This window comes from Falco cherrug, chromosome 7, assembly GCF_023634085.1.
Source record: "Falco cherrug isolate bFalChe1 chromosome 7, bFalChe1.pri, whole genome shotgun sequence".
Lineage (NCBI taxonomy): Eukaryota > Metazoa > Chordata > Aves > Falconiformes > Falconidae > Falco > Falco cherrug.
The window spans coordinates 52,411,993-52,547,947 of NC_073703.1; the positions used below are offsets into that span (position 1 = coordinate 52,411,993).

The 135,955-nt window shown below is 43.0% G+C and overlaps 2 protein-coding genes and 2 long non-coding RNA genes across 21 annotated transcripts; 3 read left to right on the forward strand and 1 right to left on the reverse strand.

Moving 5' to 3' along the window:
- Positions 1-3,235: 3,235 nt before the first annotated feature.
- On the reverse strand, positions 3,236-24,356 carry EXD2 (exonuclease 3'-5' domain containing 2). Of its 15 annotated transcripts, none has more exons than XM_055715030.1 (12): positions 23,540-23,660; positions 23,049-23,178; positions 19,875-19,976; positions 19,096-19,304; positions 13,041-13,448; positions 11,858-12,114; positions 10,674-10,800; positions 9,549-9,874; positions 7,173-7,279; positions 6,809-6,944; positions 5,782-6,138; positions 3,236-4,626 (listed from the first exon to the last, which is right to left on the reverse strand). In XM_055715030.1, the coding sequence occupies exons 5-12, from the start codon at positions 13,377-13,379 to the stop codon at positions 4,410-4,412; spliced, it is 1,866 nt and encodes a 621-aa protein (XP_055571005.1). In that variant the 5' UTR covers positions 13,380-13,448; positions 19,096-19,304; positions 19,875-19,976; positions 23,049-23,178; positions 23,540-23,660; the 3' UTR covers positions 3,236-4,409. The 15 variants fall into 15 exon arrangements, with proteins under 15 accessions (XP_055571005.1, XP_055571004.1, XP_055571002.1 ...); XM_055715029.1 differs by having other exon boundaries at positions 23,013-23,178; XM_055715027.1 differs by having other exon boundaries at positions 19,875-21,264; positions 23,013-23,178.
- LOC114016368 (uncharacterized) lies at positions 15,159-17,934 on the forward strand. The gene is made up of 3 exons (XR_008733028.1): positions 15,159-15,291; positions 15,991-16,116; positions 16,591-17,934. It is a non-coding gene; the product is annotated as an uncharacterized LOC114016368 (long non-coding RNA).
- DCAF5 (DDB1 and CUL4 associated factor 5) lies at positions 24,020-101,434 on the forward strand. Of its 4 annotated transcripts, none has more exons than XM_005441099.4 (9): positions 24,020-24,346; positions 34,977-35,120; positions 38,428-38,464; positions 40,876-41,015; positions 44,780-44,909; positions 63,723-63,936; positions 79,547-79,613; positions 90,611-90,738; positions 97,307-101,434. In XM_005441099.4, the coding sequence occupies exons 1-9, from the start codon at positions 24,133-24,135 to the stop codon at positions 99,113-99,115; spliced, it is 2,883 nt and encodes a 960-aa protein (XP_005441156.2). In that variant the 5' UTR covers positions 24,020-24,132; the 3' UTR covers positions 99,116-101,434. The 4 variants fall into 4 exon arrangements, with proteins under 4 accessions (XP_005441156.2, XP_014136916.2, XP_055570997.1 ...); XM_014281441.3 differs by lacking the exon at positions 24,020-24,346 and adding an exon at positions 25,844-27,473; XM_055715022.1 differs by lacking the exon at positions 24,020-24,346 and adding an exon at positions 25,844-27,411.
- Positions 101,435-111,137: 9,703 nt separating this feature from the next.
- On the forward strand, positions 111,138-119,439 carry LOC114016360 (uncharacterized). Its single transcript, XR_008733373.1, has 3 exons — positions 111,138-111,268; positions 113,045-113,255; positions 114,145-119,439. It is a non-coding gene; the product is annotated as an uncharacterized LOC114016360 (long non-coding RNA).
- Positions 119,440-135,955: the final 16,516 nt, after the last annotated feature.

The following is a 135,955-nucleotide window of genomic DNA, read 5'->3' on the forward strand; positions in this document are numbered from 1 at the left end:
AAGCACCGTGATAGTTCAATGGGAAGAGAGGATGCAGCACTAACCTTGGCGCAGAAAATCCTTGCCACAGCTGCCTGCTCTTCATGGTGGAATTCACAGTGATGGAGGAATCTGTTTTCAATATGGAAAATTATGTTCCATGCATGTTTGTTTTGGCTTTTTTGTGGGTTTTTTTCCCACTTGCTAAGCTTAACCATGTTGGCTCTCTCGCATTGCCCTCTCTACCTGTAAAAGCATTTAACAAAACTCTCTCGATGTGGGGCTAATATGAGGGGGCACACTGTGGCTCCCTTAATAACTTGAAGAGAAAGCTGGATACATCTCTGCACTTAGCTCAGACTGCCTCTCCCTTTCCCCAAAACAATGTACCCCTGAGGTTGGGGAAAAGCTCTTATGCCAATAACACTAAACACAAAACTACATAAAAATGACAGAAAGGGCTTTAAAATAGCCCTTATTCCCAAAGAATATCAAGGGGATGACAGTTTGTGTCAGAATGTGAGAATGAAGGAGGCAATTTATTTCTGGACTACTGTGGAGGCCTGAAGGAAGGAGATCAAGGAACAGTGATAGGAACTGACCTACTGGTTCAGACTGGAGGTGCCTCTAAATCAGTACAGAACATTGCACGCTGGCCAGGGCTGCTGGTGACTCCTTATTACAGAGGGTCCCTCTGCACAAGCAAAAGGGCCAGTTCCTCAAAGGCATTTAGGCACAGGGCCAAGGCAACGAGGTACTTCACAACACTAACGACATCGCCTTCACCTAAAAAACCCCCACCAAAACCACATTACAGATAGTGTGGAGTTCAGATACTCCACAGGGAACCAGAGGAATAGAAATGCAACAGGAAGACAGCTTCCCATGCCTGCAGTTAGCAAACAGCAAACAGAAAAATGCCAGAAGGCCTCAGGGATATGTTGTCTTCAGTCCTGTCAGTCATCGATGTGACAGCTGGGACCTTAAAGAACTGTCAGAAGAGGGAAACCAAGGCACTCCAAATGTCAAGTCTATCAGCAGCATAATTAACATGTCATGTATGGTCTGCTCAGAAACGCAGGACTTACTGCGCCTTCCAACTGCCAGACTATCAAAAATGCTGCTTGGCTGGTAATTCCTATACATTGCAGTAACATCTAAGTTACTGCAAATCCAAGAATAATGTAAACTGTAGTGTTTGGGAAGGCAGAAATCAGTTTTTAGTCCATAGGGGAAGGCAAGATAACCTACCACAGCGGATGCTGGTACTCCCACTCCAGAGGAGTGGCTCGAAACATGTACCCAGTTGTATTCTTAGAAAAGCACATCTGTTTCACATGGGCAAAACACCTGAAACAAAAAGGATGGGGGCAAGTTCTGAAGTGAATTCATAAACCAAGACAGGTTTGGGGACCTCAGCAGCTGGAACATGCTTCCCACTAGCCTCAAGAACCAGACTTAGGCAGGTGGCATCGAGCACCACATAAAAGGGAAAATTTCTCTCCCCCATCTCAGGCAATGTACCTTGGGCAAACTTAACAACATAAAGCGACAAGCGACAAAAAGAAAAGTCCCATGTTGTGAAAGCCAGCCCACACAGAGAGGCACGGCAATTCTCTCCTCTGCAGACAAAGTGGATGTGCATGGTTTAGTGCAGGAAGGTCCCAATATAGGTCCCAATATATTTGGGGCAGCCTAGATGAGTGCTCTGGTTGAGCAAAATCTAAGTTTTTATCTTAAAAAATGCAGATCTGTAGCCATCATGACTGACCAACACAACCAGGCCAAGGACAGCACCTGAACCCACTGAGAACCTCAGAACAACAATTCAAGTATACCTGAGCAAACTTGCTATTGCTTTGCTTAGGAGTATGGTATTGCTGCCAGCACGGGCTCTTCCCCAGCTGATCTCTTACAGATAGATCAGGGAAGGCACTGGAAAGGGAAACTCAGAGGATGAGGTCCAGGTGTTACTGTAAGGAACCATGGACTCATAAGGACAGGGTGAGACACAGGGAAAAAAAAAAGAGAAAAAGCAGGCATGCCAAAAAGGAGAAAGAAGCTTCAATAGTGGTTAGTCTGGTAAAAGAACAGATTTTTACTGAATGTAACAATTAGCACTGAAGACATACAAGAAAGTTTTATCTATAGACTAGCAGAAAATTTTAAATCGTAATTATATAAAAATAATCTTTCTGCACAATAAATATATTGCTTCCCCTCCTCCTTTCAGGTCAACTTAAAATGATGCAACTTAAGAATATCTTGAAAGCAAAGAATCTTAGTTAAAAAAGTACTTATGAAGGAAGTTTTCCTTGCAAATTTCTATTTCTGAACAACCGATTTGGACAACAACCCTACAAAATTCTTCAATGATAACACTGACTCCTTAAATTTAGAGGGCTTGTAGTCCAAATCTTGTCTCAACATCATTTTCTTGTCTCAACAAACATAAAAGACAGCAGCCCTGTGGTCAGACCATTGGTTCCATTAAACAAGGACAGCTTTATCAGGAGTTCCTCTATCAGAACAAATGGAGAAAACCCAAAGCAGAACAAAGAAGTGAGATGAACATGCTGTATTCCTGATAGTTGAAAAGGAGTTTCTGAGCCATGCAAGGAGCTCTCACCACCCTGAACAGATGCACTAAACACAGGAGACAGCACTATCTCAACACATGCACAAAATGCTTTGGAGAGAAATAGTTACATCCAAGCTGCTGCTGTGGACAGGAGGTTCTTGCTGAGATTATAAACAGCTGTGTGAATGAGCATAGAAACAGAACATATTTGGCTAGATCAGTTTTTGTCAAGACCTGTCAGTGGTACAGGAAAGGAATAAAATTGCCCTTAGAATGAAAATGGTCTTATTTGCAGCTCTGTGATAAGTAGTATTTATCATGAATCTTTGATTCCTTGTGCTTAGGCTGCTACTGCAGCTCCTCTGGGATGGTATTAACATACCATTTCTCTGCGACTTCCACTTATCTCAGTCTCTGCTACAAACAGGTTTTTCACCCCTGGACTGTGGAATTTCATGAATTATCTGATAAAGGAGAGTTTGAGCCATGATCACAGCAGGTCCAGGATTCTGCCCAAATGTTATAACAAAATATGGGTCAACTGTGCTATATGCAGTCGTGTTAAGTACAGTGAGGGTTTCACTGAAACTTCTTTACAGAGACCTATAAAAGTTGAGCACAGCTTCATCATTCAGGAGAAGCACACTCACCTCATGCAATCAAATTCATCAAAAGTGATTTCACAGAAAGGGGTATATATTTTTAAAAAGTTATATTTAACTAAAGTCTAGCAACAGGCAAAACCCACGAATATTTAAGAAAGTCAGACAACAACACATTTTAAAAACCAACAGTAATAATTAGCACACACTGGTTTATATTTTCAAAGCATTTTAGAAAAACGTTATTTAATTAAGCCTCACAACACCCTTGTGAGATAGTTAAGCATTATTAGTCCCATTTTAGAGACAGGGAAACAGGCATGGAGAGAGTATGACCTGCTTGCCACGACACATGTCAAATCCAGGAACAGAATATCGGATTTTTCAGTTTTCTGCCACACCTGGTGTGACCTCTTAAAAGATGTTGGTCTGTAAATTAAATTTGTCTCCTCTCATCGCTTTTAAGACACTTGACCTCATTTCAGTCTGATATGAAAAGGTACCCATCAAGAGCTATTCATAATAGACAAGTGGAATCGGGAAAGAACTTTTTTTTTTTTTTCCTCCCCTCAACAGACTGTGTGTTGCTGGAAGCTCTTTCAGAAAAGACTTGACCGACATGGGTGCTTCCATACGGCCAGAGTCAGAGTGTTACTTCTCATCAGGCACCCGCCACCAGGAAACTCACTGAGACCTGTCTGCAATGCTGATACAGCTCAGAATCTGCAAAAAAATATAAGGTTTCTTTGCCACTTCCAAACAAGGAATCTCTCCCTGGCAGGGAGTCTTCTCTGAGAACAACTCATATGCGTACAACTACACTGAAAGCAAAGACAGACTTTTATCAGGAGGTTCTCAAAGTATAGCCAAGGGTGCAGATATTTCTACACCCCTGGCTATCCTTTATATCAGAAAACCTGGAAATATTCATTTATTGTGCTCTGTAGTAAGAGAGACAGTCTGGAGGCCTCAGACATCCTGGGGGGGAGAAAATAACTCCATAGTCACTTTGAGAAGACAGGTTCCCTCAGCATATCACTCTTGCACTGAACTAGTCACTGACAAAATAGGATCAAAAATTCCAAACCACCTGAAAATTCAAGTCAATGGATTTAACTCTATAATCTACTGATGCCTGTTTGCAAACCCAGGCCCAGATTTTAGTGGAAACATAGAAATAAAAACAGTCCTTCCGCCTTCAGTTACATATGTCCATTAGACACTGTCTAGAGTCCAGGAAGGTAGTTTCACGACAGCTCAATCTGAAGATCCTCCCCATACTTTCGGATCAGCTTCATGTGGTTATGGTCCACTGACCATTGCTCTGGGAGGTGCTTGGGCTGCATGCTGTCCAAGAAATGCTGCCGCCAGCGTCTCTCCAACTGCATGAGGGAGCGCAGGCCTCCTTTAGCAAAACACTGCACCACCTTCAGTCCATGTGGCATGTAGCTCTCATTGCAGATCCTGCCAGGACACAAGCAGAGTTTGTTTTCACATAAGCCCACTGTCAGCCTCTAGACCTGTCTCCAATGAACAGCAAGACACTGAAGATACTTTCAGCTGCAGAGTTTCATTACAGATACGTGGTAAACAAACCAAGAGGGACAGTTTTAAGCTCTGCTTCGATGCCAGACTGCTTTCTGGAACAGTTACACTAGGAAGTTTCTTTGAACTGAGAAAGTGTTCTTTTATAGCAATACTAAACAGAGCTCTCAAGGTCCATTACAAGCTCCTCAGGAGACAGATCGCAAATTTCTCAAGGTAAGAACTGTATGACATCCCAGAGCCCTGATCCTGCCACTGAATTCCCTACCTGGATAGGTTCCTACTTATAACATTGGCATATTACAAACAACAGTGAGCATAACAAGGAAAAAATACTGACTTCATGCAGACAGAGACCAGATACTCATTAAGGAAAGATATCTGTGGAGGCTTTGAGAAAGAGGAGGAGAGGAGGCTTCTGATACGATTGTCTTTCAGTCATCTTCCCTGATCTGTCCTTCAAAATAAGTATAAAATAGTGGAGGGGAAGATGGAGATCAAGAACAGAAGGAGATGACTGGAAAAGAAAGGGAAAGGGGATAAACAAGAGCTACAGTTCACAGACCTCCCCTCAACCCAACAGTGAAGTGGGTAAACAAAAACAAAAACACAGTAAGAAATGCAGTGTGTTTGTCTGCTTAGAGCCTTAGGATACACCACAAACAATTCTTCCTATTCTTGCTTTCTAATTAAATGTATCAAAGCACCATAAAACCAGACTCTCTAGGCTTATACAAGTGATTCATTTAAGGTTTTAGGGGCTCATTTCTCCTGTGCAGACCAACTACTAGTAGCCTCAAATTCAGACAATCCTTAACTTGACACCATTATTTTAGGGAAGATGCATCAATAGCCCAAGACCAGGAACAAGTTTTGTCTTATTTTCATTAAAAAGCTTTGGGGGGTGGGAGGATTCAGCATATGTGATCCTCAACTCTGCAAATCCTGCTGGATTTTCTTTTCTTTTGCTGCAGTAATATTTACCCAAGGTACTGCGTGTAGACAACTTTTTGTTGAACTTACGTGCCAACATAAATAACTAAAATGCTACATCTATTGATGGGCTTGTTATACCTGGTTTCCAGACCAGCTGCTTCCTGGAGCATCTCGGGGGTGACTGTCTCTGTGTTAAAGAAGTCCTTGATGCTTTGCAGAAGCTCTGCCCTTCGAGGGTTAGGCAGGCTGTCTGCATTCAGCAGTGCTCGGGCCCCCGAGCGCACTTGCCTGCGCAGAGGGTCCTCCAGCAAACGCACGCCTTCTTCCGAGCCGATGGGGGCACCAAACTCCTCAGCCAGCTGCTGCTTGAGATGGTTGTCATAGTAATTGGAGATGGCATGGCAGGATGTGCAGAGCAGGAGCACATCATGGGAATTGTGGTCCTTCATCTGGATGGGGAAGTGTCTTCGGTATTCGTGAGGAACAATGTTCTTCCTAGGAAGACAAAGCAGCCAGCTCATTACATTTGCCTGGAGCTGCTGCTCCTCAGTTCCTCCTCTTCCTGGTCTACAAAGGGTCAACTAATACTAAAAGTCCAGGAAAACAAAGGTCACCAGAGTCAGGACCCTCAGGGCAGCAATAGGTTCTGCAACTTCTCTTTATTTGCAATTATTTGTGATTTATTGTGATTCATACTGTAAAAAACCCATAAAAAATAAAGCAACGCGCTATGAGAAACAGTAGCAAAGGCAAAAATCTCACCCTTTGTGACCTCATGGGCTTCAGGCTCACTGAAACCTTTCAAAAACATAAGGATTAAGTAGTGGAAGGAACAGTACAGCTATATCAGAACGGGATGCCATCAGAACAGCATGCGTTGGCTGCCCCCTGTCACGCCAACTACGCAAATACATGTTCCGTACGCTTTGTTCTCTCCAAGGACCAACACCTCCTGCCTCTGCAAGGAAAGGAAAGACTGGCCTGTTCAGCGTCAAACTTAAACAGACACGTAAAACTACAGAGCATTCAAACAGTGATAGCCCATCCAGAATGTGAACAAGCACAATGTTCATGGCCATGAACCAAACTTATGGATGCCAACTAGATGCAGACCTCAGTCCTGTTTTAAAAGATGCGTTTATCTCCTACCCACCAAACAACTCACCGGATATAGGATTCTCGCTTGCCACATACAACACACAGGTTCTCTTTGACTGTCAGATAATAATCAACTTGAGACTCAGGACGTCCTGAAGGCTCAAACCGCAGTTTCACCACAAATGGGTCTGTGCTAACTAGCTCTGAAAGGGTAAAGGCAAATAGAGAATATTCAAGGCAAATTTGTATTTGAAAGCTAAAATAACTGTGCTAAAACACAGGAGTCATCCTAGTGAATCCCCAAAAATATCTCCAATCAGAAAGAATACAAAAAAAATCATGCCCAGTTATCTAAGAAACAAGCCACACAAAAAAAAAAAAAAAAAAAAAGAGCTGTATTTCAAATACCAACAAACAACTGGTATGCTCACCTCCAATCCCCTTGTCCAGATACCACTGAGCCTTCTTGCGATCACAAGTGCACAGGGGCTGTCCATCTGGTGCATGCAGGAAGCAGTTGTCATACAGTGGAGACTTTCTATGAAACAAGGGCAGCGTTACAGCAACCGTAACAGTATGCCAAAAAACCAGAGCTCTCTATAGGCATGTGTTCCACACTGCAGTTCATGCAGTCTCCTCCAAAACACAGCAGTGCCTCTAAACACACACTTAAGGCTTCTAAGCACACTGCACAGCCTGCTGCTAAGGGGAGCAGAACGTCCAAAAACTTACCTGGGGTTTACCAACTGACTGTAAGGTATCGCCCCCTGCCAACAGAATTGTAATGCTGAATCCCAGTTTTCAAGAGATGCCATCAATGACAACAGCATTTTCAAAAAAAAGTTACATTAGAAAACAAAAGACTACTGAAGTCAAGAAGGACAATGAGCTAAGAGTATGCTAAAAGAGCCAACTTAAAGGCAAGGCAGTTTCAAGGACCAGCTGCCTAAGCCCGTACTTTAATGTTTTATTAAGATGACTTTTCTAAAACTTAGCGTGAACGGCAATTACTTCATTCATCCAAGATAAATGGTTCAAAAAGGCTCTTGCAGCACTAGGAGCCCAAACACACGAGTCCAGGGGAGCAACAAAGTTGAGCCGAGGCCTTCTGAAACACAGGCACGTAACCCTGCCAGTGGCGAAAAGTCCTGTATGAGACCAGTCTCTGGTGTTTTGTAGCAGTGTTCGGAAGGACTCTGTTCTGCAGCAAACATTTCATTACCCTGCCAACCTCCTTTAAACTGAAAAGCAGATCAGGCTAGGCTCTGGGAGCATCTGGGAAGAACCGGCCAGGGATACAGACACGTCACAATACACTGTGGAAAAGTTTTCTTTCTTCTCTCCAGTGAGATCGTGTAAGTACTCTGCAGAGCTCTACCAGCTAAAAAGGTTGATTCACAGGCTGCATAATCTGACAAAAGGACTTCTTCTGAGGTCCATGGGGGGGAAAAACCCAACAAAACAATAATCATATAGAAGGTCTCCTTCCACTGAACATCAGCAGTTCAGCCCAATCACCAAGATAAGCTGAGTACTTCCCAACTCTAAATGAATAAACATTAAAACTGAACAGTCTTATAGAAAGGAAGAGTGGAAAATTACTTTTGAAATCACATCCAGTCTTGTTACAGACCAGAGCCACACTGCTGGAGATATTGTAAAAACTAGTGATCTATCACGAAGTCAAGCACGGTTAAAAACAGTAAATAAACAAACATGAGGAGATCTCAGTTTAGCTTGGAATTCAATTTTGTTCAACTTCTAATCCTCCCATGAGGTGCAGTCCTTCTGTTTTGTATGACACAGGCTCCAACTAATAAATAAATCTGGAGGGACTTGCTGTGTACAACACAATACTGTTAATGACTGCTAATGAAATCAGTATTATTGACTACATTAGAACATCTCTGTTGCTAATCCAATCAACTTGAAAAGGAGAAAACACACACTAAAATGTCCGGTTTTCTTTCCAAATTGTAATTACAGACAATTTTAGTTCTTACATCCAGTGATAAATCTTATTAGATTGTATCCGAACAAAACCAAACATACTAGATCTCCACATCTTCCACTGAGCTTGAAGAGACTTCTCCAATTTGTCTGAATTTAAAAACAACTGAACTCCCATTAGCAGAAGGCCATAAGAATTTAGGATTTGCTCCACAAAATGACCTGAATCCAGCAATAGCTGCCTCTGTGAGGCCAAAAGTAGTACCAGTCCCTCCTCTCTCTCCCTGGCCAACACCGAAATGCAGCATTTTGATGCTGCCACAGACTGTTCCTTCTGTGGCCTCTCACACCTCACATAATGTGTCTTACCCCTCCTAACCTTACCTTTCAGCTCTGCTCAGCACCCTGACACCTCTGTGGCCACAGTGACCGGGGCCAGCACAGTACAAACAGCAGTGCATGAGGCAGACCCTGCTGAAAGGACAAGCACTTGCCACCTTTTCCCTGGAGGAGACAGGGCACAGCTGTTTGGGCTGTAAATGCAACCCAGACAGCCAGCTGCCTCCTGCAGGGACTCTGCCCTCCAGCTAGTTCCTCCAGAGGAGAATCAAAGGCAAAAGCTGAAGATGACCCCTTAATCTGCTCATGACCTAGTACAGATCCAAGTGCTGCCTCTCTTTCAATACCACCTAGAGGTAATGAGGTAAACAGAAACAGGATCTGGCTCCCGTGACTGTTAGGTCCTGTGTTTCCTTTCCCAGCTCATGTTATCCACTTTGTTTGATGAACAGCATATGAGGCATCATTCAAGATTTTGCATCTGGGGTGCAAAGAGCAAAATGTGCTCACAGACTTACCGTGCAGAATATCCCACACCCAGAGGCTTTCTCTTTTGCCTCCGAGGATCTTTCACTTGCTGACAGCCAGAGGGCTGGCCATTCACCGATGATTTCCGAGTCTTTGTTTTCTGAGGAGAGCGTCCCTCTCCACTCTTCTCCTCTCCTGTGCTACCAATCCTTCTTCCTCTAAATGGGATATCCACAAAGGCCCGGCATTTAGCCAGTGCTTTTTCCCAAGCAGCAACAGAGTTTTCACCATCAGATATAGCAGGGAGGGTGGCAAATCCCAGCAAATGGAAAAACAGAGCCAGTGAGACTTGGGCATCCCTAGCAGCATAGAGAACCTGCAGAAAAACACAGACATCAAGATGCTGACAAACAGCAAACATCATCCCAAACATCAGCAGTCTTTAACACTTGGTACAGTAAAGCCAGAGCTGGATTTATTTCCTTTTGAGATTCACGTAAAGTTCTGGCAGTTGAGTGACACTTGCATAACATCACCACCCTCTACATAAAAGGTCAGTCAGACTTGAAATACTCATGGATGCCCCCCAGGAACTGCAAGGGACTGAAAAAAAATTCAGGTCAACCAGGCCTTAAACACCCTTCTGCCCCACCAAGTCTTCTCCAAACAATGAACAGCTCCCTTTTAACACACTGCCCACAAATATTCAGCGAGGTTATTTATCCTGTCACCCCCTCTACTGGTCACTGATTTTGTAGACATGTGCAGCATGATGGTAAAGAGTGTAATGGGGAAAACCATAAAGGTCTAAAGATGGTGAACAAGGTTTCCAAGGTGGCTCTCTAATATTGCACTGACTGCTATAGATTGGAGAAAAGAAAATAATACAAAAGGTGAGGTTTTGGGTGCACAAACACTTCCTTAATGGATTTTGCCTTCTAGACCTTTCAGGACTAAAGGAAAACAAGGGTCAAGAATCCAGGGAGAACAGCAGAAAATTATCTTCACAGAAAAGGAGGGAAACGCAGGCACAGAGCCTGAAATTAACTTCAGATCACAGTCACACATAAAGTTTTGAGGCAGAACTTGAAGAAGGCTCAGATCTCCCTTTTGTAATGCTTCTTCTCTATGAAGAAGGTTGCTTTTCCTCCCAAAATACTAAGTTGAAGACACACCTGATCTTGTGTTAGTTGTTCTGCCTCCCAGTTGCTGCAACGTACACGAGGAGACTTGTCAAGCGGATAGTTCAGGACTTTTTCAGCTAAAGACTTAAGGCTAAGGCAGTTGTGAAGTAGATCCTTCCTTCATTTTAACAAAGAAAGTGAAACAAACATATTAAAAATGAAGCTATCACCCATGCAAATTCAGATGGCCTCATACACCCTCAACCTGCCAGAACACAATGCACACGACGCATGACTCCCACTCAAACAGCACACAGCTGCCTGTCAGCTTTACAGGCCCTCTCCCTCCCCTCCACTAAAATGTTGTTTCTAGATTTAGTAATTATCTAGTGTCTGCGATATGCAAAACAGAAAAGGCTGGGAGTTAGTAACACTTAAGGCTGAAGTGTTTGGCTCTGAACTGAAGAGGTCTAACACACAGTGATGGACAGCCTGCCTCCAGGGATTCACGAGGAGCATGAGAGCCAGAAATTACCCAGGAATCCTGGCCACCAGAGACAAGTCCATCCTCAGTGCTAAAAACGCACCATCAGGTCAGCAAACCCATGCTCCACATCACTAACAACACACCCAGGCATACACACACTGTACATAAGGCATATATACACTGTACATGAAGAATATTCGTAAGTAAAATTATTTATTTTAGAAAGAATGAAGGATGAGTAAACAGTATCATAACTGTAACCTTTCAATGGAAGCATTGTTATTAAAAGAGAAAATCAGAGCTGGTTTATTTAGTAATTTTTCAAGAAATCCTGTAATTCAGCAGTTCCACTTATATGCCCCTGGTACGTTTACCCCATACTTCTACGCAGTATATTCAAACATCTGTTGATACAGTGATCACTCTCACTGTATAACATCACTGTGCCTGGACTTCTTAAAGGCCGAATCATGGTACTCAGATAAAAATCCATAAGGGTGTTGCATGAGAAGACTAACAGACACAATTAGCATATAAAATCTTCATTAAGATTTCATTTCCATTAAGACCACAAAATAGAAGCATGACATGTTCTTGGGCTGCGGCTGTCAATGCCCATCCTCTAAAACCATCACGAGAACTCCAGACCTACCTGCCTGGCACCATTCAGCATACACCAATTACTTTTAAAACATTTCCAACTTAAATGATGCCTTAAATAGAGCTGCCTCTGTCTTTAGAAACTCACCGCTGTTTCATGGCTAAATACCGGAGATCCATGCTCCCTTTGACTGGAAGACCATAATCATTAAGTAACTTGCAAGCATCTTCCCAGCATCCTACCCCAACTTTCAACACAGCACTATCTGCCATGATGTCCAACAGGGTCCTCGGGATAGTCTGTCCACTGGCAACCAGTCTGGGCAACCGAACAAGAACGCAGAGGCCACTGGAGGAAGCCATCTGCAGGAGGGATACAGGATTTGCTTTTCCCTCCACAGACACCTGAAATAAAGACAAAAATTAGAGTCTGAGTTGCAGTACTATTAGCAACACTGGAGCTGGAACAAACCGCAAGAGGCCACTGAAGACAGGAAATACCTCTCAGTTTATGCAATCAAGTATTGTTACATGTCTCTCACATTTTACTGCAAATTATGTGATCTGTTGTACAGTACTATTGTCCCCAAGCTACTTCTTGCCACACTCCTACAGGAGAAACTTTCCCCCTTTCACTTTTCCCCCTCATAGCTATCTGGTGGAAGAAATCAGACACCATTTCTTAATCCACATCAGCACAAAGCCACCCACTACATAAATGTTTATGGCAAACACACTGTTTAACTGTGGATTATACTATCGACTGCAGGGTAAATACTTTTTCACCCAATATAATGGCAAAGCTAGGCTCTACAAATGACGCAAAGCCTGTTTTGAGAGTTCACACAGGCAAATGTCCACACAAGTGGATGAGGAACTTTGCTTTCTGTTAGTCCCAGTGAGTTACATCTACAGATCAGTATTATCCTCCTTTTTGGATTTATTATTCTCAAGCAATGGTTTCTGACATACGTAGCTGGATTTAAAACCGTGTAAACCTAAACTACTTCCAGTAAATCACATTTAAACAGAAATTATACAAAACACATAATGCTATAATAAGCCACACAGTTACCACTATATTTAGTATCAACGATTTATCACAGTTCAGTAAACAAATATAACTAGTGAATGCAAAACTTAAGTCAGCACACTTAAACGTGAGAACAATCAAAACTAGCAGCCACTTCACTGCTGTGTGACAGATAATCACACAGGCAGTTTCAAGAGTCAGTCCTGCTGTATCCATTTAAGCAAAGGAATCATTCCACCCTCAATGATTTTCGATTGCAATTTGCAATCCAAAGGAGATGTGCTTCTTGATCACTCACCCATTCACAATCCATTCCGAGCACTGGCCACTTCTCCAGCTCCTTCTTCAGCAAAGGTTCAACACAATCCCACTCCTCCTGCTCTGAAACTATCACTATGTCTGCACCAAGGGTCCTCTCTAGCCAGGAGAAAGTGGGAGATCTGAATAAGGAAAGCACCTCCTTATCCTCTGCCTTAATCAGTTTCTCATCTCCCGAGTTTACAACTGCTTCCTCTTGCTGACTACTACAGCATGCTTTTCCTTTCCGACGCTGGGTTGCTTTCCATAAAACCAGGCCCCCTACTGCAACACCCAGCAGGGTCGCCAAAGTAATCGTCACTGCAGTTTGCTTGGGCATTTTTTTTATTCCCCTTTTCCCCTCTTCACTTCACCCATTCAAAACATCATTGTAGGATTTTATCATGGCCTGCAAAGAAAAATGAGAGAGGTGGAAATTAAAGACAACTTAATGAAACATATTTAGAGGCATTAAATACACCCACTGGTATCATAACAAGGTTCTAGCCACACAACTCGCCATCCTGACAGAAAAAGGACTGGGTCCCACTTTGATAGATTGGGGGTCGGGGGACAGACTGCTGCGGTGGTGGACTGGGCAGTAAGAGGAGACAGAATGCTGCTGTCGATCACATCACCAAAAATGTTAAGGGGAATCCACCGATTTATACTGGTGCAAGCAGACGCTTACACAAACTCTGATATTCCAAAAATAAGCTAGTCAGGGCTATTATCAACATCTTTTATCTCAGTTTGGAGCCAGGTCAACCTAAACAAGGCCAAGACAAAATTACCGCAGAACAAGCATGTCTGTTCATGCATTAGTAAGTAATAGGCATTGCCCATTACATTCACATCTGTACTATGGTCAAATGGCTCTTCAGGCATTGAAAAGCCCCAAAGAAACAGCATCTACTTGTAACATAGCTTTCCCTCTATCATACCAAAGCTCGGGTCCCCCTCCAGTAAACTGAAATCAACCCTTACCCCCACCTCCCCAGCCCACCGCGTTATTTTTTAAGGTCTGCTCTTATGGCTTTTCGGCACAAGCAGAAGCTGTAGCATCGGTGCTACTACAGCCCTGCGCAACCGTTAACAGCACTGAGAGTATGGGCACGGCCTCCGGCCTGGGCGCTTGTGCGGTCACCGTTAACACTCCCACTTTTGAAGTGAGCGAGAAAACCGAGAGCCCGGAGGGCGCTGCGGCCTCTCCTCCATCCAGCAGCCGTCGCCCTCCGGGAGCCGGGATGCCGGTGCAGGCTGCGGTCTCAGGCAGCCCGCGTGTGGGATCCCCCGCCCCGGCCCGGCAGGAGGCTACGACCGGACACATCGGCCCCTGCCCCGCCGCAGTGCGGGGCCGCCCGCCGGCCCGAGCAGGCCCAGCCCGCCCGCCGTGGGGGAGGCGTGCGGGCCGCGGGGGACAGGCCGGGGTCGGGCCGGGCCGCCGCTGGCGCCCCCGCAGGGAGCAACGAGCGCTCCTCCGGGCCGCGGCTCCCCTTAGCGGCAGGGGGCAGGCGCTGCCCGTTGTCGGCGTGCTCGGGCCTTCACCGGGAAGAGGCCCGGGTGCCGGCCCCGCGGGGAGCGCGCAGGCGGGAAGAGCCGAGGGCCCGGCCGGGGAGGCCGCCGACCACTCCGGCCTGCGCAGCCGGGGCACCTGCCGTCCTGGCCCGCGCCGGGATGCGCCCAGCAGCCTCCCCGCTTCCCCCCCCCGGGCCTCGCCGCGCCGCCGCTCGGCCTACAGGCGCCCCGCCGGGGCACCCACCTGCCCGCCCGCTACCTGCGTCTCCGCAGAACGGCCGTCTCCGGCGGCTGGAACCCCCCGTAGGGTAGTCGCCGCGCACACCGGGAGGCTTAGAGTGGCGGACGCTTCCTCTTTCCCGGCGGTGCGAGCGGGCGGTGGGTGCCGCCATGTTGTACGGCAGCCGGCGGCTGAGGCGGGGGCGCGGCGGCTGTGGGTCCGGCCCGGCCTGCGGCAGAGGGCCCCGCCGGGGCCCCGCGCTGCATCCTCGACGGGAGGCGTGTGCTGCCGCCTGTGCCGCTCGGGGCCGCCGGTCGCGCCCGCGGAGCGCCTGTGTGGCTGCTTGGTCGCTCCCGGGCCGGCAGGACGCGGCCGGGGCCCCGGCACGGTGCTCGGGGCGGCGGCCCGGAGACGGGCGGAGCCGGCGGGGTTACGGTGGCCGCGTCCGAGTCCCTGAACGGGCCTTCAGCCAGCGGGTGCCGCCTCACAAATAATACCGTGATGTCAAATGTTGGTACGGACACTGGAAAGCGAGCTCTGTTCAGAAGATATCCGGGGCGGGGGGAGAGGCCCGCTGCTGGCGGGGCGGGGGGGGGGGGGCCCGGCCCGCCGGCAGCACCGGGCTGGGAGCAGCCGCCCCGCCCCGGGAAGCCGCGGCAGGCGGACGGGCAGAGCGGGGACCGGCGGCGGCCCTCGGCACTGGGGAACGCGGCGGGAGCCGGGGAACAGGGGCAAGGGAGGGTAACGAACAAAGGCATCCCGGAAAATGACAAACAAAGCGTAGCTACCTCCAAAGTAGCAAACTGGAAGAAAACAGAGGGAAAAATCAAGTGAAAAGGGTTAAAGAGTTTAACAGGAATAATTATGACAAAGCTCGGGTCCGTGGGAAAAGTATGGATGTGAGAACCGTGATGCCACAACGCACGGATGAGTACACAGCCAGCTGCCATGCCGGGGGTCATCACCCCAAGTCTTGAGACAAAGATTGTCAAAAAGCAAACAAGTTTGCAGCCCTATTTCCATTGCAAGTTAAAGAGATCTGCACACCCGATTTCTCCCCATATTTCCCATTTTTTGTGCTGTTAGAATCCCAGGTAGCTGCATCTGTTTGAAGGAGACACTGAAACCATGGGAAGTGTTGCTTTAAATCGCTTTGACAATTTGACAGTCAGTGTCAAATGTCATTTTAACTTTGCCATCTTGTAATCATCAGGCTAGGAAGATCTCCCTGGGAGAGACTCAGCACTTAGCAGACAGATTGTCCAAGGGGTGCAACAAAGCAGCTAATGGCTGTCATCAGGGAAAAACTATACAGAAGCAGTATTTTTTCTGTCTGCAGGTAAATGCTTGCTTTTTCCACCCACCCCCCGACCTCCCATTTTTTTTGTAACTCAGGAATGAGTTAGGCACCAATTGATAGCAAACAGGGAGCACAGCTGGTTGCCAGAAGACCACTCCTCTGAGCAAGTAAGGCCCCTCTTCTCTACCAGGCCATTAAAACTCGAGCAGCTGCTTGGTCCAAGGACCTGGTCTAAGACAGGATGGTACGATCATGTCAAATCTTACTGGTGGTGGGGTCACATCAGGAAAGTTTTGTTTTCCATTAACTTGTGTCTGTATTTTGGACGTACAAATGCTTTATACCTGGGAGTTACAGCAGTATAAGTCATCTTTCTGCAAAGACCCTTGATCTTGCTCTACAGCGAAGACATTTTTATCCATTTTTATATTCATCCACTGGGGGTTACAAAGCACTGCAATCACCCACTGCAGTAACTCACACATCTTGTCTCTGGTTCATTCCCCTCTACAGGGAAGGTCTGCACCTCCCCTACAGACACAACCCGGGCACAGCTTCTCCATCCATCCCCTATGATCCGATGTGCCAGGCAGAGCTGACCAGCTGAAAAGGAGGTCACAAAACAGGAGCCAGCACTGCTCCAAAACACATCACATGACTCATGCTCAGGAAAAAAGTGCATCACGTGCATACTCAGGAAAAAAGAGCTGGAGGGGTTTGGCTGTAACTGAGTTCCCAGTCAGATGGACAAGTTGTCCCTCCTCCTCTCCCTCCCTCTTCCCTTCACCACCCCCCACGCCCCAATGTATAATGCTTTGTTCTACATAGTCATTGTAATCTAGCATAAACCTGGATGGCCACTGGGAAGGGTAGTCCCACACTTCCTGTTCAACCTGATCAACTGCTCACTCCCTGCTCCCTTGCTCCAGCACTTCTGTAATGACAGCGTCAGATAATCAGGGAAATGATCCAGCTGTAAACTAATGCAAGGAAAAAAGTTAACATCTGGGGACATAACAGACATTTCAAGGCCCAACTAACTGGAAGGAGACCAAAGAAGCTGACATGGCTGGGCTCCAGGATCCAGCCGCCCTGTTACAAGGCAGGCAAAACATTCCTAAGAGAACTCTTACCCGAGCTCAAGATGAGCTCAGAATAGTGACCACAAAGTTTGTTTGTGGCTGGACCCATTTGTAATAAACTGGCATCCATCCAGAAATCTTAAAACAGGCCAGTTTTTCCTTTTACAAATTGTTTAGTTTAGTTTTGAGGTAATAGCAGCTTAAATGTAAAGTTACAAAAGAGGAACACAATAAAATACCCCAGAATTTATTACATGGTGAAAGTCTCACAGAGAAGATGCTACATAATGGAACCCCCAAGTCTAACTTTTCTACAGTAACAGGATCGTATCCTTGGCTGTATTTGAAGCCTTTATTTTTCATGGCATCACCGACATAAACAGTCCTGTAAACAACAAGTCTCTCTAACAGCTTGTCTTACTACCTACATAGCCATTTATTCAAGTATAAAGGTTAAATTAAAAATAAATGAAAGCAACTGATGCATGAGTGCACTCTGGCAAAAAAACAAGTTCCCAAAGACGGATGGGGACATTGCTGAAGATGAGAAGGTAACCAAGTGAATAAACACCAACTGCTGTCTTAGCCTTACTTATGAGAAATCTGTTGCAGCAGGTAACTGGAAGCCTTTACATGGTAAACAGTAAGGTTTACTTCTTTCTTTCTGTCTTTGTAGCCCGATCAGAGATCTCTGCAGAGGTCTCTGTCAAAAGACTCATTTTTAGCCTGATTTCCTAAGGAAAAAAGGCTTATGCAATTACAGTGTCTGTTGGTATTTCTGCCTGTGGGTCCCCTTTCTTCCCCCCTTTCCTTGCCAAAAGAGCATGTTTAAGCCATTGCCCAATTCCGTCTAAATTTGTACAAAGGTAACTTCTGTGAAATGCAAAGCCAAATCGATGAAACATCCTCATAAAGCTGTCACTGATAAAATGGCAAGCATGTGCAGACACTGCTCAATATACATATAAGAATCCACACAGCAGTGCCACATCAGGACAAGTCCACAGGAAACCAGGCTTCACTTGTTCTGCTGATCACAGGAAAAAAGATTATTATTATAATCACATTAGCTCATCCTTTGACAGGGAGAAGACTAGGCTAAATGACTCAGTGTTCAAAGAAAAATCAGTGATCGCAGAATATCAAAGGAAAGAGGCTCCAGTGAAGATTTAAATTGCTGTTAGCAGACAATGAGCAGAGAGCTGTGTGTAGTCCCCACTAGCTCATTAACAACACTCTATTCGGGGCCCCATCCCAAGCTACAGAAGAAAACCAAACTCACATTTCAACTCCTAATGTGATTTATCTCCCTTGTATCCATGCTAGTAACCCCATGACTGCATATTCAAACAAGTCATTCTGAGCAGGGTTTGTTTTAACAGGGCTGGTACCGGGGAGGCAGTAGGACCGCTTCTTTCATCAAAAAGTCAGAATGAGATCAGTTTCAATCAACTGTGAAGCCACATCCTAAAGGTGGAGCTTCACGCTGCAATGGGGTGGACAGAAGGTTTAGGTCCTGTTGAAAAGGCAGTTCTGCTTCCCCCTTCTACCTGTAGGCATTCTTCTACAAACACTGGTGCCAGTTTGATTCAAGGAATTAGGCAAGCAGAAAGCTAGCACAGCAAAAAATGCAGTTTTCTTCTGGTTTAACTCCTTGAATCAGCCCACCATAAAGCCAGATCTCAGTGAAACTACATCCTCAGCCAAAGAATGAATCAGCAGTAATGCACTGCAGGGATCTGCCAGTTTGCAGGTTTTACAAAGAATCTGAAAAAACTCTCAGAGGTGCGAGCTGCCAGATTGATCCCATGAGGATGAGCTGTATTAACATTGATCATCATCAACATATTTCTTCATTACTTGCCAACTTTCATTGCTCATGTAGTAATAGAGAGGAATTTCACAATTCCATTTCTTGAAGAGCTGCTTAACTTACCCCAGTGGTTCAGCTCCAGAAGACACACTAAGTTGGCCTCACAGTTCATGGCTACTAAGAAGGTGACATACCCCACCTCGCAAAACTGCACTCTTGGCTGGGTGCTCCTGACTAGCCTGTACTGATTTTGGCATTCATTGGGACACTTTCAGGAGCCAAAGGAACTCAGTAGAACAGCAGACATGCAGGTCCAGTGAGCAGCAGCATCACTACAAAGAAAGGAACAGAACACTTAGCCATGAAAAACAAAGCCACTTTCAGTGGCCATAAGTCATTAGATTGGTTCAGCAGCATGTTAAAGCTACACCTTTAGCTGAACAGCCCCAAGGGGAGATGTTTGAGAGATCAATGCTTATTCTTCCCACCTTTCTGGTTCATGAGATTAGTAAGTAAAAGGAGAAAGCCCAGAAGCCATCTAACTTCCACTATACAGAGTAAATTCCACAAGCAAAATTATTTTTAAAAAATTGTTTGGCTAAAATATGCCATAGTCTTCTTGGTTTGCCCTCCTTTTGTTTCTATTTCCCCTCAAAAATAATAAAAAAAATGTATAAACAAACATAAGAATAAAAGCCTTGACTCAGCCCCACTTTCCTAATAACTATGACCTCTCTGCAACCCCCATCCCCAACTCACTCCACAGACATCTAACTACCAGTGTCAAGACTTCATTTCCACTCTGGGTTAACCAAAGCCATTCAAAGGTTCAACAGAGCTCAAAAAAAAATTATTTAAACCTGACCTGATACAATCAACCATGCTTCACTTAAGATTTTTACCTCTTTAAGCCCTCCTTCCAAGTGCTCTTTGACAGACTCTCAGAGGACTGTATCCTTGGTCTTCTCCTTTTATCCTCCCACATTATCTCTGATTTATCTCATCTGAAATACAAATACAACTAAGATCTCTCTGCAGATGATTTACAGACCTGCTCCTCTTCCCAGAGCTATCTCCCTCTATCTAAACTCAAATCATAGCCTTTTTTCTCCTTTCTTTGGATGACTAGCAGGAAGATAAACCTCAGTAGAGGTAGAACATGGTTCTTCCTCTTCTCTGAAAGTCCTCCTATTATCTTTGTGCATATCTGTAGATAACATCACGAGTCTACCTGTCACTCACGCTTGTACGTCAACTTAGCTCTGACTGAAACCTCTTTGTAGATCCTAGCACCAAGGGTACATCTAAATTTTAGACTTCTTCTAGATGGCATCTCTAAGACAAAGTCCTTTGATCCATCCATGCAACTAAGACCCTTGTTTAGGTCTCTTGCTTCCATACCTAGGCTGGCCCAATACCTCTCCCTTCCGCATTAACCAGCACAGCTCATAACACAACAGCCATCAACTGCTGTAAATGCTGTAAATCCAACAATAAAGCTGACTGCAGGCCTCCTATTAATAATCAAATACACCACAGCCATCAAATGGAAACCACTAATGCAATTTAACCAATTCTGCCAATTCAAATTTGTTCAGAAAAAACACTGAAGGGATAATTTTGTACCAGCAGATATTAAAACCAGATCAGGTATTGTCAGTCCTTCCAGAAGCTGAACAAAAACTCTGCAGCATGGGCAGAAGCTAATGTGAGAGCAATGTGACACCATGGTCATACCTGATCCAAATCAATTTAGTACTGCTGGGAGACTGGGCCATGCACAGCCCTGGAATTAGCAACACTGAAACCGCAACCCAAGATTGTTTATGTAGACCATTACCCTGACCACATCTCTTTTCTGAAGCATTCTGCTAGTTCCTTCTTCTGTATTGCATCAAACATTATTTACTCATCTTCATTTCCAAAAGCATCTACAGAAAGTCACCACCCTGTTATCTCCCATTTCCTTTATAGTCGACTCCTCCTCTCTATTGCCCACTTGTTGAAATTCCAATCAAAACATTTTTTGTGCTTTATTTCATCCTGCTTTTGAGGCATGGAGGAGACTATAAACATCCTACAGAATTAAGCTGCTCAAGCAGTGCATAAACACACCCTGAGTTACTCTGCCCATTGAGTCTGGCCAGGCTCAATCCAGTTTGGTCTGTGAAATTCAAAGAGTCTCAGTACAGCATCCATGAGATAACATGTCCAACAGAAGAGTAACTTGACAAAGTCAAATCTGTTTGACAAAGTACCGTCCATACTTCCATTCCAAGCTGTGGAAAATTCCTATTAAAGTAGAAAACGATGCTTCATTGACGCTACTTCAGCATGACTCAGGCTAACAGTGTATGTGTTTTGAAGAGATTACAGCACTCTGGCATTACTAACACAGCAACATGTTATTTTCAAAGGAAGATGTTAAGAGTATAGGTCATGATAATTTCCTTAAGTGTTATATTCAAAATTAATTCAAACAAAGGAAAGCAAAAAGAATGCTTACCAATGCTTTTTTTTTTAACCTATATGGTCATATGAGATAATACGGCATTTAGCAATTGGCAGTCTTTATTATTTTTCTTTCAAATTCTGACAACATGAAACCTTCTGACTGCTTATAAATGTGATTAAAAACCCTTCAGTTCAATCTTTCCTGAAAATCTAGCACTGGAGGTTTAGGGAATAATATTATTTTATTTGTCCAGTAAGTACACAGCTTTCCTAGAGACCAGATCCAGAAGATGGGGAAAAAGCACCAGAGATTTTATTCTGTCACATTTCAAACGGAAGGCTTCTACACCTATTTATCTCAATACAGAAATGAAAGATATCCAACCTGAACAATACTTTAGGAAAGAGGAAAAAACGAACCACATATGACAAAAGCAACAGCTGCAGCGTTCAAGGCCAGGTTGTCTAGTGGAAGGTGTCCCTGCCCATGGCAGGGGGGGGGTGGAACTAAATGGTCTTTAAGGTTCCTTCCAACCCAAACCATTCTACAATTCCATGATTCCATAATGTATTTCTGGAAGGCTCTCAAATCATATGGTGATGTGATCTGTATGAAAATTATGAGGAGAGAAAGGAATACAAACTAGTGGAGTCAGTTTAGAATCTATAGGTAGAAAAATGTAATGACACCTATGTTAAGGATTCAGAAATGAGCAACAGTTTCTGATATAATTTTAATGGTGCAGAATTTCATGGCATGCAAGCAAAAGAGATATAAAATATTATTTTATACCACTGCAACTCACCTGTGGCTGAAGCTAAAGTTATAAACACAAATCATGACAGACAGGGTCTTTGCCTCTCTATACCAATGCCTCCTAGACATGTTACATAGCAATAGCTGGCTATCAACAACTGTAACTAGAAAAACAAAATCTTCATACAGCTCAGATGCAGAAGCAACTAACTGTTCGTTTTCACTTCAATATTAAAATTATTAATTATCATTCTAACAGAAAACAGTTAACAAAACGTGTCCGGATATTCCTCTCAAATTATTATTATACCTGTAATTAAGTACTGATATTTATACCTATTGATATCATATATAGGTTTTTTATATATATAAAAAGTTGACACGTAAGAAATGTTCTATGCTTTTTATAAATTTTCTTACTTCTTTTTTTCTGAAAAGTTTGCCATTTTCTTTTGTTATATGTTAAAAGTAAGGCTATAGTGTTGTCAACCAAAAAGCATGGTTTATAGGATTTCACATTCTTTCTATAACCTTAACCAAGAAGAATCCCAAAGTACTTAACTGACTTGCTATAATGAAATAATTTCAATTTCTATTGAAACGCTGTGAGTGGAACATGGCAACAGTCTACCAGTACTCAGTGATGTTGTGATACCACAGTTTATGTCAGAAAGGGTTTTTTGTTTGTTTCTTTTAAAGCCTGGAGCCTGGCAGGTGCAGTTACACACAAAGGTGGCCAGGACTGTCAGGCTAATTCCTCACCTTCTGAAAACGGTAGGTGCCCTAGGCACTGCCAGCAGTTCACCTGTGTCTGTGGGGAAATACAGACCTGGAAGTTCCGAGCTGCAGGCGCAGGACGGCTCACCTCGTGTGCGGGGGGGATGTGGTCGGACAGCGCAAGGCAGGACTGCAGGCCGTGCTACAGAGGTGCTCCCCTCGGACAACGCTCCGGTTGTCTTACGTGGCGCCAGGTGTTACACGTGAGGGACAGGGTCCTGTGAAAGACAGAAGATCTTTTTCCCCACCAACACATAGGTTAGGGTGTTGTAAAACGGTGAAGGACCAAGCAGATCAGTGTCACCTGTCCAGCCAACTGCTTTTTGGGGTTTTGTTGATACTGAAGGGTAAGAAGAAAATTCTTCTGCATTTCCAACAGTCTTTTGGGGCCGCAGGAGAGGTCCGCTTAACTGAGAAGGGGCAACCCTCCTACTTTCAGTGTTGCTCAGGTAGGAGCAGGAGAGAGCAAGCAATAAAACCTCAGAGAGTGCCATAAAAACTATCTTAAAGAGAAAAAAAAACAACAAAACTCTACAGACATAATTTTTGGAAATCCCGCAGAAATCACTCAGCACTTACAGCGGACAAACTCCGCTGCAAACCACACGAACTTGGGGGACTTTTTCCCCTCACCCTCCCCGCGGCGGCCGGGCGGGCCCGGCGGGGCAGCCCAGGGCGGGCCGGCGGCGGCTCCCGGCAGGGCCCTTCACCTCCATCGGGGACGGCTCCCGGCCGCGGCACCACCTGCCCGGCCGGCCGTCGCCACCTCGCAGCCGGCGGCGGGCGGCAGCGAGCCCCTCAGGCGGGCCGGGCCGGGCCGGCCTCAGGCAGCGCGGCGCGGCCGCCAGCAGCGGCGGCGGGGACCGTCAGCCCGCCCGCCCGCCGGTCCTCGGAGCGGCCAGTTTACCCGTCCCCCCGCACCGTTCAGGAGCGAGTTAGAAAGCGGCGGCGGCGCCACACTAGAGCCGGGCCGGGAGGCGCGGGCTGCAGCTGAGGATCAGCTGCTGAGGGGAGCGGGGAGGAGCCAGCGGGATCAGGAAGCGGCGGAGTGTCTAACACCTCTCTGCCATGGCTGGCTAAAGAAAAATCATCATAACCATAACAAGGGGGGAAGCGGGGGAGGGGAGGCGGCGGCGGGGGAAGGAGCGGCGGGGAGCGGCGCAGGCGGCAGCATGAAGAGGAGAGGCGGCCGGGGGGGCAGCATGCGGTCGGTGGTGGGGTTCCTGTCCCAGCGGGGCTTGGAGGGGGACCCCCTGCTCACCCACGACTTCCAGCGGAGACGCCTGCGGGGCTGCAGGAACCTCTACAAGAAGGACCTCCTGGGCCACTTCGGCTGTGTCAATGCCATTGAATTCTCCAACAATGGAGGCCAGTGGCTGGTCTCAGGTAAAGCGAATGCTCCCCGTCCCTCGTCCCCTCCCGCCGCCCCCTCCCCAGAAAGCATCTTCCTCCTCCTCCTCCTCCTCCTCGGCCGCCTCCCCCGCGGCCCGGGGGGAGGGGAGCCGCGGCGGCGCTCGGAGTCGTTTCTCAAACCCACCGGTGCCCGGGAATAATGTTTCCCAAGTACAGATCTAAAATGGTTGACAGGTTTTAAATTCTATTATTGGGGGGGAAGCCCTGGACAAAGTTTTTACGAGAGTGTTTCCCGGGCGCTGGCGGTGGAAGCTAGGGGTGCCCCTTTATTTGATGGCTTGCGTGTTTTGCCCCTTAAGAGGGGATTTTATTTTTTTTGGGGGGGGACGACGACAGAGGGGACACAGCCCCGCGCGTGCATTGTGGGTGACATTTGTCACCGCCGTGCCCGGGCCGCCTCGCCGGGGGGCGGGCGGGCGCAGCGGGCGCTGCCGGGGGACGGGCGGGCGGCGGGCCGGAGTTTGGCCGGGGGGGCTGTGGTCGCGCTCGGTTTCGGGTGGGGAACCGGATCGGTTTAATTGAGGGACTGGTCACTTTAGGATCACCCCCGTTCTCCGTCTTCTTTTGAGGGAGGGGAGTAGGGTTTTGTTTTGTTTTTCCTCCTCCCTCCCCTTGCAGGGTGCGTTTGGGGGTGTGTGTGTGGATTATTTCCTTGGTGATGTTTTTGGGGTTCGACTCCCCGCTGTTGCTCGCCCGCCAGGGGGGTGGGGGGATGCTGTCAGGTAGGAGGGAGGCGAGGGCTTGACATCAGCTGCGACACCGAGGACGGGGAAAGGCTGTGTACCCCCTTCCCCCCAGCCGGGGAGGGGCTGCGGGGCTCGGCGGCCGGCTTGCTCGCCTCCCCCCTCCAGCAGTGCTTGGCGCAGGTGCCTCTTCTTCCTTCCCCGCCTCCGGGCTCGGAGGGGTGGCGGGGAAAGGACGCAACTTCAGGCCGGGGCCTGGCCGGGCGCTGCAGGCCGCGCTCTCCTCGGGCGGCTCTTAGCGACAGGCCGGGGAATCGAGGGCCTATCCCGCCCGCGGCGGGGCACGGCGCGGCGCCCCGGGGCATGGGGCCTTGAGCGGCCGCGGCGCTGCTCTCCCGCCGAGCCGACGGACCCCGCGCCCCGCTGCGAGAGGGCAGAGCCCTTCGGGGCGGCGGGGAGCGGGCTGCCAGTCCGGGGGGGCTGCCCCTGCGCCTGCCGCGCCGCCCCGGGGGTGGCCAGGCCGCTGAGCGCGGTGTCCGGTGCAGGCCGCGGGCGGGGGGCGTCGTGTGGCCGCCCCACGCCCTCGGGGGAAGCGAGCTGGAGGGAGCGGCCTGCCGTCCCCTGCCTTCCTCTGCCGTCCCGCGGGCTGGGGCTGCCGGCAGCTCCCTCCCCCGCAGACGGGCCGCAGCAGGGAGGGCGCGTTCCCTGTCGTGTGGGGCGACGGCCCTCGGGGGAACTGCAGAGCTCCGTGGCAGCTTTGTTGAGAGGGGTCTCTCCCCTTGCAAGAGGGTAACGGCCTGATTCTCAGCCGAGGTGCGAGGGGGTCTCTGTTTTGCTTGGACACCCTCTGGTGGGCTGTAAACAGCCACAGGGACTGTTGGGGAAGGCGATGGGTCACGGCTGGGCCGGCTGCATATTGCCTTGCCGTGGTGTTTGGGCAGAAGCGGGCTCTGTTGCACAAAGGTGTCAGTAATTACTCCAGAAATAATGTGGGGTTTCAGTAAAAAGTTATTACAGCAGTTTGGTTACCTTTATGCAAGGGCAGAATAAAATCACCTTAAAAACCTAGAGTGGAAGCTGATAGATCTTCTGAAATTTAGCTTTCTTAGCTGAAGAAACTTACAAGTGTTAAGTCCACTGATTTCTGGAAGAAGGGTCGGTGAAGAATCTTGTGTTGCTCTTGGGGATTCTTTTCTCTATATGCACACACAGCTTTTGAAATGGACATCCATGTGTCTTGTGACTATACGTATATATGTATATACTTACATGTACATATATGCATGTATATGTGTTGGAAGGGAATGCTGATTCATCTATGGTAAAGTTCCCAGGTGTGCTAGAGTTGTCATGCTGGTTTGCACTGGTGCTTCACCAGTCAAAAGCAGAGCTATGTATTTCTACTTAGAGTGCTAGACAGGTCAAGCACATCCATTGTTGCTTTTTTATTTTCCATAATAAGTGATGGAAACACCATCAGTATTTTTTGTTTTTACTCAAGAAAATCTCAGGAGACACTTCAGGTCTTGTCGTATCATCGATGCACTTACCGATGTTGACATTCTTTAGGCAGAAGCATAAAAAAGCTGGGGGCTGAAAGAGACTTTTAAGAATTAATTTTGTCCAAACTGCCTGAGTCAAAATAGGTGCAGTGAGAGAATGGAGGCACATTTCCCATTGAGTAGTGTCTAAAGAAGCAATAAGTAAAAAGAAGGCTTTCAAGCTATTGCCAGTTTTCAATTTCCTAGCTTCTCAATAAAGCTATAGAATGTTTAGAGGGGGTAAGCTTTTCCTCCATATGTAGGAGATAAATGGTACTAGAGTTCTACCCTCCTAAATTTTCATGAAATTACTAGGAAGCAATGAAAAAAAGGTGGGGGTAGGTGGGAATGGGATGCTTAAGTTACAGGTGTTAGCAGTGCACAAATTTTGGATATTGAAGAACAGACTACTTTAAGTCTGACCTTATCCATGCCCTGAGAAAATGAAGAGCTTTAATTATGGTAACAGTTTGTAAAAAAGTTTTAGGTTTTCCATGGCCATAGGATCTAGAATGCTTTATATGACATAGCAACAAAGGCAGGTGTTTTGGTCTTCAGTCAAGAATAAGAAATTAAAAGGCAAAAAAATTATGGATACTCTGTTAAATTTCATGCCATTATAAACCCAGTATTCATTAAAATAACACTCAAGCCACTCCATTTTTTAAGGTCATGCTTAATCTTGAAACTCTGAGAAGCAGCAAAAGCAGGAGAAAATACTAGGAGAGCTCAGATGAAAGATAAAGGAAGGGTATAAGCTGCTTCTAATCTGAAGTTTTCTAGTAGAGTTGCTTCAGAAGACTTACAAATGCAGGTAAAGCCTTAGAATAGATGGCATGTGGTTCTCTTGCCCCTCAAAACAGCCAGTGTGCTAAGGTAAGGATGAGATGTTAGATGCTTCCATCTGGTCTTACAGCAGCTAAGAGAGTTAACAGGGATATTGGAGTGTCTGAAAAGGGAGAGTGCAAGCCGTCTTTTCAGTTGTTCAGTCTTAAGTAATATGTATGTTCTTAACCTAGAGAAGTCTGCTTCAGCTAATTGACTTATTCACAACTTAGACCTTGTTAGAGCTGTTTTAAATACAGCTGGTATAGTGCATTTGTCGTGGCTATACTGATGCCATTTAAATGCTTGTCTGTGTCCAAATTAGTGCTGTTCTAATCAGTATTGGCAGGAATGCTTTTCTTGGGTATGTGTCACATTTTTTTTTTTTTTTTTTGATGTATCTCCCAGAAGCAAGCCTGTAAGACTAATGACTACTGTTTCAGTAAACATTTCAAACTGCTTAAACAGGGTTTGTATTACAGTTCCAGATAGTTTTCCTGTTAGGATTTTGGGAAGAACTTCAGTGTAGATAAGCCTCAGCAGGACTTTTGAAAACATGTTTGAAACTTTCTGGTATCTTCTTCAAATCTTGTATTAGAGATTACATAATTAATTTTGTTCCTAGCCACGTTTTCAAGTGAAAAAGTTGAGGTCTACAGGTTGGGTTGAGGGCTAGTCTGTAGGCTTTTGCTGTACCTGTGTGGAACTCAACAGTGTCATTTTAGAGAGGGGGAGAAAGAGAGAGAGGCACTAGTGTTTTGGGGCCGGAGTGCTAGAAGAAGGGACAGGCATAAGGACAAGAAATAAAGAAAATTAAGAGAAATTAAAGGAGGAGATGGGTACTCAGGAGAAGATGTGATAAGTAGAAAAGACCTATCTGTAGAATGACACAAGGGAAGATGAAAGCTTAACATACAAGAAATAAGTGGACTGAAATTAGTTGAACTGGCTGCTTTGGATGGAGTTGGAAGATCTCATTGGACAAAATGTGTCTTTGCAACACTCTATATTCTAGGTGGTGCTATTTTTCTGTTAACAGTTTGAGAAACACATGACTGTCCATGCATGGAAATTAAATTCACCATGCAATGATATGCAACTGACTTCTTCCTTCAGATATGCCAGGCAATTTAACTTCTTAAAAATAATCTTTACTTAGTCTGTGTAATAGTCTTTCTTTCTGCCATCCTCAGGTTTGGTGGATGTTTTCCTATTTGTTTATCTGACTCATTTTTCATGCCTACTATCTCTTACAAACATGAGTATCTTTATCAGAACTACCCACTTTTTTTCTCCTACTTTAAACTGCACTTTCAAGATAACTTCTGGGAAGTACAGTAATCTGAGGCTTAATTTATGCATATGTTCTTTTCTCTTGGCTTTTCTTTCCCACACCAGATAATGCAAAAATTAATAGGTCTTCTATGATTGTAAATTTGTAGGGATGCGAGAAAGTACTGGAAATTCATGCCATTTGGTTACCATGTAAGTCTGAAGGAGCATGATCCTAAAACAGAGGAATGAGGTGACTTTAGCAAAGGTGTAGATTGTTACTTCTGAAGTAAGAGATTCTGTATCAAATATGTTTTGAAGAGGGGCAGTCTTGATCTTAGTCTCTTTTTATCAGGCAGAATTCTGTGTGAGGATAGACATTCGATCCAGTTACTATGCAATGTTTTCATTAATGTCTTGAGAAATTACGAAATTTAAAGGTGATACCAAGAAAGGCAGCAATAATTTCAGAGGATAGGAATTCAATTTAAAGTTAATTAAGAGACATTACCCGGGGAAAAAAGGTCATGTGGTTTGATAGGGACAAGTGCAAACTACAGCATGTGAGTAAAAGTGGTCAACTCTACAAATACACTGTGGAGACTAGACCATAGCCATGTAGAAGAGGATCCAAATGTGATAGCAGATCACAACATAAATACCTTCAGACATGATAAAGCATGTGAAGTAATCCTGCTGTATTTGATGCTGTTGATGGAGTGCTGTGCTCAATTTTGGGCGCTGTGCTTTAAGAAGGATGTGGCCAAACTAGAGAAAGTTCAGAAGAGGGTATAAAGAATGATCAGAGGTCTAGAAAAATGAAAGGCTGAAAGAAAAAGGCCCATTTAGTCTACAGAAAGAAAAGCTGAGTAGAGACACAAGTCTCAAGCTGCATAAAATTGTTTTTTTTATTATGACATTATTATGACATAAAGTTGTAAATTCTTTGTCCACTGGAAATAGGACTAAGAAATGGTGTTAAATTATAGGAAGAAAGATTTTAGGATGCTGTTTGATTTTACACTTCCCCTTCATCCTGTGGTTCATTCACTTATTTCTCCTCTCCATTGTTTGTAACATGGCACTTTTATGGCTTAAAGTTGTAAGTTGGTATGATGGAAGCATCTAAAGAGGGGGAAGGAACAGGAGGGGAGAGGTTGTTTATCTGACAGTTGATTTTCTGTCAGGTCAACATCTTTAACCTACTCACCCTCTGGCTGCATCACCACTGAATTCAGTGGGAGGGAAAACAGCAGGAGCACATGGCAAGGGGGAGTGGGATTACATGCAACGTCAAACTGCACCCTCAGGGTAGATATTAGGATAATCTGCCTAATGGCAAGGATAATGAAGCACTGAAATAGGCTGCCTAACGAGGGTGTGAAATCTACCTCTGTGGTTTTTAAGAACAAATGAGACACACATCTACTGGGAATAATTCTGTCACAGTCTGGCCTTTTGCCCATGACCAGGGTCAACTAAGTGATCATCTTCTTGAAATACCATCCAGTCTCCCACTCTTCGTGATTTGTGTAACTTCTTGAGTAGATAAAAGCATTAAGATTAATCTTTTATGTTATGATTTGGAAGTGTTGCCCGCTTGCCATGTAGGTTCTTCAGTGACTGTACCTGGTGTATGGGAGACAAAGAGGAGTAGTGGTCTTCAGCATTGTCCACAGTCAGCTCATTTAATGTACTTTGAAACTGCAGGTTTTAAGTCCTGACTGGTATGATTTTGAAGTGTTTCTGTTAGCACACGGGCTCAAGTGTGTTTCATGAGCTGTGCAGATACTTTTTAGACTAGATTTGCTTTTGGCAAGGGTATGTTCTGGCCCCCTTAGAACCGTTTTAGGACTAATAAGAACAGTCCTGGACTACAAGTACACTACTGTTACTGTGAGGTAGACTCCTCTTCCAGAATTTAATTGTGTATAAATTTAGTGATTACCCGTTTAGGAGGTAACTAGATCAGAAAGTGTTTTGGGGAATATCTAGTCCAAAAGCAGGGCAAAACTAGAATGCTTTCATTTAGGCACTGTAGAGGCAGTGAACTGTTTGCTGAAATATATGCCATGCTGAGTCATTTGGGACCTGTTCAGTTATCTAGAACAGGCATGTTCTACCTATAGCCTTTGTCTGTGCTGTATTAAAAAACAAACAAAAAACCCCAAGCCAAAACAAAACAAAAGAACTTTTTTTGGGGAGCCTTCCCCCTTCCAGTCTTGGGGTATGCAGCATGTGCAACCCATTCTGAAGTGAGCAAACTGTGAAGAAGACAAGACACTTTTAATTCTTCTCAGGAGATAGAAGATTGTCATGGGTGAACACAAAGCATTTGTCTGCATAAGAACCTATTTCATGATAACTATTCCAAGAGTTGAAATGCAAGCTTTCCTTTTAGGTATGCTCAGTTATGTATCTTCTGGGCAGAATTCCCTAATCCTGCCTGTGTCTCTCATCAACATTAGTCAGAAGGCCCAAAGCATTAACAAAGTATTCCAGTGACTTGGGGCAGGGAAGAAACATGTGTGTGTGTTATTTTTTTATTCACGTGTGCTTGTAAAAGAAAAAAAAGGAAAAGAAATACTGCTTTTCTCTACATCAGGAGTTATATGGGAAGGTCATAAAATTTTCAGCCTCTCTGACCACCTACTTTGGCCTGACTTGTCTTCCTCTCTCACTTTAATTTTGAATGTAGAAGCAGTTTTCACCCATAATGAACACTGAAGTACTTGACTAATTAAACCGTTTAAAATGTGGTTCCTTTTTGAAAAGTAACTGTAGAATGGCATTGTATGATTCTTAGCTGGGTCACACAAACTTTTACTTTTCAAATTGTCAGTCAAGCAGTTCTAAACAGAATCAGCAAAATAAGATGGAAGTGAAACTTAGTAGATGTCAAATTTATTACTTCTGACACCATGAACTGAAAAATTACAAATTCCAGACTTTATGTGGGACTTAAGTTTCTAGAAAATCCAAATGTGGAGCTTTGGTGGCTAAGGTATTTTCATGTGAGGCCATATATTCAGTTTTCCCAGATGTATAGTAAACCTATTGCTGTTAGTATGTGCTCAGTATCATGTCAAGAACATACCCTTGTCATACACAGTTACTCTCTTTTGGGGAGCATTGTGGAGTTGCAACAAGTTTGTGCAGTGGGTCCAGTGCTTTTTGAAAACTGTTGAGTGGCTTCTTTGCATGTATGTGGAATTGGTGTACATGCACAATAAATCTGTGCTAAATTGATAGCATCTTAATTAATCTTCATTCAGGATCAACTGTACAGGACGAGTACTACAGACCTGAAGTTTCCTGTAATTTTCAGACTTGTAACTTACATTGCAGAATGTGCATGCACTTTGTGTCTGATGAATCGTGGTTCCTTTCTACAGAGTGTAAAAGCTCTGTATGTTCACATTTTCTTTGCTGTTTTCCTGTATACCTATCCATACATGTGTACCTCTCTCAGTTCTTCCCTCTGACTTCTGTGAGTTAGGTTTAGGTTTTGGTAGCAGAGACTGCATTTGCTGGTTTGCCCTCTCCTGGTTTTGGTCACATAAGACTTGCCTTTCTTGGGTATATTTGCCTGTGACTTAACAACACTTCTTGCTCTTTCGTATGAGGATGTAGACACTTGTAAAGTGTCTTACTGCCACAAATCCTCCTTTGTGACTGCACACATTGGTAAGGCTTTTGCTTTCTGGTAGAACTGGCTTTAAGTCAGAAGTATTTTTGGAATAGCTGAATTGAAGTTAGAAGGGAAAATGCTTTCCAGCCAGTTAACATTATAATTTTATTAAACTTCTCTGTCTCAGTGGGGTATGAGAGGAATAAACCTGAGGCATGAAACAGGGTTGTAGAAATTCTCAAAAATAAGTATGTGCAAGACAGTACATAGATGGCGAAGTGACAGTGTTGCATGAGTGTGGGGAGCATTTAGAAGCTGCTAAACTTTGTGCCGCCACATGTAGCATTGGATACACAATAGTGGGGCCCTTTGTACCAAAGTCTCATGGAGATCTAGTCTGGAAAGAGAGAGATACCTGGATTCAGTAGGAAGAGTTGTTTCAAAGATGGAGGCAGAGGAAGCTGGCACTAAGGTATAGGAACTTATAAAAAAAGAAGGTACTAACAACTTTTTAACACTGTGAAAGACTTTTCTACACAGGTTGCAATTTTTCCTGCTCCTACTGTACTGTAAGTGTGCTGGAAACCTCAGTTATGTTTGTTGTCTTTGGTTATCTTCTTTATTTTTGTTTATATCTGGACTAGGTGGGTAGTGGAAATGTATATGAGTTTGCTGTTAAAGTAAGACACCTAGATGGTTGTGCTGTCAGGTAGGAGGATGTGTAGTACTGCAGTTGGTTGGGGAATTGGTTTGCTCTGGTAACAATTAACAACAGTATGTTACTATGTTTCACCCTGAAATGTCTTTTACAGAAGGCTTGTGAAAGACAATAAATGTAGTCTGAGAGAAGCAATGTTGGTGTTCACCAGCCTTAAATGTTGCCTAAAGCGTCTGCCAGGTAGTGATAAACATTAAGACCTGGCTGTTGGTAGTTTTGGAAAGTAACCACTTTAAGTTTGACAATCACTTCTTTGTTTTAGCGTGACTAATGTGGTTGTACGTTTCAGTAGTTGTGTATTTCTATGTCTCTGTATTACTACCCCATCTGCAACCACTAGGGTGCAATTACAACTTTCCTATTTCTAGATAGAAGGGGATCTAAGCTCCCATCAGTTTAGTTGACCATAAATTACTGTGAGTTTTTCTGGACCCATCACATTTGTCTCTTATTCCCAGTAGTTACCAAGTGCATGGCAAATCTTTTTTAGCTTGTATTCTTGTTTGCTCTGTGAAATACAAAATCAGGAGGAGGAATATGCAATTAATTTTATGGAGCATGGGTAAGCATAACATGCAGCTGTAGTGTCTATCAAAGTGATTGTCATAAAATCTGTTAGGAGACTTAAAGGCTGGGAGACTTAACTTAAAGGATGTTTGACATAACTCAGTCCCATGGGAAAACTTCTTAATATCATCATGTGATGTGAAAAGTTTTAAGAAATCTGATTAACGGGAGTCATAAATTCTGTTTATGCATTTACCTCTTCTTGAAGTAAACCACAGACCAATTAATTTCAGTTTCCTTTTGTCTCTATTTCATGCCTTTTACCTTCTAGATAGCAGCTCAGAAGGCATTAAGTTTATGCTTTTGATTATGCAAAGAAGCAGTAAAATGTTTTAACTGAAATCATCAGGTTTCTAGTGGCACCTTTGACTTGCGATGCTATTCTCCTTCATTTCTTATTAGAGACAGGTAACAAAAATATTTTGAGTCTGACTTGAAGAAGATATTTGCAGCCTTCCGAAATTGATGTTGAGAGTGCTGTCCAATACAATAGCATCTTGGATTTTTTTTTACTTCCTAATAATACTTTAATGCAATTGAAGCATGAACAGAGTCTTTTTTATTTATATTTTTTATATATATATAGTTCTTTTATACTAGACAAAGAAGGAGGCACTTAAATATGTTTGTGTTTAGAGCTCTGAACTGAGAGTTGCACTTAGGCAAGCAATTCAAAGTAGTACAACAAGATGTAAAGCAAGAAGGAGTTGAACTTCTTTTTCCCAGTTACTCTCTTTGTCAGGAGTTCACCTCAGAAATTTCTGTCTTAACCTTTACAGATGTAGAAGCATGACATAACTGTGCATACTGGAGACTTATGAATGCTTCAGTAAAATTGTTTTATGGCCACATGTCAGTCCAGTAGCCAACCTATGCTATGAAGGCTTTGGGAAGACTGCTAGAGAAGATACAGTTGTTAGTGAAAGGAGAAAAAAGTTCCTGTTTTATGAATAACACAAACGATGCTGGGAATGAAGAGTTGGTGTAGAAGCCTTTTGCCAAAATGCATATGTTAATTTGGCATGTAATTAATCTACAGCTTGCCACAGAATTTTAGATACCAGTAAAATTTTGAGTCTCAAGGTTACTATAGGTTGTCACTGTGTGCTGGCAGAATGGCAGCTGTTTAATCCAAACTTTTCCTGATGATTCCTCTTGTTTTCATTAATATTAATTGAATATCTGACTTCATGGCATCTTAATGTGAATGCATGTCTATATATCCAAACCCTTGCAAGTTATAAGTTTTTTATGCTGATTAGGGGTTCAGCAAAGTGTTCTATGAGTAACTGCGGGGTTAAATAATTTTTCTCATCAACTTACACACCACTGAGGCAGTAATACACACTTCCTTTCTTTCTTCCAGGAGGGGATGACCGCCGGGTCTTACTTTGGCATATGGAAGAAGCCATCCACTCAAGAGTCAAACCAGTTCAGCTGAAAGGGGAGCATCACTCTAATATCTTCTGCCTAGCTTTCAACAGTGGCAATACGAAAGTGTTCTCTGGAGGTAAGGAAGGAAGAGCATCCTGATTTCACAGGAGTTTATGTTGTGAATGCCTTAGAGTAGAAGCCATGAGCGACATCCTGCTCTTTCCCATAAGACTCCTAAGGATCTAGAAGGTGTTCTTTGGGAATAGGGAATTCTTCAGCTAGCACAGTATTTTCAGTTTTGTCATGCTTCTTTTCTTAAACCCTGGTGTAAGCACATTGTGTCACGAGCTATCCTGAGAATCCTGGGTCCAGTGTGCCCATACTTGTGCTACAGACTCTGGAACATGGTCTTTGTTATTCCCTTTAGCTGTACTGAGAGTAGACCCTGTATTGTCTCCGGCACTCAGACCTGATGCTTGAAAATCTCTGCTGCTGCTAGTTGATTTTAATGCACCTTTAGACGGCTAATGAAGGACTATTGCCATCTATTGGTGGATTACTTATTCTCAAACCTCATTTCAGTCCTCACTAGATAAGAGTCTGCCTTTTAGAACTGTTGACACATTGGGCTGTGATTGGCCTTGATATTCTTCATATTTTTAAATAACCTGCAGTTAAAGACTTACATCATTGATTATGGTGGATTTTTGCTAAAATGCCGGGTTAGATGAGCTGTGACAGCTGATGCACAGACAAACTGGCCGTTCTTGTCTCTTTTTCCTCCTGCAGTTTGCATAAACACACTGTGTCTTTGCCAGAAATTATTTCCATTGGAAGAGTCAGGAACTCTTTCAGCTGCTCCACCAAGATTCACAGAGCTCATGTGCAAGGGCTGTGAGTCTGACTCTTGGATCCCTTGTAAAGAGTCATTTTGCTGCATGGCCTAGATGTACCATCTGTTTTATCTCTGTCAGTAAAATGGAGCTAACTATATTTATTCACTCAACAGTGTTCTGGGAGATTCTGAAAAGATCTGAAAGGATTGTGTGTCCTAAGATCTATTGGTTGTCACACCCCCACCCCCACCCCTCCAATACTGAAGCTAGAGTTGTATTTAAATCACGGAAGTTGGAATACTTAAAAACTGTCCTAAAAATCAGAGTATGAAAACTAGCACAAGGTGCACAGAGCTCAATTCAGTCTGTAAATAAAAGCTGCCAATGACTAATGACTTAGGATCTGATGACCTTTCCCTAAAGCAGCTCTTGATAGCAGAGGAGAAAAGATTTTCCACTTCAGTACAAACTGGATTGCATCCAAGGAATTTCAGAGCTCTTTGCTTTGAAGGAGCACATGTGTAGCCATGACAAAAATGGAAGGCAGGAACTGAGTGGACAGTGTGTTGCATGTAATCTCTGGAGAAAAAAGCTGTCTCAAGATATCAAAGAAATTCCCATCCTTGAAGAATACTGTCACCCTTCTCTGTCCACACATACTGAGAGTAGAGCAGCATTTGAAATGAAAGATCCCCTCTTAGTAAACTGCATGCATTTTTTAATTTTTTTTTTGCATTTAATGTTTGATATATGAAAAGCTGAAATAAGCCTACAGGGAACTGCATTTGTGCCTGTAGAGGCCTGAGGTGACAGATACAGGCTTTAGGCCACCTTAACTGTGCTCCTCGGTATATGCTCTGCAGTATTTCATCCCGTTAGATACAATTGAATGGAATGGCAGATACTTCTTGTCTTTCTGATCATCGTAACTGCAGTTATCAAAGCAGGAGAGATTATAAATGGCAGAGTTGCGTATACAATTATAACCCAATCATTCTCAATGAAGAATGAATTCTTCTGTGTTAAAATGCTCTAAGTGGGAACTCTACTGGGCTGAACAGCAGTAACGTTTTCTGCAGGGATGAAGCCTTACCAGCAGCAACCAAGCAGTTTCTGGTTAGATTTTTGTCACCCCCTTCTCCTCATACACACAAAATGGAGAGAAGCAGTGGTTGTTCCTCACACCCCCTCCTTTCATTCTTTCTGATTTTGGAGCTTGTGTTGGAAGGGAAGGTTGATCCCATAATGACTAGAGGCTTGAAGCCAGGCCTCTAGAATGATTCTCACGTTCCTGTTCCATGGAGAGTGAGGAGGAGCAGTGTCTGCTGGAGGAGATTTTGTCACTGGAGAAACTAGGCTGAATTTTTCACTGGTGAAATACACAGGCACTGGAGTAGTTTTACTAGGTATAAACCTTGCCTGTAATGTATAATGGGCAGTTTCCATTGCAATTAATGGTCAAAGGACACTTACACATAAGTGACTTGTTTAGCGTACCATGGAAAAGATGAGCTACTGCAGTAATCTGAGGCTGACACAATTTATCTAGGAGCCTGTGCAAAGAGCAAGTGGATGTAGAAAAATCTTACACCTCATTAGTCAAAGAGAAGCTTTTGCATATTTCTTCTGTTGGGACAGAATACAATTGAAATGTGTATGGGATAAATGAAAACTGAGTCAACTGAACACTTAAGAATCATAACAGGAAATCCTGCTTCTGGGCCTCTACATTAGGAAAGCTTCACAACTTGATACCGCAACTACAAAGACATACTGAACATAAAAATAGGACTTTGTGGCCTTTCTGGTTTTTTATTCTGGATTAAATATAAATGTGCATTTCCTTAAATATATCTAAAGAGAGGCTGCCAACTTAATTAAATTAATATTCAGTGGAGAGACTAAAAACATACTCTGTTGCTATAGCTTGAAAAAACACGGCATGAACCAGTGGAGTTACTCGGTAGCTATGACCCTCTTAGTCTGCATGCATGCATTTAGTTTCCATTGTATTCAATGGATGTGGTCAAAGATAAGTGATCATCTGGTTACTTGCTTTGGTTTTTGTTACTACAAAAGAAATTATACTGGCTTACACGGTCATGCCTTCTCAATGGTTGCAAAACCCTGAACGCTGACAGTGTGAACTGGTGGCATTTGAGCTGGGAGGCCAGTGCATTTTGCTTATGGCATCTCTTTTTACCTTCTGTTACCTTTTTATGGACGATCCTCTGCGCAGGAAGAAAGTGTATTTGCATGAGAGTTAAAGGTGTTCTGCTGCTTCATATAATATTCTTTTCACTGCAGATGCCCCAAAAGCTCAAACTAAACAAAGAATAATCATTAACACAGTTAAGTAAAATTATTTGTTGAGCAGTAGCAGTTGGAATGGATTGGTGCATTTGATCATGACTGGAAATGTTACATGGAGCCTTTCACATAATGGAGCAGAGGGCTGACCACTTGGCAACTGAACTGGTCTTCTCTCTGCTTCAGTTTTGGTTTTGAAATAGAAAATTTATTTTAAAAAGGCTGGGTTTTTTTCCTCACTATAATGCTTTTTAATCACTACAACATGATGTTAAGTGTTCATATTTCTCTTTTTAGGCAATGATGAGCAAGTTATACTCCATGATGTTGAAAGGTAAATACACAGTTTGTGGTTCCACTGCTTCAAGAGCTCCCTTAGGGTCAACTCACTGGAGGCACTTTTTGTTATTATTAATGGTCTGGTAGAAAAGTACAGTTATTTAATCCTGAAACATGCTTTTTATTTTATAAATTAATATCTGGAATGAAGCATGCCCTGTCACCCCGTTTGTTTTCAGCACTTGGGTTCTGCATTGTTTTGACCTTGGGAAAGAGAGTGTTTATGAAATACATACGCTGTCCTGCAGGCAGTATGGTAGGTTCTGAGTAGATTCAGAACCAGATTATTCTGAAGCATGTACAAGTATTGTGGCATGTATGGGCTTTTTGGTTGGGTTTTTGTTTGTTTGTTTGTTTTCCAAAATACTCACCTGACTTGTATTTAAGATGGCTAGTGCCCGGCCTGCCTAGCTGCCTTTTAAAACTTTGGGTGCAGCTACCTGATTCTCCACACTAATGTGAACCATATTTATTTGATACTTGCTTTTTATTAAAACTGCAAAGCAGTTGGGACTTAGGCTTTGTTGTTGCTACATCATGTGTTAGTTGAAATATAATTAATACAGTAGTGGTAATGTATTAGATTGGAGTTCTCTAGATATCATGTCTTTTGGGCTTACTGCTTTTGAAGTAGACTATAAAGTTAAAATTTTGGTCTGTACTAGTAGCTTCTACAGATTTAAGCAATGACTGTTTAAATAACATGAACTCAAGAAAATCAAGTATAAAGAAAAAGCAGGAAAAGATACATGTAAGAACAGAGTTATACAAAACCTTAAATCTTTAGAGTTGCCTGAATCCTTGTTAACATAGTTTGGACATATTTCTTGCTAGATTTGTCCAAAGCGTTTTGCATTGAACTGATCAGTGTGTATCTGCCTTCTGTCATACCTTATATATACTTGTTTAAATTGTACATGAGAGCTAGGCAAAAGTAACTTTGTCTAACTCTTCTAATGCTTTCTCAGGAATACTATTTTGTTTGATGTTTGTTGGTGGGTTTTTTTGTTGTGGTGGTTTGACTTTCTGAGGGGTTGATTATTTTTTTTTTGGAGGGGTGGGTTTTGTGCTTTTTTGGGGGGTTGGGGTGTTCATTTTTGGGAATGTTTTTTGTTTGGTGTTTTGTTGTTGTTTTAAATAAATGTGGAAATGTCAAAATTTCAGATGATGGTCCTTACTATGTTCTAAATTTTTAAGCTTCTACAAGATCTTTGTAATTGACAATTTTTCTATATAATACATCTTTTCCTGCTGTTTTACTTAAGTTTTTTAACAAGTCTTTTTGATGTGTATGTATTTTTAATGTGCTTTTGTTATCAGGGATTTTTTTAGGTGTGCTAAGTTCAGTTGTAATGCATACAGATTTCATTCCTATAAGGATATTTGTGTGATCTTCTGAAAGAAAGTCTGACGCATTGAATTCTGATTGATTTCTATAGAAAGTTACTTTGTCTTCTTGAATGGTGACATGAACTGCCTTTTCATACTTTTAAATGGCTTTTTCCATTACTGCTTTTTTGGCCTTTCTGTTAATGATCCAGGAGACAGAATTTGTAGAACTGTCACTGTGAACATCAATTGCGATGTAAGCAAAACACCGATTTTATGTAGGAACTCTTTGGTGGAGTTTTCATGAGGTATAGGAATTGTATACAAAGTATATTCTCTAAAGAAATAAAGGTCTTTTGCCAAAGTGAAACAATCCCAGAATTTTCTATCTTAGTATTTTAGCTTTTGGCCTCTCCATGCCACTCTTTCCTCTTTTCTAAATGATCTAAAAAGTTAGGAAAAGAACCAGAGAATTGGCTTTTTCTTTTTTGTAGCTGCAGAATGGCTGAAATGTAGGTACTTGAAGGGGACTTATTTTTATTTTGTTGTTATTTGCTGCTTTTTCTACATGGGAAAAATATAGGTCTGGTCTATCCTGGAGAACCAAGAAAACTTACTAAAAAAGCCAGCTGGAAAATAGCTCTTTTGTGAGCTTCAGCTGAACTTTTGGATGATACAGAAGCCTGTATTAAAGAATGAACTTCTGTCTTGTTTTCCATTTTACATTTAGTAATAAAAATGTAGTCCACAGGTCCCAAGATTTCTTTCCCTTTCCCATTACTTTCTCCTAAGCTTAATCTGTTACAACATGATTTCCATAGCATTTTGCAGTATCTGGAGTTTTTAATGTGTGGGTTTTTATCTGAGGTGGTTTTTTTTCCTCATAGCATGACATCTTGGTCACTCTGCATGGGTGTTTTGTTTGTTTTTTACTCCAATTAAACAGAAGAGTCTTTTTATGAAGTTACATATACCTTGTCACTAAGTTTTACTAGGTAGATAAAGCTGTGAATACTTTGCTTTTTAAAACAACAACAAAAGAAGGAAGAACAATAATATTGTGTGTCTCTCTTCCAGCACTGAGACCTTGGATGTGTTTGTCCATGAAGATGCAGTGTATGGACTTTCAGTGAGCCCAGTAAATGACAACATCTTTGCCAGTTCATCAGATGATGGCCGGGTTCTTATTTGGGACATCCGAGAGTCTTCCCACGGAGGTGAGATCTCTAGATGGAAAAGATCATTGATTTAGGAAGAGTTTATGCAAGGCAGGGAAGGGAAAAGTTACATTTATCTGGGACAATTGAGACAGGGAGCATTGGAGAAGGGTGAGACAGAGGCATAATTCTTGAGGCTTGTGATAGGCAAGACCTGATATTTACAGTTCAGTGTTACCGTCTTAAATGACTTCGTAAAGTACCACCATATAGCATAGGCTAGGATAGAACTTTGTATGAGTAAGTTTTAACTTGAGTAAAGAAGCAGTGGAGGACATGTTTCTTCAATGAAAGCATCTTGCTAAACTTGAAATCAATGAGAAATGTGGATTTTCTTTGGTTTTGTCTATAGCCTGGGATAAGAAATTCTGGATGTTTAGAAAGCTGTTACTTTGATTTGAATAGTTTTCCAAAACTATTTATATACTTCCCTGTGACACTGAGAATTGTTCTTATGCAAATGTTTTCTGGTTGTATGGAAACTTAGAGCCCTTATGTGGTAACAGGGAAGTTAAACGATTACTTCAATTTTGTTTTCTAAACCAGAACTGAATACTGTTGATTTATATAACAAACCTGCAGCTTCTCAAAACACTGTAATCTGTGTTTTTACAGCTGCAGTTTTAAGGCTGGAGAATCTCAGTTTATAACTGTAGTTACATAAATTTGGAGGGGAATACTTCAGTAATTGAATTTCTGTATACGAATACTTAAATAATACTTCTGTAAATGAAATTGTGAGTTTACACTATCCTAAAGACCACAAAGCTAAGAATTTAAAACTGAGCAATCTGCAGGAGTACAGAATCGGGTTTCTTTCCTTCATAGCTAAAATAAACTTTTTTTTTTGTCAGCTAATTAAATGCAGTTGCCTCAATTCATAATTTCTATTTGTCTTACAGGAATATTGGTTATGGCACTAAAATCCAGCTTATGTATTTTGTGGCAATTTGTACACATTCGTTGTTGGGTGAAAGTTGCAGTTTAACTGATTTAGCTTTTTCCATACCTAGTGAATTTGGTAACTTTTCTAGACTGTGATTCTGTCCCTTTTTGTTGAGGAAATGAAAGCTGAAACAAGACATACTTTATAGTCTCATAGGAGTCTTTTAGAGCCACTGGTATCATGAGGGCTTTATTGAATGTGAGTAACCAGAATTAGGTCTCTCTTGATAAGTCTCACCAGAATACTCAGAGTAGATTGCTTATTGATGCTCTCCCTACCCCAGGCATATTTATACATGCCTTTGTATAAATAAAAATTCAGCATATTAGCACTGCATTCAGTTTTCACTGGTCTGATTCTTACTGTGAATTCTGATTCTCTTGTGCAATTGTGATACCCCTTATCTCTTTCCCATCTGGTAATTTTATTAAAACATTTTGAAAAACAGTGCACACAGTGTATGTGTATCACGGACTTTAATAAAAATATTTATGATGTCTCTTCTCTGTCTTTGAGGAACTTGTTAATAACTTGTCTCTTACTCAGAAGTCCCTTACTAGCACAATGAACTGTTGTCTTCACTTCAGCCAGTTTCTCACCCTGTGCAACTCCCTTTGCAACTGCCTGTAGCTAAACTTGATACTATACCACATGTGAATTTAGTCCTCATTAGTTCTACAACTTTTCCCCTGTATAAGAGGTCTGTTACTTTATCAAAGAAGGCAATCACATTAGTCTGATGTGACTAATTTACCTTTGATAAATCCAAGTCACTTCATCCCTATTTTTCTGTTTTCATAATGTCCAAGTGATGAGACTAGACACTGAATATGGCTTCCAAATTGGAAATGGTGAAATGCTGCTTTATTGCCTTATCCTGAACTCTATACCATAAAAATCTGTCTTTACTAGAACTACCTGTTGCTGGTAATGGATGTCAACAATTGGTGGGACTGGATGCTTAAATGCATCTGTGTGAAGCCGCTCAGTATCATAAGTTAATGTCCAATCTGATCTGAGTTTCTGAAGTTGTATGAAATGAGGTTTGCCCTTCTTTGTTGTAGTTAAACCTTGCTACTACTTTTACTGTTGCTGAGACTTTGAATGAGAAGGCTGCACCAGTGAAGTGAAGAAGTGCTGGCTGTGGTACATTCGTGGCTTTTTTGGAGTAGTGTCTTAGCTCTCTGAATTTTAAATAAATGGCTTTTGCATTCTTATATAGGAGTCCTGAGTCAGCATTTATATGTGAACCCTGCCAATGTTTGCTACAATATAATGCTTGTCAGTGGCATAATCCCCTTGTCTGCGATGGTGTTTTCATGGGAATAGTCACTGTGCCTGCTAGCGTGAGTATAGTTAATTACCCTGAGTGGACAGCTCACTAAAATCTTGCAAATAACATCCTAGTTTAAAATAGTGCATTAAAAGAGGCTGGAAAAATTGTTTCATTCCTGTTCTGTTTCTCCCCATCTTTCACTGCCAAGTCATTTATGCAGTATTTTTTATAAATGCATTTTTAATTTTTGTGAAGAGATGGTGTTGAGAAACATTTTCATACTCCAGTGGATACAAGCTACAATTGTGAATGAATATAAAGAACAACAAAGTAGTAATCTCCCTGCTTTTCATTAAAGTGACCTAATGCCTCATTAGTTTAGCTCCTGTCATCTGTCTTTGACAGGCTGAAGGGCAAATTTTGATATCTTGGAAAAAACTGTGGTACCAGGCCAGGTTATTTATAATAAAGGTGTGAAGGAAAACATCAGTAATTAGTGGCAATGATTTGACTAAACAAATATACACAAATTAAAACTTTATTTTAAATAAAGAAATAATTCCTTTATTTATTTAGTAATCTGATGATATTTTGCCTTTCCATTCAGCTAATGCAGGCCATTGCTCCTCAGTGGGGGCTGCCATTTTAATACCACAGCCTTTTCTGTCCCAGCAGGGATCTGATTTTATAATGCAAATGTAGAAGGTCAGTTTTGGTGTTAAACCTTGTTTGGAGCTGCCAGCAGACCAACAGCAATCTCGAAAGCATTTGGGCAGGCTGGCAGAACAAAAGTTTGTGCCTGTTCTTCGTTTTACCTCTGCCTCCTATGACAATTAATAGCACCAGGGAACTTCAGCCATGGTCAGAGACCTTTGTTTTCATCACTGCTAAAAAGGAAAGTCCCTGTGTCAAAAACCTTGTAATACATCCTAAGGGGAGGATACAAATGGTGCAGGACAAGTAAACATTAATTGTGTCTTAGCTGTTTGATGGACAGTAGTTTCAGAAGGTATTGGGAATTTGGGAGGGTTATTTGTTCAACCGTGTTTTATCCGTCTTAATGACGGATATGAGGAAAGAAAATGAAGTACATTTGGAGGTGCTTGTGGAGGGCAGTTACAGAGTCACCCAAGCATGTGAGCAGCACAGTGGTTGCATCAAAGCAAGCAGTGAATGGAGAAGTCTGGCATAGTCCCTGGCTCAAAATATGTCTGTTTGGTTGAGAACCTTAAGAAGATTAAAATACTTTGTCTTTGAGTGGCTAGTTTTAAACTTAGATAACCTTCCGTAAGCAAAATGGTGTCTTGAAATCCAGTATGTGTCCTTTTCCATATTTAGACAAAGTGAAGGCACATGTGGGTGGATTTTTAAACCTCAGGCTTTATATTGCTTTGGATGTGTTTGCTTGAGAAGTGGTTTGAACATGCCTCCATATCTTCAGATCTTGATAGGCTGTTTCCATGCTAAGCTGCCAAACTCATTGCATCAAACAGTTGTATGCATTGTTTGTTCTTATGTCTGAAATCTCAACTTTTTCAACAGAGCCCTTCTGCTTGGCACACTATCCATCAGCCTTTCACAGTGTGATGTTTAATCCAGTAGAACCCAGATTACTGGCTACTGCCAACTCTAAGGAAGGTGTGGGACTCTGGGATATTCGTAAACCTCAGAGGTATGATCTGGCTGTCCTTGTCTTATGTTGTGCTATTTCTTTCCCTTGAGAGGTGGTGGCATGCCACTCTTTTTTTAAGTCAGAACATATGATATTAAGAAAAGATGCAGAACAAAATTAACAGCAGTGTTAGCAATGCTGAATGAAGTTATTATGCATAGTTAACATTATTCTTCATACATATGATTTATTTTGATTTAAAATGGGGCTAGATCTTCAGTGTTAAGGTAAGTGATTTTTCTAGAAGACTGCCTGGCCTCACCACTGCAGATTAACTCAGATTGTTGTGTCAAGTTTTTACCATTGTGTTTAGCACTGGCTTGCTTATACTGGAAGAAGCCATAGTGGGCACTGCCTGTTTTACAGTTTGTTTTTTCTATCCAGCTCAGTTTTCAGTGGCTGATTAGAGATTGTGGTCAAGGCAGCTTTTTACTCGGTGCTTAAGAGTTTATATGACTTCCTGGATAATATAGACACCTGAATAATCAGTTTGGCTGCATAACGTGGTTCCAGATTTGCGTTAGGACTTTAAACAAATGAAAAGAATAAGTTTGCAGCATGAAGTGTAGTTAGGCTGGGTTATAAAGTGGTTGTATGCAGTGTCTGGCACTAGAGTTTGGCATGCATGAGAGTTTAAGCTTTTTTTAAAGTATTTTTCAGTTTTTCAGATTTTGAAAGTATTTTTTTTTAACAAGAATAATCAGAAAAAAATTGAGCACCTCAAGTGTTTCTCACCTCCCTCCAAATTTTATGTTTACATGTTTTCAGTTATGAGTGTAAGCATAGAAAGGATAATTTCAAAAAAGTGAAAAGAGGGGAAAACAGGTAGTACTTCTTTTACAGTGCAGTAGCCTCAGCTATTTCAAATGTTCTGCAGCATACATTAGACTCTCCCCTTATTGGTGAATTTCTTGGCAAATCTAGAAATGCATATCACTAAAAATTCTTCTTGGGTTTGTACTATACAGACAGAAAAAGCAGTCTCATATGACATTAATTATAACTGGCCTAAAAATATTGTAAGATGTTTAGACATCCATTAAATAGCAACCAAATTATGGTTTCAGAAGGGTTTATTGTTCTTAAACTGTAAATATTAATGGTTTGAATTGATTTTCATTTTTAAGCTTAAATCAGAATTTGCTTGCTGGTGTTGGCGGCTTTAGAGCTTGCTCATGTTTGTAAAGTTTGCCAGAGCCCTTGTTGGCAGCTGTTGTACAGTCTGCTGTTAAATTTAGGTTTGATAAAATGTAACTGGAAGGGAGATCGAGAGTTGCCTAAGCTTATCTTCTTGTATCCCTGTCAAACTCTATGCCTAGGTCTTAGTAAGTAACTTTCTAACATCACAATGACTTCAGCATTTGCTGTATAGAGGGAGAGAAATACAAGATGCTAGGGTTATTTTGCTCTTCCAAAACACGTTCTTTTTTCCCCATAAAATTTCTGTCATTTTAACTTCAGTTTGTGACTGATTTTCCCTTGTGAACTAATATGGACAAAGCTGCCTTCCTCTGGCCAAGCCAGCTGACCCCATACTGGTTTTGCAGGATCCTTTGTTTTTCAGCTTCTACCTCAATTTTGTGATTTAAGAATTTCTGCAGGTTGAGTTTGTGTTGTTTTCGAAAGGGAGTTAAACCAAAACATTTATCTCTTCACGTTTATTCTCAGAATATGAATATAGAAGGAATGATGTTGGTAGAGTGGTATAGCTTATATATATGGAAATTCTACATTGAAGCAAAATTTAGAGGAAGTCTTTCATTTGGGTAGCAAACTGGAATGGTATCACCCCATGTAGCTGGAAAGATTGTACAAGGCTAACAGGAATAGAGAGAGGAAGTATCCAGAGAAGGGCGGCAAAGCTGCTGTGAAGGGTCTAGGGAGCAAGTCCAGTGAGGAGCTGCTGAGGGAACTGGAGTTGGTTAGCCTGGAGAAAAGGAGTCTCAGGGGAGACCTTATCAGTCTCTACAACTGCCTGCAAGGAGGTTGTAGTGAGGTGAGTGTTGGTCTCCTCTGTCAAGTAACAAGCAATAGGATGAGAGGAAACGGCCTCAAGTTGCACCAAGGGAGGTTTAGATTGGATATTAGGAAAAAATGTCTTCACTGAAAGGGTTGTCCAGCATTGGAACAGGCTGCCCAGGGGAGTGGTTGAGTCACCATCCCTGGAGGCATTTTAAAAGGGCTGTAGATGTTGTGCTTAGGGACATGGTTTAGTTGTGGACTTGGCAGTGTTAGGTTAACGGCTGGACTCTGTGATCTTAAAGGTCTTTTCCAACTGAAACAATTCTGTAATTGTATGATTCTGTTCTAAGTATCACTAAGGATGCAGGCATTGACCCTGATAAATGCAGGAGCAGATTACTTGAGTAAGGGATTCTCCTCTTACAAATTTTTGACAGCTTCTTTCTAATAGTGGAAATCATTCCTTTTCCTTATTTTTAGCTATACTCATTAAAACATCGATCTCCAAAAGTTTCTTAGTCTTACATATAAAAGTGTTGATGATTTATTGCATGGGGTAGTAGCAGCTATCAGATCAAGGAAACTCAAAAGGTCTCAGGTCTAGATGCTTTTTTGCCTTCTTCAGTCTTAACCACAAGGTTAAGGAAGAGTGCTTGCTGTGAGCTTGTTGGGAGCTACTGTGTGTGTACGGGATAACAGTCTGTGCTCACACATTTAAGGACACACATTTTTAGCTGTATTGTGGTATTGTTCTTCCTAATGCCAGATATAATATAGCTATAACAGAATTTAATTGGTATGCTTCTGAGCAAGTAAGTTGTATTTCTCCAGGTTTAGTGCCTGTATGAAAGACTTAATAACCTTTGACAAATCTCAATTCTACAGTCAATTCTACAGTCTTTTTTTGAATGATGGAAGGAGTGGGGAAATGGTTCCTTATGTTATAACCTCTGGGTCATCTTGAAGGCCTTGAATAAGTTAAATGAGTGGAAGCTCATATGCTTATATCTGGTGGACAAGAGCTACCTCTTTCTGGTCCTAATCTGATCAAAGTAAATTTTTCCAATTAAAAACCTAAATGTTGATAGTTAAACATCGTACATCGGAATTCCAGTGCTGAAATTCTGAGGTGGACAGGTAACACCACTTTTGCTGCGCAGGGGAACATGTGCAACACCCATGCTGTGCAGCTGGACGTGCACTGTGTATACCATGCAGCTATTCCCTTAAGCACTGAATTTAAAGCATTTGCACCTGCTAGGTGTGATGTGTTGCGTGAAATAGGCACATGCTTCCTGCCTGCAGCCCACTCCTCCCAGAGGACTCAGAAACAGGAAAGGGCATAGTAGGAAACAGGCTGCTCCCTGTAGACTAAATGCTGTTGGCTGAGATGTAGAACCTCAGACTTGAGGCTGAGCAAGGTGTAACTTAAAAAATGCAGATGATAAGTCTGCTTTCAGCTGCTTCTTTTCTGGGACAGCCATCAGCTTTCCTCCTTTGCTTGATCAGGGATGTGCCCAAAATATGACAAGAAGGGTTTGCTTGGTTGAAGGCAAGAAAATGGCCTAAAGCACTCTGCTGCCACTAGTTTGTTCCCAGGAAACTCTCAGGGAAGAGGTCTCTTTCAGAATGAACTGTGTCCTGCGAGTGGCCTGCCAAAGCCAGTCCCTCATATTTTAATAAATTAGGATTTTTAGTCTTTATTAAAATAATGGAGCATTTGCCAAAACTCCCACTGGTCTCTGCAGATCTAGTAAGCTAATCTAGAAATATGGAACTTGAATTTTAATGTATTTGGGGCCAATTCACTTTGTCTTATGAGGAAACAATTTTATTCATTTGTAGATTAGTTAAGATATACCTCACCTCAGTGAGGAATTGGAAGCCAGAATTTAGATTTTCATCTGTGGGTTTTTTTAGTTTTTTATAGTCTCTTTTGATGAAAATACACTGTGAATTTACCAGGAAAAATGATTATTTTTTTTTCTAAGGATGAAGTAATCCATGTAATGCTGTAAGTACCTGTGATAGACTTTACGTAGAACTGAAGCTGGTATGTGAGACAGTTTGTGTATATTTTCCATATTCTTATTAATAATAAAGAACAGAAACTGTAGTTGCAGGTAAGATGTGTGCCAAAAGCATTTGGCTGATGAGTTTTATAGACAGAATGGATTAAACAGCCCTGAAATTCTCCATAATCTAGGGATAAACAGGAAGCTGCTGGTGTAACTTGCATGTCATAACACTAGTACAGAAAAGAAGGGCTACTTTTCTCATTGTCAAAATATCTGGTAGGGGTGGAAATCCTTGCTTCTCTACAGGTTTGTAGCTCTCTCTTACGCTGTCATCAGTATCCAAGAAAATTTAACACTGCCTGAGGTGTAGGAAGGATGAGGGAATAGAGCCTTTTGCGGGGCACAATATGGAAGTATTAACTTGCTGGGATTGTTGAATAGCACAGACAGATACAGCAGTTTTGTACTGTAGTTACATACTATTCCTTCCTTAACCTACTATATTTCCATTGCTGCATATGAAGCTCACTTGTGAGGGATTTTATTTTATGCCATGATCTATAAAGGGAAATTCCTCCTTTCCTTCAGTATTGATGGAATCCTTCATAATACTGTGGCCATCGTGGGAGTTATTTCAGTCCTATCACTGTGGTGCTAGCAGAAATTACTAGATTTAGCTGTTCTGTCATGTTGTGTGGTAGTGGAGTTTTGATGAGGGGTTGAATGGGTAGAAAGAAGTGTAGATGTTTGCTGTAGATTGCCAAAATAACTTACAGTGAGTTAAGCAGGGCTGCAGCACTCCTGCGGTATGGGAAAGGTGAAATGATTACATGCAGTTAACAATTTGCTGCTAATAAAATACTTCATGTAAAACTCATTTCCCCCAACTACTGTCGTGTTCTCTGTCAGTTCTTAGATGGAGGCAGAGTTAAACTGGTGCAGCCACTACTTCTTGATTTGCTTCATAACTGGAGAGTGTTCTGGAGGATCCTGTTGCTGCTCCCCTGCGAAATCCAGAAAGTAAATTAAAAGCTTGGAATTCTGAAGACCAGCTGTTTGTGGTCAATAGCAGTACTGTAGCTAGCAGTACTTTCACATAATGCATATTAAGGCCAGCAGCACTAGTGCAGTAATACTCTTTACAGATATAGGTGAGGTTTGGTAAATTCACAGGGTTCAGCTGGCCTTTACTCATTTGACGGGGATCAGGGTTGATGCTGAATTTCCAGTTTTAATCAGCAGAGGCTCCTCAGGTGAGGTATAGCTTTTATTTAACTTTTTTTCAGCTTGATGATGCACTGTCAGAAAAGGGTTGATTTGCTGTTAACTTCTAAACTTGGATGGCAGTCAGTGGAGTACGGCTAATTGTGCAGTTTTAAACTAATAGCTCTAAATTTTCAAAATTTTGAATGGAGTAGTGATATCCTTGTAGATTGGAGAATTCAGATATAGATTCCACTGCTTGTCAGAAACAAATGACCTGAATCTATTTATTTAGCTGGAAAATTTGAGGATTTTTACACCCGAATATTTTTCTCCAGAATGCATGGCTCTTCTCCAGTTGAGTTGTAGGAGGATTTATCTTGTAGCTTACTGTTACATGCCTCCAGCCAGAAGAGTTTGTTTTATCCACTTCTTTTAGTCAGGCAACACTAAACACATCTACAAATTAAAAAGAAAGTATTTTTAGGGTTAGGAAAAAAAGTCCTGGTTATGAGTAATTTTCATATACTGTGAAATTGGTTAACTTTCTGATGGGAAGCTGGGAGTGCTTCATGCTTGGCTACTACAGTGAAGAAGGTAATTGAAAAGCCAGCATTTCCTGGCATACATGGGGAAATTTAGAGACAGTTGCATAGCTCTGAATTGTGAAAAGTTTAGCTCACTTCAGATAGTCATAATTTGATTAGTCTTGCTGACTGAGTCAGGATATAGAGGCGAATTCTTTTTGCTTTTTCCCAAAGTTCATTCACAGCTTGATATTTATTCTGTCTCAGATTCAGTGCAGCAATTGATATTCCCCCCTTCTTTCCTAGTATACTAATTAGATCTGAATGTGGTGGGCTGGTTCCTCAAAGACAGTGTATGAAGAACTGTTAAAGTAGAATTGATGTAAGTCCAGCAGGATTACAAGTTAACTAGTAATTCTGGAAATCTTGTTTTATGTTTTTAGCAGGTGTGACTACTGACATTCTTTCAGGTGGACGTTAAACTGAAACCAACCCTGTATTGTTTCTTTTTTAAAAAACAGTGCATTGAAAAGCTTAAATGTGGTCTTTATTAATGAGGCTGTTGTAAGGCACTCGCACCACTAGATGGGGTCTGGAAACTGTGCCTTTAAGAAAATCAAAAAAAGGCAAGTCTGCATCTTAAACTGTTTACAATAAAGTAAGTATTGCAAATATGTGTTGTTACAGAATTGCTGGGGGCAACTCAGTAAGTCAGTTTACATATATATTTCAAGCGATGACTATGTGACTCCAGTTACTTTTAGGTACTCATGTTCTGCCTTCTTCCCCTTTTCTACACAGCCCCATCTGCGTTTTACTGAAATCAGAAGGCTGCTTTTTCCCTAAGAAAATATGATCATGATCCCCTTAATTATTTATTTTCCTGTGTTCCCGCTCCCCTCCACTTACATCAACTAATCTAAAGGTTTTTGAGATCAAAGTGATTGCTGGCCTGTTCTATTAATGACCATCACGTACTTTTAAACTAGTTTTCATACTACAGAAAGGCTATTCAGAGAAGTGTTTTCTGCTTGTGATGGGAGTGTTGAGCCTGTGCTTTTTACACAGTGGGATCCATTTGTGTGTCCAGCTCAAAGATTAAAATGCTAAGTCGTGGGTCAGTATCAGAAATACGTATCTCAAGGAATGTTTGTGAGCTTGGGAGGGCTTATTTAAAAGCTCCCAGGCCCTCATTCTTGCTATGTTCATTGCACTAATTCTGTGGTTGACCTGTGGTTTTTAAGCCAACTCATCATGCTCGAAGTCGGAAAACTAACCTGGAAAAGCTTGGTAGCTTGCTTACAGCCTAGCAAGTTGAACTACGTTCAGGGAGGGCCCAGTGAATAGCACAGGTGATGGAGGCGAGGGAGGCCTGTAGGGCTGAGAACAGGAGATAAAAAGGAAGCAAGACCTTTCTTATTTGAGGAACAGTGAACTACTAGGTATGTTCAGCAGTTTGTGGCATTACTGTTTTACTTGCTTCAGCTTCTTTTGCTACACTAACCTTCCTTCCCCTTTTTTTGTCTCATCGGCATGTTCCTTGGAAGCATTCCTGGTGGCTTTTTACAAAGTAGAAGAGGTGAAACATAACCAAAGTTGGGGGTGTTTTACCTTCCAAAGCTGCCTGTTCCATGGGAATAAACTATAAGCAGTGTTTCTGCCTGACACTTCACTTTTTATGTTCATGCAGTACAACAACAGGACACTGGTCTTGAGTGTTGAGTGCTGGGAACACTTTAGTCCCCACAACTTAAGTATTGAATTCAAGCTCTGAGTGAAGTAGAAATGATTACATGCAACAGACCTTTTTAAAATTCTTCTGAAAGTTCAGGAGGCCTGTGCTGTCTGCGTAGTTGGTCAATGTACTCAAAAAGCCCAATGATGAGTTAAAAAAAATCCTTGACAACCAGAGCAAACTTGGTATTCCTTGGTGACTGTAAATTTTATAGCATATTTTAAAAGCTAACTTGATCATACAAGTCATAATAAGCCCAAGTTAAAGGAGTGTCAATTTCAGTGTTTTTCATCAATGCTTTACTGACAAAGCCAAACAGGAACGTTAATTCAACTTTGATTTCTTTCTCTGAGGAGTAACTGCAGCTCAGAGTCCTTTTAAGCAAACATCTTTAGTTCACATTAAATGAATATTTGTGTCTCAAAAAACACCAGTCAAGAAGACTCTCTTAATGGACTAAGTCAGATTTGCCTCCTGCACTGAGAATTCAGAGGAAGCAAACTCCCAAGCTGTGGATGAAGAATACCTGTTGTTAGATATTATTGACTCACCTACTGATTAGCTTATTAAATAGTGAGCAAAATATAGAGATGGAGATTTCTTCCCTGTAATAGACCAATTAGATTCAGGGGGTTCTTGAGGGAGGACAACTCTTAGCATGTCTATGAATGTCAGGGTATGTTGATCTTGCCAACATGTGAAGAGCTTTGAAGGATGTGGCTGTACTGTGCTGCTGGTCTCCAACTGACAGTATGTTCCCTCAAGTCTTTGTCATGAACAGAGCTTTTTCTGCTGAGTGCTAATTACTAGGTGTTCAGCTTAGTTGTGCTGCAAGAAAACACAATCCAACTATTAAAACAATGTACTGGATGCATAACTTCTGGTCCAAATCTATTGAAAAATCACAGTTACTTAGTACTTCTGTACAGTTCTTGGCTCCTGATTGCTTTGTCTTTATATATAGTTTCACTTGTTTCATTCGCTTGTTCACAGTCTTTTAAAGACCTGATGAGTATTACCTTCTTATTTCTGGATCAGTGGTGGCCCGATGACAAGAGGAAAACACTGTATATACTACACTAATTCTTTCTACAGAGGGGTGTGGAGTATCTCTAGTCTAAGGAGTAGGAGTCTTGTAGTTGTTTATGTGGTTTATGTTAGACTGGCATGTGACATGTAGTTGGAAAAGCTAGGTTTGAGGTTCACTAGTCCTTTGTCAGTTTTGAAATAGAAGTGGTAGCTGCCAGAACTACAGGCAGTTTGAGAACAGTTCTTCAGAGTTTGGTTGGGTGCTTGTGTAATAGACCATCTTTGCAAAAGAGGGCTAGTATTAACTGTGAATAGAGGCATGGTTTATTTTGTTGGGGTTTTTGTTAATGGGTGGGAGTGCAAAGGAAAGGGAGATGAGTATTTGCAGCTCTGTCTGTACCACAGGTGATATTTATAGCCTGTTGCATAGAGAGGACTTTAGAAAACTGTGTGGTGAGGTGGAAGGTATTCTAAGGTCATAAAACCAGGATTGTAACTGAGTCCAAGTCCATAGATTCAGATCTCCAACAGCTGCCAGTTTTAGTTTCCAGGCTCATACCTTCAAGGTGTTTGATCCTTAAAGGCCATACCAGAAGAACAGAGACAGCATTTATTTTCTGTGAAATGGTGATGCACATGCTGAGTTTTATACTTTCCAGTTTACCTTCCTGAGCTCACTCTGAAAGGTAGCTGTTGCTAGTTTTAACTGTGTTACCACAATATCTGGTGTGTTGGCTGAAATACTGAGCTTCTGGAAGTGCACATGAGGGGATCCAGTATTGTTGACTGTGTTGCAGGAGATATTAATCCAGGAAAGTAACCACAAGGGTTTGTTTTTGACAATGAGCTCAGCGAGGTTCTTGAGCCTCTTTAGAGGCTAGGACTGGTGGATTGGGAATTTTCTCAAAGTGGCATCTTTGGTTGTAATGTTTTTTTTTCCTTACAGGTTTTTAATAAGATATTACATGATGGCTACAGGAGTGGAATGGCAGGAATAGTATGTGGAGATTTAAGGTTTTTCTTTGTTTTGCATTTTGACCCTGCACATAAAGGAAAAAAGCTTGTGATTCTAATCGCTTCTAATGCATGTACTTTGGGATTGTCAAAGCCCCCGCAGATGAAGGAGTCCTCTACATCACTGAATTGGCAACTGTCTGTTTAAATTACTTCAGTGCAATAGAAGTGTGCTGCATGCTTCTGTTCAGAGACCTTTGTCAGTCCTACTCTAAGCAGAGCACTGTATTAATGAATGCAGGAAAAATGTGTGGATCTTGGCAACTACTTTTTCATTTCTTTCCCTTCCCAGCTGAACCATGTACTGTGAGTCTTGGCTAACTTTATACTGCTTAAAGTAATTAATTTAGCTAGGTTACAGTATAACGAATTTTAAGTGCTATTTAGGCACTCACCAGTATGGATCAAGCACACCACCTCAAATAGTTCAAGTAACTCTCTTCTTTCACAGTTCAGGAAATACAACTCATCCCACACATGTACCATCCTCATCTGTTTTGGCATATGTGCCTCAAATAACACAGAACCTAAACTTGGATATTTTTTTCCTCTATTTGTTTTCCATTATTTCTTAAAAGTCCCTTTTAATGTCATGGAAAGTGAGCTGATTGTTGCATAAGTTCGTAGGGTTTGAATTATTCTTTTCTGGAAATCTTTGGGATGTGTTGAAGGAACTTTTGAGTGGTAGTGGCATCTGGGGGAATGGTATTTTTTGGGGTGGTTTTTGGCTTTGTTTTCCTCATCGTAACCATAAATAGATCTCTGAACTTAGCCACAGGTTTATCAAAATCAAATTACTACTTTATTTTTAGAAACATCTAAGGTAGTCTCCTCTGCCTTTCTAATAGGGGGCCACTGAAGAAAAGAGGGAGTAGTTGCAAATAAGCCTTTTTGACTTCGGGCAAAGAGAGATGGTGACAATGATTAAGGCTTTAGTCATGCTTATGGCTTAAATGGTATTTCTGCTGAGTGCACTTCTCTGCGTATGGACTACTTTTTTGTGGTTGCTACTTGCAGCCAGTTGATGCTTTTTTCTTTGTTTTCTTTTTCCCTTTTAAAGACAGAAGTGCTGCACTAAAGTTGCAAAAGATGTAAATCAGTGAATTTATTGCTAGATATTTTTTACTATAAAGCAAGTAATCTTTTCTGTTGCTGGTGTGAGCACCAACTAATAGGTAGTCTAGAAATACTTAAGTAAGTGTGCAAGTCTGCCAGATACTGCCTAATATTTAAGTATGTGAAAAAGGTGCTGTAGTCTGTTTTTCCCACCTTTTATGTCTTGTCCTTGTTGCGGAATTAACTCACTTAGCTTCTGTTTCAGATTTACATATTCCATCTCTCATTTGCAGTCCTACTTTATGTCTGGCCTTGTCAGCCCCTCTTGGGACAGACGATTTAGCTTAGCTTTTTCTATGTTTAGGCTGGTATCCTTCCTGTAGTGGGGTGTATTCAGGTTAGTCCACTGATGTACAAACTGAATATTTGAAGGTTTTTTCAATGACACAATGGAAGATTTTTCACTTTCTTCTAGCATCCCCAGATCTGTTGATCAGATACACAACTGAGTTTTGGAGCATTGAGGTTCAAATTGTATAATAAAAATGTGTATTGTTAGTAGTTCAGCTTTTAATTCTTTGCTGTTCTCAGACAGGGCTATGGTGTTTCATCTGTTAAGTGTTTCCTGTCTTGATTTAGTAGTTTTCTCAAACCTTCATTTGTTAAAATCACACTGTCCATTGCAGATGGTATGCATGGGTTTTTTCTGATTTGAAGATTAAACTTCCATACCTGTAGAGGAATGAAGGCAGTGCGTTGATTAGCATTGATAACATGCAGCTGTGGCCTTGCCTCGAAGGCAGTGGGTTGATTGACATGGACGATGTGCTGCTGTAGCTCGTTCCTGCTAAGTGCTTAAATAGCACTGAGGAGGGTGGGAGAGGTGGTTGGGTGGTGGAGGAGTGGGAGTAGTGTGGTCTGTCTTCTGGAGGAAGGAGAAACAGCCTGGATGGTAGAATCTGACCCACGGTAAAAGCTTTGTTGCAGCCTACTAATTTGTGCTGCAACGCATACCTACTAGCATTCCCACACTAGCCCTGCTTTGGTTCTGGTCCGGCACTTTAAGCTAGGTACTGTCCCTTTTCTCTGTGGGATGTTGCTTGCTCCCAGAAGCAGTGGTGGTATTCATGTTTATACTTTTCAAGAATATAAGTAGCTTAATGCAGTAAACAAGAAGTCAGGAAACCTGGTTTTGTTTCACAGTGTTGTATTGGTCTGTTGATTGACCTCTCTTGCCCTTATTTTTTCCTGTATCAAGGAATGGGAATACTGCCTACTTCAGTAGCCTCATGATGTTTAAGTTTTTTTGTAAGCTTTGAAATTCTCTAACACACTGGTCTTTCTAAAGCAAGAATTTGAAGTGCAAAGTATTGTCCTTACAGTGCAAATTTAAAAAGTATAAGATAGTAATTTGTTGTTCAAAAGAAGCTCTGATTTCATGGGCTTTTGTAGCATGCTTTCTTAAGGAGATAGGTCTGTGATCATATATATAAGCCTTGCCCTAATCACCTTTATGCTTCATTTCAGTGAGGAGGGAATTAAAATAACGAGTTAAGAGATACCATTTTTGGTTTTAAAAAAGAAAATAAAATTTACAAAATAATTATTGGTGACTGAGTACAAGGGAGAGATCCTCTTAGTGCATTTACTGGGAGAACATATGAAATGTTAGTTCAACCATATTGTAAGACAAGAGAATTAGTCTTTGAAATGTCAGTCCATGGGAAACTGGTGGAACCAGCTTGGTGAGGCCAAAGTTGTGTGTGCGGTTGCATTCAGTTAGCTTTATGTGATAATTTTTATTCATCTTGTACCTATTAAAGGCAAAAACTTTACTGATTTGAGGCAGGACTGTGCTTCTGCAGGAGCATTTTGGATCTCCCACTTTTCCTGTCAGAAGAAAGGCCTACTTTCGTGTTGCTGTACTTTTCTTTAATTTCAGCTCTTTTAGCTTTGCTAAAATTAAAAATTCATGGAGCTTTGCTAGGGAAGAGAAGGGGAGTGAGTGCATGTATATTACTGGATGAGAGAACAGATGTGTGTCTGATGTTACTCAGCTTTTTTAATGCAATACAAGAATTGCAGCACAGAAATGTACATAAGAAATGTGTTGTAAGTCTGCAGTATTGGTATGTGACTGATTTTGCATAGACACTAAGGTGTGAAAATGGATTTACTCTTAAGAAGGAATTACCAACCTTTACACTCAGCTTATTTTTCTGAGGTGACATTCTCTGCTGTCTGTGTTCTTTGTGTTATACTGACTTTGGTGTGTGCTTCATTTTGGGAACAGCTCCTGTTCCTTCATTTGGCCTAAAGGTCATCTTCCCATGCCATGTCTGACTGTATTTGAATCTTCTCTGTCCGGTTATCTGATGGAACATACTCCTTTGTGTTTTGCTGGATTTAGCTGAGCAGTGTTCTCTCTCACAGTCTGTACTCCATCCTACAAGGTACTATTTCTAAACAAGCTGAATAATGGACTCTGACTGTGGAATGTAGAGATTAGAGAAGGAGGAAAATGATCAAGTGGTTTAGCTAGCTTGCTTGTGGTTGTTAAACAGTTGCTCTTTACTTTGTATTCTCTACTTGCTCTTCTTTTTTTAATCTTGTTAAATGGGGGGTGGGTATGTGTGTGCTTTTCCTGCAAAACTATTTTACTGTCTGTTAGATCTCATTTATTACTTACATTACAGTAACACCTAGATGATTCAAGCAGAGAGGAGAACAGGACAATCTTGTGCCTGCTGACTTGCAGTTCTGTAGTGAGGGCAAGCCTATGACAGGGAGAATGTTTGGGAACAGGTCTGTAATAAGACCAAAACAAACTTTGGATACAGCTGGAAGAGGATGTGAAACATTCAAACAAATAGGGTTTTTCTTTGTCATTTGTTGTCATTTGCTACTGTTTAATCGCTATAATGACAGAGGTAAGCCTTAAGTCCTAAAAAGATACAAGTAATACAGATGGGGGGAAGAGTTTAATATACTTTATGTCTCTGATTTTGTCATCTTCCTCAAAATACTGAAATTCTGTAGTTTTATTCCTGTGAATGAAGGCAGAAAAAAGGAGAACAATGCTTTCTGGAGAACTGCCTGGGATCTCTGGTGAAGCAATATTAGCATACAGTGATTCAATTAGATCATAAGGACCAAAACATGCAAGCTTTTGCCATTTTGAGGTCTGGCTGCTCTGGGTACATAAATCTGGTCATGTTTGACACTCTGAAGGCTCCAGATTCTGAAGTCAGTTATCGGATAACAATCTCTCTTACTAAAAAACCCTAGTCAATTATTGCCCTCCATGTTTGGAGGAAAAAGTGAAGCTTCTGTTCACCTCAGAGATTGCCGCACATGAAAGTTTATTTATGGTAGTGTAAAAAGCAAGCCCCTAACTTACATGTTACTGAACCTAACAGAAAAGAGCAGGAGGAATGACACATCCTTGAACACTCAGAATCTTCACCCTAAATTCCCTACTTTTCCAGTTGTGGTGGATGCAGTTGATTTTAGTTGTATGTTTTTGAAGGAAAACAAAGGTGTTTAGTTTTGCTGACAATACACAGCCTTTGTTTTACTTGGTTATTCTTTAAAGTCCAAGCAAATACCCCTTACTTCCTGTTAAGGATTCTTGTAAAGGTAGTAAGATAATCTGAAATAGTGATGACAGAATTTAGAAAAATGAGCATGTTACTGAGAAATAATAAAATTCTGGGTATAGCTTGTGTACCTTTTTCATCTTAAGACACTGGTGGACTTCCTTCACAGTTGTTAACACTTCTGAATACATGCAGAGAAACTCCATACGCTTCGACATGACTTACCTGCTTTTTAAAGAAACTGTCTTGAGATTTTTGTGAAAGTTGTAATCTACTTTTTTTTAAGTATGTATGTTAATTGATCTTGTGCTTGCTTTTCTGTTATTGGTTAATTTGGCTCTTTCCATTGGTTTTACACACACAGAATAACTTTCTTCCAAATAAAAACCCAAGCCTTTCTGGAGTTTTCCAGGCCAAGATTCTGTTTGCCAAGTTTCATTCCAGTTTTTTTTGCACAGTTAGAAGTTCCTCAATTTTGTGGTTACAGAAATGCTGACAAACACAGTTGTATGTAATGGTGTGTATTAGTTACGAGCATTCAATTCATTTTTTCCTTTTAAGGTCATTCTTTCATTAAGTTAGTTTCACACACTGCTGTTTATGATATCAACACTTTCTCCCTTCCTTCCTTCCTTCCTTCTCCCTCTTAAATGACACTCATTTCCCAAGGACAGTGTCTGTACTGCAGTTCATTGTCAGATTCGTAGTTTATCAAGAGAAGCTATTCAATGGGGTTTTTAACGGTTCTATTTAATGCTGTCATGCATGCTGCTTTTATTTTATTTCCACCGAGACACTGATCTTCTCTCAGTTTTAATGGCCACTGTCTGTTGCCAAGCTAACTTTTTGAATAGCCTGTGTTAAGCTTATGTTACCACTACAGCAGTTGACTTTTTAAAAAAAGAATGAAACAACTTCTTTGTTTAGAAAAGGGGAGAAAGGAGGAGAGGAAAATGCTTGTTTCAGGTATAGACGACTTCTGCAGATTGAGTGCAGTGAGACTACTTCTTCCCTCACCCCACTAGCTGCCAGTAGAAATGGATTTATTTACATTAGCCGTGCTACTCTTGGATTGAAAGCCTTCCATTGTTTGGCTGAGCTGGTATTTAGTTAACACTTGAGTGCTGCCTGTGCGCAGCGTATTCAACTGCGGAAATGACCATATTGCACATAACTGTCCATTCTCTCCCTCCTCAGCCTCCCTCCAGCACCAGCATGTGTGTTTGGATTGTAAAGTTCCGTCTGTGGACTAAATATTTCTCTTAATCATACAAGATGACTTTTTTTTTTTAATAACAAAACAACAACAACCAAAACCCACCAACTACTCAGAAAGGCATGTGTGTCTCTCTATATTGCTTCCCGAGCTGGTAGGCAACATCAGCATTCCACAGCTGACTGGACAAGCCAAATTTGGAAGCAGACTAAATCCCAGAGTAGTCTGAGTCTGGTTTCATAAAGATAATGCCTCGGGCAGAAGGGGCAACCATCTTATTCAGAGGTGCCCTTTTGGGATTGTCTTCAGATTTCTCGCTAGCTGTCATGGTCTGTGTCTTCAAGAAGAGAGTATTGCTTTAGGCTGATGCATCAGTAAACTTTTTAGTAACTGCAAGAAGGTGTTGCCTCTGGCATTCCTTTGCTGGAGCATGCAATAAGGAGCAGGCAGAAGTGGCAGTTCTAACATGAGCAACATATTCGAGCATGTCTACACTGCCCCACATAATCCTGTGTGAAAAAATCCAGAAGTAGCACTGCCTGAAGGTACAGAGCAGCACCATGGTACAACTGGGGAAGTGGAAATAATAATTTGGACACTGAACATGCTTAAAAACTGCTTTCCCCTTATATACGCATGGCAAATAGCTATTTTAGCATTTCTTTCTCTATCAGCCAGACTTAGCCCACTGCCTTTTTTATTAATGTGAGGTTTGGGGGGTTTGTTTGGTTGGTTTTGTTTGGTCTTTTTCTTTCTCTTTTGAGCCAAATGTCCAAGGAACTGCAGCACAGACTGTATTTCCACTACACATGTGGCTGAATTGTGTGGAGCGAGGGTATGAGGTAGGCAAAGCTGTGGATCTTTTTAGGGGTCTTAACTATGCAGTTCCTTAATTCTAGTCATCTTATGTGTGTATATAATCATATTTTCTGAAGTTGTAGCCTTTTTTACTCATTTAATTTCTGAAGTATTCTTTTATAGGGCTTTGTTACACTAAAATCATTGAAGCACAGTATGGAATTCAACTCCAAAAGGTGTTTTCTTTGATAGCTTTGACTGCCGTAGCTTAATGAAAACATCTGTAAGCAGAATGGAAGCTAGTTTGATGTTACACTACTTTTACTATAAAATATAATCTCAAAATATTTCAGGCAGGGCATAATAACAGTAACCATGGAAACTTTGCCTGAAGATTTGAAAGGATGGGGCATCTGGTAGGCTCACTTGCTTGTAGACAGGAGAGAATTCTGGGTTGTGGTTTAGATTGAGGAGGAGAACTGGTAATGAGGAGAGGGGCTTAGTTTTGGTGCACCAGTGGCTGCACCTTAATGTTATGCCTGGCTGGTACATGTATGTTATGGTGTTCTTATCCATGGTGGAGAACTTGTGTGTATTTTTATAGAAAAATTGACCTTTCTTAGCCAAAAAATTCTGAGTTTATTACTTCTGCCTGATTTTTGGGTTGAGGTTTTGGTTGGGTTTTGTTTTTTTATTAATTTGTGTGATTGGGGGGGGGCAGAGTGGTGGTGTTTTGCTGTAGTTTTTTTTTGTTTTGTTTTTGTTTTTTTTAATGAAGTGGAAACTTCCATAGAAAAAATTCTTGGCTTACACAGACCTATTGGGTGGGGAGAAGAGGGGGGGGAAGTTGTGTATTTTGGGGGTTTTGGGGGGTTTGTTTGGGTTATTTTTGTGCCTGCCTGAGTATTTTGAGATGGCTAAGTACTTCATTGATCTTGAACAGAAACTAGAGGTGGTGAGGAGTATCATAAATCCTTGTCTCTAAGGGTAGTTTCTAGTATTACATTTTCTTTTATTTTCATTAGAAACCATAAATACTATTAAGAAGCTCAGTGGCTTTGCTTAGGAGGAGGAGAACTCACATGTTAGCAGTACTCTTTCTGCTGATACAGGCATTCCGAAGTTTTGGTGCCCAGCTAGAAGCTCTTACTAGTTACTTTGGAAGTGTAACTTCTGATTCCTTTGTGGCACCCTGGCTTTAACTGTTCAGTTCACAAAATGCATGTGTGTGAGAGCAGTGTATTTCTAGTGCATTCATTGTATGGACTCTTCTATTTTGCCTTTTTTTTTTTTTTTTTTTTAAACTCTGGCTTAGGAACAGTAGGTTTTTTTAACTTTACAGTATCTCATGCAATGATGCATGTTTCAACCTGCATGGAATGTGGCTTCCCATCCATGTGGAGTGACTCATTTTTCACAAATGTTGGGACAGAGGGCTACATCAGGCAGTGTAATGCATTAACATCTGTGAAGAAACTTCCTTCTAGAATCTGCAAATTCTGTGCTGGCATGCCTTTTCTGGTCCAGAAAGCACACAGAAACAGCTCTTAACAAGATTTGATGGGGCTTGCTCAAAACCTGTTAACAAAAGGTTGAGCTCTGGTACTGCTTAAGGAGGTTTTGGTGATCACTGAACAGAAAAGGGATAAAATGTTTTCCTTCTTTGTCTCCCGTTTCATGCACGCAGTCATTTCAAGTACAGGGATTGAATTAAATCTTCGAAAAAACCAGAAAGCCCATACAATGCAAGTTGAATTTCAGGTATGCTTTGATGATCTTCAGGTTCCTGGATGGAGCAAATTCCATATTCTGTTACTGTTTTAGAGAGAGCCTGGAAACTTGAGACCCTTTGGTTTTGTCTTATGAATGTCAATATGAACTGATGCAGATACTCCAGCTCTGATCATACAGCCTTATATGGGACAAAGAAACCAGCTAATTCAACCATGTGAGAGTTTTAGGTAATAGTGTCATGTGGTAGCATAATTGCCTTTCCTACTTGGCAATATTTTTGGATGAAGCAAGTCTGAGGTTAGCCAAGTGACTTATTTTAGCGTTTCTTGCAATGACTTGTTAGTAAAATGGCCTTTTAAGACAACTGGAACTGATTGTAGAGTTCAAACATCCTCTGATGCCTTGTAGAAATGTAAATAGAAGCAGAAGTGAGATAATGGTCAGAGTATCTACAATCAGAGAAAATGCCATCCCATGCCAGAGCAGGAAAGAAAGGGAAAAAAAAAAAAAAAAAAGGTTGGGCTACTTGGATTCAGGCAGCAGCTGAACAAAAAGAGCTGACTACTGGTAGGGTCAATCTCAAATGCAGATATGGCAGAACTACAAGAATAGCCTTTTTAAGGCTAAGGCTACTCTGTGAGACTTTGCTGCTGTGCAGGAAATGTATTTGTTATTAACAAATTTACTCACAGTCTTTAACTTTCCTGTTCTGAAGACTTTATAGTCTTAGTATTTTGGTAGTTTGTCATTCAGATTTTGGATCAACTTTGCTCAGGAATTGATGCTTTGAGGCAGAAACTACATAGGATTATAGGTTAGTGGGCTCGTTTGTTTGAAATGACTCAGTAAAGTTAGAGTTCTGTCTTTAAGTAGTTCAGTTCATATGCATGACCCAACTCACTTGTTTCTTCTCTTTTCCCAGTTCACTGCTCCGCTATGGTGGAAACCTCTCCCTTCAGAGTGCCATGAGTGTCCGGTTCAACAGCAATGGAACCCAGCTGCTGGCACTGCGTCGGCGCCTTCCCCCTGTCCTCTACGACATCCACTGCCGACTGCCTGTCTTCCAGTTTGACAACCAAGGGTACTTCAACTCATGTACTATGAAGAGCTGCTGTTTTGCAGGTGATCGTGATCAGGTAATAAGCAAGCAACGGCTGTCCCATGTCTCCAGTTTCCATGAATGTTTGAAAACACCTCTGTAATAAGGATATATATTTTTTTTTCTGATTCAGGAGCTAAAACAGGACGCAGGACGCATGTAGGCTTACCTCAGAGCTGTTTTGCAAGGCTCTGAAAGAAGAAAAACATTGCAAAGCACGTGATAAATTTTACCTCTTATTTGATGTGTTCTAATACTTGGAATATAATATTCACAAGAAAAATATTTGCAGAGGCTTTTTAGGCCCCATTAATATGATTTGAGAACCATGAGTAGACAGTATTATCTAGATATTATAAGGAGGCATATTCCTTGCATTTCAGTATTGCTCCTGATGTTACAGTAGAGGCAATCACACAAAACTTAAATATTGTGGATTTACGGAGTGGTTGATTCTTACTTCAAATTATAATGTTTCTCCTTTAATACTATACTACTGGATTAGAGTATAGGTCTTTATAGTTCAGTGTGCTGTAAGTTGTGATGGCAGGTGGTTAGGAATAGTTTGTTACTGCACCGAGGCAGGACTCTGTCCATGATTCTAGAGCTGGATATTGTCTTTGCACAGCTGTGTTTAATAAGCACTAATAATGTTTAAGGACAAAAAAATGTATTTGAAAGCCATGATAGTATAGAACTAAGATCTGAAAATTTCTTTGCTGTCGTCAAGAAAATTCCTGTGGTCAGAATTTGGTAATTAATTCTACTGCTGCTGCTGCAGGAGGCAGAGTTGAGCTTCTTTCAGATTGCAAGTAGGAAATACATTTACATCACTGAACTTGAGCAGTGTTTCTGAGTTTTACATAGTTTTTGGCAGGAGGAATATAAAAATGCAATAATTAAACCATCCTGAAAAAAATAGTGGTTTACTATAAGAAATGGCCAAACACATGTATTGTTTAAGAAGAAAACTGCTGGTGATTTGTGGTCTATTATTTAGTCAGCTTAAAGATGACGCTTTTTCTCCTCTGGAAGTCAGAGTGGACTGTGTGCACTCTGACACAGAGTTTAGCTTCTCATCTGTTACTGAAGATCTTGAAAAAGCCTTAATGTCTGTTGTTTCTAGGCCATTTTCTTATAGATGTGGTGTTATTTTAATGGGAATAATTTGGCTGTTCTGTATCAGGTTGATGCAGCACTTCAGAAGCCTGCATTTTTAAAAAACTTGATATTCTTTTGGCTTAATGGACTTTCTGTTCAGATAAGTTGCAGGACATAATGCTACTAACCAGTTAGAAATCAGATGAAGTTTAATGTGGAATATTAGAGGTGTGGATTTTAACATTTAGATACCTGCTTATACCCATCCTCCAACTGGAAGGAAAAAAGATAATGAAGTCACAGAAAATGCCAACGTGTAGTCCAACTGTATAGGTCTGAAACTGCTCAGTAACACTCAAATTCAGCTGACTAAGATTGTCAATGCTATGGATAGCCCTTAGGGAGAATCCAATTCCAGGTCTAACTAGAAAAGGTTAGAGTTGGAACCTACTGTTAAGATACACAAGATGAATGAAAAAGTATGTAATGTTCATGCAACTAGTTCTATATGTTCTGCATAGAACATGTTCTATACAACTAGTATGGGTTTGCTTTTTGGTGAGTTTTGTGAGTATGAAATAATGTATACAAGACTCCCCTCAGCAAATCAGAATCCACCAAAAAAAGTAGTAAATCTGTTTCCAATTTAATCTGGTTCCAACCCCCTCTCCCATTTAATATTGCTTCCCTTGTCTTAATAAAGAACGTCTTTCATTCGGGATCCATACAAAGTCAGCTTCATAGAATTTCTTGCTTTTATTTCCTTGTAGGATCAAAACTTTGTGTGGGCTAAGGCTCGTTTGAAGGGATCTAAGGATAAGAAAGTTGTGCTCAAATTATGAGCGGCCCTTGTGGTAGGAAGACTTCTTCAGAAATTATCTCTCATTGCACCTCTGATTTTCTCTGGCTTTGAATTTTGTTTTCATCTTTATTGTACTGATAACTCAATCTTTTTTTTTTTTTCTCTTTTAACCTGTCTTAAATAGTTAGGTTTTAATACTTCATACAGAGCCTGGTAATTTTAAAATGTGACTTCCCTGTGTTCACAAATTATGTTGTCTTCACAGGTAGTTAATCTGATAAAGTTGCATTTCCATTTTATATTTTAATCCTAGCAAGAAAGGGATATCCTTAACTCATCAGCGCTTAGAATGCGGTTGCACTGGGAAAAAGATGAACTGCTGAAAGGGGGAGGCCTTTCTTATCCAGCAGATGTGATGCAAGACCTTTTATGATCAGCTTCCTAACCTGGCAGAAGCATTTACTTTTTTTTTCTGGGTTAATGACTTATACTGACACTCAGAGAGCTCTAGGCCAGTGTTTGAATGCAATATAAGGAAGGGATCAGAGGGTAGGTGAGAGATGGAGAGAGGCCTTTTCAGTGCTGTGGGAGCCAGCTCCTCACACTAGTCTTTGCTAATCTTTCTATGAAGTTTGTACATGGAAAATGGTTTACTTGCAGGAAGTTTTCCTGTAAATCATGACCACCAGGGTTTAAAACCCACAGCTGTTAGTATCTCAGTACTTGCCTTTGGAAGTTGGCTGTTACACAGTGGTGAAAATCTAGGTAAATAACACAGTCCCATATGGAGCTGTTGGATTGTAGTATGGCAGTCTGAGCTGCAAGCACACAACTTATGAGTTCCTTTAGAGATCACCTTATATTTTAAGAAATTAAATACTTAAATTTCCATGATAATCAGATGTGTTAGTCTTACTTTGACAAGGTGTGTGTGTTAAATTAATACAATTTCTTTGCACATATAAAACAGGCTACTAGTAGGGGAACAGTGATTGATTTGTCTGTTGACAGCAGTTAGGCTCTCAATACTAATCTTTTCTCAGTATTGCCTTTTTAGACTCCACAGATTGTGACAGGTACTCAACAGGACTTGTGTCCAGAACTCCTGACTTGTCATACCAGAGGGGAACCTGCTACCAGCAGGTGTGCAGTGATCTGTGTACCAGCTCGTTTTTTTGGAGCATCTCCGATGCAAGTACATTGAAACCGCTTAACAAAGAATGAAATACCATTAATGCTTTAAGGAACGAAACTCAGAAGGATTCAGCTGTTAACCCCAATGATATTTTTTTTCAAGTTTAAAAGAGCACGTTCTGAATTGCTATGATGGTTTTGAGTTGTTGCAGGTATTTTTATGGGTGTGTGAGTTGTAGCATGAGCTAGGTGAGGGGATCTTGGAAGATGAACAACTTTGTTTCTTTCTGTGTCTTTGCACACTGTTGTTTTCCTCCAAAAGCATTATTGCCCTAGTCCTTGTGAATCTGATTTGAAAATCAGCCAGCAGTATATGCAAGCATTTTTCCTAGAAATGCCACAGTCAGACTTTTCTTGTTTCTTACAACTACCAGAGCTTGAGAGGCAATGTTTTACTTGCACCCATTTATAATTGCCTTCTTGCTCCTCTCAGAATGCTGTTTTTGTCCATGTCATGAGTGTAATGACCTCATTTGCATGACACCAATTTTTCTTTTCTTTCTAGGAGAGCTCTGATGTTGCTAGATAAATGCATTTAAAATCGTATGCCATTTGTGTTATCTGGGAGCTTGCTTGAGTCATACAGCTGTGGAAGGGAGGAAGAGTAGGGTAGGCTAGATGGATCAAGCATGATGCTCAGCTGCCCACTCCCTCTGTTGGCTATAGAGATTTATGTAAGTGCATAATTTATCCATCCTTCTGGTATGGGCATCCAGGCCCAGAATTTTAAAGGCAGTTTTTTTATGCACCTAACTCCCACTGACTTTACCCTAGTGCACGCAAGTGTTTGTGTACATACAAATCATAGAATGTGTGAGAATCTGGAGTTGTGTCAGGGTACTGGGGGAGTTTTCATTCTTCTTGTCAGCATTAGAATTTGGGAAATGTTGTTCATATACTCAGGGTTTTAGTTGCTAGACTGGTGTGGAAAGTATCTTCTTGGATCTGAGGATACAGGAAGTATTGAAGGGCTTCATGTACCCAAATGCTTTTTTAAGTGTAGGAGCCTCAGAGGCCATGGTGATGGGCAGCAGCAAAAAAAGACCCACAAAACACACAACCAAACACAACCCCCCCTCCAAACTAAAATAGATCAAAAGCTTTTCTTGCTCAGGAATTGTTGTCTGTGTCACAATGATGAATGCTATCAGCTCATTCCTTTTTTTCACTGTGCAGATAATGTGAGGCTCTATAATGCTTGTAGCTGTAAAATAACTGCTTATTGCCTGCTTTAAAAAAGGTGGGGGTGGAGAGAAATAACTTGTACCCTGTGAATCAAACAAAAAGTGTCTTGACTCTGGCATGCCCTCAGACATTACATCACCACTCAGCCTTTTCTGTTGACATTACACTGGTATAGGAGAGTTTCAGGAATGCACCGCTCATGGTACTGCAGACTGCTCCAACTCCCTATAAAGTTACAGCCTTCATTATGTTGAAGTCTGTGTGCCTAATAGCCCTGGTTAGGGACAACCTGGTTTTTAGGACAGAATTATTGCATGAATGTAACCCTTCCAAGAAGAGGATTAGCTGTATAGGTGCCAGGGGTCTTATATGGTTGTGCATTGCCTTTGTAAAGAAATAGAACTTTTCTTCTGTGTTCTTTGTGTCATCTAACTTAAAAGCCATTTATCTCAGGACATAGTATTTCTCAATGTCTAGCTTTAAAAATGAAAAAGAAGAAAGGGAATTATTTTTCTAAAGAACATATTGTGAGTTTCCTGTGCACAGAAGACTTTTTAATGAATAGTAGCTTATTGCAGTCAGTATTTCTTAATATAGGAGAAGCACCCAGTGTCCAAATATGTTGCTGTGTTTGGATAAAAAGAAAATCAATGTCTTGCTCTGTCTTAAATTGGCTTCTTCCAAGGATTGCTTGATGAGGTTGTTTGTTGTTTTGTTGGGGTTTTTTAGCTTTATCTAAATGGCAGTTTTAAATCCCAGCTATATGCATAACATTGCATATATATAAAATACATACATGAGTAATTTATCTGGCTATGAAATTATTTATTCATATCTTCCCTGTTACTTTTGTAATTGATGTGGGAGGATCATACTGAAAGTGTCTCTTAGAGTCAAGGTCTTGACAGAAGGGGTTGGGAGTTTTCGTCAACCTTTTTACTCTGATCTCTTCTTTCCCGATTCCCTGGGGCATCCTGCCAGCCCTGTTTCCTGTCTCCTTTCTCTTCTTCATTTCTGTAAGCCATTGGGGGGGGATGTTTTTAGACCTCTGGACAGTAATGCATCAGTCCAAAGTGACCCACACTGAAGCTAAATTCTGGTGGAGTGAAACCCTAATTCAGGAGACTTTGAGGTTTGCAGGTTTTGTGTTCCTCATAGTGCACCACCGGAGATCTGCAGTTTGGTAGGATCCCTCGTGCAACGATGGGAGAGGGAAGGGAGAGTGAGCAGGAATGCACTGCTAAACATGACACGCGATGGGCGATGCACTGACAGTGTTTCTTGTTGAACTGTTAAAACTAGGCTTTGTCTAGATGCTGAAAAAGCGACCATGAATTCCAAACCATTTTGACTAATAGAATATTTGATTTAATGTGTATTTGAAAAAGTAAAGTAACAGATGACTGAAGAAAACAAAAGAGTGCAATTGGGGTACATGCAGCTTCAGCCATGTACAGGAGAGTCCCCTTCATATGCTCAGATAAATTGTTGCTTTCTTTGGAATGTAATAAGAATATTTTCCCTGCCATAGAAATCCTCAATCAGGGTTTCTAAGTTGCTTTTGTTCATGAATAAAATTAGTGTTACGGCCTTTCTGCATGGCAAAGAGGCAGCTGTAAAAATGTTGATGGATTGTTCCCGATGATGCTTCTGTAAGCATTTAAAACTGCCGCACACAGAGTTGGCTGCTTGTAAGATTAGGGATTTAGGGAGTGGGAATACAAATTTTTGGCTTTGAATTTTATGTCCTAGAAGCAACTTGTGTTCCTCCAGTCTGCTGTGTCACAGATTTTCTTTTTCCAGTTCATGAGACAGGCATGCTTCTTACCAAGGAGCAAAGTTTCTGTTGTAAAAAGCCTTTGGACGTATCTGCTTGATTTTCGGGCCGAGATGGAAAACTTCTAAACTCTTTTTTGTGCCAGTTTCAACCTTCCTGAAAAACAGTCTCAAACAGTACAGGTTGCAAGCTGCTTCCCTGGCTAGTATGAAAAAAGACAGCTGTTCTCAAAACAATTTTTTGTTTTCTTAACACCACAACACTGTTAGCCCTAGTGGTAGATTACTCTTTAAATTTATTAAAACATTGTACAAAAGGTATGATTTGTGCCCCAGAGCTTATTACAAAGCAGAAGATAAAAGAACGTATAGGTATCTGTTCTTGTAGGTAAATTTTCTTAACTGCAAGTTTTCCAAAACACATTTCAGAAATAGCTTCCTCAGTTATGTCTCTTCTTTAGGTTTTCTCATTGAGGGACAGCCTCAAGAGGTTTGTAGCCTGCCCAGGTGACTGTTCTTTACCTCTTTTGGACCCTACACCCTGGTAACTGCCTTGGGGAGAGGAACTTAGATGGTAACAGTGAGAGCTTCTAAAAGAAGCAGCCGCCACTCCGACTGGGATTGCAGTCTGAGGTACAAACAAGGCAGTATGCCATTGAGAGGGGAGGTCCTGTTCTTTACTTGGGTTGTGCTGGCACCCACCTGACCCCTGCAGAAGCTGGTTGAAATACATAAATGAGAAGAAATACATTGAATGACTGATTGCAGTTTGTATGGGTTTTTACTGTTCTAGCTAATGTGTCTGTGTCATGAGCACTGATGTTGGCACAAGGGGTGTAGGTGGGAACATAGCTAGGGAGAAGGTCAGCAGATGATCATTAGAGCAGCTTTCCAAGGTGTACTCGGTGGGAACCCTATACTAAAAGCCTAGATTCATTAACATAAATGTAACAGCCTGACAGAAAGATCAGGAATTGCAGAGAGAAATACTCGACCAATTGACAGTTGTTTAAGGAAAGGAAAGGAGTGCTCTGCTCTGTGGGAGATCCTAGGTTTTTTCTTTTATACCACTGGTATTTCCAATCTGAAACAAGCTGTATTATCTTGCTGATTCCTTGTTCGTTTGCTTCTTGTTGCTTTTTGAATAGGAAAAAGACTTTTCCTCCTTCATTGATGTGGCCTTACCTGGTTTCCCTTCTGGTCAGTGGGTACTGTAACAATAGAAAGATGATCTGAAAACAAATCTGTGGGTTTTCTACCTGCAGGAAATGCAGGCTAACAATAAATTCTGACCAAATGGTAAATTAAGTATCAATAATTTCTTAAAAATGGAGAAGATAGCAGGGGAGGTCTCATCATAGAATGGCTTGGGTTGGAAGGGACCTTAAAGATCATCTAGTTCCAATCCCCCTGCCATGGGCAGGTACGCCCTCCACTAGACCAGGTTGCTCAAAGCTCCTTCCAGCCTGGCCTTGAACACTTCCAGGGATGGGGTATCCACAGCTTCTCTGGGCAATCAGTTCCAGTGCCTCACCACCCTCACAGTGAAAAATTTCTTTCTAATATTTAATCTAAATCTGCCCTTCTTTGGCTTATAGCCATTCCCTCTTGTCCTACCACTACGTACCCTTGTAAAAAGTCCCTCTCCAGCTTTCTTGTATGCCCTCTTTAGGTACTGGAAGGCTGCTATGGGGTCTCCTCAGAGCCTTCTCTTCCCCAGACTGAACAACCCCAACTCTCTCAGCCTGTCTTCATAGGAGAGGTGCTCCAGCCCTCTGATCATCTTTGTGGCCCTCCTCTGGACTTGCAGCAACAGGTCCGTGTCCTTCCTATGTTGGGAGCCCCAGAGCTGAACGCAGTGCTGCAGGTGGGGTCTCACAAGAACCGAGTAGAGGGAAAGAATCACCTCCCTCGACCTGCTGGTCACGCTTCTTTTGATGCAGCCCAGGGATACAGCTGGCTGTCTGGGCTGCAAACGCACGTTGACAGGACATGTTGAGCTTCTTGTCCACCAACACACCCAAGTCCCTGCCTTTGCCTTCTGTGGCTTGGGCAGTATGTCTGGAGCACATGCCAGTGAAGACCAAGGCAAAACCACTGCCTTGGTTTTGTAGTAGTAGCTCAGCCTTCTCCATATCCTGGGTAACCAGCTCTCCCATTTCCTTCCAGAGATGGCCCACATTTTCCCAGGTCTTCCTTTTATCACAGACATACCTAGAAAAGATTTTCTTGTTGCCCTTGATGTCCCTGGACAGATTAAATTCTATCGGGGCTTTAGCTTTCCTAACCTGATCTGTGGCTGCTTGGACAGTTTCTCTGGATTCCTCCCAGGCTACCTGTCCTTGCTTCCACCCTCTGTAGGCTGCTTTTTTGTGTATGAGTTTGTCGAGCAGCTCCTTGTTCATCCATGCAGGCCTCGTGGCATTTTTGCCTGACTTCTCTTTGCTGGGACACATCGCTGCTGAGTTTGGAGGAGGTGATCCTTGAATAGCAACCAGCTTTCTTGGGCCCCTCATTTATCAGGAAGATGTGCAGTGCAGTCCTGGCATCACAAAAGGTCCAGAAGGAGGTATAAAAAAACCTCTGAGTGTGTTCTGTCAAAATTTGTCATTCAAACTATGTAATACAGTAAGACCTGTGTTCATGGTTGTGATACATATATAGATGCATAAACAAGCACACATACAAATACATATGTGTATATGAGGTGAACCTCTCTTACTTTTTGCTTGTATTTATTTATAGCTTGCCGCCTTAGCCCCTTTGAAATAGTTCCATGAGAAGCAGGTTGTGGTGATATCATTGGGATTTTGTTGGGTTCAAGGATGAATTAGCATTTGGGTTTCCTGATGTTTAGTAGGGTGATGTAATTTTGGTACTGCTTTGTACTCAGTGGCTACTTACAGGGTCTCGCACTCTCCTCTGTGTGGCTGCCTGTTTGTAAAAGAGTATTTCTAAGCAGTCCATAATTCTGGAACCCTCAGGTCCTCTATCAAATTTGAAATTGGCCTCTTTTTTTTTTTTTTTAATTTGGAAAAAGTTCTTGGAGACAGAGAGATGCCACAAGGATCAAAAGAGCATAAGCCCTGTTTCCTTAGGAAACCTTTCCTCCTTGAAAAAATACATTTTTAATGTGTTTTGTGTAAATTGAATCCTCCGAAGTTCTGATTGCTATGAATTTCGATCTCTTTTTGACAAACAAGCGAAAATCAATGTGTTTCAGACTTCAGTGATGCTTCATGTAGAAACGTGGTTTCCTCAGTGCATGTCCCACCATGGAGGTGTGCAAGGCAGCTCTTCTCGTATGCTCAAGAGGAGTTAAGACTTCAGCCTAGCAGCTTGTCACCTATACAGATTATCTGTTGTCACAGAGAAAAAAAGCAAAAGCCTACACCCCGCCCATGAGTTATATTATATTACAGGCAATATATGGAGGAACTGTACCTCCTGCCTGTTAAAGGAGCTGTGCAAAGCACCAGCAGAACTGTTTCAGATTTGGATGCCTCTATGCTGCTTCCCTAGTGTGTGGATTTTGCATTACTTTAAGAAGCTAAGGGACAGCTTGCTAAAAGCCTGAGGAAAATTCTGACTTCTCTGATCTTTTCTGCCCCGGGTTTCATTGGCCCCTCTGAGGAAAGGACAGACATGTTCAAGTGCGTGGGAACTGAGATTTAAGAAGTTTAGTCTCTGTCAGAGCTGACTGGTTAGTAAAGCTGTAAGCAGCAGCATGGAATTTGAGTCTAACAAGCATTTTCCTGTTAGTAACTTAGCAGCAATCACTTATCAAATGTTTATCATCTCTGTACCATTACTCATGACCTCATTCATCTATTTATATGATGATGGTGCTTTTTGGTTTGTGCTTTTAAGGCAAATTCTCCTACATTCTTTCCCTTCTTCCCTACGTTAGTAGGGCCATTCAAAAGACTTGCTGATAATTTTGGAAAAGTGATCCATGTCTGCTGGTCTCTCATCCAGGGTCAAAAGCTTTAAAATGTCGCTGATATAGGTCATAAGTAAGAGGAAATTTTATGGAAGCAGGAAATGTGCATGTTGGAAACTGTAAAATAAGATTTGATTTAGATACAGTTTTATTGAAATACTCTAGTAGCACCTGAGGAAATAGAGTTTGTGGGATTTCGAAAGCTTTCAAACTGGCAGTGGTAAGAATAAAAATAAATTCCCCAGAATGGTAGTACTCTGCAAAATGCAATGCTAATGCTACTGTTACAAGACTAAAGCTGCAGCAGATTAGATCTCCCATTTATTTATATCAACTGCTGTAATTTCCTTGGGGAGAGAGAAAATGAGAAGAGTTACAGTGGAATGAGTGGGGAGCCCTAGTCCGAAGTAATTCTGCCAGATTCCTGATGATAGTTCATTTTATGCGTACTTGAAGCTCAGACTGAACTTGTGTTTTCTCCAGCTGCAGACTCTTAACCACGCCTGAGAGTTTTCTTCCTTCTAAGGCAAACTTCTGAATCAGCAGCTTGTAGTCGTCTGGAAGCCTTTTCCTGTCATTGTTGCTAACAGCTAGACATAGAAGCTGATTCTTCCCTTCTAAAAAAACTCTGATATTAATTATTAGCAACTGTTCTTCTGTCTAATCTCATGTTCATGTGAATATTGTGAATGTTAATTTCCGAAGTCCTGGTCAGATACAGCAGCAAAAATGCAGACAATGAGGCAGGTGGTTTTAATATTGGTCTCTCCTGCCAGACATCTGAGCATCTGAGCTGCTCACACGGTGTCTGCTCTGATTCAGAATTCAGCACTGCACTGGTTCCTGAGGTTATGTTCTCCTTAGAGTTTGTCTTTTGGTTGGGGGGAGGAGGGAGAGTGCATTTACTTTAGCCATTTACTTGTCTCTGTGAATGTGCATGGTTTTGCCTCTTACTGGCTTGCCTCTGTGATTCGATTATCTGGGCTTTTGTTCTTAGAGTAAGTAGAAGGTAGTCTGCCAGGAATTACGTTTTACACATCTCAGGACCAAAAATCCTTGGCCACAATTGAAGTGGAGCCTAAGCATATGCAGCATGACGTTCTTTCATCTACCCCACCCCAACCCCTTCTTTTTCTTTTCTTTCTGTTCCTCTCTTTTAATCTACTCCTTTCCCTCATGATTTCAGTCGTATTAACTAGGGCTTGGTACACTTGATAGCAATTATTTCTTTGAATTTTCTGGTAGTAGGGACTGACTTTTGCGTTTTTTCAATCCTTATTCTGTAACTTTCAACTACTGTGTAAAACTATTGGCTTATTGTTACACTAATAATGAATACATCAAAGAAAAATTTTCACAGATCCTCTTGTAAATGTCCTAGTAATGTCAGTCCAGCTGTGCTCTCCAGAGGCCTTGGGTTCCCATTGTCTTGTGCTGAGAGTACTAACTGGAATTTAGTTTCTTTTTCAAATGTCATGGAAGAGACATGTTTCTGGCTTTTAGCAGCTTGTGCATCTGCTCTTGAAGCTTCAGCTGGCACATCTTTCTTGCAATAGCTGCAGTCATAAAGTTGTGCTTCTGGCAATCTCTTGGTTTCTGTCTGAAAAGCCAAATTCTACTTCTCAGACCCCTGTCACCTGGTCTTACAGAAAAGGACAAAGGGAATGCATTTGGGGCTTCAATTCTATATTGTGAGAACAGCAGGAAAACATGTACCTCAGAGGTATCCTAACAGGGAAAAAGAGTAGAAAACTGTGCTACAGTGGTGGCAGTGGAGTGGCAGAAATACCAAGTAGTTGGATATTTTGTGGAATATAATCTATTTCTGATAATTATTGGCAGAGCTAGCCATTGAAATGAAATATAAATTTATATTAAAAGCTTGTAACTCACAGCCCATTGCTTACAGCATCAAACTTGTGTGATGACTTTATCAATTGTTTTTGGCAGTTACTGTTGGCTGTCTCAATTGCAAGATTAAACCCATAAGTACTTCTTCAGAACAGCTCAGATCGTGAGCTGAGTTTTGTTCTGTGACTAGACATAAATTGCAGTGTAGATGCTTTACTCATTCCTACTTGTTTTCTCTTAATTCACTCCAGAATACTTTGGCCAAGTGTATTTGATTGGTGCAAATGACCTTAGGCTAGAAGACTGTAATGAAGCATAGGACTTCATGGTGCTTTTAAGTAGGTAGGAACTATCTTAACTGGAGATAATTGGGTTGAGTATCAGTGCCATTGGAGATATTCAAGAGCTGTCTGGACATGGTCCTGGGCAGTCAGCTCTAGGTGACCCTGCTTGAGCAGGGTGGTTGGACCAAATAACCTCTGGAGGTCCCTCCCAACCTCAGCCGTTCTCTGATTCTGTGAACTACTTTAAGATACTTAGCCAATTTCTTTCTTTAAATTCCCCAAATTGTGACCACCTGAATTCATGCAAGTGTATGTGCTGAACTGTAGTTTATGCCCCTGTGTATGTGGCCTAAGCTTGTTTTCCCATTGGAGTTTCCATGAAGCGGTGATGCAGTGTAAAGGTTTCAGGTGGGCATTTTCCTGACACTGCCCATTCTCTCCCCACATCCCACCTTCCCATCCCCAACCCCCAAAACAGCCCCAATCCACCAAGATGATTATTTCCCTTCTTACTTTGGTAATCTTTGAGAAAATAGAATCAGAAGAGAGCTCTGGAGGTCATCTGACTTAAGCTGCTTCTCAGAGCAGAACATCTTCAAAGTCAGATCAGGTTGCTCAGGGAATTATTTGTCCAGGTAAATTTTGGATCTGCAAGGGCAGAGATTCCACTGCCTTTCTGGGGACAAGTTGTAGCGTTTGTTACGCTCCTCCTAAACATGCTGTTCCTTTGTGTTCAGCTGCAATTTCCCTTGCTGTGACTTGTGACTGTTGCTTCCTGAGTGTCCACTGCATGCCTCTGAGAAGAGTCTGTCCCCAGCTGCTCTGTATTCCTTCAAACAGTGGGAGACTCTTGAGGTCCACTCTGTGTCTTCATTTTCTCTTCTGGCTAAATAAGCCCAGTTCCTTCAGCTTTTCCTCACAGGTCATGTGCCTTCAGCCCCAGCAGCCCTCCTGCACTGTCCAGTTCATTAGTGTTGCTCTTGTATTGGGGGACCCAAATTGAACATAATACTCCAGGTATGGCCTCAAAAGTATGGCCAGGTAAGGGTAATAATCACATACTAGACCTCCTGGTTCCACTGTTGATAGTGCAGTCAAATTACTTTTAGTCCCCATCACTGCAAGGGCACTCTAAATTTTGCTATCTCCAAACCGAAACAGAGTATATTCAGATGGGTGGTCTTTGTAGGTAGTATGTTCTTTTGTAGTGGACAGTGATACACCAGATTTCCTAGACAGTTAGCCATTGAGCCTTACAGCATACACTGTGTTCCTCTGCAAATCAGTTTGGAAGCTGATTTGAAGAGTCTCACAAACATTTTATTCCCTGCACGTATGTACTGTGATTTTTCTGGTTTGTGCCTTGTGCAGGATATCTGAAATCTGTCACTTTGGGGCCTGTCATTGTTGGTAGGTTTGTTTAATTTAGGACGTGAAATGCTGAATGACTCTCATATTAAGTTGTTAGAACTCATTTGATTATTTTTTTTAAAGGGTGTTAAGATCATAAATTCAAGATACGAGCTTTCTAGCTATTTTAGAAGTCTCCATTTTCCCCCACATGTCCTAGGCAAATCAATTGCTGCTTCAGCCATTCAATTTGGTAATAATTACTAAAAATGTGCAACATCTTTATAACTTTAAACAAGACCTTTTTTTTTTTTTTCCCTCCTGTGTAGCGTTTCCTCTGTAACAAAGCATTTTAGAGGTGCTTGCTTTCTGATCGCTGGGAGGTTGCCTATATGAGCCCTAATATGTGTAGTTTTGGCACAGTGGCTCAGCCTGCTGTGGGCTAACATTTATGAGCAGTCAAATGAAAGGGAAGCGCATATTTCTGGCACTGATCAGGTCAGTTTGGCAGAGGTAAGCTGCCTAAGTGCTTGAACATGTTGACTTGTAGACATAACTTTCTGGCTTGGAAAGTATGGGTTTATAAGTGATGCAGAACTAGTGTGCACAAGTTTTTAAAGGCATTTCTGTTTGATCAGTGCTTCGTATCTATCAGAAAATTAGCATAATTGCATTCATAACTGCTTACTGACATCCTACATCCTTAAAAATAAGAGAAAAAAGAATGCTTGGACTGTGATAGTAGGAAACCAGAGAAGGGATTTCAGTGGTTGGTTATTGCATTTTTGTGGCTGGAAACATCTGAACACTGCACTAACTTAATTAGCATTGCAAACGGAATGTATGCACATTTATAGCCATTTTCTCAGTGTTAGAGTGTATTTTTATTTGCTTCTCAGTCCTGTGTTATTCCAGGACTTGTCTCCTCACTGCTTGATGTTACTTTGCCCGATGAGTTTATGTATCCCTGGAGGATGAATGACAGAAACCAGTTATATCTGAGCCAAACAAAACAGAATTTGTCTCCTATCAAAGGTTAGAAGAGGGACAGGCTTGCTCCATTTCTTTTTCTCGCTTCCTTCTACCCTAATAACAACAAAATGAGAAACCCAGCTTCTTGACTGTACTGATTAAGCAGAAGCCTTAAGTCACTTGAGGGCTAGAGATTTATTTACACTGTCTACACCGGTATAACTAGAACTGGAATCTTCCCTTGGCTCTACTACATGTCATCTCATCTCTAATTTGAGGGAGAAATAAATGACAGGGAGTACAGTTTATTGGAGAAGAGATACTTGGAGACACAGTTTGTGACCTCTGATAACTGAGAGGCATAAGCTTTTTACCATATCACATGTCACCTGTTATTCTACTGCATGTTTGTAGTATATTAAGCTACTTCAAATTGCATATTGCCTAAACTTCTGTACAATAAAGAGATTGCTTATCTTTCATGCACTGTTGAAAAATGGCAGCTTTCCATCTCTCCAGAGTAACTATAACCAGGAAAAAAATGAACAGTGTGATAAATGTGGTGGTTTGTTGGTTGGTTGTTTTTTGTTGGTGTTTTTTTTTTTTTAAATCACTTGAGACTTGCTGATAGTGAATTTTTAGCTTTGGTTTTGTTCAGTTTTCAAGGTTTTCCTCAGTGACTGACTTTTGATGGTCTTGGTAGACTGATTAAGCCAGACTTAATCTGTTGTGCTTTTTGTGTAATGGACATGCTAGCTCTTTTCTTAGGTATGTGTTTGATAGAGTTTGCTGTGGTAGTTCAAGAGATGAGAAGAAAAGATGAAAGACTTTGACGTTAAGAAAAGACCAGAGTTGCAGGCTGTGAGATATGAGAGCTTGATCTAGACACGCTTGTATTAAAGCCAACCAAAATCTATAACCTTATTTAGCAAAGAAAACATACGCTTTGGGCAGTAGGCATCAGGTACATGAAGCATGCTTTTAAATTTTGGTCTCATTATATTCATGCAACATTTTGGTGTTGATACCCCCGTTTAAAGGTAAGTTGATCACCAAGGTGTAAAGAATGATACAAATTATCTTTTTTCCCCTCATTTTTGGTTTGAAGAAACTAGATGAACAATAAAATAACATAACATAATTCAAGTGATACTTTCTGGTAAACTGCTTTTATTTTTATTCCTAACAGTACATCCTTTCGGGCTCTGATGACTTCAATTTGTATATGTGGAGGATTCCTCCAGATCCAGAAGCAGGTAAGTTTTGTTGTTTGGGATGGGACAGGTGTCTGACAAATACTAGTTGGGTTTGAAAAATTTGAAAAATTGCTTTTGTCACTCAGCCTCACAATCAGAGCAATTCTGATGAAGGCTGGATGGGGAAGAGTTTGCAAATGCCTAATCCAGTCTCTGGTTAACAACGCCAATGCAATCTTATCATGCTAATTGTATTTCTCTTCTCGTATTATGATCATTTAAATCTTCTAGATGAGCTTTTGAAGAGAAAGAGTTGTGGCTGGAGCAGGGTGTGTCTCTCCTCCCTCTTGTCTACCCACACTTGCTTCTAAGCAGATCTGAGTTCACTGAGGAACTTAGGATCATGTGTACTAAGATATTTCATCTCACAAGAAGCTTGCAGCATAAACTGGTGCTGCATGCACAGACTGGTTGTTACAGCTCCAGTGCACTGGCCTCTCTTCCCTTCTTTCTTTCCTTTTACACCAAAATCCTCCCACTGATTTCTAATGCAGAGCAGTTATGATCTGTTACTTTCTCGGTGGAGGACTGCTATCAGTGGTGGAAATGACCACTTCTGACCCTTTCCCATGCTGGGGCAGACATGCTAAGCAAATAGCACTAGCTCAACTCTGTGTGAAAGTATAGGAGGGGGATGTTAAAGTAAAGCAGCAGTATGTGTGGGCTATAACAGTACTGCTGTGGATGCCACAGTTGGTCAGTGCCTAATTTGATACCATCTAGTATTTTGTAGTGTTTGGCAATACCGCGGTCTAAGCCATACAACATCAGCATATCTCTTCTGTTGAAACAAATCTCTGTTCTCTTTTAGAAGGGTGTTGAATCTTGATTGAAAGACACAAGACTTTAGGAAATGTACTACCATTTCTATTTTTAATGGCTCCAGCAGTTTAGACTGTACATTACAACTGTATTGCATAGAATTGAGTGCTATCCTGTGGTCTCAGGTGCTCTAGCAACAGTGAGAGCAAATTACAAGCTGTGTTAGAGGTAAAATGAAAATATTTTGTTTCATTTTCAAAGGCTGTTAATCATAGCTCTGTAATCCACAGCTGAGAGGATAACTAGCCTCTAAAAAGTTTGGTTAATGGCAGGGTTTTGAGGAAAATGCCATTCTAACTTTTTGATTGCTTATTTAACCAACATTTAGTGTTGCAGTCCAGAAGTCTTCTAAGATGGTCCTGCTAAGTATATCAGTACCTTGACCTCTATCTTTATGTAGGGTTTGCAGAGACTTCTCCCTGCTTTCCTTTTAATTTGTATGATTTTCTTTTACATTTGACACTGCTTACTACTACTGTTGAAATTTCCTCTTGGTTAAAACAAAGGTTACACACGTTTAGATTGGTTATTTATCTGTAAGTTTTTGTATGGACTGCAGAGTTACATTCTATGCATGTTACTACACTTGTCATGACTCCACTTGTAAATTCTGGACTTGAGGGTTTGTGTTTATTTGGCTGTGATGTTCTTGAAAACTTGTTTTCCCAGGCAGCTGTAGTTGACAAACTTTTTATTTGGAACCTTTGCACAAGGAGCGATAGCTAAAATTACCACAAAACAATGTCATATGTGTTTTGGTCAGCTTTCTTGTTTCTGGTTCTTGTAACTTGAGGAAGGGTGTCAGTAAACTTGCAACATTGCAGTTACAAAATTATTTACTTAATGTCAATTGCCCTCAGTGGTTGGGTAATGAGCTCTGAAGACCCAGTGTGTATGTCTTAGTCTCTTGTAACTTGAGTAGCTCTCTTACGGAAACACTTCAGGAGAACTCACCAGCTTTGTTTTGTTAGACCTAAAGATACAGCTTCTGTGGCAAATAACTCACTAGGCATCCACAGCACCTGTGATGGGCTTATTGAAGTTCTTCATTCAGCTTTTCTTGAAGGGTTGTGCCTGTTTTGAATGTGGTGAAATACCCTTTGTTAAATCTCATCCTATGATTCAGAACAATTGTTTAGCTAGGAAGGTTGCTGTGCTTCCTTCTTGGGAGAAAGAGTCTTGCTGTAAGGATGCAGAGACTTGGAAAGCTACTGCTTCTCATGTTCTAGCTTAAAATAGGAGTGTCTTTGGGTCTGCGACCTGAGGAGGTGGAATGTGGTCTTTCATTTGAAATATTGCACAAACTAGACAGGATGATGTAATGTCCTGTACCGTTGGATGGTATTTTAAATAAAAATATCTCTTCACTGATTTCTACCTTCCAGTTGAATTTAGACATTGTGTTGCTATAAATATTTATGATACAACTCTCTTAAATTATATCAGCTATTGGCAAATACCAACTTTTCTGCAAGCATAGATTTTTAACAGAGCTGCATCCAACTCTTAAATAGATTATTTTGCTTAAGTACAGGTGCACAGTAAGTACTAGCTATCTAATGGTTAGCAGCAGTACTACACAAAAGATGAAGAAAAGTGGGAACACACCAGTCAGACAACTGCAAATGTATTTCAGGTTGGAGGAATGTGGTTACCTGTGTTGGTATTTTGCCAGGAAAATGCAACAAATTCTGGGTTTTTTTTCAAATCTTAATTTAGAGGTGTCTTCCCAGTAGGTTGCATTGAATCATTGCCCTTTAGCTGGAAACTTTGCCAGCGGTTTTGTTTGGTCCAGTTATTAGACAGGATTTACTTTGGGGTGGGGAGTTCTGTGAAAAAAGGTATTTTCTAAGTTGGTTAGGAAGCTATTCTGTTGAAGAGTTTTATTGGCTGTCTTCTTCCACAACTTCAGATTATTCTGAACAGGCCAGAATTTCCTATGCCACAAGGTCAGTTGCTTTTTTACCACCTTTTGTCCTTTCTTGACGATAGAATAGTTTGCGTGTTTTTCCACCTTATTCTCCATCCAAGTACTACCAGCTTTCCACTGTGCTTCAGAAGTAATTGCTGATTGTTTGGTGAATTTGTTAGCCAGTTTTTCTCTTTAAAGTACATATCCCATTCTTCCTCAGAGGCAGAGTTTCTAGCAAAATTCATAGAGTAGTCTGGCAGAAGAAAAGCAGTCCTGAGTTTCTTTTACTTGTCGCCAAGGCAGGCTAGAAGTGAGAAGAGACACCAGCTCTACATAATCTGTCCAGCAAGACTGTTAAGTTACAAGTACTTTAGGCAGTATTCAAACCTGACTCCTATAAACACGATCTCTTTCTTAGTGGTAAAGAATCCCTGTTCAAGACAGAACCTGACATGTCTTGTGGGGTAATAGAGGGCTTAGTAGACCAAATGTTTTGCAAAATAGAATTTACATTCCTCACCCACTACTCTGAATCATCTTTGCAACTCGGAGCTTGTTTCTTGCTTTTGAAATGTTGCTCAGAGATGCTGTGTGAGGGATATGATATTTAGTTGTGACTGAGAAGACAGTTGGGGAACCTTCAGTTTACGTGAGCAGGCTGTCACCAGACTTCTGAAAGCTTCTTCACTAAATCAGAACAGCAAACTGCATTTCAAAACCCCTTTTTAATTCTGTCTTTGTAACTGTGAGCAAGAAAGGGCCTGTCATTGTGGTCCAGTTACTAAATTAAATTGCACCAATTTTCAGCAGAATTGGTGCAATTTTTCTTCCCTTTTTTTTCTCCTTGTTGGTCCCTGTAAGTGCGGACACCTCTTTAGGCTTGAAGAATTTAGCAACAGATCTTTTCACAACATTTGAACAGGGTTATCTCATTTGAGACAGCTTGTGGTTTAAGTTCTCAAAGTTCCAGGCTGATAAGTAAAGATGAATAATAGATGATTAAGTGTTTCTTAATGTCTTTAGCTATTTTTGAGATTTTTTTATATAAGGGGAAACATGCAGATATATACAGATATATATATACACACACCAATTGGGTTGGGGTGGGGAGAAGCCATCTGGCCCAATGGGGAGCATGGTCTGGAAGGTTTGTATTTTTTTAAAAAAATATTTTTCTGAATTGTGGTCTTAGGATCTAAACTGTTTAAGACTGTAGTTTGTCTCTTCCTTCAGGTCAGTGTTGACCATGGTGTGCTATGGAACAATTATTTTGATTATCACAGCAAGTGAGTGATGGAGCAGTGTAGAAGAGATTCTTTGTATTTAGTGGACTGGTTTCCACGTCATGTAGATTGTAATACCAGAAACCTGTGGATATGTCCTAGCTAGATGGCATCTATCAGAAAACAAGGCAGTGTTGGGTGCTTTGTAGTGCTGTAGCCAAGATTCAGCATCCATGAGTGTTTCTCTCACCAGCCTCTTAACCTGTTTAATTTCTAATTTAGCAATAGAAAGCTGAAGGTAGCACTGAGCACTGGGATAAACTGGAGAAGCCTTAGTCCCCAGCAGTTATCCATCTGATTGTGCCAAAGCTTTTTCCTCTTTATTGTATTGAACATGTTTGCAGCTACCAGTACAAAACAAATGCACAGGCAAGCGGTTTTCACACTGCCATTTAAAAAAAAACCCAACCCCCCAGCTACTGGTTGTATGATAATTTCACTTATTTTAGTCCCTTCGTGTTCAGAAAGCCTAGCTGTTGGTAATTTGTGTAGTTCCAGTAACACCGTAAAAAACATTGTGACCTGTGTAGTTAAACGCACAGAAAGAGCAGTCTCTCTCAGACTGGGAGAGTGACAGAGTGGAAAGTGTGTGCCAAAGTTTATTTCTATAGTAATTTTGTCTTAGCTTTCATATTGTTCTTCAGCTCTACTGGTGATAACAACAGTGGGAGTATTGGTATAGATAAGGCATAGATAGATAAGGCAGATATTTAGCAGCAACACAAGAAGGGAGAAAATATACGTCCAAAAATAGCTACTACCACTACAGCTTTCTGCGTAGTCTTTAGATATTTAAATATGATTTTTTTTCTTTGGCTTTTGGAACTTCTGCAGAGGTACAAGACCACCACAGGGCTGGTTCTAGCCGTAGGCTAGGCAAAGTGGGTGATTGCTTGGAAGAGCAGGTTGCCTGAAGCAAGTGCTGACACCAGCCTACTCCTTGTGCTTTCACTGAAGCTCTGCAAGGCCACACAGATGCTTTTACCTGGCCTGGGAGGTGGAGGGTGGGTTCGAAGGTGACAAGGGAAGCAGCCTGCAGGCAGAGTTGGAGCTGCTTTCTTATGGGGAGACACTCCCTTTCGCTCTGTCTTGTAGTAGCAGAAGTCCGAAGCTGGAGTCCCCTGGTGACTCCTCCAAACTGTATCCTCTTACCATGCTGGAAGGAGAAAGGATCATGGCCAACCCTTGCTGTTGTCACCCTATATTTGTTGTAACCAAAGTCAGTTTTGCCTGTGCTGCTGAGAAACCTGGAAGTTGGTCTGGCTGCTGGAGTTAAGATTCCTGATCCCACTGGAAGGGAGGGCCCTGTGCTCTCAGGGCAGGAGTGCTTGTATTTCCGTGTAGCTTCTCCACAGGCAGGTCTCTGAGGAGCAAAGCCATCTGCTGGCATGCATTGTACAAAACAATTACAGGTGTGTGACCGACCAGAGAGAGACTTTTTAAAGAGTCTAAACATAATCTGATGCGTTGAAGGCAGAGGTCCTATATGCTATGCATATTTGCTTGCGTTGTGCTGTGCATTTGCTTTCCAAATTATGGTATCTCTTTTCCATTAGTGCATCGTGACCTCATAGGATCCAAACGCAGGGGCAGTGGCCTACAGTCTAAATGTGTCCTGGATTATTATTAATGAAAACTGAATTAATTTAAAATGAGCTTTCCACTGTAGTGCCAAGTACTACAGTGGAATGGTATGCTATGGCACACTGGCAGCAGCTGCAAATATCTGGTTCTTCTCAGGAATTTTCAGCACTTTGAGTAATTCACAAGGCTTGTATGAAGTTATGCTTTAGTCTGTAGAACATTTCTACCTTATATGAACAACCAGTGGGACTCTTTTTTTTTTTTTTTTTTTTTTTTTTTTTTTCAGAGCCCTAGATAGAAGGGTCCTCTTCTTAATGAGGTCGTTTAATTCCTCTGTTACAGAGCCGGTGGAGGATTGTTCCTTATCCCAGCAAGTTCTCTGGCGCTTTGACAGTTTTTTAGATGTTTGGAACGATGCAGCTTCCATTAGTTTAGAGGCTGTCTGCGTTCTTACAGGATTTCTGCCCTAGGGTGCTTTTTCTAATAATCTGTCACTTCCCTATTTTCCTTATCCTTCAAATAATTCATTCTTCTGTTTTTTTTAAACACCGATACATGTTATGGAACTTGCACATGGCAAGTCAGATTGCTGTCCCAGTATCTCACTCTCCATTATGATCTACCAGTGTTATTTAAAATGTGTTGGTATATACCATCCAGCATGTTCTCAATATGTGAAATGTCAACTCATTTGCATAAATATTTACAAAACTGAATAATTAACAAGGATTTCATTAGCATAATATTTAAAACCTAAAATAGTACAGCAACTTCGTAGACATCTACTACCTTTTGAGGTATTTGAGGCATTGTATTATTCCTTCCTCCTGTCTTTATTGCAGCCTGTAGATAGGCCTTGTGTTGCCATGATATTCTTGTCAAATGTGTGTAGGGGAAACCTCTTTTAAAATGTACACTTTAGAGTTAGCCTTCTTCCAGGTATTATAGCAGGATATTATTTAAAGACTTTTTTTTGAGACTCTGTATTGCCTCACTTTGGAGCACTTATTTGCACGGTGCAGAGGAAGAGGGATTTTCTTGATATTTCATTTTGTGTATCAAATAAAAGCTGACCAAAAAACCAACAACCAGCACAGTTAAAAACGCTGAACCACTACTCTAAACTGTTATTAAGCATAGCAATTTTTGGAAAGTATTGCAAAACCAGCTTCCTTCCATCCCTCCAGTCTAGTAGAGATTAGAAAGTTAGAAACCTTCTAAAATCTGCATAATCAGCCTCTGAAGACTTGAAGACTTTTTTTTTTTAATTAATACTATTAATAACATATATGAAAGCTAATGGCTTCTGTATAAGTGCTGCTTATACACGTGGTAACTATCTAAGAATATAAAAGCTGCCGTGCTAAAAGCAATTGCAGGACTTGTGCGTGCCACTAAATTCAAAAGCAAACAAACAACACCCCTGTCTTCTAAAAAAAAAACCAACCCTAAACCTCAGAAGCAAAATTGGAGTGCTGTTGTGATAGCAGAGGTCAATTCTGCTGAAACAATACAAATGAAAATACCAGTTCAAGCAAAGACACCAAAAAGAAATAGGAATTGTTACACGCGTAAAAAGGAAGATGGCCTCAGGAATTTGAGCAGTTTATGGCCAGCCTCCACTTAATGTACAGATGCACCTTTTTTTTGCCAGCAGACATGAGCAAACTCAACTCACACTGTGAGATGGCTCGAAGCTGTATGGCTGCAGCTCAGCCTCTGCTGGGAGACCAGGGGGATTCCAGGTCCAGGCAAGTCTGGACACAGGCACAGTCTGCCACCCAGGCACACGTGTAACACCGTACCAGCTTTGCTGGACTACTGTAAAATGAAGGGACCGCTGTGAGGATAAGGTTCTGCCTTAAGCACTTCCCTAGAGACACTGCTAAAGCACGTAGACCAAAATTGCATCAAGCAAGGCGGTGTCCAAAAATGAGGTTCTGGGACAGTCTATTATATTTGACACAAAGATTGTCAGAGTGTTGCTGGAGTCAATACTTTTTGGTCTAAATACTTAAAGCCTCTTGTACTACTGGAAAAAGCCGACTGCTAAGATTTGTGATTGCAGTAATCTGCTCCTGGGGGACTTTCTTGTAATTGGGCAGTGAGTTGTTTTAAGGGGCTTTGTAGGGAAGTTCACCTTAACTCTAAGCGGAGTGAAGTATGTTCTAGTACTATGCTTCCTCTGATTTTAATGTTAACAGAAGGAATTTAGGAAACTTCAGTATTAAAGCAGATATCTTCGGAGTTCCTTTTGTAGAATCGTGGAATCAAAGAATGGTTTGGGTTGGAAGTGACCTCTAAAGATCATCTAGTCCAAGCCCCCTGCCAAGGGCAGGGACATCTTTCACTAGAGCAAGAGGCCTCATCCAACCCGACCTTGAACACTTCCAGGGATGGGGCATCTACAGCTTTTCTGAGCAACCTGTTCCAGTGTCTCACCACCCTCATTGTTAAAAATTTCTTCCTTATATCCAGTATAAATGTACACCCTTTCAACTTAAAAATTTGCCCCTTCTTCTGTCGCTAGTGGCCTTGGTAAAAAGTCTCTCTCTGTCTTTCTTACAAGCCCCTTTTATTGAAAGGTGGCTATGAGGTCTCCCTGGAGCCTTCTTTTCTCCAGGCTGAACAGCACCAACTCTATCAGCCTTTCCTTATGGGAGAGGTGTTCACCTCTGATCATCTTTGTGGCCGTCCTCCAAACCCGTTCTAGCATGTCCATGTCTTTCTTGTGCTGGGGCCCCCAGAGCTGAACTCCAGGTCAGGTCTCACAAGAGCGGAGCAGATGGGAAGAACCACCTCCCTCAGCCTGCTGGTCTTGCTGCTTTTGATGCAGTTCAGGATATGATTGGCTTTCTGGGCTTCCAACGCTGGCTGGGTTTGACTACAGCCTAGGGAGAGCTGTGTTCTAGACACTGCATGCCGTGTACTTTTCATCCAGTGCTCTTAGTGTATTGATAAACTGACTTGGAAACGCAGCCCAAAGATATTGGTGCGCTAAATTTGTATTTCATCTCCATTATAATTCTTTCTTCACTCATTGCCTCTCTAACTTCTAACTCTTTTGTAAGTGTTTCATAGGGCATAGTTCTTGTTTTGTACTAAATTCAGGCAGCTAGAGTCCATGGACAGTTAAAACTTGGTTTAGGCATTACTTGGCAACATTTCCTAAGCAAAACGTCTCTTCGTTCCTGAGGCCCTCTTTCCTGGAGCATCGTCTGCTAGGTCAAGACAAACGTGTTGAGAACTGGACTGGATAATACCATCTACCATTGGCTTGATAGAGGGAATTGGATTGACAACTGTGATTTGACTGGAAGGAATGCTGTGGGAGTAGGGCAACTTGCCATCAGCTATACATGTGGTCATGAATGTCTAGCAGGGTGAGCAGAATAAAAGGACATGAGTAATCTCATAAAATGGGAAAGAAAATCAAAAGAACCCAATTTGGCATTTAATGAGCTTGCTGTCCAATCAGTTACTTCTCAGTCAACTTCGCTTACATTGGTGAAATCTTGCTCCAGCTGCTGAAGGCACTAATTTACCTCTGAACCTTTACAGAAAATACAAATGTACCCAAACAAGAACCATTCCAGATATCTCCGTCTCAATATAGTTATCAGTGAAACTGAAACGAGAACAAGTTAACTAGAGTGATAGTGTCCCTTTCAAGTTTTCTTAATTTTAAATGAGACGTCATTCTACATACAAAGTCTTTAAAAAGGCCATGTGTTTTGGTCCTTGGAGTTATTCGCCATCTCTTTTCCCTTCTTCAAGCACATTATCTTTCTATCCCAAAGTGCCGTGAGACTGCAGTTTGCTCTGCAAAAATTGATTTGTGCAACAGAACTCTTTCCAGAAGCAATAAAAAGATCTATCTGCAGATTTTTAGGAGTTGGATGACTCCTTATTTCTAAATCCGTATCATCGTTTGTACACAATGTACACATCAGTCTGGTCTTCAGAGTGTAGTTATAATGAGTGAAAGGGATAGAGTAGTATCTCTCAGAGGAGAGGGGCTGAACAACAAGCTCACTAGCTGCAGCTCTTTATGTAACCTAACAAATGGAAGGTGATGGAGGAATGCCTTCTTTTCTTTTTTTTTTTTTTTCTCCCTGACCCTTGTATCTTGCTACCCTGCGGTGTTGATGCAAGCTTTTCTTTGAGAAACATGCATTGCAGGAGAACTCTGACTCAGTTTTAAAAGACGGGTAGTTCAACATTGGACTTAGGGCTTAAACCAGCAGCTATTTCAGCTTGAAAGAGCTCCTGTTGAGGTCAAAGGAGGATAGCAAACATCTTCAGCAAGAAGAACCTAAAGTTTACTTGTTTAGTGTTAAGACAACTGTAAGTAGCACAGAAGCTGATGAAATTATTTAAACTTTCTGTAAGGTGTTCTTATGACCTTTGAAATTGTAAATAGCGTGATTGTTTTCCTCTGAAGTGGTTTTGAGTTTTTACTTCCCTACTTTGAAACATTTTGGTTTTTTTCACTGTAGATGTTAGTCCTAGCATGTTGATTGACACTTGTTTATTCAGATACACTGGTGTGCATTTTAGCAAATTTGTGGTTTGAATTATGTGAGTCTGTTAATATAAAAAAAACACTGTGTGACGGTTTCTTGCTTTGGTGTATAGACCTAGTAAGAGTCAATGACCAAGCAGAAAAGTTGTCTGGCTTCTGTTTTGAGTTTTACCATTAGCACAAAAGCATTCCATTTCAGCTAATTCCCTGCCTTGTGACAAAGCATGATATAACCCGCTGGTCAGATGGTATAATTTCAGGTCCCTCTCTAAGCTTGATTCACAGAAATATTGAGTTGTTATAGATACTGGTCTAGGCAAGGCTATACTAAATACAGCTGTAGTTTAGTAACTCAGTTTGTAGCCTTGAAGATTGCCTCCTTTAAATTCCCATCCATCAGACTAGAGTCAACTATGACAGTAATGAATTGGTGATTTAAAAAATAAATAAAGAAGAGTATAGCTATTAAAAAAGTGAACCTCTTTATTTGCCTCTGCTTCAAATTTACAAACTGTAAGCAGTGTCATGCCTTAGGCACTGTGGTTTCACTGATGATTTCATTAAGTATGTATGTTGTTCTTATTCACATACTTGTCATATTAGGTCAAAATTTTCATTGTTTGTTTAGATAGTTGAATCAGAGTTGGCCTCCAAGGCCTCATTTGCCGGAAGGATGCTTTTCATCAAACTTGCAGCTTTTCATAGCGGCATTGCTCGTAAAATTGGAATTCTGCAGCTAACACAGGCCTTAAAATATTGCAAAATAAAGCTGAAGTGCATTGTCAAATATAATATGACTTTAAATGATTATGAATGAAAGCAATATGAAGATTTAATTATTCATTTAAGTGTGTGCTTGTTTTTCCCCTAGGTGGCATTGGCAGGGTTGTCAATGGTGCTTTTATGGTCTTGAAAGGTCATCGGTCAATTGTAAACCAAGTCCGGTTTAATCCTCACACTTACATGATCTGTTCTTCTGGCGTTGAAAAGATTATAAAGGTAAGATTAAGTATCAGAAAATGTGCTCTTTCAATATTTCAGGAAGAAATGCTTTGTTTTCCTCAGCATCGCTCTTTTCCACACCCATCCTGTCTTCTCATCTTGGTCTTTTGTAAAGTGGTATGTCTCATTTGCTGGCTAAACTGACACAGATTTTTCATTGGGCATTTCAACTTTAAAATCCATTTCAATTTTAAAGGTTTTGGAGTTAGGGGATAAGATCAGAATTTCCTAGTTTTTTACCTTGAAAAAGGAAATTTTTTCCAGTTCCATTCCTTATATAACTGAAATATCACGCAGTCATTCTTGAGGAGAATTTGGTCACAGATGTAATATAATCTTGTAAGACTTCTGATACTTTAGGCTAAAATTTGATAAAAATCTCTCCAAAGACTATTGTTGAGCCTTAGCCTAGCCTGACCTAGCTGAATTTGTCCCAAATGCTACCTCAGGAGCCCTTCTATAATTTTTGTACACACTTCTGCATTGAATCAATTCAGTATACCTTCCTGTGGCTTCCAGAGGAAACAGGACGCTTAATACCTTCCACGATATTTTTTTTTTTAATCCCCTAAAAAATGTACAGTATTTTTAGAAAGTTTGTTCCTTTTTATGTGGAAAGTAAAGAGATAAAAACTTTGTTAGGTTCTGAAACTTTCTTTTATTAAGGAAAGACAGCCAATACTGTGTGAGCAAGGCAGTAACTTTTTTGTCATTTCTAGTAGCAGAGGTTGAGGGTGGGGAGGCAGAAAAATGCTACACTAATGTACTTTACATTCTGCTTCCATAGAAATTTTGCTATAATTTAGGTCTATCAACAAGATGTATGAAGCCAGAATGATTTAATTTTTAAGTAGGATAATGAGAACTGATGCTGCTTCTAACTTTGGTGAATGACTTCATAAAAGTCTTACCTGCATGTGGCACTAAATGAGGTTGCTTGAGTATTAGTAAACACTTCAGTCACCTACAAGATGACTGAATGAACTTTTCCTACAAAGGAATGTTTTATTGGTCTGCCACTTACGGACCAGAACTGGCCCAAAATCCTGGGACCATGGCCCAATGCCAGGCTGCATCACTTGCATGACAAGTATTGTCAGCAGTTGGCTTCTGACTGTAGTTTAGCTTTCCTTCTCTTCTGTCTTCCACTGGTACTTTAGTTTGCTTTTCTACTTCTTTCTTCATCTGTGTCCCTCTGACAGGTTTGATCACAAATCTATCAATACAGTGTTTGAACAAAAGTGCATTGAACAGTCTTACCAAGTCACTGATTTTTTCAATTTCCAAGTAATCAAACTGCCACTGTTTAACAACAGTTTTGCCAGAGGCATTTCTTTTGCTTTGGGAACTTGATTCATGCAGCTTGAATTCTCCCTTTTGGATTTTAGATCTGTTGACCCTTCACCCTATGAATCCTTCCTGCGTGAGTGTGCTTAGACTGTTGGATTAGCATTGGTATAAACATCCCCTGTGTTGCTTTTGTGTACTTCTGCTAGGGTTTTGGCAGGGTTATTTTTTTGCCTAGTGATTAAAAGGTTAGTTCGATTAAGGCTCCAGTCACAGGTTGTGTAACTCTTTCAAAGACACCTCTGCTTGAATGCTTCCTTAGAAGAGAATGCCTGGTGTGTCACAGTATGTGCAGTGAAACTCATGTAGTTGCTTTGAAGGAGCTGAATTCCCCAAACATTGTAAGCTAGAAACAAATTAAGGGAAAGGTGTTTAATGTATTAACTTTATTAGCGAGCCAGAACTTCTTACTCCTTTGTTGTATGTCATTTTGTCTCAGCTTGTAATGGGCTTTGTTTGGGGATCAGGTTGTTCTAAGGCTCACATCTTGTCTGATCTGCATGACTTCACTCTTTAAAAGTACTGTCTTCGTGAACAGCAGTTTGTGGGTGTCCATACAATGGTGGTTTCTTCTTCATTCCAGCTACTTCTACAGATAGGCTGGAGGCTAGTAACTGCCACTAGAAGAAGGGCAAAACAGGAAAAACAACAGCAGCAGTTCCGAGGGGCTATTTACTGCCTTAAACCCAGCTGGGAAGACAAGTCCTTCCCTTGCCTGGCTGTCCTTCTTTCCCCCATGTAATTGCTTGATTGCTTGCTCGGAGAAGTTGAGGTGGCAAGAGGAAGAGCAATAAATAAAAATTGTAGTTAGGGTTTTTTTATGTTTTGTTGGGTTTTGTTTGTTTGTTTTAATCACTTCTTTAAGAAGTGTCCTTCCTCTTACTGTCCTTCAAGTGTCTTCTAAAAATCTTTCTGGAATTAAATCACAGAAGATAACTTCACTGTGGTTCGCTGATATTCCATACCCTCAATTTTAGAAACTCTGTGATGAATTAAAAATGTGGATGTAAGTAGTTGTTTATCCGAGTCCTTAATTTTTAGACGAGCTGCCCTAAATTTAGTACTTCTAGAAGTGAGGAACTGATAGCAGCAGCATCAAGGCATGATACAGACAAGCCATTCAGTAATTCCACGTGCTTCTGCCAACACACTTGCTATTTTAATGCTGATTGCAAATGAGATACAAATTCATCTCAGGTCTAGCCCTGCTGAAATGAATAGTATTCACACAAATGATTTTGACCTTTGTGGTTATGAGGTTTTTTTGCTTTGGTTTTATTTTGTTGTACAGCACCTACAAGAATATAATTCAGTAACTCAGTGGTTCAGGGTTTGATTTCTGCTAGGTTTGAGAATATAGTTGATAAGATGCAGGGGGTGGAACAGTGAATATCCAAGTGAGGAGGTTTCAGAAACCTAAAATAAGACTCAGCAAGCTCATAAATAAAGGATACTAGAAGCCTTCACTCCAGACAGTGTACGCTGGACACATCAACTCAGATGAATTGTTCATTGCCCTCCATTTCAGAAACCTGAACCTCAGTAAAGCTGTATGGAAAAGCACAGCTGTGAACTAAAAATCATCATTTGCAGCAAGCATTCACCATGAGGGCTAAAGCAATATAAAACAGAGAAATACCACTTTCCCCTCAGTTAAGTGTGTGAGACGTTGGGATGTGCTGGCAGGAAAATTAATTGCATTGTGGGAGAAACAAATGAGCCATTCCCTCTGATGTGTGGGGCTTAGAGGAGGGCTGTGGAGAGTAATGCAATGCAGTTAGAAGACAGTTCCAGAAAAGATAGAATAGATAAAGTGTGTAAGGATTTTCTGAAAGAAAATACTGTTTTGTATTGGAAATGGAATACTGTGTAACTGAGCACAGCTGCTGTAGGTCCCATTTGTTTAAAAATCATCAGTATATCAAAGATAGAAAAGTCTATTTGCCCATGTTGCTATGGTGACAGATTAATGTCATTGTGGCTAGCCGCCTCTGCCTAATCAGATAATCTAATATAGTTGGTTTTAATTATTCTCACGCTACGAGCATAACTACTTTTTTGTTTTAAAATTTGAGGGTTTGCCACCATGGTATACAAGCAATTCAAAGATTCTCTCTGAAGCATCTCAGCTGAAGTAGAGAACCAATTTTGCACTCCCCTTTTCTGTTTCTGTTCCTATTTTTATATCTGTACTCAGGGCATCAGTGAGTAATCTGACAGAGAAAGAACTTGATAGAGTGTTGTTCAGTGGGATGATTTGCCAACTTATTTTCTCCAATTTGCTCACATTCTTCCTCAACATGGCATCAGTCAGAGGATGAGAAAAAGACAAGAGACACTCTATTTACAAAGAAGCACGTTTCAGATGTCACAGGGATCACTGGACCAGTTGCTGCCAGTTTAAAGACTTCCTGGTTCTGCCAAGGATAGAGTCTTAGTCTAATTTCTTTGTGGAACTCTGGCAGGCCCTCGCAATCCCTCATAGCAAAATGTCTAGAAAGTAGGAATATCAGTCTCCACAGAAACAGCTGATCCTGTACAAACAGGTATTCATCCTGAATTCCCTTGAATTCTCTTTATCATTTGCTCCTCCTTTGTGAACAAATCTGTCTCGGAAGGGAAAAAGCCTTGCTATAGACTCTTTGTAGCTATCTTGTCAGTATTTAACATTGCTGTATTTTCTCTGATGCTTGCAGAGTTAGCAGAAAGATTTGGTAGCACTAACAAGGATGCAGAATCTCTCTGTGCATGTTTTATGTACCTTTTTAGATGACTTTTCATTAAAACCCAGATTTTTCCAAGTGGGACTTCAGAGAAGACTCTACCTCTCCTCCATTTATAGTAGTTCATACAGAATCTAAGAGTTTTCTAATTCTCCTGCTTAAAAAAAAATTTATAAAGCCTAGTGATCAATCTAACACTGCTAAGACTGTTTGAGGAATGCCACTCTACTTGTCCAGGCATACGGTATGAAGCATTTATAAGAAGGTATATGCTTCTTAAATAGAAAAAGATCTGATCTACACACTGAAATGCTCAATGGTGGGACAAAGAGGGGAAAGCATCTGAAAAATTGTGAGAGAAGGTACTGAACGTGTGCTAGGTAAATCATCAAGAAGGCAGCAACTCCGAATAGTCCTTTAAGCAAGCAGAGTTCTATTTTTCTTTTAAAAAAACTGATGTATCCCCAAATCGACAGTCTCTGTCATGCATCCACCGAGAGAAGACTCTCTTCTACGTTGTCTTTAGGAAGTGTAGCATGAGAAATAATCAGAGCATAAGGAGAGACTCGTTGTGTTCTCTTGAATTCAAAAAGGTAATGTACGGTTGATGGAAGTCTCTACATGGCTTAGATTGGGTTTTGATATCTTTATCCAAACCTGATGCTTGTCCCTTGAGCCCTGTATCTAGTAACTGCAGTGCTTGAACTAAGCAATGGAGACTGTCTTCATTCTGGTTTCAAGTATTATGTTAACGAACTGTACTGGAAGACAATTTAAGTACTGCAAATAATAAAAATAGCAATTAAGTACAAGTAGCGAACACACTGTGATATTGAGGCACGTTCCTAGGAATTACATTACATTATGTAATGCAATGTAAAATTCCTTTGTCTTTGCTCTGAAAAGGCTGCTTGATGATTGCAGGTATACCTTTTTCTGTACAGCAGCCACTTTCGTTTTGGAATAGTGTCTCTTATCTGCATAGGCAGATCATATGTGGAAGCTCTGTTAACCATAAATTACAGAGGATGCAAAGTAAAGGCATTCAAGTTTGGGAGAATTCCAGAATGAAGGTTTTACTTGTACATCTTAAATTTGGCTGTGCTGAAAAAGTAGGTGCAAGATAATTTATTTCATTTTACTTCCAATATTAAAGGTGTAGTCTTACCATACACTGTTTAAAATCTCTGAATGCAGAATTACTGGCATTCTCATGGGCTTTTTCTATAATGCTTGTCATGGTAGTATCAGATTATGTTGCATGTGTTAACTATGCATCTGTGAGATGAGTGCTGATTATCCCATTTACAGAGGAAAGACACTTTTTGTTTGCGGTTTTGTCTACTTGGAACAAAACTTGACTAATTTCTGTTGGGGAAAAGAGTTAGATGTTTGTGCCAAAGTCTATCCCAAAAGGCCAACCTGCTATAGACAGCTGGCATAGATATTTTTTTTTCCCTGAGCTTGTTAACATGGTAAAACCAAAGCATGACTGAAATTGGATATTTTATAAGCGGAACATTAAGACAGTATTGTGAATAAGCAATATACTAGCTCTGCTTACAGTAAGTGTTGTACATAAATGTTAACCATCAATCTAGAATGAAATGATAGTGGTTATCCAATGAGAGCCTTAGTTATATTGTCCCCAAATCTGAGTAAAACTGAGAAAGGTGAGGAGATCCAACTCTTATGTTTGCTATGGATTATCAGTTTCTTACAGATACTGGTGGATCTTCTTTGGGGATTTTTTTTTTCTTTTTCCCTTTTCGCCTCCGCACCAGGAAAACTGAGGAAAGCACAGTCAAGGCTGTTGTTATTGGTGAAATCGTTACACTTTGCCATGTTACTACCTCTCTCCATGTCAGAAATAGCTTTCAGTAAAACACTTCTTCACCTTTCTCCACTAACTAAAACAACTGCTGTGTCTTGAGAGGATGTTGGATGCTTTCTTTTCTTCGTGACTGTTCCCTAAAGGGAGTAGTGCAGCTCTGCTTTTCACTTCCGTGCATTCAGCTCGCTGCCTGCTGATCAGGTGTGACTGACTATGCAGCTGGATGAAATGTTACTCTACATCACTGGCACAAGCAACTCTAGTTTCCTGGGAAACAAGTGCTTTCATTAGTGCTAAGGCTGCATTGTAGGCAACAAACTATTCTCACCGTTAGTGAGTAAGCATCCCCTATTACATAAAAATAGAGCCCTGCAATTTGGAAGAAATTACTACACAATGTAATACTGAAATGATGGACAATCTGCAGTATGAGAGCTTTCAAGTTCTGGATGGGTGAAGTAGATGCAGGAAAAAAAACATTTGTAAAGGGGGAGAAAAAACCCTATATCTCTGGAATACTGATGAGTCTGAGGGGTAAAAATTAATAAAAACAGTCTGCACTGCAATTGTTCTGGGTATTTGCGCTACTGTTCTGTTTCAAATGTTTACAATAGTTTATGAATTCAAAGACATGCGCGCTTTTTTTTGTTTTCTGTTACAGATCTGGAGTCCTTACAAGCAGCCTGACTGCACAGGGGACCTGGATGGTAGAATTGAGGATGATTCACGTTGCCTCTACACTCACGAAGAGTACATCAGTCTTGTGTTGAATAGTGGTAGTGGTTTGTCCCATGATTATGCCAACCAGTCAGTTCAGGAGGATCCACGGATGATGGCCTTTTTTGACTCCCTGGTGCGCCGCGAGATTGAGGGCTGGAGTTCTGACTCAGACAGTGACCTCAGTGAGAGCACAATCCTGCAGCTCCACGCAGGAGTAAGTGAACGCTCTGCTTACAGCGAGTCAGAGTCCTCCACCTCTTTGCATCACTCCCCACCACATGTGGCTGAAGAGTCTGATGAAACTGCCTATAACTTAAGGGCCTTAAGATCCACTGCATCCCCCTCAGCCAGAGAAGATGTGGCTTCCCGTCAGCAGAGGCTCTCTGCACTGAGGAAGTATCAGGATAAACGTCTCCTGGCCCTTTCCAATGAGTCTGACTCTGATGACAATACCTGTGAGGCAGAACTAGATACAGACCTTTTCCCACGGCCACAGTCCCCAAGTCCTGAGGAGAACGAATCCAGCAGTTCCAGCAGCAGCAGCAGCACGGAAGATGAAGAGGAACTGAATGAACGACGCACATCTATGAGGCAGCGCAATGCACTGAGGCGCCGACAGAAGGTGCAAAAGGAGGAAAGGACTAGCACTAACACAGAAAGTGTGACCCCCTACGTAGGTGAGGACATCTATGATTACCCCCAGATCAAAGTAGATGATCTCTCTTCTTCTCCAGCTTCTTCGCCAGAAAGGAGTTCAGCCAACAAAGAAGTTCTCAAAGAAAGGACATCTCCTTATTCAGACAGCGAATCAGTGGAGAGAAAGATTTACAAAGCTTACAAATGGCTTCATTATTCTTACATATCGTACTCAGCTGGCAAAGATGGTGAATCCTCCAAAGCAGATGGAGAGAATGACGAGGGGAAACCAGGAACTAGTGGAAGGCACAGTACAGCACACTCGCTAAGTAAGGAAGATGTTAGGAACTTGAGTTCAGTAGTTCCTCAAGGCTCCCCAGCTCTTTCTACTGAAAGCCACAACAGAGAAACTTTAAAAGAATGTGGCTTGATAGAAAATTCTAGTAATGGTCAAGCTCATGAATGTGACAATCAGCGGCGGATGGAGAGTCAAGAAAATGCGTCTGAAGACGCTAGCAGCGGAGGTATAGAGCATTCTTTTGAGACTAAAAAGCTCAATGGAAAAGCTAACTGCAAAGGGCTAAATAGTTGTACTGAAGAATCTTGCATTCAGACTGCAGGACTTGTAGAACAGAAAAATAGTCAGAACTGTCAACCAGCATCAAGCCATCACGCACTGGTCCCTCCATTCTCCACTGTTGCCATCTGTAGCATGTCGGGTCACTGCTCCAGAAACCAGACTGATGACAGTGAGGAGAGGAGCCTCGACACCTCCTGTGTTAACCACAATAACGGCCACTTGCATCTTCGCCCTTCATGCTTCAACAATGGACAGAGTTTTGGAGAGCAGGAGACTGTGACACAAGGACTACAGGTGCACTCAAATGCTGATAATGGCAACCTTGTACAGATGGGTGTGACCTTGCACAAAGACTGCTGCCTGTCTGAAGTGGACTGCAACAGCTACGGCGTGAGCACGAGAGAGGATACTGCTGACTTGCATCCTACGGGCAGTGAGAGCACTCAGTCTCTCGGAGGACTGAAAAGACACAGAGCGGAGTTGGAAGATGCAGATTCAGAGAGTTCATCCTTAGAAAAGAAGTTAAAAACATGATAAATGCAAATGTCTGTCGTAGTGTGCACTCTCTCAAAAAAAAAAAAAAAAAAGAAAAGGAGAAAGAAAGTATTAAAGGCACATAGAGCTTGGGTCTGAAACATTGCGTTTGATTCTCCATTCCATTCTTCAGTGGGTCTGTTTTAGATTGCCAGTGGTTCATGCTGTATAAAAATCCAACTTACTCCTTAATGAGACTGAGTCTAGTGTACCCATACAAGGTTCTGTTTAAAGTAAATCCTTATTAAGACGGTTGACTGAATTATTCTTGTGTGAACATGTGTCATTTGTTCAGCCAGCCAACCAGGATGACCGCTTTAAGTTATAATTGTTCTTCTAAGAAGGATTTTTTCCATACTGACACTTATTACACATTATAGGCTGAAGAATGATTTAATTAGATCACACTGGTGGTAACTTGGGGTGTGTTTCTTGTTGAGAAAAACAGGGCAGAAACCTTTCTGGGCCCTTTATTCTGCTTCAGAAACTGAAAAAAAAAATAAAAAAAATCAACCGTAGGGAGGATATTTTCAGCACTGACTGCTATCTTTTGATACTTCATAAAGCACTTGCTTCGGATACAGTTCAGTGACATTATTTTTATGCCAACAGAAAAGCTATAGGAAATGAGCCTCTTTCCAAAATCAACTTTAGGCTGTTCCCATGGAGACATTCAATTTTGTGGGGTTTTTTTAAAGAAAAGAGCTGAATAACATGGTGTCATCACTATACTAAAATGTGATTGCTTGGCAGGAGGAAGTTGTTGTTCTCTAGGCCTCACTCTAACCAAGAGCTATTAAAAATCAGGCACTGAAACGTGCCTTTCTGTGAGCTTAACACATATTCATTCATTATTATTAAGAATGTGGCTCCAACTGCTGGGATGTGTCTTGCCTGTGCCCCCTCCCCTTCCCCCATGTGCTTACTTTTGGGAGGCAGTAGGCCAAACAGAAAATAGCAGAAGGATGGATAATGTAACTGCATGTTAACAGCAACACTTAGTAAAGTCTGAAAACTGCTTTTTTTAGCAGTTTTTTTTAGCCCAAAGCTTAAAATAGATTGGCGTTGGAGGTTGGGGTTCATTTTCCACCACTGTGCTGCAAATATTTAAAACTGCAGATGGGCAGATGCATTCAACCGCATAGTGTGTGTAAGGGGGAGCTTCAGAGAAGCATTCCCACATGTGAGGTCAGCTGGACTCCAAGTCTGGCAAACAGAACTTGAGCAAGAGCATACCTCTGGCTGCCGGCTGCCGTGAACCGGCATGCTGTTCAGGTGGACAGAGTCCTTTCTTGCCTGGGCTCTGTTTTTGACGGAGTATCTAGTGGGTCTTCTCAGTTCTGGCATGCTGGAGTTGGTGGAATTGCACTTGCTCCCCTAGCAAAAAGGTGAGAGGAGTCATTGTGTGAAGGGAAAAGAAACCACCTATAAAGGACGCAAACAATATGTGTTTGTGCTTTGCAGTGCTGACAGCAGCAGAAGAGGCTTCTTTTGACCCCAGTAATTGTGACAGGCTTTCAAGCCCAGCACTGAGGAAGGGCTAGGTTATTTTAAGGAATAGGAGATTTTTGCTTTCAGTTCGACTCCAGCAGTACACCGCTGTGGAGCACTGGTCTCAATAGTTATTTCATATGCACAGCTACCTGGTGCCTGGGGAAAGAAGGAAGATGCCCTGTTAAAACATGATGATAGTAAAGGAGCACTACAGAAGGGATGTTGGGAGGGAAAGGTATAGGAGGGTGAGTGAAGAGCATGAGCTGAAAAATTTTCTTACAGCTACTGTGTGCCATAGACTGCTTTCCCCTACTTGGTCAGCTTTGCTAGGTGAGAACTTGGAATAAGCATATGATGTTGCATTTCTGAAGTGTGTAAGATGGCTGAAAGGGAAAAAGATGTTTTTAAACCTGAGTGAAAGTGGCAATAAGAACAAGCAGTTATGTTGTTACCTTATTGAAAAAATTGTTCTGTACTGATTATATGTTAGATCGCTACAATCAAGATCACTATAGGAGTGTTCTCCTCAGTTGTATAAACACCTTACTGCAAATGCTGGGTTTTAGCCAAAACCTTGAGGTTGCTGAGTCAAAACTTTTTTATTATGATTTTATTTTTAAAATGTTCTTTACATTGGAAAATTTTCTCAGCTGTAAATTCTGCCCTCCTCTGAAGAATATCCAGATTGCTGACGAATGAGCATCTCCACTCTCCTTTGACATGGTCATCTTTTCTCAATGTTTTCTCAAATGCCTTGTGGTCTCACTTTTGGGTTCTTTTGTTTGTTTTCAAGAGCAGAATAAAAGTTCCCAGGTCTGGTGTTCACGCCTCCTCTACAGGCTCTGGGTGTAAAGGTTTGCTGTGGTTTCCCCAAAGACGGCTTCCCATGCTGTGTGTATGCTTGTTATTTCCAGTTTCTGTCGAGCAGGAGGAGGAAGATAGGCTGCGATCTTAACCTTTTGTTCGCAGGAAATTTCAGTGCACACAAGAACTGTAGCTTCCTAATCAGCGGGTTCACCTTCTCACATAAATAAATGTTATCAGCAGTAGGCAGCTGCGTTATCTGGTAAAGACTAAAAAAAAAATGCAAGCAACCAGTAGCATGCCTGCCTGCTGCAGGTATCCAGCAATGAAAAGAGCTGCTCTTTGTAGGTTGCTTTGCTTTGTTGTGGATCCCATGCCAGCTGCTAGATCTGAGTGTTGCTGTACGCTGGGGATTGTCGCTCCCTGTTTCTGGGGAGGGAGCAAGCTGTTCAGTGGAAAATCTTACGTGTTTATCTGAAGGGATTTCGTCTTTTCTAATAATCTGTGCCACGTACTTAGAAATGAAAAGGTTGTGTAAATATTGAACTAACTTGTTAGTTAGCCACTGTTTGTTTATCGCAACTTCTTACAGCAGGAAATTTGCTAGGCCAGGTTGTACAATTCATCTCCAGAAAACTGCAACAAGTAGGAAAGAAAAACTGCCATATGTCTCTTTGTAACAGTTTGAACAGAGAAAGACTGATCTTTAAACAGATTCTTTCTGCTATCCCTACAAGCTCACAAGCTACATATTTACTTACAGCAGCTTCCTCTGTTTAAAGCATTAATGTCAAGCAACCTGTTTGTGGGAGTCAAAGCTGCTTGTTCCTCTGAAGCAGGCAGGCATGAGGCGTTTCTGGGCTGGGGTATTAACCACTTTCAAAGATGCAGGAGGATACGAGGCCTGTCAGCTGAAGTTCTGCTGGGGTTTTCCCAACTCTCAAGTGATCCTCTTGCCAAAGCTGGTGAGTCTTCTCCAAGGTGGATGGCTCAGTGGAGATCGTGCTTTGGTGCTGAGGAGCAGCTCGCTCTCCAAAGTACATGCAGAAAGATGCAGCTGCCTTGAGAAGGGAAGAGCACAGAGTTTTGACCGTGGGCATACCAGTTGATTGCAGTATGTTCTGAAAACCAGCCTGTCTCAGCTGGAGTAGTAACTGGGAAGAGAACTTACTTCAGAACCTTTTCTTCAAAAATTGCCGTGGGTTCTTTTCCCCACTAAGTTTCATAATAGAGTTAAGTGATTGAAACCTGGTCCTAATCTCTGTTTATAAGCCAGGTCACTTGGTAGCTAGAAAATCACTCTTCCTCAGATACTTAAGGAAGACAAACGCAGTTAGGTCAGCTTCTGAGGTCTTGTACTTTGTTGCATTGTCACATTCTAGTGAAGAGAGAGGGGTCTTTTGCCCACTGTGGCCATCATATTACTAAGGTCTTGGGATGCATTTGCAGTTATAATTTATTTTGCTGTTTGTGGACAGGAGCAAGACAGGATTTTTGTTGTAACCTCATTGAGTTGAAATGTTCCATGTTGTTTTTCAGATCTCTGCCCCTCCCTGGGCACTACTATTGAGATAGGTACCCTGCACGCCTGATGCTTCCTCTCATTTTCACCCACTCAGATTTCTCTGACTGTCTTTGCCAGACCTGGGGAGCTCAGTGCTTTGCTGCGGGGTCGCAGAGTACCAAAAAGTAATGCAAATAGCAGCAACAACTGAATTACTACGTGCATATGCACATAGTTCTTTAGGAATTCTTTAATAAGCTAATTCTAGCACATACATAATTTATAAAACACATTAGTGCACTCTTGCAGCCGTGCACTAATTAACCCAGCTAATGCTACACTAATATGAACATGAACTCTGTTTCAAGCACCTACTGAGCAAATGGCAGTGCGGGGGGGGGGGAGGGGTGCGGGGGGAGGGGAGCGGGAACCACCAAAAAATCCAGTGGTTATGGCAGATGCTAGGTTTGCCGAAGTGTTCTCCAGTGGTCGTGCAGATCAAAAGTAATGAAATCTCAAACGAAGTGTTCGTGTGTTGCGTTGTCATAGGAAATAAGCAATCTGGATTTGATGTTTGTACTCTGCTTGACTCAAGTCAAAGACTTGCACTTGGGTTTCCTGCCTTTCACTTGAGCATCCTAAGCATCAGCTTATTGCATTATTCAGGACTGGGCTTTGTTGTTCTTTTGTCTGAAATGCAAAGGGGAAGGGAAGTGGAAACAGTTCCATAAATACTGGAGCAGAGCCTTGGGCCCAGGTCTGCTGGTTTATAGTTTGCTGTGAAAAATGCTGGAGGATTCTTTCTCCCTTCTCCACCTCGTATAATCTTTGGTCCAGGGAGCCAGAGAGAGATGCTAACCCAGCCTTGTATGCATCCCGTTTGTCTTGAACATGGGACAGTTGTCCTTTCCAAAATGGGCAGAGTATGTATGATTATTCTTTTTTATTATAGTTTTCCTGAGAGATAATACCTATCTCCTGAATGCATGCCCAGGCCAGTGAACTGTTTGTTCTGAAATATGGCTGGCAGGGTCATCAGCTTTTCTGTCTTCTGAATATTTTTCTGTTTGGTTCTAGTCTTGAGTATCGGCCAGCACCTCTGGAGTTGCTGCAAAGGTGTAGGTTGGCATTGTCGCTGCTTTTAGAGCCGACCAGAGTTGCCCCTTTGATGAAGCTGCCGTTTGCACGCTGGCTGTTTGGATGTAGGTAGTCTGAAGGAGTAAAAACATTTTGTATGTTCCTATAAAAATACATACTGCCTGAATTCCAACTTTAGATGGGGGACCGTTGTCCTTCACAGCCAGATGGTGCCTCTAGCTAGACGTCTAGCACATCCGTGATCAGATGCTAGGGGAGCTGCACATTTCTAGGTAGAATCTACCCCCAGGACCACATCACTGTGAGCCGGTGGTCTGCAGCATTGTACTTCATGAACGACAGCTGTTTATAGCGGCATTAACAGCTGAAACCACCAGCTCCTGCTTACTTGCAGGGTTTGCATTCTGGTCATTTTGAAATGGTCAAACCATATGCTTTTTGGGAAAGTCGTGTGTAAGCATTCTCCTTCCTGAACAAAGATTGAAAGGTTCGTGTTCTCCTTCTCTGAAACAAGAATTGCTTCAAGGAAAGCCTGATGCACATTTTCAAAGAGCTTTGGCTTTCGCTCAGCATTTAAGGTTAAATACTCATGAGGTACATTTTGAACTCTAAACATGGATGTATGGCAGAAAGAGAAATGGCATGAGCTTCAGAACTGAATTCTGTCAGGGAAGGGGAAAGAAGCTGAAATGTGTTTAAACACAAACCATCCAACACCCCATATCCTCAATGCCAGTTATGTTCTGAATAACTTCATCACCTGCTACTAAATCTGGCTCCTAAAAGCCTAAGCAATACGTTAACAGAAGTGACTTGAGCTTGGCTGACCCGTAGAGGCCAAGTGAGCGGGCTGGCCGTCGTGTGTTCCCCAGTAGGCATTGCTACTTCGGTCTCGGCTTGCAGGGAACACGATGAGAGGTGCCCAGCAGCAAGGCTGCCCCAGCGGCCCAGCTGGTTCTGTCCCGTTGTCTGTACAGCTGTCTGGTCTAGAACCCTAGAGGAAAGCACTTTGGGTTTAGTTCATGTTTGCCTTTCAGCCTTGGAGGGAAGTTCTGGGTCTGCGTTTCAGGGTGATCTTTATGCAGCTTATATAAACCGAGGAAAGAAAATTCATGCATCCTTACAGGAGGAACAGAGAAGTCCAAGGCAGGAGCCGCCCCTAGCTTGCTCTTCCCCTCCCTGAGGATTCTACTCCTCCGTCAGAAGCCCTGTACATTTTTCTTTTCTCTAGGATCTAGAGTGACTTGCAGTGTTGGGTGGCTAGAAAGCAAAAAACTGTCCCTAGCCCCGGATGTCACAAGGCTCTCTGCTTCAGTGACATCTCTGGTATATTATGGCCAGATCTGGCATTTCCTGGCTTGGATTATATCCTTGAATACAATTTTCTCCAAAGCATGAGAAGTCGTCTGCTTCCCACCTGTCTAAGCTTTGGAGGGAGAGAAGGGAAAGATGATCTGGGCTTCAACAGTCCTGGAATGAAAGGAAGTAAATGATTGGAGCTGTTTGTATGCACTCCTCCTCAAGCTCCCGGTGTTCCCAAGGTTTTCCTTGCAGGGGGGCTGGCTGCTGGTGCTGCGTGGGGACGGTGGCGGCAGTCCTGCGTGCCCTTTGATTCAGACTGGGATCTGAGAGTTGATTCAGTACGTCTGATGGGACAGATCTCCAGTCTTTCCATAAAAAAGCTTTTTTTAGCTCATACATGTTTCTGATGATGTGGAAGAAACTATTTTTAAGCTGGGAAAGTCTGTAGCAATGTTTTGAATTCCTGAATGGCTGACTGACTAGGATAATGCCTCTGAGGAACACTGGAAGCAATTTACAGCCTTAGATGGAGATTTTTATTTACTTACACAGACTTTTAAAGTCAAAACTTTTGCAGTTTGTCACCCAACTCAAGGGCTCTTCACCTTTCATCTCCCTCGTATTTGGCCAGGAAGGGCATACTTTCTCATTCCCTCCACTAATGATATAGATGCTAAAGATACAGATCTTTCTGGCCCAGCCTCCCCGCAGTTAATGAACATGTTGGGACAGTAGATCACCTTGCTAGAGACGCACAAATTGCAGCAGACAGCAGTAGTAATGGCTCGTTAATCTCTTCACTACTCTCTAAATTGAAAATCTGTGCAAACGTTGGAGGTTTCAGTCTGAGTGACCCGTCTTGAGGTCTCCTGCTGCCGGGCCTGAAATACTTTTCATGTTTCTAACAATTTTATGCTGCAGTTTCCCAAGTCAGTGTTTGTTCCCAGCCCAAGGGCAAATCTACTTCAGTCTTACTCTTGCCAGATGAAAATGATTACAGAACTTGAAGTCAGTGTGTTGCTTAGCTGATTACACTTCGTGAAGTTTAAACCAAATGAATTCCTCAGCTGATCATACTATACAGCCAGTACGCTGCCTGAAAAGAAGTTCGTCTGTGTGCAGTTGGAAAAAAACATTTTAAACTGCAAACTCTGAGTAAGAAGGAGGCTGATGGTTTCATTAGTAGCTGAGATCTGCTACCATGAAACCGCTGCAGAGGGGAAACCTCTCCTCCGGGACGGAGGCAGGCAGTCCCATGCTGCTGGGCTTCCCATGGGAACCAGTTCAACTTCCAAAGCTGGTGGAAAGCTGACAGGTTTCTCTTGGGTTAGCGTGCTTGTTCACTTGCAAGGAAAATCCCAGAAGGAGCAGCAGGCGTGTTTGGTGGGAGCCAGGCTGGAAGCAGGGTGCTCTGGCTTCTGTCATCCCCGGGAAATGGGGAGGCTCTTCCACAGAAGCATTGCCCTATGGAAGAGTGACGCCCTGGGGAGGGAGGGGAGGCACCAGGACTCCATTTCCCTCCCTCCCTGACACCACTTGGCATCCTTGCTTTTGATTTCAGGATGTGAAAACCCCGTTTCACTGCTGCCGGTAGCAGCATATAATGCAGCTGGCCAGCGTAGCTGTGGCTTCTTTCCTTCCAGCTCTGATTTAAAATGGGTTTATTTAGGATGTTTTCCCAGAAAGTCTAAAAACCACACTAAGAGAGTGGGGTGCTGGTTGTTTGCAAATGAGCTGGGGTTCGGGGGCAGTAAATGCAGTCATAAAATACATATTTAAAATTAGCAAACAATGACAAGGGGAAGTTCACTGCAATAAATATGAATTAGAAATGAGAAAATGTGGGGAAGTAATGAGGGAAACAAAGGTCCTAAGGAAAAAAGAAATAATAAAGGGCAAGAAGGAGTGTTCAGTTAAATCCAGATCAGAAGGAACCTGTTCTCTGCCCAGGATTAGCTGAAAGCGCAGTCTGTCTGCGGCAGCACAGCGTGGGCAGCAGCGCGCGGCAGGTGTGCAGGTCCCTGGGTGAGATGCCCCCGCCGCAGGAAAGCTGCTCAGCAGCTGGTGCTCTTGCTGGGTATCTTCAAACCACCGGGAGTGGATAATTTGCGCTCAGGGGTTTTCAGCTAACCACACGGAGAGATCTCTGAACTGCTAATAGAGTGCTGGTGGGGGGTTATTAATGAGTCTTGGAGCTCAGGGGACCTCTGGGGACTGGGAAGCAGCTGTGGAAATGGGATGACCTAATTCCAGTCCTGTTTGCTTGCTTTCTGTCCCAGCAGAATGATGGAAGGTTTGATACGGGACGAACTAAAAAAACCCAAGAAAATATCATCATGGCTAATTAAACAAATTGATACGGAATGGTGTAGAAAATGAACTGTGTTGAGCTAAGCATATTTTACAATATTTCAGGTTTGCCTGATAAATGTAGAAGTTGCAGTGATGCTTGGGCTCCTGGAGAGGTTGAAGTTGTTTTGGGGGGTTGAAAGGTCCAAGCATTGCCTATTAAACCAGAGCAATGTGCGTTCAGTGTGTTCAGCATTAACCAACGTTAACCCTAAGCAGGGAATCATTAGAGACACTTTCAGTGGACAGCAGAGCCTGAAACAGGTACTGATATATCTATTAATATCTTTATTAATATTTGGGCAACACATGGAAGCATAACTATGTCCTTTGCAGCCTGTATTACAAGCAGGAAAGGTAGCAGCGGGGACGGGGCTCCGCAGCCCGTCGTGCTGAGCAGCCCGCCCTGGATCAGGCCCTGTTGCCGGGGGCACCCCAGACCATCGCAGCACCCGTGGGCCATACAGGAGCTGAGCAAAAGACTTGGGCGTCTCTACCTACCACTCAGACACAGATTAACAGCCCAAGAGCATCACTCAAGAGAACGGCACCGTGGGCAGTGAACCAGTGCTGAATGCCCAGAGGTGCCATCAGCAGCCAGGCTCAGCCTCGCAAAGGTTTGGTCTCCTTAGTCCTGACGCCCAAGTGACAACCACTGCTGCTGGTAGAGCCTGTGACGTGTCACGAGGCTGCTGTGGTGGCTCCCCAGCGGGGTGCCATCGCCCTCCCAGCCGGGCTGGGTTTCAGGTCGCTGCCAGGCACGGGGCTGGATGCTCAGAGCAGGTTGGGGGTCTGACCACGCTGAGGCATTGTGCCAGGGGTCCCTGCTGAGGCCCCCAGGACTGTGCCTGGTCTGGGGAGACGGAATGCAGCACAGGCTTCAGCCCTCCAGAGGGTAGATGGAAGCGGGAAAAATGCTTTATGCATTCAAATGCCTTAGGTTGGTTTTGTTTGCCTGTGTATGTTTGTATTCTATGAAAATGTATAGCTCTATGTTTATGCACACAGATGCCGCTCTGTTTAAACACGCCTGCTGTGGCAGCATCAGTTAAGCCCCAAAGCCGGTGCCTGCTTACTGTGAGGAGAGCAGAGCTGTCCTCACGTGCTAAACCCAAGCGTATGGAAAAGCTGTACTACTGCACGTACAGCACTGGCTTGCAGGGTGCAGGAACCCCTATCTTTTACATCCTAGACGTGATAAAAGGATCCGGTGTTTGGAAGCCTTGGCCTGTCGAAGATTAAATAGCTGATCTATACAGCACAGCCGTGACTCTCGAGGCAGCACAAGCAGGAGCCTCTCAGTGGGTCGGGAAGGATGGAAAAAGGAACAGGGCTGATGCTGGCAAATGAAAGCATCTGTGATGCTGAAGCACCTGGATATTGCTTATTACCAGGGACCAAACAAGTGCTCATTTAGGCCAAATCTGGCCCTATTTCCTGAGAAAAGCAGCTGTTGGATAAAAGATGAACCACGAGGCTTTATCTCTTCTTACTCACCTGCCACTTGTGCTGGCTTCTTAGCAGCCTTCTGCGAGAGGAGCTGTGCGAGTCCTGAGATGGCCCTGGCTGCTGGGAGCTGGTTATGGGAATGCTGCGCCCTGCTTCACCCCCAGCTTTTGGGGACAAGGTGTGCCACCTTGCTGTGCCGACAGGCCACAGGGATCTCCTCCCCTTAGTGAAGCAGTGTGGGGAGGCACCGGCAGCACGGGGCTGGGGGCGAGATCATGGAGTAAGAGGAGACATAAACCATGGATCTCATGTCATGGCTGGAATAAGCACGTAGACCTGGGGGACTTGGCTATGGGAAGAAAACAAATCCCAGAAAAGCAGGAATCTGTATGTTTGAGGGGTGTAAAACAGGTAGCTCAATGTTACCTTTTCCTAACATCTTTTAGCATAATTAAATGAAATCAGGCTCCAAGCAGTTCCTACAATTCTTGCATTTAATTGCCGTGCTGTTGATCACCTTGGCTGCCCCAGCACAAGTCAGACCTGGGAGTTTCTCACAAAGATACAAGTTTGCTTGCAGCGCTGTGGCTGGGTGGCTGCGTGATGCTGACTCTTCGGCGGGTGTACCATGGGGACATGAGCAGTACAGGCATTTGTCCCTGTAAATCTTGTATTAAACAGCCCAGTTTCTAGCTGGAAGTTAATGGTGCAATGCCTAGTGCTCTGCAGATGTGAACCTGCACCTGCCTGATGTACTGGAGAGGCAAGCGGAGAGAGGAACTCCTGAAAAAGCATTTCAAATGTCATTTCAGGTAACAAGGCTACGTGCATCCATCAGAAGCTACATTAAACCTACACATGCCATTCCTAAGGTACTATAGCTGGCTGGTCCAGTTGCCTGCTTTTTAGATTAGTGTGAAAGCCGTATTTGCTCGTATACAGAGACAAAACTAAGGCAGGTTGTGATTCTTCTTTTTTGCAGCTTCTTTTCACTGTTCCCCCACCCTTTGTATCCACCGAGCGGGCAGCTAGAGCCAGCCACACTGGCAGCACCCTGCTGGACAGCAGCAGGAGTTTCAGCAGTGCTAAATGATGACTAGAAGAGGAGGTGGGAAAAAGGTCAGTAACAGTCCAAGTTTGATCATAACATCATTGATTCCTGTCTCCAAGGGGCTCCTCAGAGCACTGCACTGAGACCGTGCCGTTTCTTGTTAGTCCAACCTTTAACTGATGCTTACAAATCTATGAACACAGACAGTTCTCTGGAAAATAATCCATGGGGGCGTTCAGTTCTATATGGCAACAGACTGAGGAAGGGCGGGATATACAGAAATTTTGACTGCAGAATCTGTTCTGTGTGATGCTTTCATGGCAGCATTCAAATGCTTGGAGAAATAATAAACTAATTCACCAAACAGTCATGGTCATGTTCACCAAGGTCATTATACACTTCATCGGTTCATCTCTGAAAAGTAGCAGTTTGAGGATTTTTCTCCAAAACCTTGGATTTTGTTTATGGTGGTACTTGACTAACTTCAACAAACCAAACTGATTTAAGTTCCCTTCTCATGAAAAGTATGATGGGGGAGCCAGTTTAATCAGTCAGAGGATTCATCATTGCATAAACAGAGGAAGAGGCTGAATTAGCATTAGTGAGAGATCTATGAATGTTCCTGGAGAAATTGCATTACTTTAACTCAAAGAGCTGACTCTAGGGCTTGGTTTTTCTCCCTTGCTCTGTAACCTTTTCGGTGGAGTGCTCTGTGGTGAATAATATGTTGTTCTTCTTTTCTTAAATAAATCTAATTATTTTTTTCCATGGAGGAAATGGAATGATATGAGGTATCACTCATTCATCCTTTTATAACTCCTGTAATATTAACAAGGCCACATCCTGCTGGTGAGGAAAGCAATGTGCTTGGCCCTGGGCAGTCAGAAGAAGAAGATGGAAGTATCTGATCAAATTACTCAGCTTCCCAGAGAAATAATTTTTAGATAATGATGATAATTGCCTGTTCCTTGCCTTGTTCTGTCCAGGTTGTGCCTAGCCATGAAACACTACAGTGGCGGCAAAGCGATGCTGGATGCGGGGATGTCGTTAGCGCAAAGCACAAGCATGCCACCGAGGCAGTGGGTTGGGATAACCTGTTAAAGTAAGTACTTGGTAATCTCATACATATCTTGGATTCTTCTATAGGGCTTAAAGCATGTCACCACATACATCTTGAATTATATATGAATAGCTGATTGGACATGGCGTATCTGTGTAACCACAGTGTTATCCATCCACCTAAGAGCTGTCGGCTCTGCCAGATGGGAAACGTCTGCTCCTGCACAGCCCATCTGTGGTCTGCGTCTTCCTCCTGTGTCAGAGATCCCAGTTGCTGCCGAATGGGATGGTCCTTGCCCCAGCAGAGGAGCTGGCCCAGCTGTAGGAGGAGAAAAACTCCAGGTATGAGCATCCCTTGGGAGAGAAAGGACTCCTGTCCCTCCCTCCTGCCCTGGCCAGCCTTCCCCAGTGTTTAGTAACACGCTGGCCCCGGGAGGCAGGCAGTACCCCCAGGCAGTACCCCCAGGGCAGCACAGCGCGTCTGGGACCACTGCGGTCACAGGTGGCTGGGGAGGATGGCTCCTGGCTTTCCCGGGCACAGGGCCCGACTGGGGCCTGCTGAGAGGTGGCTGCTTGTGCTTTTACTCAGCTGCAGTAGTTAAAGGGGGGAGAGATTCAGACCGCTGGCATGGTGGATCAGTATCAGGGTGGGTGCAGCGACACCAGCCTGTGTGCAATGCTGAAGGAGCAGCAGCGGTCCTCTCTTTTCTCCTGGGCAGGCAGGCTGGGGGGTCCTGCCCCAGCACCTGTGCTGGTGCTCGGGCAGTGGCTGACCTGTGCAGGCAGCCCCCTTCGCCCCAGGCGCGTTGCAGCCTGCGCGCCATGGTGCCTCTGCTGCAGCCAGCTGGGAGACAGAGGGCTGTGTGCTCAGGCTGTAGCGTGCAGATTGTTGGGAAATACAGCACTGCTGGCCAAGTGTTGAGCCTGGGCACTCCAGAGGTGGGTTTGTGGTGAAGCAAGACAGGGGTGGCCTTCGTCTCATTCAGGTGGAGTCCGGGCAATGAACATGGGCATGGTCCAAGGCCCTCTTCCTCGCCTGCCTGGTGGATGTAGTCAGAAAACACCAAATAGAGATCAGCTCTACCTTTATTCCTTATGAAAAGCTGCTAGCAGGTCCATAAAGTGTAGTTGCAGGACTAGGGCTGCATGACCTACCTGCAGGGCTGGTGCCCTCAGCCATGCAGACTGACCCCAGGTCTGTGCAGGTGAGGTGGAGCACGCTGTCAGCAGATGGGCTCAGCACCCCCTTCCTGAGCAGGGGGTTCTTCCTCCATAGTCCCGAGCCCTGGGGAACTGACCCAGTCTGACCCCAGCTCTCTGTTTATTTCAAACTTCATAGCTTTAGAAAGATTCCTATCCAATGATCTAGACCTACTTACACCCCACTACTGTGTAGTAACATTCCACCAGCACTAAGCAATATTTCATCCAGGGACCAAACTTGCTGTCTGAGTTCAGAAGCCCCTCACCTTTGTGGGAGCAGATCTCTCAAAACCTCTCAAATATTTGTCTTTGGCATCACATCCATGAAATTACACGATCTGGACTTTTTTGGACTGAAGCAGTGTGGAAGCCACTGCCTTTTTCTCTGGCCCTCTTCCCCCCATGGGGCTAAACCCTCTACCCATGTCCCTGGCAGCTCTGGAAAGGCTGGGTGATGGTGGTGGTGGCAAAATGTTGAGGCTTTGTGAGTAAGGGCATGCAGGGAAGCCAGTTAAAGGTAGCCCTATAGATCTGTTAAGAAAAGGGAGGGAATGAGGCTCTGGAGCTTTCTGGAGCCAGCTCCTGCGGTTGTTCCCATCTCTGACTGGTTATGCAGGTACTTTGGTGTCTCACCCCAGCCTCTGCTGAACAGATGTCTACAGCACTGAGTTAAAAAGGATCTTGCCTGCAACATGAGGGGAAAGAATGAAAAGTCTGGGACTGGTTACCCTTGGCGAGAAGATTTAACACAACAAAGGTCACGGTAGCTTGAGCTCCAGTGTTCAGGAGATTCAGCAAACCTCACACAAGGCCAAGACTGACTTCAGGTATGTGACAGTCTGTGTCTGCTTGACCGCACAGTTCTCCATTCCCCTCTGAACCGCCTCACAGGGCTCCTGCCACATGAGGTAGACCTCAGGCTTCAATCAGCACGGCGATTCCCTTGTCCCTACTGCTAGTTGTTTCCCACAGCCCTCCCTGGCTGTCAGCCTCATTGGAGAGGACAGGCTGGATGGGCTGCAAGGGCCAAGCACCCGCTGCTGGTCCTCCCCCACCTCTGCCATCGCAGTTCCTCAGTGAGCTGATATGAATGAAGTCTGGACTTGGGCAGCCTCCTAGCTACAGGGAAAATGTATTTCTCCACGACCAGCTCTGACATCTTGTCAGCAGCGATTTCGAGTTCACCAGATAAAAACCCCACACATGAACTGCAGCCCTGTTTCACATCGTTGGGTGCCAGGGTGAGCCCCTGGGGATGGGGCTGTGGCTGGAGGAGGGACACGTGTCCCCTGTGGGGCAAGTGCGTGGCTGCCGCTCTGCAGCCCCCCTGCAGGAAGGCAGGCAGCCCCCCCTGCGCTGCCCGTGCCCTGGCCGTGGGCGAGCTGTCGTCTGGTTCCTCAGTCTCCCTCTGTGGAAAGGGAAAGAGGAAACCACTGAGGCTTTCCGTGACCTGTGCCTGGGCGCTTTTTCCCTATTTGATGTTGCCTCCTAATAGGATTTAGCTGGTCGATACCGGCTAGTGTGCATGGGGCTGAGAGCGCTTTTAAATGGCTGTTGAAAACTCTTTTGTGGAGAATTTCCAGCCTGCTTATTACTCCAGGTGGGAGAAGCCTGGAAGAAAGCCACGTGCATGCAACAGTCTAGACATGTTTGATTTCTTTTTGGAATTAAAGAACAGAAGTCCCATAATAATCTTTTTTTTTTTTTTTTCCCCAGCATTCATACAAGTAGCCAATGTAAACAATTCTCTCACTGCCCTGAAATTTGGACTTGCTCACAGGATGAAGCAGTGACCTACTGAACCTCTGGGAAGAGTAATATTAGCCTCCGTCTGGTCTGCTGCCTTCTTGGCTTGGGTCTGGCGACAGCCCAGCTGCCCTGAGGACCAACGCAGGCACTCTGGTGTGGTGTGTCCCCAGGGTGCTTGTAGGGCTGCTGCTCCCATAAAAGAAGAGGAGATACACAATGAGATCACTGAAGTAGAGACACCCCCTCTGCATTTAGGCACCTAAAACCCCAGCTGCTTCTCAGATGCAGCAGGTTCCCCAGCTCTGCTTCAATCCACCTGGAGGACTGACCTACTGAGGACTAATCCTGGGATCTGTGAGTGCCATTAGATCCCATGAAAGTGTTGACCACAGAGAACATTCTTCCATCACAGCCAAGAGCTGCTGCTCGAGATGGATTTCAAAGTGCCTACAGACACATGTTCATGACAGCAAGCCTCCGGGCTGACTCGCAGGCAGATGACTGCCACTTAAACTGAGGTCACTTCTGAGGTCACCAGCACCCTCACTACAGACTGACTGGCTTTCATGCACAAGTGATGGAGTTTCTTGTTACAAAATGAAATACTAGCGTGTCAAGGAGGCCAGACAAACAATGCACTTGCTCTCAAGTGAAGATGGTGGCTGCTGGTTCCTCTCATATTGGTGGTGCTGCTCCTTCAGGCTTCCCTAAGCCTTCTTGCCACCGTATTGTTGCCTGGAGTACTGCTGCTGTCACTTCTTCAGCTTGTTCTATACAACTGGATTTTTCTTTTCTGGGTTTTCTGTACCTTCAAATTTGGTTCTGCTTGCACACCCAACCATGGTTGGAATTGCATTGAAAAGGCACCCAACAAAGAACAACACGAAGCAGCTGCCCATACAGCCTGCTTAGCTTCAAGTGCAGTGGAGGAGCCCAGGTTGGACTCCTGAGCACGGAAATGGCTCAAAAAAGGCCAAAACCATACTGCATGAAACGATCTACTGAGGAGTCAGCCTCGCTGACAGCACAGGGAGGAAGGCTAGGTGCTGATAGGTTTGTGTAAGCTCTATAACCCACCCTATGCAATAAGGAGATTTGTTGCAATTGCAACAGCCAAGAATGGGGTGTCTCTATCTTCCCTAGTGGTAGAATGAGTGTGGGCGACCTAAGAAACTCCTAAATGGGATGAAGGGATTGTTGCCTTCAGCTAAACTCTTGTCTTTGCCTCTTAGGACTTCAAGATAAAGAGCAGGCCTTTGGATCTAGTCAGGACTTACAGGAGCAGCCAGGCTGATAACAACATTTCAAGGCTTTCAGGCCCTCTGGATTCATTTTGGTCTAATCCATGTGTAGTTAATTTTACTTCCTAAAGCCCTTTTGCAGGCTCTGTCAAAGGGTCTGTTCTTTCTCGCATCCCACCTCAGGTGTACGTGGTGCCGGTGGGTAACCTTGAAGAGGTGCTGCACCCTACCACAAGCGCCTAGGTCGATTGATTCCCACATGCTCTGTGGGCTCAAGAAGGCAACCTGGGGTCCCTTAGCCCAAAGGTGCAACCCCAAAAGGAGCGGTTACTGCTGATACCATGGCTGAAAATTCCTCGGGCATCTCTCACTGAACTTCATTTCCTGCTTGGCTCTGGCAAAGCTCCCCGTTTCCATGGTGATGATTTATTCCTTTAAATAGTTCCCATTCAAGAACAATATCATGGGTCCTTCTCTGTTGTTGGTTTAATTAAAAATAACTTACCCTTCTCCTGGCGTCACATCTTTGGCTGAAGCAGTTAGAATTGGACACAAGCCTCCAACCTCTCTGATCCGCTCTTGCTCCCACCCAGAGACGACCCTTCTGCCTCCTTGCTGTTCAGTGTAACCCCCCAGGTCTGTCCTTGGCCCTTCCTGACCTTCCCTACTGAGTTGCCTCACACAGGTGGATGTGGAAGGAAAACGCAGAGAGGAAGAAAAGAGGGACCGGGTGAGCTCTCTCAGGACAGCACTGCGCAGCCCAGCGTCCACCCAGCACTGGAAGGGCAGCCTGGCGCGCTCCACAGCTCTGCCCTTGAGCTTTCCTTGCTGCGAGCGGGGAGGCTTGTGAGAAATAGGAAACCTCGTGAAAACAGCCCAGCTCATGATGAAACGGTCATAGTGCATCACTCATCGCTGCAGCCGGGATGTTCAAATAAGCTGCCAAAGAGGGAGCCTTTCCTCTCCCCCCTAGTCCTTGGTTCCCAAAGCAGATATTTTTTTCTGTGAGTAGAACAAGGACTTCTAACCTGAAAACTGGAAACAAAACAAAAAAGAAAGAAAATTAAAAGGCTGAACTGCTTATTTGGTGTATTTTAAAGTGTTCATTTTATTGCATAGAAGTCTGAAAAGGCAGCCTGGTCTCCCTACAACAGGGACTGTTCGGTGTTCCTTGGGACAGTTACTTCTTGCTTTGCATAAAGAAGGAGATGGAGCATCTGGTTTCTCTGCTTCATTTTAAATGCCAATGCTTATTTTGTTAATACATTTACATTCCAATTTTCTTCACGCACAGTGAAAAAGGAACTCTTTGGGGTTCTTCTAGATAGAAGCACATTAGCATGCTTGTTTTTCAGGCACCAGTAGCAGACATGCATTTAGAGCCTCAGGAGTTCAACCACCAGTGAGGAGAGCAGGCTTTGGGGAAAGTGAATTCCCTATTTACGAAACAGATTTCTGATTCACTGCAGAAATTTTCCGACTTGCTGCATTAACTACAGCCAGCATTAGCTTAGGCTGGTAGATGGACAAAAATCTATCTACAAAAAATAAAAGTATATAATATAGCTTTACAAAAACCTTTTGCTCAGGCACACAAAACAGCATCCCAGGAGCAGCAGGTAGCCAGCTAATCCAGAAAGGCCGGTACAGGTACGATTCCTTTCACAACACGTGGGCTGTGCAATCTTTTAAAGCAGTTGCAGCAACTTTCAGACGAGCAGTGAAACTCATCCTTATAAGGTGGGAAAGCTCCATGTTCTGCTGTGAGAAGACTGGAATGTGAGCATGGCAAGGATTGCTTCATGTGAGCCCTTATCAGAGAGATTGGCGATAAAACTGAAGAAGTTCATGTGACACCAGAAGAATTTCCCCCTTATCTAAAGGAAGCCGGAGATGTGCAAATCAGAGGTACAACACGCAGGATGAGTTATGAGGAGGAAATGATGTAAAGAGGCCAGACTCTCTGGAAAGTTGCCTGCTTGCTTGAGTGTGTCCTATTTTCTGCTTTGGGGGATTGTATTGACATCAACACAACAGCAATTTTAGAAACACTTCACTGGAAGCTTGAATCTGCCAACTGTAGGACAAAGAGACAACATCCAAAGTCCTTAGGACCCTCAGAGTGTTCCAGCCCTATTTCTGACCTCTCTGTGACATTGCATTGGGAGAAAGCGAGGGAGGATTTTGACATAAGCCTTTCAATCTATCAGTTATTTGTCATTTCCCTCAGGCAATTTTTCCTGCGAGTAGCAGCCTCTATGCCTTTTAAAATACAGTGGGGGAAGATGCTATGCTATCAAAATGGTTCATTTGCCACTTACCAGACACCCACAAAGTATGCCCAGAAGAGATTTTTCAATCATTTAAACCTTTGTTTTAAATGGCTTGTTTTCTTTACAAGCAAAGACAAAAATGCTACTTCTTGTATAGAATGTAGGCATGCCAAGCGTTAAATTCCAGCTATTTCCTCCGTACCCTTTTCAAAGCCTGGCTAGAAGAGTCTTGCAAGGTTGTAAGAAGCGTGTGTCCTCCTCAGCTTCTCTTGACACATCACTTTAGACAGTGTCTCTCTGCATGCTCCCTCGTTAATCTCCCCATCAAACCCCTCCTGCTTCCATCCCTTGTGCCACTGCTGCTGTGTTTTTCCAGTTTTACTTCTTTACCATGGTGCAGGGCAAGGGCAGCAAGCAGCTCCATCTGCCACCAGACCCTTTCCCTGCCCAATCCACCAGCAGGACACATGGCCACCAGTCTTGCACCAGCAGGAGATGTTGTCCATCTTGTGAACATACAGGGGAGAGACCCAGGTCTTACTCAAACATTGAAGGCAAGAAACTTGCTTTCACACAGAGCAGATGTTTTCCACATAGTCATAAGTTTCCATGGAGGAGGCAGGACTTCATTCCTAAAACTAGACAGACCCAAACATCGCTAAGTTTCCCATTGGGACCACGTAACCTGATGGCCCCAATATATCCTTCCTCCTTCCCTTTCTGTGGTTCTTTACAACCTCTCCTTCTCCACGTCTTTCCTTTCGCCTGGTCTCAATGCTTGGCCAAAATGCTGCTTATCCCACCCAGCACTGCATGATGGAGAGCCACACATCATATTTTCCCTTGCATGGTCCATGAACTCTAGCACGAGCAGTCACAAAGCACAGGACTCCTGGCAAAGCCAGAGGGCTGTGAGGGAAGGACCACCAGCTCACCTGGTCCCCAGGCAGTGCAGACCCGGCACACTGTTTGGCCAGGAGATCTCCAATGCAAACCGGGTACCATGAGAAGAGGTCACCAGCGGTATTTTAGTTCTAGTTTAGTTTTTTAGTATTTTAGTTGTGGTGCTATGAGGCCATGCTACAGCAGATACTGTCTTTCAGGCATGTTTTTTTTATCAAAAGACCTTGTCCTTCATGAGGAGCTCAGAGCATGTTTTATAAAGAATAGCACTGGGTTATTTTTATCAAAGACAATGTGGCCCAAGCATAATGGGGCTCAGCGTGACTTGCTTTTTCCCAGAACAATAGCCATTGTTCTGGTGGAGCTGAGGACAGTTTGGGCTCTTACCAATAGCCATTTTTATATAAACCAGGGGAAAAAATAAAACAGAACCTGACTCCTTAGCTGGGAAGAGCTGCAGTGGTTTCTGCATCGCTATGTGACTAAAATGTGGTAAAAACACAAGCCAGTCTCAAGCCAGCAGATAGGATGTATAAGCAAGTGTTAGTGGAATCAAGGGGTTTTGGCCTGAGGAACCTGATCAAAACTGTCCATACTGTCAGCCAGCAGCTGGACAGATGTCCTCCAAAGGGGCCCTTCCAACCTGAACTGCCTGATTTGAACTCAATGACAGACTCCTACTGGTCTGCAGAAAAATTTGTCCCGGATTTTCATAGACATTAAACCAGAATGAGACTCAAGCTCCTAATGCCTTTTTACATTATAAGCCCAGGACCTGTTGTGGTTTTCTGGTTTTGTTTTTAAACAAACTGTGTGGAAGCAGGCAGGGCCTTCCCTGGTACGGAGCTCCCCACCAGCCAGCCCTCCCGGCTTTGTGGCTCAGCCAGTTCCTCCCACCCAGCCGCCCATGCATGTTCGTGTCCCTGAGGGCAACACCCTGCAGTGGTAGCTCTTTCCAAGCCTCACCCTTCCAAGTCTCACCCCTGGAGCTGGAAGGAGTGAGAGTCGTGTCTGTATTTAGAGATTAAAATGGAAGACCTGAATTTTTCTTAACAGGACTGTGTAGAGCGAATGCTGCTTCTGCTCTTCCAGGGGAGGTCAAAGGCAAATACCGGCCCTGTTCCTTCTTCAGGGCATCCATCCCGGGCTTATCTGAGAATAGAGACCTATGCTAGGAGCCGGCTGGTCTGAGCTTGTGCCTAGTAAAAGGGGACGGTGCAGATGTGAGAGTGCTAACACACACCGCCCAGGGCTGTGCTCAGGGGACACCACAGTCCTTGCTTTGAAACATGCACGCCTGGAGCTCTCTGGGCTGCTTGTGCGGGCAGAGACCAGAGGGAAACAGACCTGCTATCAGGAAGGATGAGTTTGCTGCAAAGAGGTTGGTGCTTCTGCTGAACCAGGCTGGAGAACAGTGGCAGGAATCTTTCAGCTGTTTGCACTCCTCTGTAATAACGCTCTGGCAGAGCTGAAGTCTATTGATGTTTAAGAAGCTCTTGGAGCTGGTTTCTTCTCTCAGGGTGATCTAGATGTATGCAATACACTATGCTCCCAGAAACCTGTTGGATGGGCTGAACTTTGTAAATACAAATGCTAAATCACAGATAAATGAACAAAGCAGATAAGACGGTACAAGAGAAAATGCTGCTATAAATCCAAGGTGTGCCTATTCTGTAGCTTTATTTGGGAATCAGGAAGACGCCAGCACTCGGTCCTGATGAAGGTCATGGTAGTTTTCGTATTGGGCACACACAATCTGGACTGGTCCCAGACCCTTTTTCTCCCTCTCTCTTTTTTAAATTGCTCTTTCCATAATTACCACTATTGTTGTGTAGTTTTTTTCCCTTGTGAAAGTTTTCATTACTTGAGTGCAAAAGCTATGATGCAAATGGGAGTCACTCCCAGGGAGCGCCCAAGGGCCAGGGTGCAACTGCCCTGAGATGGGCTGTGCTGCAAAATAAGAAGGATTAGAGGACTCACCCCCAACCAGCTGGCATCGGTGAAGATTTTGTGCCATTGCTGCACTGCAAAAGAAGTGCAAGTACCGTCAGCCTTGGTCATGCCCCAGAAGAAGTTGGGCTGGGACTTGCCTCTCGTCTGTGGTGGTCGTACAGGAGGGGTTGGGCTTTCCCTCCCTGGAGCTATTTGAAAGGGCTGGGCAAACAAGGAAACTGGCCCTGGAGAGGAAACTCAGCAATTGCACAGTGCTGACAAATGTCCAGAGACAACAAACCACAAAAGCATGGAGAAAACGGGGAGCCTTGTGCCCTCCACTTTGTTTTTCACTTGTAGGGATCTCAAGTGTCAGGGACAAAAAGACCAGATGTCTACAGACAACCCTGTGATACTTACGTTTTATTTTTAGCTAAGGCAACATAACTTGTGGCTAATTTGCCGGTTTAAGAAAACAAGATCAGAGAGGAGCACGGTTATTTATGTTTTCATTTCAGTGAGACCCACACAGCCTGTTCCAGCAGCTCTACAGCCCCAGCCCAAGCCCCTGGGTGGAGGGGGTGTGCACGTAGATGCCACCATGCTGTGAGCTCTGCTCAGCTCTACTATTAGCAGATGCTATTTGAGCATGTTATAAAGTGATATTCCAATAACCTTAAACTCATATATCCTCCCCTTCTCTCTCACTCAAGTCAAGCGATGGTGCTAAACTGAACTCAGCACAAGGCAGACTTGGGTACCTTTCAAAACCCAAAATGGAAACTTACTTGACTCAAGTGATAGAGATTTATTTATTTTTATGTTCTACCATGTCAATTGTGTATTCTTTGCATTGTCTGTCATACAAAGAACGGAAAGTTAAGAATTGGGAGGATGGAGGCAGATGTTTAGTTACTTTTTTGCCTAAGCAGAAAATCATCCTTGAATAAAGAGCCTGGAAACATGATTAATTCCAAAACTCTATGTTTCAGAAATTATGAGTATGTGGAACAGAGTCTATGCACAGACCTATGATGGAAATTGCTTCCCAGTTTCATCTGCTAAGAATCACAGGGTGCCCCAACGAGGTCCTGTCAGAACAGAACTTAACCAGAACTTTCCAGCAAAACCCCTTCATCAACCAAGTTCATATTTGTGCTAGGGCTGAATTGGGCACTGCCTTGGCAGTACTTTGCAAATGGGTAATTTGCATGTAAGTTCCCTTAGGTTTTTAGTAAAATATTCAAACTTTTTTTTGTTTCCAATTTCCACTATTCTTCAAAGTACCAGGTACTACAGGTACTCAAGGTACGCTTGGATCTGAAAGTAACAGAGAGGGGGGTTACAATATGCTTCATCGGCTATGGGTGGAGGTCTATCAACAGAGAACTAGAATTGTTTCTCTGGGACCGTATTTCCGGCTCTGTACCTGAGATGGCCATGAGCATTAGGAAACACAGAACTGTGTGTATTAGTAGTAGTTGTAGTGATTTGCAGTAGAAAAGAATATATTTCACTGTATTTCACAAACAATTACTGTTAACTCATTTTACACAATTGGCAGCCCACAATTTTTTCACATTTTCCCCTTCAGAAGCTACTTACCATTCAGAAAGAAAAAACTGCCTTTATAAACAGACAAGCAGACTATGCCGCAAGGGTTTTTCTTCTATGTGGATGTTGCTATAGAGAAAGACAGATGATAATCTAGGGCTGTTGCCCATGGGGTGTCTTGAGAGCCATCTAAGTTCATCTATACAGCAGTGGACCTGGAACGGGACCTTATAAGAAACAATCAGGATATTTCACAAAATCTCAGTATCTTGGCATTTCCAGTTCCTCTCTGCCAGACTTCAGCTCTGTGAACAGTGTGTCCCAGAAACGTCAGGTATCAGAGGGGTGTTCAGAAGAACAGGATAGTGCCACAAATTCAGCTCCAGAGCTGCTGGATCTTACAGTAAGATTGGGTCACTTTCTTTTTCTTCCAAGGCTTTTATTTTCATGACTACTTTTCAAAATCCTGGCTGATACAGTGCCTGAAAGATGCTTTGTAGCTCAACCTTAAGAAGGAGGGTAGAGAGTACCTGTGGCTCTTTACCACGAGAGTCTTTACCTTAAGTTCATAGGCTTACCAAGCTAGTGAAGAGGGTTTTAAATCAAAATTGCCAGGGCAGGAGAACCTAAATCCATCCCACTCCTACCAATTTGATGCCAGTGCCAGCAAGATGCCCAGAGCCTGCAGAGGGATCACAGGTCAGCGGGAGAGAACCTGAAGGGCAGCACAAAGGAATTCCAGCCACTCCAGCCAGTAAGTCAGGTTCATTGGGGTCCAGCTTAAATGCCTCTATGCAAACACATGTAGCATGGGGAGTAAACAAGAGGAGTTAAGGGACACGTGCACACCTGCAGGGCTATGATCTTATGGGCATCATGGAGCATGGTGGGATGACTGCTATGACTGTAGTGTTGAGAAGGAAGGATACAGGCTCTGTAGGAAGGACAGATGGGGGAGACAAAGAGCGGGTGTCACCCTCTATGTCAATGACCAGCTGGGGTGCATGGAGCTCTGCCTGGGGATGGATGAGGAGCCAACCAAGAGCTTATGAGTCAGGATTAAAGGGAGGGCAGGGAGAGGTGACATTACAGTGGGGGTGTGCTACAGGCCATCCAACCAGGAAACCGAGTGGATGAGGCTTTCTGTAGACAGACAGGAATGGCTTTGCATTCACAAGCCCAGGTCTTCATGTGGGACCTCAACCACCCTAGTATCTGTTGGAGAGACAACACAGCAGAGCATAAGTAATCCAGGAGGTTCCCAGAATGCATTGATGATAACTTCCTTCTCCAAGTAATAGAGGAGCCAACAAGGAGAGGTGCTATGTTGGACTTTGTTCTCACCAAGGTGTTCAGGAGGAACTGGTGGGAAATGTGAAGCACAAGGGCAGCCTTGGCTGAAGTGATCATGAAATGGTGGAGTTCAAGACCCTTAGGGCAGTGGGGAGGGTGCACAGCAAGTTCACTACCCTGGACTTCAGGAGATCATATTTTGGCCTCTTCATTGATCTGCTTGGTAGAGTACCATGGGATAAAGCCCTGGAGGGAAGACGAAGCCAAGAAAGCTGGTTGCTATTCAAGGATCACCTCCTCCAAACTCAGCAGCGATGTGTCCCAGCAAAGAGAAGTCAGGCAAAAATGCCACGAGGCCTGCATGGATGAACAAGGAGCTGCTCGACAAACTCATACACAAAAAAGCAGCCTACAGAGGGTGGAAGCAAGGACAGGTAGCCTGGGAGGAATCCAGAGAAACTGTCCAAGCAGCCACAGATCAGGTTAGGAAAGCTAAAGCCCCAATAGAATTTAATCTGTCCAGGGACATCAAGGGCAACAAGAAAATCTTTTCTAGGTATGTCCGTGATAAAAGGAAGACCTGGGAAAATGTGGGCCATCTCTGGAAGGAAATGGGAGAGCTGGTTACCCAGGATATGGAGAAGGCTGAGCTACTCAGCAGTGGTTTTGCCTTGGTCTTCACTGGCATGTGCTCCAGACATACTGCCCAAGCCACAGAAGGCAAAGGCAGGGATTGGGAGAATGAAAACCCACCTGCTGTAGGAGAAGATCAGGTTCCAGAACATCTAAGGAACCTAAAGGTGCACAGGTCCATGGGACTGATGAGATGCATCCATGGGTCCTGAGGGAATGGGTGGATGAAGTGGCTAAGACACTCTCCATCATATTTGAGAAGTCGTGTCAGTCCAGTGAAGTTCCCACTGACTGGAAAAGGAGAAACATAACCCCTGTTATTAACAAGAGAAAAAACGATGACCCGGGGAACTACAGGCCGGTCAGCCTCACCTCAGTGCCTGGCAAGATCATGGAGCAGATCCTCCTGGAAACTATGCTGAGGCACACAGAAAATAAGGGGACTGGCGACAGACACCATGGCTTCACTAAGGGTAAATCGTGCCTGACAGATCTGGTGGCCTTCAACAATGGGGTTACAACATTGGTGGATAAGGGAAGAGCAACTGACATCATCTACTTGAGCAAAGCATTTGACTCTGTCCCACATGACATCCTTGTCTCTAAACTGGAGAGACACAGATTTGACAGATGGACACTCACTGGGTAAGGATTTGGCTGGATGGTCACACTCAAAGAGTTGTGGTCAATGGCTTGATGTCCCAGTGGAGACCAGTGATGAGTGGCGCTCCTCAGGAGTTGGTACTGGGACTGGCACTCTTTGACATCTTAATGAGCGACATGGACAGTGGCATTAAGTGCACCCTCAGCAAGTTTGCCAACGATACCAAGCTGTGTGGTGTGGTCAACATGCTGGAAGGAAGGGATGCCATCCAGAGGGCACCAGTGATGTGCCCCTGGGAGCCAGACTTACTGTAGATGGCTGTGAAAACCTTCAGGCTCCCAGTCAAGTGCTCTGGAGCTGCCTAGCATGGGGGAAACCTCAGGTAGGCAGGTAGCATGACTCACCAGGATGACCAGGGGTACTCAGCTCTTGTCCCCGTACCCAGTGGCAGCCACCACTGGAGCCAGGGAGAGACGGAGTGGGTAACAGTGAGTCCAGTCCACAAGATGCAGCTTGTGTGCATCACTTATCCAGGAGGACGCAGTCAAGTCACTGACTGCTGGGCTGGGCAGCAGTTGCACTAAACTCCTATTTAAAGCTTCAAATGATGTCATGTAAAAGCCTACAATTTGATTTCCAGGCATCTCTCATGGGAGAAAAATTGTCCTTCCCATGACAGGAGCACAACTGCAGGGAAGGACTCTGCTTCATGCCTACCCTGCCAAAAAAAAAAACCAGCCAAATCAATATTGTCTAGATTTTTTGCTGATGTCCTTCAGGAAGTCCAGCAAAGAAGCATGTACCCATAGGGGTTAATTGGTTGATCCAACAAAAGGCATGAGAGAGTGATGTCTGGACAGGTAGACTTCAGGTTTAAAGTGAGATCTGCTCTACCACTTTGCATTATTTATTATTCCTCAACCCCTTCACCACCCTCTCTGCTATTGAGGAAACAGATGAGGCTTTCTCAGAGAAAAAAAAAAATGTTAAAAAGCAGAATATATAAATGGAGAGCAGGATGCCCTGGGAGGAGCTGTTACAGATGGGGAAGGACCTGCTTATGGGACAAACTCTCCAAACACCGAGGATGACTTCCAAGCCCTGGCCCTGACTGCTAGGCTACAGCTACAGAGAGCACAGGCATGTGCATACATGCAGCAGCCCAGCCTGGACGTGGTAGTGGCTGGGCTGCCCCGAGAGCCTCCTTCCCTTGGTCTAAAAGTGCCACTGTCTGCATTTCTCTTATCCCTCTTTACTTGCTGTGTTTCAAAGCTAGTTTTATGGTAGGCTTGGAAGGAAGGCATAAGCCAGTAGTCACAGCCCAGAAAACACAAGAGGCAAAGCATTACAGAGGAACCCTGGGCTTGCACTGCTGGTTTGGAGCCTCCTCTTAGAAGCAAAATCACAGGTGTATGTTATGTGAGATAGGGAGCAGGGGCGGGGGAAATCCTGCCAGAGAAGAAATGAAAGGAAGCTGAGGAGAGCAGCTTACCTAGTTTGTTGGCTGAGTGGCTGCTCCTGCTGTGTGCTGTTGGTGCCACCCACTAGCATCTTCCTCACTTGTGTCTTCTTCAAGCTCCGTTTTACAACACTGGACATATTGCTCCACAAGTGTCACCTTCCTGACAGTGGAGGTACTGCAAACATGAGAGTATGAGGTTTGCTGCTGCTTCCTAGAAAAGAAGCTTTCTGATGTAGGGGGTAACTTTGTACCGCACAGTTTGTTTTGAGGTAGCTGTGCATGGTTGCTCCCACTGTACAGAGAAGAAACAGCAAGGAGAATGAGCCAGTTCGGAGACAAGCATGATGAACACAAGATGATTTTCTGTGCAAAAGCATGTATAACCCATAGCTGCTGCTATGCAGCAGTTTTTACTTGCAGAGCACAGGAGCTTAACCTGCTCTGCAGAGGCAGGCAGGCTGCTGACCACTCGGGTGCTCCCTGCACCCTCCAGAGAAGTGGGATGAAAAGGCTTCTTCAGGCGAAGTCCTTAACCATCACTCCTTATACAACGGACAACTTTAGGCTGCAGCAACTGTACTTCAGGAAGGCACATTAATGGAGCGGTGGCTTTAGGCTCAGTGTGTGGGTCCTGCTCCACTTCTGAGACAAGTCTGAATTTGCATGCCAGCCTCATTGACTCAGCATCATGTTCCCTGCTCACTGATGGGCACTATGTGCTGAGGGAAAGCTGGCATCCCTGGAAGGCTGTTTGGTGTGTTTTTCAGCTGTACCAACTACTTTTCTGAAAGAAGCAAGCTCTTCCTCTACACCACGCTGTGCTAAGCTGTGCCACCTTTGCTGCTGGTGGAGGTGAGTGGCTTGGTATGGTACAGAAGACACCAAAAATCTGCAGCTCAGCTCTTTCTCCCTGTTCTCCCAGAGCGGCTTTGCAGCACTACATGGTATTACAAGAGCCTCAATTAGTGTCCTGAAGATCACAGCTAACAGGTAAGAATTAGCCCACGCCCTTCCTCCTAATTTTAAGAGCACTCATCCTGGTGGTACACTAATGATGAGGCTAGGCCACCCTTCAGTCATAATGAATCTTAATTTTATTAGGCCTTTATGAACTATCTATTGTCATGGCTTCAAAACCAAGCATGGATTGTGAGTATAGTTTGCAGGACACTGTCAATGTGACCTGTTCTTGCTACTGAAATAAACAATTGATGCTAAAAGCATGAAGAGATGGTGCAGCCACAAGAGGTGCATCTGAAAGCCAAAACTAGGAGTGAAGCATCTCCCCTCACCATTTGAAGTGCTGATGGTGAATTTTGCTGGCAGCTGTAACACAAAAGAGAACTGCTGCTTCCTTTGTGAGAGCTACCAGTGGATTTAAAGTGGTTTTTGTCCATGGAAGTGTACATAAATATGTGGTTGTATTTTTTTCTCACAGCACCTTTCACCTTAATTACCTCTCAGCTGAGTCTAGCTCATGCTGCAGTCATGCTTCAGTGTGCTTTACACATGGACCTCTGATGGGACTCTCTAGGTCAGGTTCCATATGTCTGTTTTTACATCCCTTCAACCATAAATGATTTTCTTTCGTCATTAGTCTCTTTACAACCATGTCATGTCACTTCATGGTACTGCCTTACCCTCTGAAGCTGACTGTGTTGCAGGGCCGTGAAACAGAGCCAGAGGGGATCCCAAAAGAGAATCGTAGAATCATTTAGGTTGTGAAAGACCTTAGAGATCATCAAGTCCAACCGTTAACCCAGGACTGCCAAGTCCATCATTAAGCCTGTCACCAAGCACTGCGTCTATGCGTTTTTTAAATACCTCCAGGGATGGTGATTCTACCATGTCCCCGGGCAGCCTGTTCCAGTGCTTGACCACCCTTTCAGTGAAGAAATTTTTCCTAATATCCAGTCTAAACCTCCCCTGGCATAACCTGAGGCCATTTCCTCTTATCCCATTGCTAGTTATTTGGGAGAAGAGACCAATAGCCACCTGCTTACAACCTCCTTTCAGGCAGTTGTAGAGAGCAATGTTCTCCCCTGAGGCTCCTGGACTGTTTCCTCTCCACTGTGTTGTATTTCAAGTGGGTATCTGGTAGGTTGAAGTCCCCCATAAGAACAAGGGCTAGTGATCTTGCAACTTCTCTCAGCTGCTTGTAGAATGCTTCATCCCAGTTGGGTGGTCTGTAACAGACTCCCACCATGATATCCGCCTTGTTGGCTTCCCCTGATTTCTACCCATGAGCACTCAACCCTGCTGTCACCATCATTCAGCTCTAGGCAGTCGGAACACTCCCTGACATACAGAGCTACCCCACCACTTCTCCTTCCTTGCTTATCCCTTCTGAAGAGTTTGTAGCCATCCATTGCAGCACTCCAGGCATGCGAGTTATCCCACCATGTTTCCATGATGGCAACTATGTCATCTTCCTGCTGCATGCTGGCTCCCAGCTCCTCCTGCTTGTTGCCCATGCTTTGGGCACGGGCACAGATGCACTTCAGCTGTGCTATCAATCTCACCTCCAGCCCTGGCATGCCACCAGCTGGCTCATCTCTAATGAGCTCGGTTTTATTCCCTTCCCCCTTGGAATCTAGTGTAAAGCTCTCTCAATGAGCCCTGCTAACCCCTGACCTAGGATCCTTCTCCCCCTTTGAGACAGGTGAACCCCATCTGCTGCTAGCAGGCCTGCTGCCATGTAAACTGACCCATGATCAAAGAAACCAAAATTCAGCCAGTGACACCAGGCCTGGATCCAGGTATTGATCTGTGTGACCTTCCAATTACACACCCCATCATTCCCTGCAACTGGCAGGACCGGAGAAAACACTGCTTGTGCTCCTGATCCCTCAACCAGTTGCCCCAAGGCCCTGAGGTCTCTCTTGGTTGCCCTCAGACTCCTTGTCATTTGGGCTTTGTAGGGCAGTACTGAGGGCCGTACCAGCCAGGGGAGTTTTCCAGTAACATCCCTTACCTGGGCCCCGGGGAGGAGCAGGATTCTCTGTGGGTTGGCTCCGGTCGGCATACCGGGCCCTCCATTCCTCTCAGAGTGGAGTCACCAATGACATCCACCATTGTTTCTTGCCAGCAGAGCTGGTCATGATGCCTGGGGCTGAGCGGCTCTCCCTGGGCAACTCCTCCAGCCTGGATGGGCTTCCATCCACATCGCCACTTTCCTGGCCCTCAGGTTCCAGAGCCGCACACCTGTAGCACAGGGGCACCAGGGAAGGTGAAGCAGGCCGGGACGTGACTCGCCTGCTTCCTCCCTGAGCAGGGACCTGTTTCCGTTCCTTCCCATCACATGATGGGGATGACACAGGGTTCATCCTCCAGGCTCATGGTGGAATCAGTTGTCCTTGAAGTTTAGCTTTTCTTATAGCTGTGCTACTTGTTCTTTAAAGCCTCCAGCAGTGGAGATTCAGCAGCTTCCTTTGGTGATCTACTCAAGTGCTTTGCTATCCTGATCGTTCGCAGATTCTCTGGTGGCTACAGCAAACGGTGCAGTGTCTTCTGCTTTGCAGTAAACTTTTACGTATTTGAGGTCTGCTACTGTGTCTCACTTCAGTTTTTTCTTCCCTACACTAAACAAGTGTGCTTCTTTCAGTCTCCCCTCAAAGCTCAGGTTTTCTAGACCTCTGAGCCTTCTTGTTACTTCTCCTTTGGACTCTCTCCAGCTGATGAGTATCTTTCTTAAAAACTGCACTCAGAGCCAGGCACAGTGCTCCATCCACAGCCTTATAATGCCGAGGGGAACAAAAGGTTTTGTTCTCACGTCCTACAAATGACACTGTTGTGTGTGTGCACTTCTGGGCATGGAATTCCTGGGGAAGGCCTGAGAGAGCTGCAGCTTTGGCATTACAATGGCCTGCAAAGCACACATATCTTGCCATGCTGCTGTAATTGCACAGTGTTCCCTGGCTGCTCACAGTACAGACTGCTCCAGACCTGTTGATATCTGTTCTTCTGTGTTTGCTCTGCATATATAACTAACAGCCTCAAAAGCAATGCAATGCAAAGTTACGCCATCTCGCACTATGAACAACTCCACCTAGAATCAGATTGCAGTAGCCGCGTAGCCTGCTTGTATTGCATTTTGCATTGTATCAGATTTCTGCCATCAATCGCTCTCCATGGTTCCCCCTATGGGGGTCATCCCGGGCCTGCATCACGCAGGGATCAAAAATTGTAAACAAATGAACTTCATGTGTGATCAGGTCTTACACCAGCTCTCTGCAGCCACTGCATAAGCAGCCTGTCAGGGATGGAGGGGCTGTGTGACCAGAGCACTGAGCTTTCTGGTAATCCGTTTCTGAGGCATTATCCTTGCCAGGCCCAGTGTATGCTGGAGCAGACTTCTTCATGAAGCGGGCTGCTTCATGTATCCTGCAGATCTCCCCCAGGGATGCTTATCTGGTGCAAAACTGCACCATGGATGGATGGATGGAGCCTGGGGTCTCCAGCCGGCTGCAGACCACTGAAACAGCTTGTGAAAACTTGAGCAAGCATCCCCAAACCACTTTGTTCTGAACATACCTAGGCATAGTGGTGGTTTTGGTCGGGCAGGGATTGCTGGCACACTATTGCAACAACTGTAACCTGCTGTTGCATGCCTTAACTGTACCAGCTCTAACAGTAATGGAGCCAGCGTGTCCCAGAGCAGTGACAGATGGCATAACAATGACTATGGCTACTCTGGTCAATGTTAGACTTGCAGGTTATCAGTAGAGCCATGTGGGAAGGAAGCTGGTGCAGCATGGCGTGGTATGATGAGGAAGCTGCCCTGCTCAGAAGAAATTAAATATTTGTTGGCTCTCTCTGTGGAAAGTCATTCCAAGCCATGGCCAAAAAGGGGTTCTGCTTGAAAACAGCCTGAGGATACCACCGTACCAGTAATGTACTTGAAGATGGAGGAGGGCTGTTTGTTTGGGTTTTTTAAGTGTTATGCTACAAAATTACAGACTTGCAATTACGGAGAACATCAAAGTGAAGGGAAGGGATTTTAAGGGAAGTTTTTAAGCCGGGGCTAAATAATGACAGGTCTGAGAGTTCAGTGATTCTCTCACAAGAAATGATTTTCTGTGAGGGCAAGGGTGGAGCTGGAAAGAGACTAATCCCTGTGCTTGCCTTCCCGCTACCACCTTGCTGCTGTTCTGTTTCCAGAAAGACTTCACAACACTTGCCTCCAAAGCTTGTCACACTTGCTCCATGGCCAGTTTTGGTCTGGGCCCAGGAAGTGAGAGAAGCAACAAATTCTGTCTCTTGCATCTGCAAGCCATGGGTATGTCATCTGGCAAGCTCTGCTCAGCCAGAGGATGAGAACAAGAGATGCAAACCTGAGTCTCCCCCTTGGTGGCACCAGGAATGAACCAGCCCAGATTTCATCCAGTCTCGAGAAGTAACCAGGCTTTCCTGCTTTCTTACTACCTTGGCCATGTGGAAAACACAGGTTGGCTCTGCCTTTCAGAGCTCTGCTGGTGGAGATGGGTACCTGCTGCTGCACCATGGCTTCCTCTGTGCCTCAGAGCAGCCTCTTCCCCTTCAGCTGCCTCTGCCAGAAGAGACTGCACTGAGCATGGCCTGGATCAAGCTTTTGGTTAGTACACAGGTATACCAGTTGTCAGGGATTTGTGCTTTATGGTCTCTGATTTCCACTGTGCTCTCTTCTGCACTTTAGTTCATTCCCTTACTCTTGTAGGAACATGGAAAATGGTGTTGTATTTAGCATCTCTGGTCCCTGAGCCTCCTTATTTTTTGCACCAGATGGAGGTACTGTGCCAGGGCTGTGAAATGGGATGTCCTTTAAAGACTGACACAGAAACCCACAAGTGCTGAGCAAACAAGCCCACAAATACCTGCCTTAGTACAGGACAACTAGCAGGTAAAATGTGAAAACAAAAAGCCCTAACCTTGGGTTACTAAAGGTCTCTGTGCCCATACTATAGAATAAGGATGCTAACCCCAATGAGGTGGCAATTTTGCTGTACAGTGTGTTTCATGGGCATCTAATGTGACTCTGCAGGTAAGGTACCACCGGATGATTTTACCCTCTATGTCCCTCTGCAGAACGAGCTCAGCAGCTGCCCGAGCTGAGTCTGCTTCTCTTGCACATGATGCTCCTTTGCACTTCTGAGCAGCAAACAGCTTCCCCTCCAGGGATGAAAGGAGGAAGCAAACGGAAGTATGTGGGCAATGTTGGTCAACTACTCAATTTGCCTTGCAGGATGAAAGTAGATAGAATGAGTATGTGATACAAGGAATATGGGACTGGAGGTATAATTCCTGATTCTATTGTTCAGGCGACACTGTGAAAGCAAAGGAAGCAATCTAGGGTATATTCTGCTAGAAATGTAATATCAAGGTTTTTACAGGAGGAAAAAACCATCATTTTCACAAAATGACACACTTCAAACAATATTTGCAAATGTTTGCTGTGTGAAGACAGCTCTGTAAGTCACTTTGGCCTTAAAGCTTGTGCTTTGAACAAGCACAGCTGACCCCCAGTCAGCAGGAGGACATAACTCCTTCTTCAGGTACTTGTGCAGTCCCAGAAGTCACATTACTTCCAGGATGCAGGGCTGAGGAGCCAATTTTGGAAGGTCAGGTAAATGGGAAAGAAAGTAAAGGGAAAGAGGACTTGGGATGGTGAGGGCAGGGTAGAAGGGGAATACAACTCAGATAAAGAGGCCCTGAAGGAGAGAGATGTTTTGTACTTGGCAGCTTCTTTCAGGCCCCTTTTTCCTCTCCTCCAAACACATCACCCCTGCTTTGGTTCCCTTTTTTGCCTTGCTTCCAGTTATCCCTGGATTATGATGGGATTTATTCCATGGTACTTCTTAAAAGCACAAGTTTCGCCTGATCTCTGGGCATGAGGCCTGCCCTAGTCTCCCATGAAGCATGGTATACTCCACTGAACTCCACCAAATTAATGTCTGCATTTCAAAGGTGCCGAGTTCTTACTGGTAAAGTGGCCTGGACTGGGGGAAGTAGAAATTATGAAAAAGAGTGTAACTTGTTGAATTCTGTACTGTAAGAGCCCAACATGCAGTTCAAATTTAAGTGCTAAATCCCAGAGCTACAAAGTTTTTGTGTATCTGCAGAATATAAATGCTGAAACTTGGCTGTGAGACTTCCCAAAACAGAAGTCAAGGGTCACTTCAACACAGCCTTGTTCATTGTTGTACAGTGACCGAGCTCACCTGCCGGGCCTCATTACAGAAGCTTATGGATGTTCTTGGCAAGAAAACAGGTATCTCCCCAGGGAAGCTCATGACCTGTAGTTAATATGCTACACACAAAGAGCAGAAAACAGTAACCAGAAATACCCCAATGCCCTCAGGCTCCCTCCTCTTTTCATCTGTTGCAGGCTGGAAAAGTAGGATGTATGTCTAACTGTTCCCACAGTGGCTCTGCCTGCTGCCCTGGAAAAAGCCTGCTTTCCTTCCATTGGATCAGAAAGACTTTATTGGAGACCCACTGGGTCCAGCAAGGTTTGAATAACACGCACAGAAATCAGCAGCAATCTTGTACAGAGGAGAAGAGAATTCTAGGAGACTAAATAAGGAAAACCAGAGTGCTGCTGCAGTTACAGGCAGGCATCCTTCCCATCAGCAACACTGACTTCTGTAGCTCCTGTTGCTGCTGTGCCTCCCTCTCACATTGCAAGCTAGTCTCTTCCCCTTCGTGGTGCTGGTACAATTCTTCACAAGGGCAAGGGTCCAGTGGATCTGGGAACTATCCCAAGTTTAGAAACAATCTCCCCCCATCACTGTAGGTTCACGAGACTCTGGCCAAGAACACACTCTCACTTTTGTTAAGGAGTCCATGAAAAGCTAAGAGAGTTGGGATGGGGTTAGGAGTGAAAAATTAAGACATTTCCCAGAAATCCAGGCAAGAGTTTTGGGAAGTGAGGATCATGAAGTTAGAAATACAAATGGCAAGGACAATTAGGAAAGAGGCTCTAATATACTAGAAAGCTCACAGCTGTTCTTGATTTTATTACATTTTATTGCACTGATGTTTTACACTAAATCGTCTAATCCATCCTCTGCGCTGTGCAAGCAGGAATAGGTAAAGGAGTGGGATATTGGCAATTAATAACATTTTTCTATTTGTAGTACTACCAACCTCTGTAAGAGAGATCACTAGGTGCATCTTACACAGCTAAGTATAACATTATGACTATGGGGATTGTTGCTTTGCAACTCAACTCCAAGGAACCAAAGAGGCAGCATCCAGAAATGCAAGCCATGTCTTAGGGCTTGGATCTCCATGGTGCTGAGCATCTCCTGGAAAATGCTGAAAATCCTCACTTGCTGAACAGCAGTTGAGACCTCTCACCACATTTGGGGAGGTGTTAAAAGTAGGTTTCAACAATGGGCTCTTAAAGTATGAGAGTGGGGAAGCAATACAATAGGACCCCCTGCCTTAAAATACAAAGCCCAGGACTTCTCTCAAGGAATGTGTTTGCTTCCCTCCTCCTTTTTTTTTCCCCCAGAATTTGCCAATTCTCATATTCTTCCAGATTCTGCAGGTTGGAAGTGTCTTGACAAATAAGAAAAACTAGAAGGTAGGAAAACTGTTAGACACATTTGCTGTCTCTAAATTATCATGTGATCAGGCTGTAGCTGTTCATAATTTCTGTTACTGGGTGTTCATCAAATGGCTGTAAGAAATAAAAACTGGCCTTTTCTCTTTAAACCCTGATGATTTACATGTTTCCCCAATGTAAATTCTTCCACTCTGCTTCTCAGAAACCAGTTAAGTCATCTGTACCTCTCCGCAGTGCAGAATGGTGGGGGAAGTTTCCTTCAAGTCCATTACCATTTCTCCAGAGTGATATGACTATTTTGCATTCCCCACCACTTCATCATGAAGCACAGCCAGAAGGATTTCCAAAGCGCCTGGTAGTCCTGGATTCCTCAGATCTGGCTGCCCTGAGCCTGGTTTCCCAAACAGTCTAAAAATGGAGACATCTTGCACTGGTTTTGAAAATCATGGATGTTACTGTATTTGCCTGCTTAAATCTTTCTAACTTAAGTGATGCATGGCAAGGTAAATACATGTCTCTGAACGGTGCAGAACAATACTGATAATTATATTTGTGTTTATGATGTCTGAAAGCATACATGAAGAGCATCATATGACACAGGAAGACAGAGTACCATACAGAGCATCTGTCTGTTATGGTCTGCACAGTTATTTACACCAAGAAGTGAAAGAATATATCCAATTTCACCTCCAATGTTTGCAAGAAGCAGGAAGCAAATTCCCCTCTTTTGGAAGAAGAGCTCACTGGTGTAATTTGGGGCTAAATCCTGCCTGATGTTGAACATCTGTACTCAATCCACCTTGATGCTTTGCAGCATCCTTCCAGTCCATTCTCAGCATCCCTCTCTCCCACATTCACAGGCCACAAATTCTCTGTTTCCTCTGAATCAGGATGAACTGGGACAGGAGCTCGCTCTGCCCTAGATGGTGGTGTGGAGCAGCGTGTCTTCAGGCTTTCTCTCACTTTTCAGAGAGATACCATCCTGCTTCTCAGTGAGACTACTAGGGGAAACTAGTCATGCCATTGTCATTTCGCCCCCCCCCACACACCTGTTTCACTGACAGAAACCCACGTGAAACATTTGTGTGTTGGTGCGCTCCTTAACAGCTTGTGTTTCTCTCCCGGGAAGCCTGAGAGGAGCCACATGTGGTTTGGTTCAGCGTTTCCCTGTCAAGCAGGTACTTGTGGGCCCGGCCGGGCGGCCTGGCACCGCACACCTGCAGCCCTCGGCTCCGGGTGCGAGGCCTCAGCCACGGCGCTGGCAATCCTAGCGCCCACCCACCGCTGCCGGCCAGGAACAAGAGAAAATCGCTATATTTCGGCACCCTCGGTGCG

Excerpts from the sequence above, each read along its gene's own strand:
- EXD2 (XM_055715024.1), bottom strand. The coding sequence starts at position 13,379 with ATGCCCAAGCAAACTGCAGTGACGATTACTTTGGCGACCCTGCTGGGT. Across the intron at positions 12,115-13,040 it reads TCGGAATGGATTGTGAATGG|GTGTCTGTGGAGGGAAAAGC; the intron begins GTGAGTGATCAA and ends TCTTTATTTCAG. Across the intron at positions 6,945-7,172 it reads TCTGGACAAGGGGATTGGAG|AGCTAGTTAGCACAGACCCA; the intron begins GTGAGCATACCA and ends TTACCCTTTCAG.
- DCAF5 (XM_005441099.4), top strand. The coding sequence starts at position 24,133 with ATGAAGAGGAGAGGCGGCCGGGGGGGCAGCATGCGGTCGGTGGTGGGG. Across the intron at positions 38,465-40,875 it reads ATACTCCATGATGTTGAAAG|CACTGAGACCTTGGATGTGT; the intron begins GTAAATACACAG and ends TCTCTCTTCCAG. Across the intron at positions 44,910-63,722 it reads GATATTCGTAAACCTCAGAG|TTCACTGCTCCGCTATGGTG; the intron begins GTATGATCTGGC and ends CTCTTTTCCCAG.